Genomic DNA, 115,772 nt, shown 5'->3' on the forward strand with positions numbered 1-115,772 from the left:
CTCAAATACAAATAACATTTTTGAGAAATTATTGGATTTTAGTCATATTTAATGGTGAGATATATGTAGATTCATTATACACAAAAGGACATATTTAAACATTGATTTTCGCCATTCAAAATTCTGTCTTTCAGAAGATTTGAATTTGTTTGAGCACTGAAAAGTCATAAGAAACAAAACACCTGAACAAATGTGCACTCTTAGTTAATATAGCCATTTTTATTAACTTTGATTTTTATTAACTTTGATTTAAGTCAAAAAAGCAAGAGTGTTTTTTCTATTAGCAGAGCGGAACGTGTCATTGCAAATAACTTGTTGAGACAAATTCTTGTCAGTGTTCTCATTTGTGAGCGAGTGTGTCAAAATGTTTCAGGCATGACAGATGAGATCCGGCCACTCCTTCGACTCTAGATCATTGCCATGCTCACACAAGCGAACGCTGTGATTGGAGGGTTTGAAGACACACATCTATATGATTGGTTGTTTCCCTCTTTTTTTTTCTTACACCATTTAAAATAGAAGCATAATTTTCCCCATAAAAAACAAATAAAATAGGTGAAACAAATCAAAGTTATGAAAATATTTTCAAGGCCTTTATGGATTTTTATGTTTTTACATAAACTTAAAAGATAACAAAACATCTCTGAAAAATACAGCAAAACAAGAAATTAAAATTCTTTTCCCCATATGTATAATCCAAAAAAAAGTCAAAATCTGTGTACAGTGAATACAATTTCTCCTATATACAACAAGGGCAGTTTTATGCAGTTTAAAACATATGAACAGGTCTCGTTTAGGGCAACAAATGTCATATTTACATGTTGTTATTAATACATTCTCTGCATTATAGTTACTGTAAACTCAACACATTTGTTTTGAACTTGTCAATACTCGGTTTGACTGGGTCCTGGTACCTTTTGCAGGAACCTCGTGCCACAGGATGCTTTGTACTAACCATGCATCAATTCGTACCTGGATTTCAGAAAAAACGGTTTAGTTTTTGTTTTACTTTGTTTTCTACTTAACCTACAGGCATAGTTACGTCATTTTGTGTGGAAGAAGATATTTCTAGAAATGGTGAAAGAAATATCTAACAATTACATACACACAGGTTGTTAAAAACAACAACAAATATACTGCAAAGATCTAAAAACCTTGAAGGCAATTTGTATTTAACTATTTATCTACTGTAAATTGCAGCAACATGCCTGATGAGGGACCCATGCCCTCCTAATTATAGTCCTGGTATTAGGTTTCCAAGATTAGATGTTTTCCATGATTAATTTATTGCCAAGATTAAATATTCATTGACAAATTTAAATAATTTACAGAAATATGAACAAAATGACAAAGCATAAAACAGGGGTACGAATTGATGAAAGGACAAACTGACCTGAAATAATTTCTGTTCTACAACTCAAACAGATAAAGAGTTTCTGCTTACAGGCTGTGATCTTCAGCTCCAATGATTTTAAATGTTGTTTTTTTCTTCTAAAACTCAGCAAAATAAATACTTGTTTGGAGATCAGTGCAGGTTGAAGTCTGAGGTCACACATAACCATGAACCACACAAAGATATTTTTCTTTTTTAAAAAAAGGATGCGGACAAAATACTCAGGAAGAAACATCTAAATGCCGAACTTCAAAATATCACAGATATGTTTTTCAAATCAAAACTAGTTCCATAAAGACTCTAAAAGCCATAATTTAGTTAAAAGCAACTTCTTTACGGTTGTGGTTAGAAAAAAAGAGCAGCATAGTGACAGGTCATCAGACTTTCCCTCCAGTTTTTAAAAAAATTGAGGGCTAAAACGCTTTCCCGCTCGCTTTTTCTTCCTGCCTTCCTCCTAACCTGACTGAAAGTGGCTCTGCATGCTGAGTCCTGTCTCTGCCATCTTTAATACATCCCTCCTCCTCTGCATGTTCTTCCTAAGATGACAGGATGAGTCGAACTGAGAGGGCGGATCCTGAGCTTCAGAGAACAACATATACAGGACGGATAGCTGAGAGGAATCGAGGGAGCCAGCTAAGATTACAGAGCAAGACATGTTTGAAGAAACTCAAACAAGTTTGTAGAGTCAGATTGAAAAAGGTAAGAGAGGTGGTAAAAACAAACCCCAAAAAAACAAGCTGGTTGATTTGTTTAACCACCTAAAGCTGCATAAATGCTCATCTTCATCAGATCAAATGAAAAAACATATTGGTTCTGATATATTAGATACAAAATGTGGTATGACATGTTTTACAGATATCTTCCTTTTGAGGCTTTTTCAAACAACTTAGCAACTTTGAAAAGATTTAAACAGCAGTTAAATGTGTTGCTTCTCTTAGACTGGCTTAGTTTTATCAGCTGAGCATATTTATGTGAAATATGAGCTTTTTTCTGGTGGTATTTTTTATTTTACAAAGTGGAATTTTAAGGATTTCAATCAATAAATATGATACAGCTATTATTTTAAAAGCTCATGGTGGTCTGCTACTATAAAAGAGACAGGATGAATTCAGTAAATGTTACAGATTTGCTCATTTTTACAGAAAAAATGATGTTGAGTCAAGCTGTCAGGTTGAGGAAGAGATGCTGACAGGTTTGTAGTGACCTCAGTTTAATAAAATAATTTTAAAAAAAGTTGACTCAGCAGGTGTGGCAGAAAACTTTGTATGCTTTGTTGAGCACCAAACAAACTGAGGCATTACAGATGAAAGCTCTGAGAAAGATGTTTATCCTGAAAACCCTCCGCTGTGCTTGGCTCTTTCTCATCTGTGTAACTCCACATATGTGGAACAGACGGTGACATAAATCAAACTACAGTATATTTCTTCTACTTTTTTGAACCAGACTGCCCCAGATTCTGCCCTTGTGGCCTCCATGGTTTTGATCACCCATGCATGTATGCATCACATTTCTTCAGGTATTACATCTGTGTACGGGTGTGCGTGTGTGTGTGTTCTTCTCAGGTTTCCAGCAGGATAAAGACAGTCACTCTTTGCAGTCATCAGTTCATGAGCTGTAGTCAAAGAAGCATCTCCACGGCAGAAATGTCTGTTTCCTCCCCAAGAAAAAAAAATAAAACAAAGAGAAAATCGAAGCGACAAAGTTTGGTAAGATGTTGTAGAAAAGGGAGACAAAAAAGCAACTGATTCATAGAAGTGGTGCAGCTTATTAACAAAAAAATAAAAATTAAATTGAAGATAGTTGCAGTAAAATTAGAAGGTTTGTAATCCAAAGCTTAACATGATCTAGTATCCCAGTGAAACTGGACTTCCATAATCCTTGTCTGCCAGAGAGAGGGAGAAAGAGAGGCATAATGAAGAAGCTGGTTGGACGAGTTGCTCAAAGGAAACCAGCTGGATCCACCCAAGCGCTCCTCCCAGATGCATAGAGGATCATGGGAAACCAAACGGTAGACATTTCAAGCCTAAACAAAAGCAGAGGACGGGAGTCAGTGTAGAGGAAATCAGTCTTTTAACTTTGGTCATCTTTGACAGCTGAGCAAACTATAACAGACATTTCATCACAGCATAAATTTATTCAGGATGATGTCAGAGGAACTATTAATAGAAGTAGAACTGGAGGTGGTTCCTGAAAATATTCTGCATGTGTGCTTTGCACATGAAACAGAAATACAAACTAGGGACAAATGCTACTTCCTCATCAGCAAGACAGCAAACAGAAACTTTTGTTTGAAAATGGCTTGAAGCATGAAGTGGGTATAGTATGTCAAAACTGGTAGTTGTTTAGTATTACCATTGAGTGAAGCTTAAGGTCAGTTTAGAATCAATTGAAGAAAATCTGTCTTGCAAAGAACAGCCTGTTGTTAATGTCTATATTGTTCCAGTAAAGACAATCCTTTAGCCTGTCTGGCACTACAGCCAGGAATTTCATGTTCTGATCTCAGGTAGGGATAGGCAACTATCTATTCATCATTTATCAAAAATGATGAATAGAATTAATAGAAGCTGTGATACAACATTGACATAAGATACAAATGGTCTAAGTCATTACATTGGTTACTGTAATGTGTGCATTATGTCAGGGTGCCCGACTCCATTCATCAACAAGCCTGCAAGTTTAAGATGCATTCCTGTTCCAACACACCTGAATCAAAACCACTCAGCATTCAGTTTCTCGGCTCTGCAGAGGCCTGGAGACAAGCCATTCATTTGGTTCAGGTGTGTTGGAGAAGAGATGCATAAAGCTGCAGGATATCAGCTCTCAGACTGAACCTATGCACCCATCAATTAGGCTGTCTGATAATGATTATGTTTAATTTACTTGAGAAGAATTTGAGTTTGTGAGGCTCTGAATGAATCCAATGATAAAACTCTAAGTCAAATGTGCTTGTTACTTTTATTATTTTTGCAATAAATATCACAAAAATGTTGTGATAAATTGCCAAGTTCAGGATTCCCAATGATAAGGGTTTATTGTTTTTTCATAGGATTTCTAGACAAAATGTAACTGTGACTGAGGATTATTGGTCAACTCTTAAGATTGAGATGGCAAATGGAGGAGCTGCATTTTAAAATCAGCCTGTTTTTATCTTCACGATTTGCAAAACTATACTTTAGATCATGGAAATATCTAACGACTATGACGTCACACTGTGACAGAGAGACTATAATTGCTGCTGTAGCTCCTATGTGTTGTGTGACCTGAGCTGCAAGCTTCACTACCCAAACAATAAAACACAGAGGAGCACAGCTGAAAAACTACTCTTCAAAAATTACCGCACGTTGTTGCTAGGTGAAAATACTTTTTCCTGTTTTTTCCCCGCATACAATTGACTGGAGCTTCACTGAAATATGTTTTGAGCCAAATTATCTGTGAATTTGTATCAAAACATGTTAGCATTAGCATAGCACTTTAGCAAAAGCTGCTGGATTAAGACACCAGAAGCATGAGGAGAGTTTATGGAAAACTGGTTGTGTGTTCAGTTAAAAGCATGTTTAGTAAAATATTTATGTCTAACATCAGACTGAGCCTTGTGTGTAGCAATCAAAACAGTCAGGAACCATCACAAACATTCGCTTATTGTGAAAAGTCTTCAAAATATTGCTAATTTATTTGATGAGAAAGCTGATAGAGTGCAAAAAATAAATAACGCCAACACACTGGATATAATACAATTTAGATTTTTTTTTTCAAGCTGTCTTGCACCACAGATGTTTGCTTCAGAAGACTTTTTCTTAAGATAATTTGGCAGCTGCTGGTTGGCTTTATTCTTATCTGTGGTCTTGTGTTGGCAGATCAAACAGTTTTCAGTAAACAGCACCGACGCTGCAGACAGAAGCTTTAAAAGGAAAGCTGCAAGGCTCAGACGTGGTCTTGTTTCAAAGCCTCAAGCACAGTGACAACCTTCCTACTGCAACCAGAGACACCCAAGGCTACATAAGAAAAGTGTAGACAGCCTTGGTAACAACTGTACTGGTTTCATACTGACATCATCAAACCCAGATAACACACAGAAAAACACAGGCGACATTCGTGCATAGATGAGCATGAGGGGAGGCTTGTGATTATTTATCAGTTTTGGCGTTTAATCATGAGGCCCAGTGCAAAGTCAGATTGTTACATAATCTCTTTTTGGGAATGTGTAATTGCTGAACATAAGTTCAAAATGGGTGTTGCTCAACCTCAAACTAAGAATGTCTTCAAGTGCATGATTTCATGACAAATACAGTTATCAGTGACTTACCAGCAGATGCATGTCTTTAGTATGGTGACGCCACTCTGAAAAACACAACGGAAACAGTGTTTACAGAAACTGTTTGCAAAACTGCAAGACAACAGACTCTTCCTTTCTACAATCTTAATTTCAGTTGAAAAGATACAAATATTTTCAGGAGGACCAAACATAATGCTAACAGGATTCACTTGGTTCGAAATCGAGATCAAACAACTTTAAAAAAAACATAATTTTCTCAACATATATTTTAAAAAGTTTGTGCATAAATTAATTCTGAGTTGGACAAACTTAAATATTGGTATTCTCGTTACTAAAACAGCTCATTTTGTATTTTGCATAAAATTACTCTTAGAGGAATAATTCTCCGGGTTTTTTTTAAGTGACTTTTCGCCATATAACATTTCTGCGAGTTTATAGAAAATATTAAAAGTAACCAGATGAAATAAAAATAAAAAATAAAAAATACATGGCTCTTTTCTAAACTGAATAACACGTATGTACTAAAGCTGCGTCGAACTCAGTCTGCTTTCGGAGCAGAGCTAACTTTTAGATTTTGAGACAGGCTGTCGCTTGTTTAACTGTATCTGCGGTTCTCATCCAGGCAAATATAGAAAAGGCTGGGGACTGTTTAGATTTCACAGGGAAATTTGTCCACTGAACTGATGAATGACTGATCAGACAGCAGTTTTGATTAGCATTAGTTTAGTGACAGACACTGTTTGGCTGCATAAATCCTGAAAAAGTTTATCTGCTATTTTAGGGTCTTATCCCACAGGTATGAATATTTTGTATTTTCTATCCATCCATCCGTTTTCTGCACACTCTTGTCCCCAGTGGGTTTGGGAGGAGTGCTGGTGCCTATATCTCCAGCGAACGTTTTGGGCGAGAGGCAGAGTGCACGCTGGATAGGCCACCAGTCCTTCACAGGTATTTTGTATTTTCATTTATTTTAAATATGTTAAACACCCGACCTTTAAGCCGCCTCCTGCACTGAGGATACAGTTCATTTTCTCCAAACTCTTTGCACTGGCAGCAAAAAGGAACATCTCTGATAACAACCTCAAACTATCCCTTCAAGAAAGTATAATAATAATAATAATAATAATAATAATAATAATAATAATAATAATAATAATAATAATAGCCTATGCATTTAAATGTACTTAGAATTTTGCAAATGTAAAATAACAAAAACAAAAACAAAAAAATAATCTGCTGATCTGGTTGGACCATAAATAGTTGCTGAGCTCGTTCTGCACATTTCTTTAGGAGGGACATTTTTGCTAATTTAAGCTCAATCAACAACAAATAAACAAAAAAAAATGCAGCAGCTGTACCAGTGTTCACAATATCTGATAATCATAGTGATTAGTTACATTTATTTGTTGCAGTTTCCGACACAAAGAATGACAACATTCATATGAATTTCAGCAATGTCTGGGGCAGAGGGCCACACTTTTCTCCAAATTTTTAGCTGTGTTGCATGCATTAGTGGTTTCAACATTTCTGCAGGCTACTTCAGTGTTGTCACTGACAGCTGCTAAAAGACTGGTGATAGTGTAAGATCTACAATCTGATTGAATAAAAGAAAACCAGAAGCTGTCGAGTTAGTTTCCCACTGCAATCTGCACTTCATTCTAATCTCTACCTGTTTAACTCAAATCTCCCACCCAGCATTTTTTAATTTACTCTTTATAAAAGTAACTATGTGACCATAAAGGTGCATAAAGCCAGGGAGGGCCATTGTGAAAGTAAATAACCGGCCCTACAAATACCTTGCAGCTGAGTCACCTTACCTTATCACTGAAACTGTGCTATTATCCCTGCTGCTGATAGGAGCAGAACCAGACAAAACAACATGGATCACATGAAGTGAAACAACAGAAGAAGGAAAACTAGGAAAACATGCAGTAAGTGTGTAATAAGGTCCCTAAAATGTTTGGCAAGAAAAACAAAAAGAACATTTAAGAAAGTTGAATTAAAGAATTTCCTCACGGAGGGATAATAGAGTATATTTCCATTCTAGCTTAACGTTGAATAAACCTTAAACTTATAATTTGTCCTGAAATGCAACTTAAATGAATAAAAAGATCCTTACAAACTATAGTTGGATGATTATATACTCTATCTATTTCTGAATATGCTAAGACTTTATACTTGTTCCATCACTTATTAAATCAGAAACTTGATAAAGAAAAAAAAAAAGAAGAAATAAGAAAATATGTAAATATTTCATTCATGTATTATGCATATCCCTAAAGAGTCAACCTAATCATACTATACCATTTATTTTTCTTATTTAAGGTTTTGGGCTTGTTAATAGTTTTAAATGTTAAATTGTTGTTGATTTTTCTGAGGAAGCTACATGACTCCAGAAAACCGCTCACACTTGAGAAACAAAGCCACTCAGAGAGCAGCATGACTAAACATCATGGCAGCACATTCAATTGATTTAACAAGTGGAAGTAACAAAAATAGCTGAAGAATGTTTGCGTTAATAAGAAAAAGGATGTGGCCACTATGACTTGATCAAGAGATGAAAGAAGATCAAAACGATACTAGAAGACGCATTAAAGAGAAGCGACACAGGTGAGCTTTGGAGAACGAGTTCAGACACGACAGCAACATTCCGGCAATAGTTTCAAAATGTAGGCCTGGCTCTTCCAGCGGCAAAAAAAACAACACCAGTGACTCTTTGATACACTAGTAAAGCCAAGAAGCTGTTTGAAAAGATACCCTATCAAAAATATGACTCATAAAACTAAAAGCAGGTAAACTAAGCTGTCGTAGTCAGGCTTGAGAGTGAAACTGAGGTCAAAGATTTCTGTTATATATTATTTGTAGACATAAAGTCAAATCACACTGCAGCTTCAACAGTTGAAACAGATGTTTCAGCAAGTAAATCATTCAGTGATAGCAAAATTAGAGTAGATCCAATGACTCAGTTACGTTACAACTTGCTTCTTGCAAATATGCCCAGCAAAAAATGTTCCCCATAAAATTGTTATTGTTAGACCAATAACAGTGCCGACATGCTCTGCATGTTAAATATGTAATGTTTTTGTTCTTAACTCTATCAAAACAAACAAAATCAGATGCTTGTTAATATTTCTCAGAACAAAAAGACAACTACAAGGTAGGAACAAGTTTCAGGTGGGAAACATGGAGCTCTACATCCAACTTGTAATTATGACTGGTGGATGATGGGTATGTGGGATTTCCCACCAGGCAGCTTTTTTATTTGGCTGCAGCATCATAAAGCGGTGTGGGGGAAAAAATCATTTTGTGAATGATTGCACACCAGAAAGGTTAAGCTAGTTGAACACAGAACCCTTTTCTTTCTGATAAAGAAAGGAGAATCTCAAAAAAGAAAAGGAGGCCACCATGTTGCCGAAAAGGTTGAGTTTGTCAAACAGGTTTATGAGAACCTGAGAAGTTTAGTCATTGTAACCAATACTTGCACCCTAAAGCAATTTATCACAATAAAAACAAAAATAATCAACAACCGCACAAAATTTAAATATACATTTTTAGCAATTGTCTCTAGTTTGAAAATGAACTTCAAAGCTTGTGTGTGCATAAAAACAAGTGCACTTTGTGATGTGAGTCACTCAATAGATAAGAATCTGACATCAATGTCTGAGCTAGCTGCTGAAGGATTTGCCTCCAATGACAAGCAAACACTTTCAATCGTCAAACTGAAGAAGTCTTTAGGTTGTGGTCACTGGTTTATCCACTCTAGAGGTATTTTATGGCATAGATTCAAAGGATAGGAATTATTTTTCTTATATTTGTTTATATTTAAGACACCATAATAATACAATTAATCTAACTACTTGGTAAATCTAGAAGTATAAATATTATTCCAAAATTATATGATGTAGAAATCAAACATTTTCCCTAAATATGGAAGCTGCTGGTAAACAGCTATTTCTGCCACATGTTGATATTTGATTATTCACTTTGTAATTCAAATTTGAATTTGCATGTCACAGTTGCCTGGTGGTGAGGAGTTGTATGCATTTCCTCTACAATCTGCATTGCTCGCCAAGCTGTTTCTCCATACGCCTCTCCATTACTGGGCTGAATGTGAGTGACGCTTGAGGAATGCACTCAGATTGTGTTTGCACAACACCGAATGGAGTTAATCCTTAATGGAAGGGCCAGTTACAAGAGGAAGCATGTGGGGATAGTGGGCACTTTAGCTTGGAGCAAAACTGACATCACGTTTGCTTTCGACTCCTTGTGAGTTTTGTTTCTCACTTCTTCTTTGCTTGTGAGAACCGGCTGAGGTTAAATGAAACTGGTGCGAAAAGCTACTCAGTTTGTCAACCTTTTCCAGTGGATCCATGTTGCTAAACTACAGCCTAAAGTCCTATATTCTCATCTGAAGTCAGTTCTTTAGATGTGAATCTTTGCCAGTTCTTATTCATGCAGCATTTTATTTGAATATTGGGAGTTTCGTTGTCAACTGTTTCCTATGTGCTTGAATATTCTCTCTAACTCCTGCTGAAAAGTGAACATTTGTCTTTTAACATCTCCACGGATAATTCTGTATTTAGCTCCATCAATCCTCACATTGACTTTGATAGGCTTCCTTCTCCCTGCTGTAGAAAAGCATCCCCACAACATGATGCTGCCACCACCATGTTTTACAGCAGGAGTGGTTTATTCAAGGCGATCTGCTGCGTAAGTTTTCCATCATATCTAGTGTTTGTTATGGAAGACAAAACATTCAATTCAGGTCTTTGGCCAGAGAACTTTCTTCAACATGTTTGGTGTTTCCTCCAAATGTTTTGCTAACAACTTGAAACAGGACTTTTTAACTTTCAACTTTTGTTTTCTTCTTGCCACTACTCGATATGGGGCAGATTTGTGGAGTACACAATTAATAGTTGTCCTGAGAACAGATTTTCCACTTGGTGGTAAAGAACTGGGAAAAAGTGTCAACTTTCAGGGGCAGCAAACATTTCTACTAGTCATTGTAGAAATGAAACTCTGCCACTGGTTTGTCTGTTTCCACATTTCTTTGGGATGTCAGTTTCTGTTGTGCCTCTGGTGCTGTGACATGACAGGATGTCGCTCCAGACCTCTGCCATTGACTGAAGTTGCATTATCACATCGTAATCCAACATTATCAAGATCTTTGTGGTTGTACTGTGGTTCCTAAGCGAACAAACCATTTGGTCTCTCTTTCTCTTGACTGAACTGCACTGATCTACACTGAAGTGCCCTGCAAGTTTTCACAAAAAAATAAGCTTTACATGGAAATTGTACACAGCTGTATTACTTACAAGTTAGCATCAACAAATGCACTTCTTATAAAGTCATTGTTGCAGGAATAAGTGTAAAAATTACATGTTTTATAGTAGTTATGGGTACTAGTGAGTGACAATTTTTTATCCTCACTTTTTTGTCGGTAAGTTCATTAGCAGCTACCTTAAATACGTATAAGGTAGCTGCTAATCTAACTCTTTCTAAAATATAACTGCTAACTGAAAAATATGGGCATAACTGAATGTATGTCTATGCACAAAACAGATTGCACAATGTTTCATATGAGTGGTTTTATTGCGTTGCACAAGTTGAGGCAGTGTCTCTTTGTATGTTATCAGTGTGCACCTGCAGTTTAATCTACATCCTTTCTTTTGTCATTCAGAATCCTTTTAAGACCCATTGATAATCAGGGATTTTTATCTTTATTTTGACTTTTGAAGATATTTAGATATGGCCTTCTAGGCTTTAGTCTGTTGTTCATCCTTTATGTTTGTTTTCCCCTCAAGCACAAAACACAAAACATTCAAGTACCAGGAAAATTGACCTCAGACCTTCAGTCTTAGGTCAACTGACTCCTTAAGCCTGAGTCAGTTGTTTTGTAGTAATTTCCCTCAAAACAATAAATACACAAATACACTCAACAGCCACTTTATCAAATACATCCTGCTAGTGACAGTTTGGACACCCCTTTTAGCTTGAGATCTGCCTTAGCTTATTGTGACATACATTTAACAAGGTTCTGGAAGCATTCCTTGGACATTTTGAGTTCATACTGACATGCAAGCATTGTGCACATAGGTAGTTTCTACCTATTATCCAGCTGCACATCCATGATGCGAATCTTCTGTTCCACTAAATCCCAAAACTACTTCTGTTGATTGAGACACTGTAACTATGCAGGGTACTAGACAATACTACTATCTTTTGGTACTTTAAGAGCCTAGACTGTGCAAGTGTATTAAGAAAATAACCCTGCAGTTGATAAGACGGTGTCGTCCAAGAAATGTTGAGGTAAGCCAAAAGAGTCAACTTTTAACTTTTTTTTACCTGAAATCATTTACGTTTCAAGACTTTAATAAGAAATAAGGGCATTCTTCTCTGCAGCAACATGTTTATTGCTGAACTGGCATATTTGTGTTGAACAGGTTATGGCACAGTCTATCATCTTCTGTCTGCACTTTGGTTGTTGCCACTTTTGGCAGTGTTTGGCATGTCTGAAAAGGTTGAGTGCAACAATTAACTTAGTTTCTTTCTGTCTTCTCTCGTCTTTTTTGACAGCACTCTTTATTGCACAAAAAGTTCTCAAATGTCATATTTGACCAAAGCATCTGCAGTATGGACTTGAAGTCTGAATTGTAAGACTGAAGGGCCGCCCAGCAGTGTTTCAGTTTCACTCCTGCATCACATGGTTTGTTACCAAGTTGCAAGGTAGATCACAACAGATTGAAAACCTCTATCAATGACCAAATAAAATCCCTCAAAGGAATCCTATGTACAAAAATCCTGAGAGAAACAGTAGGAAACTCAGACACCAACCAAACTCATCATCTCATTTGAAGAAAAATGTAAGTATTTAATCTTCGACAGTGTGGAGTGATTTCACACACAGTGAATCCAGAACCTTTCAGGAGAAGGTTGAAGACTCGTTTATGACTTGGATTCTTCCTACCAGACACAGTTTATCTTGCTCCATGCAAGAAAATACCTTGAAGGCTTCAGGGTTTTTAGGAGTTCCTCTAAGTAAGAACACCTCCCACCACCGCTAAACCGGAGACCCAATGACCCCCGTAGCATCAGATAATCCTGACAGGAGATTTGTTAAAGGCCAAGCAAGGAGGGAAAGGTCTACCTACAGAACATGATCTCACTCCCTCAATGATGAACAGTTCCTTTGGCTATAAAGGATTTTTTAATAAACTGAATGTAGAGGCTTAAAGTACTTTGTGTAAGGATGGCTAAACAATTCTGAAGTATCTGTGGCTTTCCTTGTGCTGTAAAAAAAAGTCTCACTTTAACTAAAAGTATAAGAGACGGTTTCATTCCTTTGTTCTGAGTGTATTTCTTTGGAACAAAAGTAGAAATACCAGTTGGATGGCTGTTGGTCGTTTGCTCTTACAAATCATTCCTGTTGAATTTTGCAAGCATCAGTTCAGTTTTTTTAAGGAGAATTTTATTGGTTTGCCATTATAGGCAATGAATTTCATAAGCTATTTTTCTGATTTGACTTCTATTGGCCACTACAAATTGTTACTTTCCTAAAGTAAATGTCTAAGTCATTTTTTTCCAAATGTAATTTTGGCCAAAAAAAATGAATTAGGCCATTAATTTAATAAGGTGATCAAATGAAACTATTGATATATTTACTATTTACTACAAAGAGAAGAAAAGAGTAACAAGTATTATTTCAGTTTTTTAATGTTTTACTTTGAAAGCTCAGCTGTATGTAAACATTTTGTCTCTTGCTTCTGAACTAAGGAATGTGAATATCTCTTACTGACTCACTCGTTTGTTTCAGGATGGCAGTTTCTGTTGTGGTCCAGTATGATGAAACGCCAACGGATGTTACTTATATGTAAAGAATGTGACACGTAAGTGTGAGGGAACGGTCTCAATTTTTTGCTCAAGCCTGTGATTAATAGGAACAATACATACTGTTCTGATGGTTTAAGTATTTTTCCAGTGAATCTTCTGTGAATGTAAGGATCATGAGGTAATGAAGCTCTGCTGTTTTTGTAAATGCAATTAAAACTTATGTTATCACACCATGAGAATCTCATACTGGCCAGGTTTACTAGGAGCACAACACCTGTTGACTTCCACTGAAGTGAACTACGAGCACTTATTAGCCATGCAATTATACTATCTAGTGCTAATCATGTCATAATTAAAAAGAACAACTAAAAGCATATTTTGACAGCTGGGACTGTTCTTTTCTTTGTAAGTTTGTCGTAATGATAGTAAAGACTTTTTTATAGGTGCAAGAATTGGATTCAGTGGTGAAATATTTTCATGCAACAAAAGGAATTCAGTGCTGTAAGAGTTTAGCAACTGCATAATTTGGATGTGTTTGTACATCATCCTGACATGTTGCAAGGCACCAAAGCAAGAGGAATGTCCAGAATTTCCAAAAAGGTCACAAAGTGGTCGCAATATTGAGAAACAGAAACAAAGAGAGGTGTTATAGACACTGCAAGAAGCTGCGAACTAAAGCAATTTATCCTTCATCGGAAGCAAAAAAAAACACAACAGCTTTCTCTTGTATTCAGTGGACAGTAAGTTATAGAGACAATAGCAGAGCTAAACGCAGCCAGGACTTGAAACAATTCACTCTTTCATCGCTTTTAAGTATGTTGATACATGTGACTGAATTTATTCTGGTTTCAACTGGTCCTTAGATCTAACAAGAATAAGCTCACAGATATTTAAAACAAGAGGTTCTCTTAAACCATTGTTCCTCATAATGTCAATCAGTTCTCCTGTACACAACAAACTAGCCTTGAAGCCATTTTCTGCAAATAACTTGACTTAAATCCTATCTTTGACCTTTTGCAGTGATCTAAAGCAGAAATAAATTGAGCCTGGTTTCTGCTTAAGAGAAATTTCAAAAAGAAGTCCAGAAAGTACAAGTACTCTAACAATGAACTTGGATTTGTTGTATTCTCTCACATGAACACCAGTTCATCTCTTAGACAGTTCCTCTGGTTTACTCTTCTTCACTGTTTGATCTGTTCATCACCAAATCTGCATAATAACTTGCTGTACAAAGATAAAGAGTACTTACGGTACTTTCCCTCTGCAGTAGAAGAATAGGGCGATGGCGACTCCAACTGCAACAAGGCATGCAATGACGATTCCGGCAATGGCTCCATCGGAAAGACCTTCGTCTATGTTTTCTAGAAAAACATCACACAACAATAATTAAAACCACGATAATCACAAAAAATGTTTTGCACATTGATAAGTCTCGTGCCCTTTTGGGGATATACAGCTTGAACCAGAAAGATGAAGTAAGGTGTATCTGTCTGATCATATGAGATAGATAAATATATAGAAAGTTTGGCAGGAACACATACATTTTGTATGGGAAATTATCTCTAGTAATGATCATTTCAACAATTGACATTATATAAGTTGAAATGTATTCTACAGAAAGGCATAATTAAATTCTAATTTCTAAGGAAATCACGATTTTTTAAATTTTCTTTTCACTACATGGTCTGACTCAACTCAGTTACCACCATTAACAAGTACTGTGAATTATTATTTAAGGCGGTTGAGTGACATATTTCTGTTTTGATTCTGAAAAATTTAATTATGTACTATTTGTCCAATTTATATGTATTTGTAGCATTGGTTTAGATGTCTTTGAATGTTGCGAAACAGACGACCTAAAGGGCAACAGGTCATTACTGTTGGGAAACTGGTGGTTTGTTTGCAAAATTATTTTTATGGTGGCAATCGAATGACAGACTCTGTCAGAGTGAGCAACCGCCCTAAAGTATCCTGGAACTGCAAAATGTTAGGAAACCGTGCGACTGTGATGCTACTGTCAAATGTTGCGATGAAAATATCAGTAAAACCACATTTTCCTGCCTCCAATTTTACAGAAAGGTCATTATGATGCTTCCCTTTTTCTCTGAGGCCTTTCTGGGCACGTTGGGCACTGTCACATGTTTGACGTATTGCGTCAACTGCAGGGAGACTTCATGAAAAAGACTGAAAATACTACTGGCATGTATTTCCGTTTTCCATGACAAATGAAAAACGGTTTCTAAGATACATTCCATGCGGTCAGGGGAGGCAAGTGAGCCAGAGCCTCACCTGTCATAATGGAAAAATATAAAATTATTTATATTGATATTTTCAGTCTGTGGTTTGTACTGTAAAGTATTTATTATTATTATTTAGCTTAACCAATTTTCATTATTTTTTCTTCAAAAACGCTGAGTTTTCGTAATTTCCCATTCAAATGCTGGGAAGCGAAGCTGGTGAGGCAGCAGTGAGCTGAGCCTCACTGGGATTCATCAACCTCTGGCTAACGGCGCTGGCAGCCAATCTATGGGAGCATGCGCCTCCTGTCTGAACGTCGCCAATGAAATGGCTAAAAAACATTTAAAATATGAACTGATTTTCCATAATTTAGCTTATGTATATAATGTACAGAGTTTTTTGTCACAAAGCACGTGTGTAACGTGCTTTGTGCGCTGAGGAGCAATCAGAAATGACAGAGAACAGACTGGAGGTGAGGCAGGCAGTTCTCCTGCCTCATGGCAGGGGGCGCTCATGATCCCAGACATTGTGACTCCACGACTACAGAGTAAGAGACAGTAACAGCGAGTGAGCCATGCAGTCAAGTGCATATTTGTAGTTTTGTCCTTTTACCACAGCCATCACTTATCAATAATCGCAAAATAAACATGGAGCCTAAAACTGTATTACTGAAACAAACTGATGTAAACAGTAAAATCCAGGGGCTCTATCTTTATATGTCTGATTATCATTAAGTCGCCAACTATGAACCTCATCGAACGTCACTGATTCCATTCCAGTTCCTCGTTTGGGTTAATAACATTGTACACTGAGATCTTGATGGCAGCATAGTTGTGTTGTCTTGTGCAGCCTCTACTAGTACTATTCTGGAAATTAACATGGTAAAATGCATAGATAAGCTGATTCTGACTCTTTATTTTTCAATGCAACCACTGGATTAGAATTTCCAGGATTCAAACCGAATTGTAAAGTGCACACAAATTCAAACAATTTAAAGAAATGACATACGCTTACAGAGATCTGCATGAATTGGACCGATTTACGCTATAAAATGTCTCAAATGCTTGTTATGTAATACACACCAAAGTATTAAAAGTAAAGGTATTCCAATAGATTTGTAATATACCAAGTATTTACTACTTGGTTGGTTCGGCTTTAACTTTTCTATACCCAGGAATGTGATGGATTAGTGGAAATGCTACTCCAAATAAGGCACATTATTCTGCCGTGGACATGTAATTTTTCAAGGTGAGGAAAATGAAACTCTGTCAAGTACAGGACAACCATTGAGTGAGGTTGCTCTTACTCTCTATGATGTCAGACAAACAGATATTGTAGCTTAGTGTTCCAAGATCAATAGGTTTCTGGTTTTGCTGGCAGATTATTAACAAAACATTTAGGGGATTAAATGATTCAAATGCTAAAACATCAAAAATATGTGCTCCTGATTTCATCTACAGTTGTGTTCTGCACCTGGCACTCCTGATGTAACACTAATACAACAATTGACTGACATAACAATCTTACCTTTAACGGTGACGGAGAGAGGGGGGGAGTTGGTGGACTTCCCAGTGACTTCATTGCTTGCCTCACATGTGTATGTTCCTGATTTCTTATACTCTATGTTATTGTAGATCAACGTAGTTTTTGTTTCACCAGGGATCACTGTCCCATTTAGCTTCCAGATAATTTTGGCAGGAGGGACAGACGAGACAGAACAGATGAGCTCCACACGTGTATTCAACTGCACTTCTTTGTCTCCCTTCACCACTGGTGTTTCAGGACCATCTGAATAAAGTGAAGTAAAGATTTAACATGAAACTGTCATCACTAAATCAACAAAATGCAATAAATGCTTCTGAAACACTTACAGTTGACCACCATTGTGAAGTTAGCTTCTTTTGTGCTGACAGAGTTGCTGAGCTGACATATGTATTCTCCATTGTCCTCTTTCTTCAGCACTTCGATATTTATTGAGGTACCATCGTTGGAGAATTCGACATGGGAGTCGGGGGAAAGGCGTTTGCCATCCTTCAACCAGATTATTTCCGACACGTTGCCTTGTGTTGCCTGGCAGCTGAGTTTGGCGCTGCTGTTGCCAGCGATGAGGATACCATTTGGACCACTTAACTTAATGCCAGAAATGGCCTCTGTGAGCATGAATGGAAAGAAGGAAGCCATCACTCTTGCTGTTTCTAAGTCAGTTCAAATAACTGTAGGTATCATGTCATTATTATTGTCTCATTTGACATTTTCCTCATTTTATAATGTGGAAGTATAATTTACTAAAATCAAAAATCCTGAATAAGAAAGTAATGAATAGGAAATACTTCACATTAAGATTACAACATCACATTTCAGAAAAAGGCCACCATTTCGACTGTTATGCATGCCGGTGCTAGTGTCTTGCAGATTATGATTTGTTGATTTAGGGAATGAGCAACGTGCATCAACTATTGAAACCATTAATTCATACATTGAATATGTGTCCTGAAGCTCTAGTTAACTTTGCATGTGCAGCAAGAAATTAATCCAAAGCACAATTGCCAGTTAATCTCTGAATGTCTAAAAAAAAATAAAATAAAGCTACATGGTTTCTGAAATAAAATAATGATAATTTATTAAGACACTTTGTGAAGGGCTCAAACAGGCTGGTCATGCAAGAGGACACTATCCAACAGGACTGAAATTAAACTACTCTACAATTAAGAGTTCCTCCAAAGCAAAATAAAAAACGCATTTCCATTCATTGTAAGTGTTTCTGCCAAAAGTAGCACAACCAGTTTTCAGGCTTCGATGGAAGTTTTTCATTTTGAGGTGCAAATATTCACTTCCTAACTTGACGCGTGATGACTACAGAAGTCTCTTGTTTCAGCTGTAATGCTGGAGACTTCATAATTTAATGCTGTGTCGACATGCTAAAGATGACATGAGTCACCAATACAAAAGCTGAAGCCAGTTTCATTTTGGAGCCAACTGTCACATTTCTGCTTTATAACTCCTTCAGGCATAGTGTAAGATCATGCACGCAGAAATAGTTTGTTATCCGCATGAAACAGCGGCCATGACAGAAAGAAAAATGTAAAATAATGGTTGGCTGCAAATTACAGAAACTGCTTGTGACACAAAATATCAAGTGCGAGCTACAGTCTGTTTGTTGGGTTTCCTTGAACGCACAGAAGGCTTGTTTGTAGGTATTAATTTAACAGTTTGGTTCTTGAAAGGCGTGTCACAAATCTGAGACTTTAGTCCTGTTTGTCTCTGGAATAAACACTGACCTTAACTATTTGGTTGTAGCAAACCTATATGGCAATATATTATCAAATTATTATTTTCCTACTTCCCATTTTTTACTGATTCTATTTAAAAGAAAAATCAGTTTGCATATTCTCCCTCTGATTTAAATGTAATTTGAATGACATTGTTGGCTTAATGGTCAATTTAAACTATTTTTTTCTCTTAAGGTTGTTAATAATAATAACTCTATAAACTCAGTAGTCATTTTATTAAGATCAGTGAAATGGTACTAGGATTGCTACTTTAAAAGAAAATACTTGGTCAACTATTCCAGATCTAAATGTGATGGCCATTGGCATAACACACTACCTGATTTAACTAACAATGGATATTTTCTAGTCAATACTCACCCATCACGGAGAACTGAACAGCAATAGATGAAGCCTTTCGTTTGGTCTTCTCATTTTGAGCTACACACCTGTAGTTGCCCATCGTATGTCCAAATCCCTGCTCCTCAATGACTTTCAGGGTGAGGACTGGACCAGTGGCCTCTATCTGCTTTGTGTCATAAAACCAGGTGAAAGTAGCAGCGGGTTTGGAGGAGGCCGAACATGTCAGGTTGAAATCCGAATTGGACGGCACAAATGCCAGTTGTTTAGAGGGCTTAATGATGACATCCTCGGGTCCATCTATGGAACAAATACACATAATGAAATCTAAGCAAATGGGCTTACAAATAATGTATGCACAGCAAAAGCATGAAATCTTTCCAAGTATTTTTTTTTGTCTATTTTCTACTGCAGATATCTTTGCAATTTTGAAATAAGACAAAACTAATTGACAAGTAACTTTTAGCAAGATACAGAAGCTTGTTTTAAGTATAAATGAAAAAGTACCACATAAGTTAATTTATCTGCCGATAGAACAAATAATTTTTCATCAATATTAAGGAATTATTTACTTAAAATAAGCCTTGTCTATATCTTTCTGAAAAGTTACGTTTAAGTACTTTTACCTTATTTCATATGTAGTAAGATATTTGAACTAAAAACTAGACCAAAACTATTTGGTAAGATTTTGAGTTTTTGCAGTGATAATGGAAGAAACTTGTATGTTTGTTTTATGGATTATGCATAGTCTTAATTTTACTTGTTTTGTATGAAGGAGGGTTGTGAAACTGCTTTTACCATTTCTTATACAGCTTTACAACTAAAGATTCTCAAAACAGGCTCTTTCAGGGTGATTCTGCAGCTACAAGTTACAAAAATGACATTTTCAATGTGATTTTATTAACTAATGGTCAGATTCTCTGTTTTTCTTATCCAACTTGACCTGTCCCTCCTCAGCCTTCCTGAACTGTAGCGGTAAGCTCTTGATTAATTAATGACAGGCTAAAGCTGTGGTTGGTGTGGTTTGTCTGCCTTTCAGGTTATTCATGCAGAAGGAGCGGAGGTGTAGGCTGCTGTGTACACAATGTGGTTTTAGCCTTAGAGGGTAGGCTGAAAGGGAGCGCCTTGCAAACATGCATAGGCGTTTCAATTGCAGTAGTTTACATTACTACAAGGCTACTAAGATAAGGCTTTTTGTTGGAATTGGAACAGGATTAATTTTTTTTTACAGGACTAACTCAGCATAATGTACACCCTCATATGTTGGCATGAAAACCATGCAGATTAACTATTTATGACAAATGGCCATTTGCTCTTGGTGACCTTTTGTTGTCAAACAGGTGTGGAGCTCATTCAGTCAAGTGCAACCTGGCAAACAATGAAAACTAAACAATGAAAACTGACTGAAATGAATAGAGAATACCAATATCTGTCTAACCACCATGACTTATATGAGTTTGACACACATCTAAAAATAAAGCCTTAAAATTAATTTTACTTCACTGTTACAACTAAAGATGTATATTTCCACAATTTAGTCAAAAAGTGTCTTTCATTTTCTCTGAGGTGAGAAGAATGCCGATTACTTTTAGCCAGTCTTCACAATGGGAACAACAGGAAAACATGCCAATCCAGTAAGGCGAATAATTAGTCAAAAGCCACTCCTTTATATTCTGTGAAGTTTAATGCACAGAATATGCATTAAATATTGCATATCCTGCAATATTTCTCTATCCAATTCTGTTATTTTTCTGCAAGGATACGAGTTCTGCCTTTAAGGCTGCTTAAGAAGAGGTTTCTGTGAAGTGTCTGTGAATAACTTACAGAAGACTGTGAGGTTGAATTTGGCGCTGCTGTCTTTTTGCAGTGTGTTTGCTGCTGTGCAGACAATTGGGCCAACCAGGTCATACCTCTGGACACCTGTGATGGTCAGCTGACTAGAATATTTTCCCGGTATTTCAATCTAAAGAGAAAATATCAATTAAATATTGATCAGCAACTCCTTACAATTTTGCATAAGCTCCAAAAAATAAGAAAAATAAAAACTGTTAATATAGATTAACTTTGTTGTATCAATATTTCAACTTTTTCTTTTCTGTAAGAGAAAATAGTTTGAGCCAAATTTTATAGCAACATTTAATTCACAAATTTAAACAAATTTAAACAATCAGTTTAGTTTAAAAGCTCATACTCCGTGTATAAAAACTTTGCATATGCATATCTATTATTAACTGAATCATAAATTCTGAATGTCAAAATGCATATGAACTAATTTCACCGTGTCTGACATCACCGACGGTTTCACAGTAAACCGTTTGCCATCAGGTTCAATGATTTTGCTGTCATTGGTCCAGGTGAAGCTCTCAATAGATCCTTTGCAAGAGCAGGTAAGCTCCACTGTGCTGTTGTGCTCAATGACTTCAGGGAGGTTTGATTTGATCATGACATCAGACACAGGTTCTGCAGAGAAAAATAGCCATAGAACAGAGAACATAACACAAGAAGATTTCCATCACCACCATGTTTTCAGATTTAAAATTCACAAATCTCAACATCAATCAGATCATCTACTCAAGTCTTGGGGAATTTATTTTACAATGTCATATCTATGTTTTATCAAATGTAACTGTATTTGATTGAACTTTGTTGAAATCTGAACAGGATGTGTGTCATATGAAAGGCATTTCCATAAAGATCTTAAGAAATCTCTTCTTTTGTAGATGAAATCTGACTATAATGACGAGCAAAGAGTCAATAATGCACACACCCAGGACTGAGTCCTCTTCAACATTAATTTATGAGCTGAAATCAACATATCAATACAGTGAATGTAAATGGATGAACGACTGCAACCATTAGACCAGTTTAACTGGTTACAGATAATCCAATGACTGCACTACTTGCAGTCAGCAGATTAGGCAACAGTGGGTGTGAGACAATGTAAAGGAGAGGCAACCACATCTGAATCTGAACTGTAAGAACTCTTCAACTGACTCTTACACTAATTTACAGATATGCTCTAATGCTGAAAGAAACTGCACCAACTGGAGATAAAACTGAACTTACATTTTAAAACTGTTTGAATGACAAGAATGGCTTTGCTTTAAGAATACAGAGGCAAACCCTCTCATTGATAAGTCTGTAACTGTTAAGAAGCTACTCCTCCAGAAGGAAATCCACCAGGGAGTCAAATAAACTTCATCTAATTTAATTTAATCCTAAATTATGCTTCATTCATAATGACTTTAAGAAATTGTTTTTTGATCCATATGCTATATTTGCAAACAAGAAAGACATTACTGATTGTAAGTCCTTAGACATTCTGATCAACAGAAAACTGGAAGTTACTTCAATTGCATTTATTTCAAGAAACCGTCATCTTGGCACAGGATCCTTGGTCTGAGACTATGATACTGCAGTAAAGGCAGAATTTGTAGCAAGACTTTCTAACCATTCTTAATAATAGAGCCAACAAAATGTCTAAATAAGTGCTAACCATTAGAACTGATTCTTTTCCAAAATGCCGACAGCTTCATTTTTGTTTTTTTTATTGAAGAATTTACACATGATTTTTGATGCGAAACTGGTTTGCTAAGCTGGTCCATCGAAAAGAGCCAGTAAGACTATGATGTAAATCAACATGATGGCCTTATTCTTTAGGGTTAAATCAGAAATACAGGAAGTAGGCTTATGAATGTGGTTAAAATTAGGACACCAGTAGTCAAATGGGCTCTAAACTTCAAAACAGCACTAAAAAGGGGGTCACGCCAAAAAGGGAATAAATAAAAGAGTAAAACTCTTCAAGCTGGATCCCATAAAATTATGAAACAAATTCATACTGCAGAGAACAGTCCAAAGAGCCACGCCCTGGTATCTCCTGGTGTAAGGGACTCGGGACTTTTCCAGCAAATTTCACAATTTTTCTCTCATATTGCAACAAATTTATGAACACTAACAGTGCATAAGCCGTGAAAAAACACAAACAAACAAACAAAAGAACTACAGCAGATCCTGACTACTTTATTTCAAACACATTCCTGCATTTAAAAAGTCAGAAAAAAGTATATATAAAAACTCTAAAGACTAAGCAGACAATAATAAAGTATTAATAACTCACCCAGAACTCGGATTTTAACCTCTCCGGGAATACCGCCTGCATTCCCGATTATTACTACATTATAATCTCCGCTGTCCGCTGATTTTAGGGACTTCAGAGTCAGGGCCCCGTTGGTGATGTTAATGGAAGCTCTATCTTTATATGCCACGGTAATTGTAGCGCTGCCACCTCTCAGAGTACCAATTGATGTAGAACTCTTGAAACTCCATGTTAAGATGTCGCTTTGTTCTATTGGACTCAGGAGATTTATTGTCAAATCTTTCCCCAACAGTGCATCCAGAGGACCGTCGGGTAGAACTTTGTCTCCAGCAGAACAGCCTGCGTGTGAGCAAAAGCAAAAATATCTAATTAATAATAAAGCAGTCGTGTTTCATTCATATACTTAAAGCACACCCAGAGCAGACACGAAGGACAGAGCGAAACATAAATACTCGGATACTTAAAAAAGAAAAAAGAAAAAAAAAAAGGTCTTTTAAATACAGACTGTATAAATAATTTAAATAATAAACAAAGTTAAGGCTCACCGAATTGAGAGAGGAGCAAAAGAAACGAAAAGGCGATCAGATCCATCCTGGACGGTTTCAAGTCTTCCCAGCAGAGACACAGGAGCGGAACTGCGGTGTACCTGCTGCTTTTACCAGGACACACCCAGCGAGGTGTGGACACAACAACCTCAATGAAGCAAGAATGACTCCCTGCCTGCCTCTTTTCGGTAAGGAGTTTATTCCTGACTTTTATTTACAGCAACGTTGAGTTATTTTTCAGATGAGCGAGTCTGAGTGACAAAGTCTCAACAAACCGCAGACACTTTGTAATTTCCTTTTTTCTCTCATTTTGAAATTTATTTCATACGTTTCTGCTTTTTTCTTTGAATTTGTTGTGGCGTAATACTATCACGTCATATAAAATATTAGTAGGCTAATAATTATCCAGACTGAAATGTAATACGTTAAAAATATTTTTAAAAGATTAATGATGAACTTCTGGTTATTTCACACAAACAGGTAATGCATTTAATGCATGTGGAAAAATGCATTATTACGCCTAAACTAAAAAATGGAAGAAAATATTGTGGCTTATTTTATCTATATCATGGTGCTGCCATCTGGTGGTCTTTTAAGATATCTATCTATCTATCTATCTATCTATCTATCTATCTATCTATCTATCTATCTATCTATCTATCTATCTATCTATCTATCTATCTATCTATCTATCTATCTATCTATCTATCTATCTATCTATCTATCTATCTATCTATCTATCTATCTATCTATCTATTTTTGGTTTATTAATGAAGAAAAAAACATTAGCCTTACCTTTTTGTTACACAAAACTAAATCTGGTGTTCAAGGCAGCAAGTCATCACACACAGATGCCAACTTCTGTTTGTTTCATGCAGGAAATGCAATATGTTCGATCCCATTTTATTCATAAAGCAAAGCTTAAAACAGAATATTTAACCAAAGTGCTAAACTGAGGGCTGTTTCACAAAAATTCGGATTCAGAAATCCAGGATAAGAGATAAAGCCAGGCCTGACATGGTGCCATCAGTTCATACTGACTATATTATTTTAAGAGTCCATGAAGGGGCAACTGCATAAAACAAAAAAAAATAAAAGAGATGTGAGGCATTGAAGTAGGAGAAATGGGTAGAAAGTGTGACACGGGGAAAAACTAGGCTGAAATTCTCCGAATCATCTCATTAAACAAACAGCAGATTGTAAAAAAAACAAAGAAAGTAAAAGAGATCATATGTTGTTGGCCACACAAAGATTATATCAATCTTAAATCTTCAACAACAGTAACTTTAGTACGCAAGTTGAAATCTGTAAATAATTAGCTTTTGCTGACTAAACTCCAGTTTGTATAACGGTAAGTTTACAGAGAAAACATGCTCTTTGAGCTTCCTGTATTTACCCTTTAAAAGCATTGCAATATCATCTGTCCTATCAGAGAAACATGGATCTGTTCAGCTTAAAATCACTTGTGTTTTTCCTCTGTTTCATAGGTAAGGTTTAACATTTCTGTGTAATTTAATGCATGAAATGTTACACATTAACTGGATATTTTGTAATAACTGTAAGACCTGATGATCATCAGTCTATTTTGTTTCCTTTTGCTAAGCTGAACTCAATACTGATAAAAATACTAAATGATGATCTTTATTAAAGTTTGGCCTCTATTTGAATAAATATTACTCTTGTTTACACCTTTAAATGTTTATAAAACAATCTAACCCTTTCATGCTTGCCTACAGGGCCCAGTGTTGGTCAGAAGATTGTGTCGGAGAGTCCAGTGCAAGCCTATTTGGGGGGAAACGCGACACTTAAAATAGAGATTGAGAATGAGCCACATAACATAATAACCTGGAACTTCAAAGGTGAAAACCAAATTGTAAATGTTGCTCTTCTGCGTCCAGAAGGTCTCAAGGTGAACGATCGCTACGAAGGTAGAGCTTCGATTGATTCGGCCAACGGCCACCTGATTCTGACCTCCGTACAACTGAATGACAGCGGAAATTATACTGTCATAATATTGGGGAACCATGCTGCTGAAATTGGAATAGTTGAACTCCATGTTGTGACTGAGAAAGGTATTTAATATTTTTGATATCTTGTTACTTTTTATACTGGACTTTCTTTTTCTGCAGTTTTTTAAATGGCAAGCTGAGCTTTTGACCTTAAAAGTGGTTAAATTGTGGAGTTATACTACTAAACTGGTCACAGTACACAGAGCTTTAAAATATTATTTTAAAATCTGCTATTATTTAGGCTTTTCCTAACATTAAAGTTTAATGTGAAACCAGTGTAATTTGAAGAGAAATATTACTGGTGGAAGAAATATCTTGCTTTGAGAAATTTACGAATGCTTTACTGTAATTAAACTTATTTTAAGACTTTTTATACATCAACAACAAATATCAGTTCTCACACCAAAAACAATATTTTTACTAAATAATTTGAAGAAAAGTGTGGCCACAGGAGATTGTATTATCTCAGTATATTTTATGTTTCAAATGATTATCAAATGGTCAATAGAGGATTCTGTTGTACTGTTGTGGTGAAGATGGTGACATGAGTTTGAGGTTGACGGTTTGATCCCCTCAGTGTCTGTCTCACTTTGGCTTTTGGGGTCCTCTGCACTTCATAAATGCTTTACAAGTCCAGGTCATTTACCATTTGCTGTGACCGTACATTAAATAATTTATAAATAAGACTAGAATGAAGTGAATCATTTGCAGAAAAAGAGAAGTCCAGTTATTGACCAGAACATGTGTTTGCTGTTGACAGACAGTTGGGTTGATCCTGACCATAAAAGGTGTTTATTGTCTCATAGATGTTTCACATCCCAACCTGACTTTGCTGGCCCCCTCCAGTGAGGAGCCGCAGCAGGGGAAGTTAACCTTCACATGTCTGGGAAACAAGGGCTTCCCCTCTGACTGGCAATTGCAGTGGCAGGTCAACAGCAGCAGCCAAATCCACTGGAAAGAGGAACGGGGCCCAGTGACGCCTCTAGATGATGACCACTACGCCTGGAGCAGCTCCTTGACGGTTGATGAGGAGAACTGGAAGAAGATATTTTCTGTGACCTGCAAGGCGGTTCTGGGCTCACTGGATCCAGTGTCGGTAACACTGAAAATCAACGAGAGATCAGTGGCCCAGTCTGACTCACTGGATTGATTTTTATACTTTAACTGGTTTCACTCGGCAGGGCATTTTGAAGAACAAATTATTCTCTTCCTTTATTCTGCATGGTCTTCTTTATAATATTAAATGGAATATGTCATAATTTGTGATCACAATTAGAGGATAAATGCATATATATGTAGACGCCTGTTGAAAAGCTTTAAAACTTTAACTTTGGATTATTTTAAAGCCATGAAACTTCTGATGAATTGATCACATTTTCAATTTATTTAAGGGTGAAGAGCATTCTTCAGTACTAAATCACATTAACATTTATATAATGAGTAATTTATTTTATATTTGTTTTTACTTTCCACAGATTAAATGTAATCTATGTAATATATATGTATTCAGTAAGTGATCTGGCGAGTTTGCGGCTAAACTAAAAATCTTTCCACAAAAACTTAAAGACAGAGGACAAATTTTACTTTCTTTTAGTAATTTTCTGATGTATGCTAACACACATCACAAATAGTATTTTCTTTGAATTTCATATTTTGAAGACAGGCTAAAAATGACTTGCTTGATATCATTTGTAGTCCAGAGAAACAGTAATACAAGTTTAAAATTCACAGATAACACTAAGCAAATATTTTTGCTTCAAAGTATTATTTCTCTCTTTGTCTTGACAGATGTCCTGCAGATTAATGTCTAACATGCTTAATATGAGACTTCAGTACATTTTCTTCAGAGTTGTGCAGAAAAAGTGGCAAATATTTGTGAGTTTGAAGTCAGACATTTTCAACTTGAAGACATTTTCTGAAAAATAAAATGAATTTAAATAATTCCAATATTTTTGTAAATTACAAGACCTTTTGCTTACCTTTAAGATCACAATGTTTAAAGTTGTTTATAATTACCATTCAAAAGTCATGTATCAGACGGGACATGTTGAGTATTTGGAGAGTTTTACGTCTTCTTCCATTTTGCCTCACAGACAATTAAACTGCTCTGTAAATTATACTGGAAGTCTTAATTTTTTTAAGGTGGAAACAAAGTTTACACCTAATCTCATTTTGTCACATTTTTCTTTATACATTTTAGTTGCATGGCACAGCCAGAATTAAAATAATTCAGAAAAAATAAAATGAGCGTTGTTATATAATTTTTAGGATTGAACTCATCATAACTAAAAATTTGTTGCATGATAGGAGTCTTTGATTTATCTAATCTTAATATGCCGATTTTTGCTGTTCTTGGAAGTAAAAGAAAGTGTTTTTATCCAACATCATACGTTCATTTCCACAGCACACCTCTGGAGCAGTGCTGCCATCTCGTGGCATTTCTGGGAATACAGAGAAAAAAAAACTTTCTGCAAAATAACTGCAAACATAAAAATTGGAGAAATTGAAAAACATTTTTTTTTTTTTTGTTAAAATACAGGATACGTTATTAATGGCTTCATGCTTCACGTGATGAAGTTGCATTTTATTGGCCTAACATGCAGTGAAATGCAGGTATAAAAGTTGTTTGAATAAAACTAGGATCAAGGTCTGAACATAGCTGGATGCAAGCTGCATCATCATATCCATACATGCAACTGTAGATATAATGTAAAATAAACATTGCACCCTGAGGCTGGAGAAAAGGATAATGTTGGTGAAGAGAACGAAAGGTGAAATATTACCCAAACTAGGAGGAACATTGTGAAAGCTAATAAAAGGAGAAGTCTTATGTATTTTGTTCTGAGCGTTTAGAAACAAAACTTAGGCAGGTATGTTTTTCGAATCCTAAATAATTAGATGCTGAATCAGTCACAATTTATAAGAAATAAAGCTCAATATGACCCAAAATGAGTGTGTTATTCTCAGAATGATCAGTAGAGGGAGACAGCGGCCTTCATTAAACCCAAATGACTCAAGAATGACATGTGAATATATTTAATGTCCAAAACAAGCAACAATTTTTAAAATTAATTGCATGATAACATTCCGCATAATAACTTCTGTTTTTGTTTTGTTTGTTTGTTTTTTTTCAATTTTCTCCTTAAGAGATATTTAAAAAATTCCACTCAACGTCTGATTGGATGAAATGTTTTCAAATGTGAATGCTTTATACATTTAATGCACACAACTTTTGATGATTTATTTTGCAATTTAATTATCATTTAGTTCATGAATCCAAACATCTTCTGTCCAATGGAGCCTTCAACAGCCTTGGAATGTGTTCATATAACATAAAATAAAATTAAAATGTACATGTCTGAGTTTTTCAGTATTTTTATTCAGGGTTTTTTGCAGTGAAAACACTGAGGGACTGCACACTCAAAGTGTTTTTTATTCATATTTTCTTGGCAAAACTATATTTTTCTGAGAATAAAAAAGACAGTGCCTATCCAGATTTTATTATTTTGTTAAAGATGTTATGTAGAGTGATGATTCGTTTTATGAAGAATAACTGTAGTTATTAATGTTGGTCAGTGTGAGTGAAATGATAATGAAAAAGAACCATTTGAGTCAATTTTATACCAGTATGAACACATTTTACTCATAGCACATTGTGGAAAATACATCAAAAAAATTTATCTTCCACGTGACACACAATAAATAATAAATCATATCTCCTATTCTAGTATTTTGTTTTATAGAAATGTCAAAGTTACAAAACAAAAAACTACGTCTTTTAAGTAATTTATAATCGTTATAATTTACTCATCAACTTCTGGTGTCCAACTTGTTTCTCTATGTTTCTCTTCCAGTTAGTTTTAGCTGTGAATTTTATAATTCATGTCATAAACAAAAATTGTTTTATTCCACAGAGTGGAATTTACTTATATTTTGCTTCATGTAACATTATTATGCAGTTCATATAAATGAGCTAAACCAATTGTGCATCTTTCTCATTAAACACATGACAGTAAATTTTACCAAGATATCAGTATTTTTTAAGACTAATTTTAAAAAGTAAATTATTTGACAGAAGAAAATTTTAAATAGTCTTATTGCTGTGTCAGTGGCTGTGAAAGGTCTGAACTGACACTGATCAAATCTGACCAGTTTTTTATTTATAGGAATCTTTAAAGTCAAGCAGAATTGAAGTCATTTACTGACTCACTGTTCAACACTTGGTCACTTGAACAAATTGAAATAATCACAAAAATGTTGTTTTACAATTATTTGTTTTTTCAGTCATAAAAGCTCACTAATGTATTCAAAAGACCTAAAAAATAAAAATCTACTCAGTGAGAAAAGAAAATGGGTAAATAGATATTTAAACAGGTTCTTCATAATTATTATTGACATTATATTAGTACTGGATACTTTTAGTGTTTCAGTTTCCTAGCAGCTGTTGAGTCGGATCAGTTCCTCTCCAGCTGAAGGTTTTTGTACGACTTTCTATCACTGTGTGAGTGGGAAGCTTTGTCTCTGCTGACAGTAAAAAACTCCTGAATCTTCAGCCTGAACTCCACTGATGGTCAGAGTGAAGTCAGAACCAGATCCACTTCCACTGAACCGAACTGGAACTCCAGACTGACGAGTTGTAGCATAATAAATCAGGAGTTTAGGAGCTTCTGCAGGTTTCTGAAGGAACCAGTCGAGATTGCTATTAACACTTGAACTGGTTTTACACTTTATGAAGACAGTTTGTCCTGCAGCAACAGACTGAGATCCAGGAGTCTGAGTCAGGATGATGTCTCCTGATGAACCTGGAAAACATAAAAAATAAAAATTGAGAGAAATTATGTTTGATTAACAATGATTGATAATCTCTGAGTAGATCAAATAAATCATTAACTTCTTGTTTCAATATTTCTCTCTGATAGCAGAATTTTAATCATCATATCTTCTTCAAACCAAGTTTTTCTCAGAGTCTCACCCTGAACCAGGAGCCCCAGGATGGTCAGCAGTGGAGTCAGTGACATCATCATTGTGCTGCTGGTGTGTCAGTGGCTCTGAAAGGCCTGGACAGCCACTGATCAACTCTGACCTCTTAACAGCTGGAGAGAGGCAGGACACATATGCAAACACACAGAGTCAGTCAGCTGGAGATGAACCGGCAGCAGGTTTCCTCCTCACTGCTGCAACACTGCTGATAATGTCAATGTATATTGAAAAGTGTCTCTTTATGGTGTTATTATACTCTGATTATGGTCATAAAATGACAGGTTTGTTCAGGTTACAGTAATTTTAGTATCAATTAAAGAGTAACAATATATTTTAAAGATATTCTATTGTGTTATTAATCCTGAGATCTACTCAATAAAATGTGTAACTGAAAATGATTATCATTTGTTTTGACACTTTTATAATCCTTAAATACCAGAACAGTTTTAATGTCTGTGATCTGAATAATTTAAGTGATTCCATTTAACTGGAGAAAATATATATATATTCAACCTGGTCGTTTATAGAATGTGTTCTGCTTTATGTCATGATTGGAAATTATTAATCAAAACTTTATCTGTCAGAAGAGGAATACCAAGAATTGACCTGGATACTGGTTGTTTTCTTCTGTTTATTATATTTTAAATTATTAATATGTGTGTTCAATGTTTGTGTTTAATGAACTGTATCAGTTTCTGCATCTGCAGATTCCAGGTGCAGAACAAAGTTCAGTTTCTGTTGTAAGACTGAGGGAGGTTTTTGTACGGTGATTTTTCACTGTGTGAACACACTTTGACTGTTGATGTAATGATAACTCATACAGTAATAAACTCCTGCATCTTCAGCCTGAACTCCACTGATGGTCAGAGTGAAGTCTAATCCATTTCCTTTTCCACTTCCACTGAATCTGGAGGAGATTCCTGAAAATCTGGATGATGTTACATATATAAGAGCTTTAGGAGCTTCTCCAGGTTTCTGGTGGTACCAGGAAAGACAAGGTGGGCTACAACCTTGTAGTTGAACACTGGCCTTACACTCAGTAGTGACAGTCTGACCGAGCTGCACTGATCTGGCTGCTGATTGAGTCACAACAACATTTTGTCCATCAGATCCTGAGGAGAGAGAAGAAACTCTGGACATGAGATGGTGAAACTCAGCTACACTCCAAATGATTTTCACATGACAGAAAAATGATTTTCCTCACCCTGAGTGAAGCAGAGGAGAGTCCAGATGAGGACGCAGATCAAAGTCATGTTTTAGATGAGGAGGATTTCTGTGTCTTCGTTGTGATGAAGGACAGCTGTCAGTCATCCAGTGTTCAACTGTCAGGACTATAAACTCTCCCAGAGCGCTGGAGCATGGAGCTGCTGATGCAAATCACTTTATTTAACATTTGAATAAAATCACTTAGAATGTGTTTTATAATCATTTTATAATGAACCTTTTGCTTCACAAATATGTCGTTGCAATTATAGATTTGGATTCATTCTGGTCTCACAAGTACATTTTTCAAATTCAGACATGTTTTTATCAGCTGATTTAATTCAGTCAAATGTTTTAGTTACTTGTATTGTTGATGGGTTTGTAAATTGATTTTCTGTTTTGTCATTTCAAACCTGGTCTAAACTGTTAAAGAGATCTTAGATCTCAAAATAAATAATCTCTATTGAAACACATGTATTATATAGAATAAAATGAACTTTATAAATCAAAAAACATTAAATTTATTCTCGTCTTAATTTATTATAAATCATTTTTAAATCATACTGGTGGACTGTAGAAACTCAATCTAAACTTTTGAGCTTTTGAAAATGATTGTCACAAAAAGTACAATAAAGAAAAACAAACTAAAACTGTTTGATTTAACTGATCATCTTTTCGGTTAAAAATATTATAATTTAAATGTCTGATTATTTAAACATTTCATTGTGAAATTTATTGACACCATTTGTCGTCTTAATGCAGCCAAAGTGACGGACGTTTCCCACTGATACCAGCTGATTTATATTCCACACATAGAAAATATCATAATGGAAGATTTTGTTCTCAGTTATTCTCAGTTAGGCCCAAATCTGCTCAGCTGTATGTTGAATATATGAATTTATATTATTGTTTGTGCTACAATCCGGTGAACATTGTGTATTTAAATTAATATTGAACTGTAGAAACAGAAATAACAGTTTTTACTTTAATTCTATTTATCCGGAAGTAAAAGATTGGAAAATATACCTTTATCATTCAGGCATATTTTCCACTATGAATTATGAAGTTAGTTCATTGAAGGGTTTTTCTTTACAGTTCTAAAAATTAAGAGACCTCTGTCTCGATCCCCATTGAAAACCTCATGGTAAAACATTAGTATTGATGTTTCTAAATTAATATGAATTTGTTTTCTTTCCATTACTTCAGATCTAAAGTCTTTGCATCTTTTTCTGATTTTTATAATTTTATTCTGCAAATAAATACAAAATGTTTGTTTCTAATTTCAGAGACATGTTGTTAGTAGTTCAAAGGATGAAAGAACAATTTACTCACATTTATACCACAAAGAGTAAAATAAGAGAACTGATCATTTGCAGTGGTCTCCTATTTTGTTTCCATAGCTGATTATATTTATCAGACTGAAACCTGCATGACATTAAAGTTCAAAGTTCAATAATGATGCTTGGACCCACAGATATTACTGCCGCCAACACTGAGAAGGAATTGAATCAAAAGGAAACAGTCTTGTGTGGCAATGTTTCAACATTTCTGCTATAAAGTTATCATATATTGATAAGGATTATGTCTCCAACAGGTTATGTTTTTACTTCTTTGCTCATGTCTCTCCCTAAATAAATGTTAAAAATGTCTATATTTCTGTGGTGGAACATTCCCTGATTATAATAAAAACCTTTATGAGGAATAAACCAAAATGATTGACCGTCGATATCAGAAACAATATAATGAATAAATATAATTTCTAGCTGTGTTTTGCAGGTTGAAACTGTTCATTTAGAGTTTGTTGTGTTCAGAGTCAGAGAGCCGTGTCTCTGCAGTCAGAGGTTTTTGTACGACGACTCAACCAGTTTGTATCACTGTGGTACACGTTTGGTGGAGGAACCAGGCTGGATGTTGGAAGTAAGTAGAATATTTCACATATTTTATTACAATATGAGCAGAACTTCGTTGTTAGGTTGATAAACAAACTAATATAACTGGAAACGTCCATAATTTAGGTTTATATTAATTTGTTTCAGTCAGAGATGAAAACTTCATGTTGTGCCAGTAAATAGAAACATCAAGAGAGAAATAATTATTATTTTCTCACTGGTAGAAAGTTTTGTATTTATTATATGAAGAGAAAATATGACTTCAGTCTCATTGAATGTTTTCAGTCAGAATCAGTTTGTTGTGTTCAGAGTCAGAGAGCCGAGTCTCTGCAGTCAGAGGTTTTTGTACGACGACTCAATTAGTTTGTATCACTGTGGTGGACTTTTGGTGGAGGAACCAGGCTGGATGTTGGACGTAAGTTTCTGAATATTTAACATTTATTGTGAGATAAATATGAAAAAGATCATAAGAGGATCATGAAAGGGTGAATGGAGTAATTTATTTTTTCAACATTTCTAAGGAATTGTGGACTTCACATTTCTGTCTCACTAATTAAATGTAATGAAACATTTGAATAATGCTGAACATGTTATTTTTCAAACTGGTTTTTAATGTTGTTAAACGCTTTAAACAACAAAACAAATAGGATTAAGATCATATACGTTAAAAAAAAATTACATATCAAAATATTTGTTGATATTTATATTGCAGTTTCAAAATTGCTGTAATACAATATACACATATATATTGTTTTTCAAATTTTCCTCGTCATTTTAGCTCAACAGCTGGTCTACTGTAAGTGTTAATATGATGAAAAATTTCATGTCTATTTTTTTACTTAAAAAATGAAGTATTGTCTAACAAGATGAACATCAGAAAGTTTTTATTTTGGTTTTAAAAATGATCCTGCTTAAGATTTAATGTAATGTATTATGAAAGGGAGGGAAAGTAGAGCTCAGTTTATGTTTAATCTCATTTTCTAGTTTAGTGTATTTCAGGTTACATGAGGACTATGTGCTGATATGCAGGAGTTCACAGTGAAGGGAAGTGAAACAGAGTGTGAGGGAGAAACTGGTGGAGCAGAAAAATGTTCAACTGAAGAATCTTAAAGAAAGTCATTTCTCCCACAGTAAAGATGTTCCAGTTTCTGCTGTCTGGTTAGCAGGTGTGCGGTTCCTGTTCTCTAACCTGATTGGTGTTTCCTAGGTGATACCCGCCCCACCCTGACAGTGCTGCCCCCTCCAGTGTGGAGCTGCAGCAGCAGCAGGTTACCCTCCTGTGTCTGGCCAACAAGGGCTTCCCCTCAGACTGGACTCTGTCCTGGAAGCTGGACGGCAGCAGCAGCAGCAGCTGGGAGCAGAGCAGGAGCCCCGGGGTGCTGCAGAATGACGGCCTCTACAGCTGGAGCAGCACCCTGAGGATCCCTGCAGACCAGTGGAGGAAGGTGGGCTCTGTGACCTGTGAGGCCTCCCAGAGCTCCCAGCCTGCAGTCACAGAGACACTGAGGAGAGACCAGTGTTCCCAGTCCTGACCTGATTCTGATACTGGCTTTAATCTGTCACTGCTCTCACTCTTTCTCTGCTGATTATTCTCTATTTTCACTGAGTCATGTTTGCTTTGTCATGTTTGTCACTGTTCAGATAATAAATATTTACTCATCAATTTCTGGTGTGTAGCTGCTTTTTTAATCAGCTCTAAATATTTTAGTTATGTTCTACTGTTTTACTTCTTTATGTTTTGCTTTTAATCTCTTGAGGCATCGTCTCTATTTATCACAAGAATAGAATTAAATATCCTGCAAATCATCATTAAATTTAAAAACATATTTGGAATACAGTTTTAAAGCTAGGGAAAAATATTTAGGAACTACCACCATTAAAAGTAAGAACCTTTTCAAAAATGGCTACTTGGACCAAAAATGATTTGAAAAAACATTTAAAAAATAGTAGTTATTTAAACTCCTAGTGCATTTTTTGTTTCTTTAATTGTTCTAACAAAATAGCAAACACAACTGAAGGAATTCTCTGTAGATCTAGTATTTTTTTTATCTTAATGAACTTTCTGATGTGTATAACTAAAACAATCTTTTTGCTGCAACATCTTTTTTTTCTATTCAAACTATTTTCCAAGGGTTTGTTGTTTCCATTCTCAAACTTTTATTCATGACTTGATTTATCCAAAAGGAAAAGATCCCAACAAAGAATTGGGATCTTTTTAAAACAATTCAACTGCCAAACAATCCAAATTTTTACTTTTGAAAAAAATATTTAGGAACTATTATCATCAAAAGTCAAAGGTTTTTCAAAATGGCTCCTTGGAACAAACAATGATTTGAAAAAACATTTCTATAAACGGTTTAAACTTCTAGTGCTTTTATGTTTCTTTAGTATTCCTAACCAAATGGGAAAGAATTATTTTTATTTTTATTTTTTGTGTGTCAGATCCAAATTGACATAAAAAATTAGAAATATAAATTAGTGGAGTAAGCTTGAATGAATAAAATAAAAAAATAAAAAAAAACTAGAAAATTAAGAAACATAATAATAATTTATGGAAACTTTCAGTGTTTTAGTTTCAGTGCAGCTGTTGAGTTGGATCAGTTCCTCTCCAGCTGAAGGTTTTTGTACGACGTTCTATCACTGTGTGAGTGGAAACATGCTACCCTGCTGACAGTAATAAACTCCTGAATCTTCAGCCTGAACTCCACTGATGGTCAGAGTGAAGTCAGAACCAGATCCACTTCCACTGAACCGAGCTGGAAATCCAGATTGACGAGTTGTAGCATAATAAATCAGGAGTTTAGGAGCTTCTGCAGGTTTCTGAAGGTACCAGTGATAGCTACTAACACTTGAACTGGTTTTACATCTGATGGTGAAAGTTTGTCCTGCAGCAACAGACTGAGATTCAGGAGTTTGAGTCAGGATGATGTCTCCTGATGAACCTGGAAAACATAAAAAATAAAAATTGAGAGAAACTATGTTTGATTAACAATGACTGATAATCTCTGCATAGATAAAATAAAACTTTAACATCTTGTTTCAATATTTCTCTCTGATAGCAGAATTTTAATTATCATATCTTCTTCAAACCAAGTTTCTCTCAGAGTCTCACCCTGAACCAGGAGCCCCAGGATGGTCAGCAGTGGAGTCAGTGACATCATCATTGTGCTGCTGGTGTGTCAGTGGCTCTGAAAGGCCTGGACAGCCACTGATCAACTCTGACCTCTTAACAGCTGGAGCAGAGAGGCAGGACACATATGCAAACACACAGAGTCAGTCAGCTGGAGATGAACCGGCAGCAGGTTTCCTCCTCACTGCTGCAACACTGCTGATAATGTCAATAAATATAGAAAAGTGTCTCTTTATGGTGTTATTATACTCTGATTATGGTCATAAAATGACAGGTTTGTTGAGGTTACAGTAATTTTAGTATCATTTAAAGAGTAAAATTTATTTTAAAGATATTCTATTGTGTTATTAATCCTGAGATCTACTCAATAAAATGTGTAACTGAAAATGTTTTTCATTTGTTTTGACACTTTTATAATCCTTAAATACCAGAACAGTTTTAATGTCTGTGATCTGAATAATTTAAGTGATTCCATTTAACTGGAGAAAATATATATATATTCAACCTGGTCGTTTATAGAATGTGCTCTGCTTCATGTCATGATTGGAAATTATTCATCAAAACTTTATCTGTCAGAAGAGGAATACCAAGAATTGACCTGGATATTGTTTTTTTTTCTGTTTATTATATTTTAAATTATTAATATGTGTGTTCTGTGTGTTTGTGTTTAATGAACTGTATCAGTTTCAGCAGCAGATTCCAGGAGCAGAACAAAGTTCAGTTTCTGTTGTAAGACTGAAGGAGGTTTTTGTACGGTGATTTTTCACTGTGTGAACACATTCTGACTGTTGATGTAATGATAACTCTGACAGTAATAAACTCCTGCATCTTCAGCCTGAACTCCACTGATGGTCAGAGTGAAGTCTAATCCATTTCCTTTTCCACTTCCACTGAATCTGGAGGAGATTCCTGAAAATCTGGACGATGTTCCATATATAAGAGCTTTAGGAGCTTCTCCAGGTTTCTGATGGTACCAGGACAGGCAGTAACCAGATGGAGAAGTGCATAGAGCTACTTGTCTACTGGCCTTACACTCGATAGTGACCGTCTGACCGAGCTGCACTGATTCGGCTGCTGATTGAGTCACAACAACATTTTGTCCATCAGATCCTGAGGAGAGAGAAGAAACTCTGGACATGAGATGGTGAAACTCAGCTACACTCCAAATGATTTTCACATGACAGAAAAATGATTTTCCTCACCCTGAGTGAAGCAGAGGAGAGTCCAGATGAGGACGCAGATCAAAGTCATGTTTTAGATGAGGAGGATTTCTGTGTCTTCGTTGTGATGAAGGACAGCTGTCACATCCAGTGTTCAACTGTCAGGACTATAAACTCTCCCAGAGCGCTGGAGCATGGAGCTGCTGATGTAAATCAGTTTATCTAAGATTTGAATGGAATCCTTTAGATTGAGTTTTATGATTATTCTATAATGAAACTTTTGCTTTACAAATATGTCATTGCAATTATAGATTTGGATTAATTCTGGTCTCACAAGTACATTTTTCAAATTCAGACATGTTTTTATCAGCTGATTTAATTCAGTCAAATGTTTTAGTTACTTGTATTGTTGATGGGATTGTAAATTGTTTTTTCTGTTTTGTCATTTCAAACCTGGTCTATACTGTTAATGAGATCTTAGATCTCAAAATAAATAATCTCTATTGAAACACATGTATTATATAGAATAAAATGAACTTTATAAATCAAAAAACATTAAATTTATTCTCGTCTTAATTTATTATAAATCATTTTTAATTGGGTTTTGAATGTTTTGTCAAATGTTTAAATTTTAAGCTGTATATTATTGAGTTTCTTAGGATTTAACCAGTAAAATGACTAATTTTCAATCATACTGGTGGACTGTAGAAACTCAATCCTAACTTTTGAGCTTTTGAAAATGATTGTCACAAAAAGTACAATAAATAAAAACAAATTAAACTGTTTGATTTAACTGATCATCTTTTCGGTAAAAAATATTTCAATTTAAATGTCTGATTATTTAAATATTTCATTGTGAAATTCATTGACACCATTTGTCGTCTTAATGCAGCCAAAGTGACGGACGTTTCCCACTGATACCAGCTGATTTATATTCCACACATAGAAAATATCATAATGGAAGATTTTGTTCTCAGTCATTCTCAGTTAGGCCCAAATCTGCTCAGCTGTATGTTGAATATACGAATTTATATATATATTGTTTGTGCTACAATCCAGTGAACATTGTGTATTTAAATTAATATTAAACTGTAGAAACAGAAATAACAGTTTTTACTTTAATTCTATTTATCCGGAAGTAAAAGATTGGAAAATATACCTTTATCATTCAGGCATGTTTTCCACTATGAATTATGAAGTTAGTTCATTGAAGGGTTTTTCTTTACAGTTCTAAAAATTAAGAGACCTCTGTCTCGATCCCCATTGAAAACCTCATGGTAAAACATTAGTATTGATGTTTCTAAATTAATATGAATTTGTTTTCTTTCCATTGATTGAGATCTAAAGCCTTTGCATCTTTTTATGATTTTTATGATTTTATTTTGCAAATAAATACTAAATTTTTCTTTCTTTCTTGTTCTTTACAGTTAAATCTGTTTATGCAAAATCCCACAAATCAACAAAGGAAAGGTTACTTTTTCAAAGTAACTATGCCCTCACTGCCTGTTTGTTTTCTGTGGAGAAAGTTCGGCTGTAATCTAAGAATATAATCTATTAAGCTTCTCAAAAACACACAGACGAAGACAAGAATATAGAGCAACACAATAATGCATTTTCAGTTTATAATGCATGCACTTTAATTTATGTATTTATCTTGATATTAAGAAACATGTTGTTTTTCAAAAACATTAAGTTTTTTGCTGTTTGTCTGTTGAAAATGTTTTCACTTGAGGTTACTGACAGAGCCATAACAAAATATTGCTTTATTCTTTTAATTATTAAATAATATACACTGTGTTAGATCTTGGTTCAATAAGCTACATGCAATCATTTCAATATATGGTAATAAACATTGAACCAGTCCGGCCCTCGACTTGTAGAAATTAGTTTTTTTTTTTACATCGGTGTCTCTACAGTTAGAGGTTTTTGTACGACGACTCAACCAGTTTGTATCACTGTGGTACACGTTTGGTGGAGGAACCAGGCTGGATGTTGGAAGTAAGTTTAATATTTCACGTATTTCATTAAAATATGAGCGGTACATTGTTGTTAAGTTCATCAACAAACTAATATAATTGGAAACGTCCATAATTTAGGTTTATATTAATTTGCTTCAGTCAGAGATGAAAACTTCATGTTGTGCCAGTAAAAAGAAACATCAAGAGAGAAATAATTATTATTTTCTCACTGGTAGAAAGTTTTGTATTTATTATATGAAGGGAAAATATGACTTCAGACTCATTGAATGTTTTCAGTCAGAATCAGTTTGTTGTGTTCAGAGTCAGAGAGCCGAGTCTCTGTCAGAGGTTTTTGTACGACGACTCAATTAGTTTGTATCACTGTGGTACACGTTTGGTGGAGGAACAAGGCTGGATGTTGGACGTAAGTTTCTGAATATTTAACATTTATTGTGAGATAAATATGAAAAAGATCAGAAGAGGATCATGGAAGATGTTTGGAGAAATTTATTTTTTCAACATTTCTAAGGAATTGTGGACTTCACATTTCTGTCTCACTAATTAAATGTAATGAAACATTTAAATAATGCTGAACATGTTATTTTTCAAACTGGATTTTAATGTTAAATGCTTTAAACAACAAAGAAAATAGGATTAAGATCATTTACGTTAAAAAAAAATTACATATCAAAATATTTGTTGATATTTATATTGCAGTTTCAAAATTGCTGTAATACAATATAAACATATATATTGTTTTTCAAATTTTCCTCGTCACATTTGCCCTACAGCTGGTCTACTGTAAGTGTTAATATGATGAAAAGTTTCATGTCTATATTTTTACTTAAAAAATTAAGTATTGTCTAACAAGATGAACATCAGAAAGTTTTTATTTTGGTTTTAAAAATGATCCTGTTTAGGATTTAATGTGATGTTTTATGAAAGGGAGGGAAAGTAGAGCTCAGTTTATGTTTAATCTCATTTTCTAGTTTAGTGTATTTCAGGTTACATGAGGACTATGTGCTGATATGCAGGAGTTCACAGTGAAGGGAAGTGAAACAGAGTGTGAGGGAGAAACTGGTGGAGCAGAAAAATGTTCAACTGAAGAATCTTAAAGAAAGTCATTTCTCCCACAGTAAAGATGTTCCAGTTTCTGCTGTCTGGTTAGCAGGTGTGCGGTTCCTGTTCTCTAACCTGATTGGTGTCTTCTAGGTGATACCCGCCCCACCCTGACAGTGCTGCCCCCCTCCAGTGTGGAGCTGCAGCAGGTTACCCTCCTGTGTCTGGCCAACAAGGGCTTCCCCTCAGACTGGACTCTGTCCTGGAAGCTGGACGGCAGCAGCAGCAGCAGCTGGGAGCAGAGCAGGAGCCCCGGGTGCTGCAGAATGACGGCCTCTACAGCTGGAGCAGCACCCTGAGGATCCCTGCAGACCAGTGGAGGAAGGTGGGCTCTGTGACCTGTGAGGCCTCCCAGAGCTCCCAGCCTGCAGTCACAGAGACACTGAGGAGAGACCAGTGTTCCCAGTCCTGAGCTGATTCTGATACTGGCTTTAATCTGTCACTGCTCTCACTCTTTCTCTGCTGATTATTCTGAAGTTTCACTGAGTCATGTTTGCTTTGTCATGTTTGTCACTGTTCAGATAATAAATATTTACTCATCAACTTCTGGTGTGTAGCTGCTTTTTTAATCAGCTCTAAATATTTTAGTTATGTTCTACTGTTTTACTTCTTTATGTTTTGCTTTTAATCTCTTGAGGCATCGTGTCTATTTATTACAAGAATAGAATCGAATGTCCGGTAAATTATTATTAAATTTAAAAACATATTTGGAATACAGTTTTAAAGCTCAGGAAAAATATTTAGGAATTACCATCATCAGAAGTAAGAACCTTTTCAAAAATGGCTACTTGGACCAAAAATGATTTGAAAAAACATTTCTATAAACTGTTGAAATTCCTAGTACATTTTTTTGTTTCTTTAATATTCCTAACCAAATGGGAAAGAATTATTTTTCTTATTATTTTTTGTGTCAGATCCAAATTGACGTCAAAAATAAAAAATCTATATTAGTGGAAAAAGCTTGAATGAATAAATAACCTTAAAAACTAGAAAATTAAGAAACATAAATAAATGATTTGTGGAAACTTCAGTGTTTTAGTTTCAGTGCAGCTGTTGAGTTGAATCAGTTTCCTCTCCAGCTGAAGGAGGTTTTTGTACGACGTTCTATCACTGTGTGAACGGTGAGCTCCAACCCTGCTGACAGTAATAAACTCCTGTATCTTCAGCCTGAACTCCACTGATGGTCAAAGTGTAGTCAGAACCAGATCCACTTCCACTGAAACGAGCTGGAACTCCAGACTGACGAGTTGCACTATCATAAATTAAGAGTTTAGGAGCTTCTGCAGGTTTCTGAAGGTACCAGTGGAGATTGTTACCAACATATGAACTGGTTTTACATCTGATGGTGACAGTTTGTCCTGCAGCAACAGACTGAGATCCAGGAGTCCTAGTCAGGATGATGTCTCCTGATGAACCTGGAAAACATCAAAAAATAAAAATTGAGAGAAACTATGTTTGGTTAACAATGATTGATAATCTCTGAGTAGATCAAATAAAACTTTAACATCTTGTTTCAATATTTCTCTCTGATAGCAGAATTTTAATTATCATATCTTCTTCAAACCAAGTTTCTCTCAGAGTCTCACCCTGAACCAGGAGCCCAGGATGGTCAGCAGTGGAGTCAGTGACATCATCATTGTGCTGCTGGTGTGTCAGTGGCTCTGAAAGGCCTGGACAGCCACTGATCAACTCTGACCTCTTAACAGCTGGAGAGAGGCAGGACACATATGCAAACACACAGGGTCAGTCAGCTGGAGATGAACTGGCAGCAGGTTTCCTCCTCACTGCTGCAACATTTTAATGTTCACATTTAATTCTATTTCATTAATTCACAATAAATGTCGGCTCAAAGCATTTCACGAATTCAACATTTATAACTTTTATACAAATATATGATTCAATAAGTCTCATTGTTTGCTTCTTCTTTGTTTCAATATAAAAAAGTTTCTGAGCTTTGCATGAAAGTATGGAAACATAATATGAACCCGGATACAACCAAGTTTTTGCATAAACTGTATACAGTCATCTTCTCTAGTCTGAATTCAGTCATGGTTTTTAACTAGTTTAATTATCGGAGTCATTTGTTTAGAGAAGGTCCTCATATTGTTTCTATATTTTGCTTTATTTGTTTGTTTTATCAATGCAGGTCTATCAGAGCAGTGAAATCTTGGACTTCAATGGGTCAGTCTGTAAAAATAAACCTTTATGAAATAAAAACAAATAAACATTAGATATCAGAAAAACTTAAACATATTCTTGGTTTATTATATTATGTTTTTGAATGTTATTTAAAACAGTTAAATGGAATATACTCTTGAGTTTCTCAGGCTTTATGGTAAAATAACATTTCACTATAAATGTTGTCATTTATGGTAAATTGAATATAGACTATTTGTGTTGAAATTATTTTAACATTTTAATTATTTCAAAGCCTGATTGTTTAAACATTTGTAGACAATTGCTTTGAAATTTCTTCACTCCACTTGTCATCTTATTGCATCCAATGTGGCAAACGTCTCCCACTGACACCAGCTGATTCGGGCCCAGTTAGGCCCAGTTCTGCTAGTTTGTAGATTGAATGTCTGAACTTATAGCTATTGTTCTTTTGAACAATCTGTATTGAAAGTAATATTATCCTGAAGCCAGGGACAAAAGTGACTGTTAATTTTGTCTAAATTTTAATGAATTCAAGGAGTAAAAGATCAGACAATAAAGCCTTTTAATCTTTGGATCATTACTTTTTCACTTCTAGTGTGAAGGTAACATCTTAAAAATGTATTTTTTTTTGTTTATTTATCAGACTGAAATCTGTTTGCATGTCATCTAAGTTCAAAGCTCAATAATGATGCTTCATCATGGATCTAGAAGACACAGGACAGAGAAGGAAGCAATCTAAAATCCTATTAATAGTTTTTCCAGACAATAGAAACATTCAAAAACACACACAAATTACTAAAGTGTTTTTGTACTGTAGTTCAACCTTATAACTTATTTTATAATTATGTTACATTACAGAATAACTTGCAATTAAGTTTTGGCAAAGATCAAAGTCATTTTCATGGGTGGCAGATTGCTGTTGTTAGCAGCTGCTGAAAGTAACTAAAACTGTTACTTTTAATGTGACTTAGTTACTTTCCAAATCAAGTAATCAGTAATCTAAGTTATGTTTTCAGTAATCTGATTAAAGTTACTTTTTCAAAGTAACTATGCCATCACTGCCTGTGGAGAATATAATCTATCAAGCTTCTCAGAAACACACAAAGACAAGAATATGGACATCATAGAGCAGCACAATGATGCATTTTCATTTTATAATGCATGCACTTTAATTTATGTTTTTATCTTGATATCAAAAAACATGTAGTTTTTCAAAACAAGTTAATTTTACACATTAAATTGTAAAATTAATATGTAATCTTACAATTACATAATGTAAAACATTGTGTACATAAATATATATATTTATTTATTAAGTGGGCAGGGTGAAAATAGCAAAATAAATTATTTTATTATGAGCCTCACCTGCGTCACCTGACCGCACATCACTGGTAACTATAGCAACCAGTGACAGTTTAAAAGCCTACTGACACTTTCTGAAACTATGACATCACAACGTGAGTCCAAAGGCAGAATTCTGACATCACCAGCGATTATAAAAGCTCCTCACATCGATCTACTGTCGTCACAACCTGTTAGCAGCCGTTGGTGATACGTTTGTCTTGAGAGTTTAGTTTGCAGATCGCAGTGAGATTTTCAACGTGAAATCTTCACCGAATTTCTAGAGAAGTGATTTTAGTTTACAAACCTGAATCAAGCAAAGGATACAATGGAGTCCAACCAGCCTAGAGTTGAAGAGGTCGCATCCGGAAACATTGCTGAAAGGGAATTACAGCCACCCAAGCCACTGAAGCGCAAGAAGAAGAAGGTGCCATTTGCAGTCTGGTGGGAGCTGCACAAAGCCGAGGACCTGAAGAAGTCTGCTGAGAATATCGAACAACAGGACTCTTCAGTGGTGGTTGAAAATGAATCGGTCACTGACGCACTGGAGACAGTGGATCAAAAAGGGGACATGCAGCCACCTCAGAGTGAGTCCAACGAGAAGAACCAGGGACCATTTAAAACCTGGTCGGAAGAACACGTCCCCGCTTCCTTGAAAGAGGAAAGTTATTCTGATAAGACGCTCATTTCTACTTCACAGCTAGTCACCAAAGACCAACCCATCTTCAAACTGCAGAAGACGCTGGAACAAAAAGCTGACGAATGTCCAGCTACTGGTGTTCCCAAGGAAAACGTCAAATCAACGAATTTAACTGAGATTCCTGGTAATCTAACTGCAAAAAATATTCATGGAGAAAAGAAAACAAGTCCACCAAAGTGTGCGTGTCTGGCCACATATGTGCAGTCTGTATTGGAACATATTGAAGTACAGACGTATCTCATGAAACAGCTTGATGAAATGTTTGAAATCAATCAGGAACTAAATGCTGAACTTAAACAACAGAAGGAACTGACGAGCAAATTACTCTCAGAAAGAAAGCAAAGAAGGAATTCAATGATTTCAGTTCAAACCCAGACAGACTCACAAGACCACCCAAAAACAGACCATCACCAGTCTGCTGCGGTACAAACCGAGATAAATGAGTTTGAAACCAGACGTCACCTTGTACCAGTCCATCAGACGATTTCTATGCAGACTGAGATTGTTGATAAAACAACAGAAGTGATCGAAGGAGAAATGGTCCCCACTACTCAACAAAATGGGCACCTGGAAGATAGAAAAAAGCCTTCCAAGAACACTAGACGGAAAAACAGGAAAAAAGCAGCAAGTAAAGCTTCGTCTGAGCTGGAGATGCTGAACAAAAATCAAGTTTCTGTTGAAATAAACAAACATGAAAATGTTTCTACATTAGAAACAGTTTGTGATCAGACAGCCTCCAATACAACCAAGACTCAAACAAAAGAAGAAGCGGCGACTACAGTACAGCAGATGATTGCAAAAGAATCAGACTCTGAGACCCAACAACTGGAGGACCGGCAAGAAGACAAAAAAACATCCAAGAACTCCAAACGGAAGAAGAAGAGGATGGCAGCAAAAAAAGCTGCCTCTCAATTGAAAGTGATTAGTGATGAAAATAGTTCTGGAGTAGAAGGTGAACAAGTGGTTTCTACAGTTGGGGATCAGGCAGCCTCTGTTACAACCGAGACTCAAACAAAAGAAGAAGCGACGACTACAGCACAGCAGATGATTGAAAAAGAATTGACTAAATCTAAATGTAAGAAAAAGAGGAAAATGGCAAGTAGAGCTGAACTGGGAGTTGTTGTAATTCCAATGGAAACTGCTAAAAACTTGATTGAAGAGACTAAAAAACCAAAAACTTATTTAGATATAGAACCAGAGATCCCCCAGACAGTTCCTGAGGACATGGAGCCAAAACCTGGTACAGACACAGAAAACGTCACAGGTTTTGTTCCTGTAGTTAACACAGAAGGGAGAGTGGTGTAGTGGAAAACCAGAGACCAGCTGCGCTGCAGCCAAAGGTCACAATAAATGATGAGGTCGTCCAACGTCAACTCAGGAATTCAAGACTCAAGCTCAAGCAGGAGAAGAGTTGGCTGAGAATACCGATACATGTGAAGAAGAAGAAAGACCAATGAAAAAGGTTTCTCTGTGGAAGAGGATCAAAAAAGCTTTATCTCCAGCACTTCTTCGCAGGTTTAAAAACCGATGTAAAGTCCATCCCTTGTAGACATCGAGTTATGTCTATACGGGATTGGCAGTGATTGGAAAAGGAGATTTTGTTGTTAATTGGACATTTTAATATTAAAAAGCCAGGACTACACGGGGGGAAATGTCTCCCCATGTAGGTGTGGGTTCACTCCGGGTGCTCCGGCTTCCCCCACGTTCAACAAAATCAGTGCTCAAGTTCATCTATCATAACATTTTTATTTCTAAATCTAAAGAGAAAATAAGACAACCACATTTATTAATTAAAGAGAGATTTGGAAAAAGGAAACGTGAACAACATGGAACAAAAGCAGCCTTTTAGAGGTCCAAACATATACAAATTGGAAAAATTTAGAAAACATCTTGTCTTTCTTGGCAAGAAATATATAAAAAAATTCCCTTCTCACCCACCGCGGGTGGTTCTTATCCTCTGAGCTCGGGTCCTCTACCAGAGGCCTGGGAGCTTGAGGGTCCTGCGCAGTATCTTGGCTGTGCCAAGGACTGCACATTTCTGGACTGAGATGTCTGATGTTGTTCCTGGGATCTGTTGTAGCCATTGATCCAGTTTGGGGTTACTGCCCCGAGGGCCCCGATGACCACAGGCACCACTGTGGTCTTCACCTTCCAGGCCGTCTCCAGTTCTTCCCTGAGGCCCTGGTATTTCTCCAGTTTCTCGTGCTCCTTTTTCCTGATGTTGCAATCACTTGGTATTGCTACATCAACCACAACGGCTTTCCTCTGATGTTTATCCACTACGACAATGTCTGGTTGGTTCGCCATTACCATTTTGTCTGTCTGGATCTGGAAGTCCCACAGGATCTTAGCTCTGGTGTTCTCCACCACCTTTGGGGGTGTTTCCCACTTTGATCTCGGGGTTTCCAGTCCATATTCTGCACAGATGTTTCTGTACACAATGCCTGCCACTTGGTTATGTCGCTCCATGTATGCTTTCCCTGCCAGTATCTTGCACCCTGCTGTTATGTGCTGGACTGTCTCAGGGGCCTCCTTGCACAACCTACACCTTGGGTCTTGTCTGGTGTGGTAGATCTGGCCTCTATTGCTCTGGTGTTTAGGGCCTGTTCCTGGGCGGCCAGGATGAGGGCCTCTGTGCTGTCCTTGAGTCCAGCTTTTTCCAGCCATTGGTAGGATTACTGATATCAGCCACTTGGGTTATTTGCTGGTGGTACATCCCATGTAGGGGCTTGTCCTCCCATGATGGTATCTCTGGCACCTCAACCTCCGTTCCCTGTTGTCTGAGACATTCACTGAGCACATTGTCTGTTGAGGCGTTGTCCCTGATGTATTTATGGATCTTAGTTGTTTCGTCCTGGACAGTGGTTCTCACACTCACTAGTCCTCTGCCTCCTCCTTGCGTCTCGTGTACAGTCTCAGGGTGCTGGATTTGGGATGGAACCCTCCATGCATGGTTAGTAGCTTTCTAGTCTTAATATCTGTGGCTTTTATCTCCTCCTTTGGCCAGCTGATTATTCCAGCAGGGTATCTGATTACTGGCAGGGCATAGCTGTTTATCGCACGGATTTTGTTCTTGCCATTGAGCTGGCTTCTCTGGACTTGCCTTATTCGTTGGAGGTATTTAGCTGTGGCTCCTTTTCTTGTGGCCTCATCGAGGTTGCCATTTGCTTGTGGTATACCAAGGTACTTGTAACTGTCCTCTATGTCTGCTATTGTTCCTTGTGGGAGTGAGACTCCTTCTGTGCGGATCACCTTCCCCCTCATTGTGATCAGCCGACCACGCTTCTCTAGTCCGAATGCCATCCCAATGTCAGTGCTGTGTATCCTGGTGGTGTGGATCAGTGAGTCGATGTCTCGCTCACTCTTGGCGTACAGCTTGATGTCATCCATGTAGAGGAGGTGACTGATGTTGGCCCCATTTTTGAGTCGGTATCCGTAGCCAGTCTTGTTGATATTTGGCTGAGGGGGTTCAGGCCTATGCAGAACAGTAGCAGGGACAGAGCATCTCCTTGGTATATGCCACATTTGATGGACACTTGTGCAAGTGGTTTGCAGTTGGCTTCAAGGGTGGTTTTCCACAGCCTCATCGAGTTTTGCAATGAAGGCTCTCAGAGTCCTGTTGATGTTATACATCTCTAGGCATTCAATGATCCAAGTATGCTGCATTGAGTCATAGGCTTTCTTGAAATCGATCCAAGCCATGCACAGGTTGGTGTGTCGGGTTTTGCAGTCTCGGGCAACTGTGCGGTCTATGAGGAGTTGGTGTTTGGCTCCTCTGGTATTTACACCGATACCCTATATATATATATATATATATATATATATATATATAATATATATATATAATATATATATATATATATATATATATATATATATATATATATATATATATATATATATATATATATATATATATATATATATATAGGGTATCGGTGTATATATATATATATATATATATATATATATATATATATATATATATATATTATATATATATATATATGGTGGCGCAGTTGGTAGCACTGTTGCCTTGCAGCAAGAAGGTCCTGGGTTCTATTCCCGGCCCCGGGGTCTTTCTGCACGGAGTTCCCTGTGCATGCGTGGGCTCTCTCCGGGTTCTCCGGCTTCCTCCCACAGCCCAAAAACATCTAGATAGACAGATACCTTGCTTGTTCTCTTGCTGGCTTCCTTTTTGGGCTTGTAAATAAGCAGACATAATTCCACAATTTGCCTGACATCCAGTTAGTTTTAGTCCATTATTTCCCAGATGAGCGTCCCGCTGTGTCTTTGGTAATGTTAATATTGACCCTAAATCCTATTTATAGTTTTTCCAGACAATAGAAACATTCAAAAACACACACAGATTACTAAAGCTTTTTTGAACTGTTGTAACCATGAGACAATCTCCCCTTCAGTTCAACCTTATAACTGGAGACACATTGTTGATGTTACCATTATAAAGTAACTTTCAATTAAGTTTTGGCAAAGATCAATGTGATTTTCATAGGCGGCAGAGTGCTGTTGTTAGCAGCTGCTGAAAGTAACTAAAATAGTTACTTTACAAATCAAGTTATCAAGTTTATAGCATATTTTAAATAGCATTTTGTCATTTGTGATTATATGAAAACATCTGCCTCGTTTATAAAGCTTTTTTTGGCTGGAAAAATGTTGACACCGCTTTATTGACCCTCATTTTTTGACATAAAGTTTTTAAAATATTTAACAAATTAAAATTACGTTTGATGTGAAAAAAAAAAAAAACATTACACAGTGCAACTTATTTAGTTACTGTGATAAAGAGAGTTGAAATGCGTAAGATTTTTGAAGAAGAAAGAAAGAAAGAAAGAAAGAAAGAAAGAAAGAAAGAAAGAAAGAAGAAAGAAAGAAAGAAAGAAAGAAAGAAAGAAGAAAGAAAGAAGAAAGAAAGAAAGAAAGAAAGAAAGAAAGAAAGAAAGAAAGAAGAAAGAAAGAAGAAAGAAAGAAAGAAAAAAAAAAAAAAGAAAAAACAACAGCTTGCCATGCTGGAATACAGTTACATAAAAATTACGCAAGATTTTACAGTTAAATCTGTTCACAAAATCCCCCACAAATCAACAAAGGAAAGGTTACTTTTTCAAAGTAACTATGCCCTCACTGCCTTTTTGTTTTCTGTGGAGAAAGTTCGGCTGTAATCTAAGAATATAATCTGTTAAATTTCTCAGAAACACACAGACAAAGACAAGAATATAGAGCAACACAATAATGCATTTTCAGTTTATAATGCATGCACTTTAATTTATGTATTTATCTTGATATTAAGAAACATGTTGTTTTTCAAAAACATTAAGTTTTTTGCTGTTTGTCTGTTGAAATTGTTTTTACTTGATATTACTGACAGAGCCATAACAAAATATTGCTTTATTATTTTAATTATTAAATAATATACACTGTGTTAGGTCTTGGTTCAATAAGCTACATGCAATCATTTCAATATATGGTAATAAACATTGAACCAGTCCGGCCCTCGACTTGTAGAAATTAGGTTTTTTTTACACTAATGTCTCTACAGTTAGAGGTTTTTGTACGACGACTCAACCAGTTTGTATCACTGTGGTTCACGTTTGGTGGAGGAACCAGGCTGGATGTTGGAAGTAAGTTTAATATTTCACGTATTTCATTAAAATGAGTGGTACATTGTTGTTAAGTTCATCAACAAACTAATATAATTGGAAACGTCCATAATTTAGGTTTTTATTCATTTGCTTTAGTCAGTGATGAAAACTCCAGATTGGGACAGTAATAAGATTATCGAGAGGGAATACATTTATATTTTATTTCTGTGAAAAAGATTTTTGTTCATTATGTGGAGTGAAAATATAACTTAAGACTCGTGTAGTTTTTTTAAACCCAAATCAGTTTGTTGTGTTCAGAGTCAGAGGTTTTTGTAACATTTAAATAATGCTGAACATGTTATTCTTCAAACATTTTTTAAATAATTCTATATTGTTTCAACTAAAAAAAATTTGAATGAAAATCACATTAAACTATCTCAAAATGTTTTGTAATGATCTTCATATTACAGTTTTAAAATCGCAGGTATGTTATTTTAAAAATTGTATTCATTATCATTTATGCTCAATTGCTGACCTGCTTTAAAAATTAATATTGACAGTTTTTTTGCTTTATTTTATGTATTACTTAAAAAAAAGTTAAACATGATCTACCAAGATGACCATCACATAGTTTTGATTCAGAGGTTTCAAAACTATATTATTTTTAACATTTAATTTAACATATAATCACAGGGTGGTAAAATGCAGCACAGTTTATGTTTAATCTCATTTTCTAGTTTAGTGTATTTCAGGTTACATGAGGACTATGTGCTGATATGCAGGAGTTCACAGTGAAGGGAAGTGAAACAGAGTGTGAGGGAGAAACTGGTGGAGCAGAAAAATGTTCAACTGAAGAATCTTAAAGAAAGTCATTTCTCCCACAGTAAAGATGTTCCAGTTTCTGCTGTCTGGTTAGCAGGTGTGCGGTTCCTGATCTCTAACCTGATTGGTGTTTCCTAGGTGATACCCACCCCACCCTGACAGTGCTGCCCCCCTCCAGTGTGGAGCTGCAGCAGCAGCAGGTTACCCTCCTGTGTCTGGCCAACAAGGGCTTCCCCTCAGACTGGACTCTGTCCTGGAAGCTGGACGGCAGCAGCAGCAGCAGCTGGGAGCAGAGCAGGAGCCCCGGGGTGCTGCAGAATGACGGCCTCTACAGCTGGAGCAGCACCCTGAGGATCCCTGCAGACCAGTGGAGGAAGGTGGCTGTGACCTGTGAGGCCTCCCAGAGCTCCCAGCCTGCAGTCACAGAGACACTGAGGAGAGACCAGTGCTCCCAGTCCTGAGCTGATTCTGATACTGGCTTTAATCTGTCACTGCTCTCACTCTTTCTCTGCTGATTATTCTCTATTTTCACTGAGTCATGTTTGCTTTGTCATGTTTGTCACTGTTCAGATAATAAATATTTACTCATCAACTTCCGGTGTGCAGCTGCTTTTTTATTCAGCTTTAAATATTTTATTTATGTTCTACTGTTTTACTTATTTATGTTTTGCTTTTAATCTCTTGAGGCATCGTCTCTATTTATCACAAGAATAATCAATTGTCCTGTAAATTATTATTAAATTTAAAAACATATTTGGAATACAGTTTTAAAGCTAGGGAAAAATATTTAGGAACTACCACCATTAAAAGTAAGAACCTTCTCAAAAATGGCTACTTGGACAAAAATGATTTGAAAAAACATTTCTATAAACTGTTGAAATTCCTAGTACATTTTTTTGTTTCTTTAATATTCCTAACCAAATGGGAAAGAATTATTTTTCTTATCATTTTTTGTGTCAGATCCAAATTGATGTCAAAAATATAAAATCTATATTAGTGAAAAAAGCTTGAATGAATAAATAACCTTAAAAACTAGAAAATAAAGAAACATAAATAAATAATTTCTGGAAACTTTCAATGTTTTAGTTTCAGTGCAGCTGTTGAGTCGGATCAGTTCCTCTCCAGCTGAAGGAGGTTTTTGTACAACGTTCTATCACTGTGTGATCGGGTAGCTTTGTCTCTGCTGACAGTAATAAACTCCTGAATCTTCAGCCTGAACTCCACTGATGGTCAGAGTGAAGTCAGAACCAGATCCACTTCCACTGAACCGAGCTGGAACTCCAGACTGACGAGTTGTAATATAATAAATCAGGAGTTTAGGAGCTTCTGCAGGTTTCTGAAGGTACCAGGCGATCCAGCTATAAACACTTGAACTGGCTTTACATCTGATGGAGACAGTCTGTCCTGGAGCAACAGACTGAGAAACCGGAGTCTGAGTCAGGATGATGTCTCCTGATGAACCTGGAAAACATCAAAAATATCAAGTGAGAGAAACTATGTTTGGTTAACAATGATTGATAATCTCTGCATAGATAAAATAAAACTATAACATCTTGTTTCAATATTTCTCCATAATAGCAGAATTTTAATTATCATATCTTCTTCAAACCAAGTTTCTCTCAGAGTCTCACCCTGAACCAGGAGCCCCAGGATGGTCAGCAGTGGAGTCAGTGACATCATCATTGTGCTGCTGGTGAGTCAGTGGCTCTGAAAGGCCTGGACAGCCACTGATCAACTCTGACCTCTTAACAGCTGGAGCAGAGAGGCAGGACACATATGCAAACACACAGAGTCAGTCAGCTGGAGATTAACCGGCAGCAGGTTTCCTCCTCACTGCTGCTGCAACACTGCTGATAATGTCAATGAATATTGAAAAGTGTCTCTTTATGGTGTTATTATACTCTGATTATGGTCATAAAATGACAGGTTTGTTCAGGTTACATTAATTTTAGCATCATTAAAGAGTAACAATATATTTTAAAGATATTCTATTGTGTTATTAATCCTGAGATCTACTCAATAAAATGTGTAACAGAAAATGTTTATCATGTGTTTTGCCACTTTTATAATCCTTAAATACCAGAACAGTTTTAATTTTTGAGATATGAATAATTTAAGTGATTCCATTTGACTGAAGAAGAATATATATATATTCAACCTGGTCATTTATAGAATGTGTTCTGCTTTATGTGATGATTGGAAATTATTCATCAAAACTTTATCTGTCAGAAGAGGAATACCAAGAATTGACCTGGATACTGGTTGTTTTCTTCTGTTTATTATATTTTAAATTATTTATATGTGTTCAGTGTGTTTGTGTTTAATGAACTGTATCAGTTTCAGCAGCAGATTCCAGGTGCAGAACAAAGTTCAGTTTCTGTTGTAAGACAGAGGGAGGTTTTTGTACGGTGATTTTTCACTGTGTGAACACGGGGCCACTGTGATAACTCATACAGTAATAAACTCCTGCATCTTCAGCCTGAACTCCACTGATGGTCAGAATGAAGTCTAATCCATTTCCTGCTCCACTTCCACTGAATCTGGAGGAAATTCCTGAAAATGTGCGGAATGTTTTATAGATCAGAGGTTTAGGAGCTTCTCCAGGTTTCTGGAGATACCAGGACAGATAGTATTCAGACGGGGAATTGCGAAGAGCTACTTGTCTACTGGCCTTACAGTCAATAGTGACCGTCTGACCGAGCTGCACTGATTTGGCTGCTGATTGAGTCACAACAATATTTTGCCCATCAGATCCTGAGGAGAGAGAAGAAACTCTGGACATGAGATGGTGAAACTCAGCTACACTCCAAATGATTTTCACATGACAGAAAAATGATTTTCCTCACCCTGAGTGAAGCAGAGGAGAGTCCAGATGAGGACGCAGATCAAAGTCATGTTTTAGATGAGGAGGATTTATGTGTCTTCGTTGTGATGAAGGACAGCTGTCAGTCATCCAGTGTTCAACTGTCAGGACTATAAACTCTCCCAGAGCGCTGGAGCATGGAGCTGCTGATGCAAATCACTTTATTTAAGATTTGAATGGAATCCTTTAGATTGAATTCATTATAGTTCATATTTTTTTTAAGCTTCTTTACACGTGTTTCTCTGCTAACATTTGTGTTAATCCTGGTCACATAAATACATTGTTTAAATTCAGACATACTTTGTTCATTAACAGATTTATTTGGGTCAAATGTTTTAATTAATTGTATCTTTGCTGTTTTTGTAAATTCTGTCATTTCAAACCCGATCAATTTGATAAATTAGATATTGGATCTGAAAGGGACAATCTGTATTTCAAAACTTTTATTACATAAAATAAAATAATGCAAAGTAAAATTAAGAGATCAGAAAAAAATAACTATATTCTTGTTTTTTTGACCTCCCAGGACTCCCAGTCTGCAGTCACAGAGACACTGAGGAGAGACCAGTGTTCCCAGTCCTGACCTCATTCTGATACTGGCTTTAATCTGTCACTGCTCTCACTCTTTCTCTGCTGATTATTCTCTATTTTCACTGATTTATATTTGATTTGTCAAGTTGGTCACTGTTCAGATAATAAATATTTACTCATCAAATTCTTCCTGTTGATTATGTCCTGCAGTTTCTTGATTTTAATTTCTGTATTTTAACATTATCTATATGAGCCACAGATTAACACCAATTGTCCTTAATGTAAAACTATTATGACGTTTTCAATTATTTGGTTGAATGGTTCAAATTAACCACATGAATCCATTCTGTTAGAAATATATTTATAAAACTATTGACTTAGAAAATGCTGAGATAGTGCCAGACCAGACATATTTCAAAAATACACATTGATGGTTAATTAGAACAATAAAATCATTTTAAAAAGAAAATAAAAAATCTTCCAGTTTCAGTCTATATTTTTTAAAATCTGAGCTCACTGACTTTTGCTTTTCAACATTAAATACTTTCATGAGTATCATTTTACATTTTTAAAATTTTTCTAAAACACTAATCTTTCTGTTTATGATTTAATCCGGAACTAAAATAAAGTAACAGTGGGAAAATCAGATGGTTAAATAAAGAAATATAGACTTTTAAACTTTTCTTTCTTAGAGTGTAACTCTGTGCGATGTTAGTAATTATTGTGTGTTCAATGTTAGTGTTTAATGAACTGTATCAGTTTCTACATCAGATTCCAGCTGCTAAACAAAGTTCAGTTTCTGTTGTAAGACTGAGGGAGGTTTTTGTACGATGATTTTTCACTGTGTAAACACGGGTCATTGTGATCACTCATACAGTAATAAACTCCTGCATCTTCAGCCTGAACTCCACTGATGGTCAGAGTGAAGTCTAATCCATTTCCTTTTCCACTTCCACTGAATCTGGAGGAGATTCCTGAAAATCTGTCTGATGTCCAGTAGATCAGAGCTTTAGGAGCTTCTCCAGGTTTCTGATGGTACCAGGACAGGAGGTACTGTAAACCAGAATAGTGATATACTTGTCTACTGGCCTTACAGTCAATAGTGACCGTCTGACCGAGCTGCACTGATCTGGCTGCTGATTGAGTCACAACAACATTTTGTCCATCAGATCCTGAGGAGAGAGAAGAAACTCTGGACATGAGATGGTGAAACTCAGCTACACTCCAAATGATTTTCACATGAGAGAAAAATAATTTTCCTCACCCTGAGTGAAGCAGAGGAGAGTCCAGATGAGGACGCAGATCAAAGTCATGTTTTAGATGAGGAGGATTTCTGTGTCTTCGTTGTGATGAAGGACAGCTGTCAGTCATCCAGTGTTCAACTGTCAGGACTATAAACTCTCCCAGAGCGCTGGAGCATGGAGCTGCTGATGCAAATCACTTTATTTAAGATTTGAATGGAATCCTTTAGATTCAGTTTTATGATTATTTTATAATGAACCTTTTGCTTTACAAATATGTCATTGCAATTATAGATTTGGATTCATTCTGGTCTCACAAGAACATTTTTCAAATTCAGACATGTTTTTATCAGCTGATTTAATTCAGTCAAATGTTTTAGTTGTATTGTTGATGGGTTTGTAAATTATTTTTCCTGTTTTGTCATTTCAAACCTGATCTATACTGTTAATGACATCTTAGATCTCAAAAGAAACAATTTCTATTAAAACACATTATGATATAGAATAAAATATACTTTAGAAAGCAAAAAAGATTAAATTTATTCTTGGCTCAATTTATTATAAATCATTTTTAATTGGGTTTTGAATGTTTTGTCAAATGTTTGAATTTTAAGCTGTATATTATTGAGTTTCTTAGGATTTAACCAGTAAAATGACTAATTTTCAATCATACTGGTGGACTGTAGAAACTCAATCCTAACATTTAAGCTTTTGAATATGATTGGCAGAAAAAGTACAACGAAGAAAAACAAACTAAAGCTGTTCCATTTAACTGATCATCTTTTTGGTTAAAAATATTATAATTTAAATGTCTGATTATTTAAAATTTTCATTGTGAAATTCATTGACACCATTTGTCGTCTTAATGCAGCCAAAGTGACGGACGTTTCCCACTGATACCAGCTGATTTATATTCCACACATAGAAAATATCATAATGGAAGATTTTGTTCTCAGTCATTCTCAGTTAGGCCCAAATCTGCTCAGCTGTATGTTGAATATATGAATTTATATTTATTGTTTGTGATACAATCCAGTGAACTTTGTGTCTTTAAATTAATATTAACCTGTAGAAACAGAAATAACAATTTTTACTTTAATTCTATTTATCCAGAAGTAAAAGATTGGAAAATATACTTTAATCATTCAGGCATATTTTCCACTATGAATTATGAAGTTAGTTCATTGAAGGGTTTTTGTGTACAGTTCTAAAAATTAAGAGACCTCTGTCTTGATCCCCATTGAAAACCTCATGGTAAAACATTAGTATTGTTCTTTCTAAATTAATATGAATTTGTTTTCTTTCCATTATCTGAGATCTAAAGTCTTTGCATCATTTCCTGATTTTTATAATTTTATTCTGCAAATAAATACTAAATTTTTGTTTCTAATTTCAGAGACATGTTGTTAGTAGTTCAAAGGATAAAAGAACAATTTACTCACATTTATACCACAAAGAGTAAAATAAGAGAACTGATCATTTGCAGTGGTCTCCTATTTTGTTTCCAGAGCTGATTATATTTATCAGACTGAAACCTGCATGTCATTAAAGTTCAAAGTTCAATAATGATGATTGGATCCACAGATATTACTGCCACCAACACTGAGAAGGAATTGAATCAAAAGGAAACAGTCTTGTGTGGCAATGTTTCAACATTTCTGCAATAAAGTTATCATATATTGATAAGGATTATGTCTCCAACAGGTTATGTTTTTACTTCTTTGCTCATGTCTCTCCCTAAATAAATGTTAAAAATGTCTATATTTCTGTGGTGGAACATTCCCTGATTATAATAAAAATGTTTATGAGGAATAAACCAATTGATTGACCGTCGATATCAGAAACAATATATTAATAAATATTATTTCTAGCTGTGTTTTGCAGGTTGAAACTGTTCATTTAGAGTTTGTTGTGTTCAGAGTCAGAGAGCCGTGTCTCTGCAGTCAGAGGTTTTTGTACGACGACTCAACCAGTTTGTATCACTGTGGTACACGTTTGGTGGAGGAACCAGGCTGGAGTTTGGAAGTAAGTTCAATATTTCACATATTTCATTACAATATGAGCAGAACATCGTTGTTAGGTTGATAAACAAACTAATATAATTGGAAACGTCCATAATTTAGGTTTATATTAATTTGCCTCAGTCTGAGATGAAAACTTCATGTTGTGCCAGTAAAAAGAAACATCAAGAGAGAAATAATTATTATTTTCTCACTGGTAGAAAGTTTTGTATTTATTATATGAAGGGAAAATATGACTTCAGTCTCATTGAATGTTTTCAGTCAGAATCAGTTTGTTATGTTCAAAGTCAGAGAGCCGAGTCTCTGCAGTCAGAGGTTTTTGTACGACGACTCAATTAGTTTGTATCACTGTGGTGGACTTTTGGTGGAGGAACCAGGCTGGATGTTGGACGTAAGTTTCTGAATATTTAACATTTATTGGGAGATAAATATGAAGAAGATCATAAGAGGATCATGGAAGATGTTTGGAGAAATTTATTTTTTCAACATTTCTAAGGAATTGTGGACTTCACATTTCTGTCTCACTAATTAAATGTAATGAAACATTTAAATAGTGTATTTAAACATGTTATTTTTCAAACTGGATTTTAATCTTGTTAAATGCTTCAAACAACAAAAAAATAGGATTAAGATCATTTACGTTGAAATAATAAATTACACATCAAAATATTGGTTGATAATATTTATATTGCAGTTTCAAATTGTTGTAAAAGAATATATATATATTGTTTTTCAAATTTTCCTCGTCATTTTTGCCCTACAGCTGGTCTACTGTAAGTATATATATATATATATATATATATATATATATATATATATATATTATTTTTTATTTTTATTTTGACTTAGATTACAAAACATTAAAAATGATAAAGCTACATACTAGAAAAAAACATGAGATCAAATGAATAATTAAATGTAAAAATTATCAAATGAATAAATACTTTTCTGGAAACTTTTTGTGTTTTAGTTTCAGTGCAGCTGTTGAGTCGGATCAGTTCCTCTCCAGCTGAAGGTTTTTGTACGACGTTCTATCACTGTGTGAACGGTGTGTTATAACCCTGCTGACAGTAATAAACTCCTGAATCTTCAGCCTGAACTCCACTGATGGTCAGAGTGAAATCAGAACCAGATCCACTTCCACTGAACCGAGCTGGAACTCCAGACTGACGAGATGTAGCTCTATAAATCAGGAGTTTTAGGAGCTTCTGCAGGTTTCTGAAGGTACCAGGCGATCCAGCTACCAACATATGAACTGGTTTTACATTTTAGTGAGACAGTTTGTCCTGCAGCAACAGAATGAGATCCGGGAGTTTGAGTCACTATTATTTCTCCTGATGAACCTGGAAAATACAAAAAGGGATATTTTTGCAACAGAGAGAAAAGAATTAGGATCTGAACAGAAGGTCATCAGCATGTGGAAAATAACTAAGAAAGTCTTTGGTGTTTGGGTGACCCAATATAATAGAGCACGACTGTAAAAAACAAGTTTCTCTCAGAGTCTCACCCTGAACCAGGAGCCCCAGGATGGTCAGCAGTGGAGTCAGTGACATCATCATTGTGCTGCTGGTGTGTCAGTGGCTCTGAAAGGCCTGGACAGCCACTGATCAACTCTGACCTCTTATCAGATGGAGCAGAGAGGCAGGACACATATGCAAACACACAGACTCAGTCAGCTGGAGATGAACCGGCAGCAGGTTTCCTCCTCACTGCTGCAACACTGCTGATAATGTCAAGAAATATCTAAATGTATTTCTCTTTGTGGTGTTATAATACCACATTATCATTTTCTTCTCTACATGTCATTAAAAATGATGTGCCAGTTTGTTAACTTTGTAATTCTTAGTGTCATTTCAAAAGTATAACTATTGATTTAAAAAAAAATCTACTTTGTAATTTATCTACTGATCAACTTGATCAAGTTTCTGACTGAAAACATTTATTTTGTATGTAAGTATTTTTTTTATCGTTTGAACCAGAATCTTTCTCATTTCTGTGATCTGACTGCTTGATATGATTAATTTTGCATGATTTGGCAAAAACAGGAAAAATCAGCATATCTGTGCTGAATATGCTTTGCTTAATCTCAGACCAAGAATTAAAAAAGTGACTAAAAGTTGTTCTTTATATTTTTTAAAGTTTCAGAGGATGGTAGCAGAAATGTATGTTGTCACTGATTGTGTTCTTGTGCTTTATAGTTATATATCATGGACCTGATGTGTGTTCAGTGAACTGTCGGCTTCTGCAGCAGCTTCCATCTTTATAGTTCAGTTTCTGTTCAGTCAAACTGAGGGAGGTTTTTGTACGGTGATTTTTCACTGTGTGAACACGTTCTGACTGTTGATGTAATGATAACTCTGACAGTAATAAACTCCTGCATCTTCAGCCTGAACTCCACTGATGGTCAGAGTGAAGTCTAATCCATTTCCTTTTCCACTTCCACTGAATCTGGAGGAAATTCCTGAAAATCTGGATGACATTCCATATATAAGAGCTTTAGGAGCTTCTCCAGGTTTCTGATGGTACCAGGACAGGCAGACCTGCGAGTTGGAGTTACACTGAAATATTGAAAGTGCCTGACTGGCCGTACACTCGATAGTGACCGTCTGACCGAGCTGCACTGATTCGGCTGCTGATTGAGTCACAACAACATTTTGTCCATCAGATCCTGAGGAGAGAGAAACTCTGGACATGAGATGGTGAAACTCAGCTACACTCCAAATGATTTTCACATGACAGAAAAATGATTTTCCTCACCCTGAGTGAAGCAGAGGAGAGTCCAGATGAGGACGCAGATCAAAGTCATGTTTTAGATGAGGAGGATTTCTGTGTCTTCGTTGTGATGAAGGACAGCTGTCAGTCATCCAGTGTTCAACTGTCAGGACTATAAACTCTCCCAGAGCGCTGGAGCATGGAGCTGCTGATGCAAATCAGTTTATTTAAGATTTGAATGGAATCCTTTAGATTGAGTTTTATAATTATTTTATAATGAACCTTTTGCTTTACAAATATGTCGTTGCAATTATAGATTTGGATTCATTCTGGTCTCACAAGTACATTTTTCAAATTCAGACATGTTTTTATCAGCTGATTTAATTCAGTCAAACGTTTTAGTTACTTGTATTGTTGATGGATTTGTAAATTGATTTTCTGTTTTGTCATTTCAAACCTGGTCTATACTGTTAATGAGATCTTAGATCTCAAAATGAATAATCTCTATTAAAACATGTATTATATAGAATAAATTAACTTTAGAAAGCAAAAAAGATTAAATTTATTCTTGGCTCAATTTATTATAAATCATTTTTAATTGGTTTTGAATGTTTTGTCAAATGTTTGAATTTTAAGCTGTATATTATTGAGTTTCTTAGGATTTAACCAGTAAAATGACTAATTTTCAATCATACTGGTGGACTGTAGAAACTCAATCCTAACATTTAAGCTTTTAAATATGATTGTCACAAAAAGTACAATAAAGAAAAACAAACTAAAACTGTTTGATTTAACTGATCATCTTTTCGGTTAAAAATATTATAATTTAAATGTCTGATTATTTAAACATTTCATTGTGAAATTTATTGACAACATTAGTCGTCTTAATGCAGCCAAAGTGACGGACGTTTCCCACTGATACCAGCTGATTTATATTCCACACATAGAAAATATCAGAATGGAAGATTTTGTTCTCAGTCATTCTCAGTTAGGCCAAATCTGCTCAGCTGTATGTTGAATATATGAATTTATAAATATTGTTTGTGATACAATCCGGTGAACTTTGTGTATTTAAATTAATATTAACCTGTAGAAACAGAAATAACAGTTTTACTTAATTCTATTTATCCAGAAGTAAAAGATTGGAAAATGTACCTGAATCATCAGGCATGTTTTCACTATGAATTATTAAGTTGGTTCATTGAAGGGTTTTCTTTACAGTTCTAAAAATTAAGAGACCTCTGTCTTGATCCACATTGAAAACCTCATGGTAAAACATTAGTATTGTTGTTTCTAAATTAATATCAATTTGTTTTCTTTCCATTACTTCAGATCTAAAGTCTTTGCATCTTTTTCTGATTTTTATAATTTTATTCTGCAAATAAATACAAAATGTTTGTTTCTAATTTCAGAGACATGTTGTTAGTTCAAAGGATAAAAGAACAATTTACTCAAATTTATACCACAAAGAGTAAAATAAGAGAACTGATCATTTGCAGTGGTCTCCTATTTTGTTTCCAGAGCTGATTATATTTATCAGACTGAAACCTGCATGTCATTAAAGTTCAAAGTTCAACAATGATGATTGGATCCACAGATATTACTGCCACCAACACTGAGAAGGAATTGAATCAAAAGGAAACAGTCTTGTGTGGCAATGTTTCAACATTTCTGCAATAAAGTTATCATATATTGATAAGGATTATGTCTCCAACAGGTTATGTTTTTACTTCTTTGCTCATGTCTCTCCCTAAATAAGTGTTAAAAATGTCTATATTTCTGTGGTGGAACATTCCCTGATTATAATAAAAACGTTTATGAGGAATAAACCAAAATGATTGACCGTCGATATCAGAAACAATATAATTAATAAATATAATTTCTAGCTGTGTTTTGCAGGTTGAAACTGTTCATTTAGAGTTTGTTGTGTTCAGAGTCAGAGAGCCGTGTCTCTGCAGTCAGAGGTTTTTGTACGACGACTCAACCAGTTTGTATCACTGTGGTACACGTTTGGTGGAGGAACCAGGCTGGAGTTTGGAAGTAAGTTGAATATTTCACATATTTCATTACAATATGAGCAGAAATTCGTTGTTAGGTTGATAAACAAACTAATATAATTGGAAACGTCCATAATTTAGGTTTATATTAATTTGCTTCAGTCAGAGATGAAAACTTCATGTTGTGCCAGTAAATAGAAACATCGAGAGAGAAATAATTATTATTTTCTCACTGGTAGAAAGTTTTGTATTTATTATATGAAGGGAAAATATGACTTCAGTCTCATTGAATGTTTTCAGTCAGAATCAGTTTGTTGTGTTCAGAGTCAGAGAGCCGAGTCTCTGCAGTCTGAGGTTTTTGTACGACGACTCAATTAGTTTGTATCACTGTGGTGGACTTTGGTGGAGGAACCAGGCTGGATGTTGGACGTAAGTTTCTGAATATTTAACATTTATTGTGAGATAAATTATGAGAATGATCATAAGAGGATCATGAAAAGGGTGAATGGAGTAATTTATTTTTTCAACATTTCTAAGGATTTGTGGACTTCACATTTCTATCTCACTAATTAAATGTAATGAAACATTTAAATAATGCTGAACATGTTTTTCAAACTGGATTTTAATCTTGTTAAATGCTTTAAACAACAAAAAAGTAGGATTAAGATCATTTACGTTAAAATAATAAATTACACATCAAAATATTTGTTGATATTTATATTGCAGTTTCAAAATTGCTGTAATACAATATATACATATATATTATTTTCAAGTTTTCCTCGTCATTTTTGACCAACAGCTTGTCTACTGTAAGTGTTAATATGATGAAAAGTTTCATGTCTATTTTTTACTTAAAAAATGAAGTATTGTCTACCAAGATGAACATCAGAAAATTTTTATTTTGGTTTTAAAAATGATCCTGCTTAAGATTTAATGTGATGTATTATGAAAGGGAGGGAAAGTAGAGCTCAGTTTATGTTTAATCTCATTTTCTAGTTTAGTGTATTTCAGGTTACATGAGGACTATGTGCTGATATGCAGGAGTTCACAGTGAAGGGAAGTGAAACAGAGTGTGAGGGAGAAACTGGTGGAGCAGAAAAATGTTCAACTGAAGAATCTTAAAGAAAGTCATTTCTCCCACAGTAAAGATGTTCCAGTTTCTGCTGTCTGGTTAGCAGGTGTGCGGTTCCTGTTCTCTAACCTGATTGGTGTTTCCTAGGTGATACCCGCCCCACCCTGACAGTGCTGCCCCCCTCCAGTGTGGAGCTGCAGCAGCAGCAGGTTACCCTCCTGTGTCTGGCCAACAAGGGCTTCCCCTCAGACTGGACTCTGTCCTGGAAGCTGGACGGCAGCAGCAGCAGCAGCTGGGAGCAGAGCAGGAGCCCCGGGGTGCTGCAGAATGACGGCCTCTACAGCTGGAGCAGCACCCTGAGGATCCCTGCAGACCAGTGGAGGAAGGTGGGCTCTGTGACCTGTGAGGCCTCCCAGAGCTCCCAGCCTGCAGTCACAGAGACACTGAGGAGAGACCAGTGTTCCCAGTACTGAGCTCATTCTGATACTGGCTTTAATCTGTCACTGCTCTCACTCTTTCTCTGCTGATTATTCTCTATTTTCACTGAGTCATGTTTGCTTTGTCATGTTTGTCACTGTTCAGATAATAAATATTTACTCATCAACTTCTGGTGTGTAGCTGCTTTTTAAAATCAGCTTTAAATCTGTTTATTTGGTCTCAATGTCTTTTCTTTGACTTTTGTTGTTTTTAGACATTATGCATCCACAGACTAGGATTAAACAGCCTGAAAATAAAATTATAGTGAATTTAAAATTAGATTTTTGAAATACGTTTGGAGTTTTAAAAAATTGAAAAATGTTGATTTATTACCATCAACATAAATCATAGATCTATAAAATCAGATGATTATAACAACCTAGAATAAAATGATCTGAAAAATATTATACACAAATATTTTTTAAAATTTTTTATGGATTTTTGTTTGCATATTTTGACCATATAGCTATGGTGGGTGGTTCTTATCCTCTGAGCTCGGGTCCTCTACCAGAGGCCTGGGAGCTTGAGGGTCCTGCGCAGTATCTTGGCTGTGCCAAGGACTGCACATTTCTGGACTGAGATGTCTGATGTTGTTCCTGGGATCTGTTGTAGCCATTGATCCAGTTTGGGGGTTACTGCCCAGAGGGCCCCGATGACCACAGGCACCACTGTGGTCTTCACCTTCCAGGCCCTCTCCAGTTCCTCCCTGAGGCCCTGGTATTTCTCCAGTATTATTTTTATTTTTTATTTTGACTTAGATTACAAAACATTAAAAATTATAAAGCTACATACTAGAAAAAAACATGAGACTAAATGAATGAATAAATGTAAACATTATCAAATGAATAAATACTTTTCTGGAAACTTCATTGTTTTAGTTTCAGTGCCGCTGTTGAGTCGGATCAGTTCCTCTCCAGCTGAAGGTTTTTGTACGACGTTCTATCACTGTGTGAGTGGGAAGCTGTAACCCTGCTGACAGTAATAAACTCCTGAATCTTCAGCCTGAACTCCACTGATGGTCAAAGTGAAGTCAGAACCAAATCCACTTCCACTGAACCGAGCTGGGACTCCAGACTGACGAGTTGTAGCCTTATAGACCAGGAGTTTAGGAGCTTCTGCAGGTTTCTGAAGGTACCAGGCGATCCAGCTACCAACATCTGAACTGGTTTTACATTTTAGTGACACACTTTGTCCTACAGCAAAAGACTGAGATTCAGGAGTCTGAGTCACTATTATGTCTCCTGATGAACCTGGAAAATACAAAAAGGAATATTTTTGCAACAGAGAGAAAAGAATTAGGATCTGAACAGAAGGTCATCAGCATGTAGAAAATAACTAAGAAAGTCTCTTGTGTTTGGTTGACCCAATATAATAGAGCACGACTGTAAAAACAAGTTTCTCTCAGAGTCTCACCCTGAACCAGGAGCCCAGGATGGTCAGCAGTGGAGTCAGTGACATCATCATTGTGCTGCTGGTGTGTCAGTGGCTCTGAAAGGCCTGGACAGCCACCGATCAACTCTGACCTCTTAACAGCTGGAGCAGAGAGGCAGGACACATATGCAAACACACAGAGTCAGTCAGCTGGAGATGAACTGGCAGCAGGTTTCCTCCTCACTGCTGAAACATTTTAATGTTCACGTTTAATTCTATTTCATTAATTCACAATAAATGTCGACTTAAAGCACTTTACGAATTCAACATTTATAACTTTTATACAAATATATGATTCAATAAGTCTCATTGTTTGCTTCTTCTTTGTTTCAATATAAAAAAGTTTCTGAGCTTTGCATGAAAGTATGGAAACATAATATGAACCCGGATACAACCAAGTTTTTGCATAAACTGTATACAGTCATCTTCTCTAGTCTGAATTCAGTCATGGTTTTTAACTAGTTTAATTATCGGACTCATATTGTTTTTATATTTTGCTTTATTTGTTTGTTTTATCAATGCAGGTCTATCAGAGCAGTGAAATCTTGGACTTCAATGGGTCAGTCTGTAAAAATAAACCTTTATGAAAAAAAAACAAATACATATTAGATATCAGAAAAGCTTAAACATATTCTTGGTTTATTATATTATGTTTTTGAATGTTATTTAAAACAGTTAAATGGAATATACTCTTGAGTTTCTCAGGCTTTATGGTAAAATAACATTTCACTATAAATGTTGTCATTTATGGTAAATAGAACATAGACTATTTGTGTTGAAATTATTTTAACATTTTAATTATTTCAAAGCCTGATTGTTTAAACATTTGTAGACAATTGCTTTGAAATTTCTTCACTCCACTTGTCATCTTATTGCATCCAATGTGGCAAACGTCTCCCCACTGACACCAGCTGATTCGGGCCCAGTTAGGCCCAGTTCTGCTAGTTTGTAGATTGAATGTCTGAACTTATAGCTATTGTTCTTTTGAACAATCTGTATGGAAAGTAATATTATCCTGAAGCCAGGGACAAAAGTGACTGTTAATTTTGTCTAAATTTTAATGAATTCAAGGAGTATGAGACCAGACAATAAAGCCTTTTAATCCTTGGATCATTACTTTTTCACTTCTAGTGTGAAGGTAACGTCTTAAAAATGTTTTTTTTTTTTGTTTATTTATCAGACTGAAATCTGTTTGCATGTCATCTAAGTTCAAAGCTCAATAATGATGCTTCATCATGGATCTAGAAGAAACAGGACAGAGAAGGAAGCAATCTAAAATCCTATTAATAGTTTTCCAGACAATAGAAACATTCAAAAACACACACAAATTACTAAAGTGTTTTTGTACTGTAGTTCAACCTTATAACTTATTTTATAATTATGTTACATTACAGAATAACTTGCAATTAAGTTTTGGCAAAGATCAATGTCACTTTCATGGGTGGCAGATTGCTGTTGTTAGCAGCTGCTGAAAGTAACTAAAACTGTTACTTTTAATGTGACTTAGTTACTTTCCAAATCAAGTAATCAGTAATCTAAGTTATGTTTTCAGTAATCTGATTAAAGTTACTTTTTCAAAGTAACTATGCCATCACTGCCTGTGGAGAATATAATCTATCAAGCTTCTCAGAAACACACAAAGACAAGAATATGGACATCATAGAGCAGCACAATGATGCATTTTCATTTTATAATGCATGCACTTTAATTTATGTTTTATCTTGATATCAAAAAACATGTAGTTTTTCAAAACAAGTTAATTTTACACATTAAATTGTAAAATTAATATGTAATCTTACAATTACATAATGTAAAACATTGTGTACATAAATATATATATTTATTTATTAAGTGGGCAGGGTGAAAATAGCAAAATAAATTATTTTATTATGAGCCTCACCTGCGTCACCTGACCGCACATCACTGGTAACTATAGCAACCAGTGACAGTTTAAAAGCCTGACACTTTCTGAAACTATGACATCACAATGTGAGTCCAAAGGCAGAATTCTGACATCACCAGCGATTATAAAAGCTCCTCACATCGATCTACTGTCGTCACAACCTGTTAGCAGCCGTTGGTGATACGTTTGTCTTGAGAGTTTGGTTCGCAGATCGCAGTGAGATTTTCAACGTGAAATCTTCACCGAATTTCTGGAGAAGTGATTTTAGTTTATAATCTGAATCAAGCAAAGGATACAATGGAGTCCAACCAGCCTAGAGTTGAAGAGGTCGCATCCGGAAACATTGCTGAAAGGGAATTACAGCCACCCAAGCCACTGAAGCGCAAGAAGAAGAAGGTGCCATTTGCAGTCTGGTGGGAGCTGCACAAAGCCGAGGAGCTGAAGAAGTCTGCTGAGAATATCGAACAGCAGGACTCTTCAATGGTGTTGAAAATGAATCGGTCACCAACGCACTGGAGACAGTGGATCAAAAAGGGGACATGCAGCCACCTCAGAGTGAGTCCAACGAGAAGAACCAGGGACCATTTAAAACCTGGTCGGAAGAACACGTCCCCGCTTCCTTGAAAGAGGAAAGTTATTCTGATAAGACGCTCATTTCTACTTCACAGCTAGTCACCAAAGACCAAACCATCTTCAAACTGCAGAAGACTCTGGAACAAAAAGCTGACGAATCCAGCTACTGGTGTTCCCAAGGAAAACGTCAAAACAACAAATTTAACTGAGATTCCTGGTAATCTAACTGCAAAAAATATTCATGCAGAAAAGAAAACAAGTCCACCAAAGTGTGCGTGTCTGGCCACATATGTGCAGTCTGTATTGGAACATATTGAAGTACAGACGTATCTCATGAAACAGCTTGATGAAATGTTTGAAATCAATCAGGAACTAAATGCTGAACTTAAACAACAGAAGGAACTGACGAGCAAATTACTCTCAGAAAGAAAGCAAAGAAGGAATTCAATGATTTCAGTTCAAACCCAGACAGACTCACAAGACCACCCAAAAACAGACCATCACCAGTCTGCTGCGGTACAAACCGAGATAAATGAGTTTGAAACCAGACGTCACCTTGTACCAGTCCATCAGACTGAGATTGTTGATAAAACAACGGAAGTGATCGAAGGAGAAATGGTCGCCACCACTCAACAAAATGGGCACCTGGAAGATAGAAAAAAGCCTTCAAAGAACACTAGACGGAAAAACAGGAAAAAAGCAGCAAGTAAAGCTTCGTCTGAGCTGGAGCTGAACAAAAATCAAGTTTCTGTTGAAATAAACAAACATGAAAATGTTTCTACATTAGAAACAGTTTGTGATCAGACAGCCTCCAATACAACCAAGACTCAAACAAAAGAAGAAGCGGCGACTACAGTACAGCAGATCATTGAAAAGGAATCAGTCTCTGAGACCCAACAACTGGAGGACCGGCAAGAAGACAAAAAAACATCCAAGAACTCCAAACGGAAGAAGAAGAGGATGGCAGCAAAAAAAGCTGCCTCTCAATTGAAAGTGATTAGTGATGAAAATAGTTCTGGAGTAGAAGGTGAACAAGTGGTTTCTACAGTTGGGGATCAGGCAGCCTTTGTTACAACAGAGACTCAAACAAAAGAAGTGATCACTAATATTGAACAGATCATTGAAAAAGAATCAGACTCTGAGATCCAACGACTGGAGGACAAGCAAGAAGACAAAAAAACGTCCAAGAACTCCAAACGGAAGATGAAGAGGATGGCGGCAAAAAAAGCTGCCTCTCAATTGAAAGTGATTAGTGATGAAAATAGTTCTGGAGTAGAAGGTGAACAAGTGGTTTCTACAGTTGGAGATCAGGCAGCCTCTGTTACAACCGAGACTCAAACAAAAGAAGAAGCGACGACTACAGCACAGCAGATGATTGCAGAAGAATTGACTAAATCTAAATGTAAGAAAAAGAGGAAAATGGCAAGTAGAGCTGAACTGGGAGTTGCTGTAATTCCAATGGAAACTGCTAAAAACTTGATTGAAGAGACTAAAATACCAAAAACTTATTTAGATATAGAACCAGAGATCCCCCAGACAGTTCCTGAGGACATGGAGCCAAAACCTGGTACAGACACAGAAAACGTCACAGGTTTTGTTCCTGTAGTTAACACAGAAGGGGAGAGTGGTGTAGTGGAAAACCAGAGACCAGCCGCGCTGCAGCCAAAGGTCACAATAAATGATGAGGTCGTCCAAACGTCAACTCAGGAATTCAAGACTCAAGCAGGAGAAGAGTCAGCTGAGAATACCGATACATGTGAAGAAGAAGAAAGACCAATGAAAAAGGTTTCTCTGTGGAAGAGGATCAAAAAAGCTTTATCTCCAACACTTCTTCGCAGGTTTAAAAACCGATGTAAAGTCCATCCCTTATAGACATCGAGTTATGTCTATACGGGATTGGCAGTGATTGGAAAAGGAGATTTTGTTGTTAATTGGACATTTTAATATTAAAAAGCCAGGACTACATGGGGGGAAATGTCTCCCCGTGTAGGTGTGGGTTCACTCCGGGTGCTCCGGCTTCCCCCACATTCAACAAAATCAGTGCTCAAGTTCATCTATCATAACATTTTTATTTCTAAATTTAAAGAGAAAATAAGACAACCACATTTATTAATTAAAGAGAGATTTGGAAAAAGGAAACGTGAACAACATGGAACAAAAGCAGCCTTTTAGAGGTCCAAACATATACAAATTGGAAAAAATTTAGAAAACTTCTTGTCTTTCTTGGCAAGAAATATATAAAAAAATTCCCTTCTCACCCACCGCGGGTGGTTCTGATCCTCTGAGCTCGGGTCCTCTACCAGAGGCCTGGGAGCTTGAGGGTCCTGCGCAGTATCTTGGCTGTGCCAAGGACTGCACATTTCTGGACTGAGATGTCTGATGTTGTTCCTGGGATCTGTTGTAGCCACTGCTCCAGTTTGGGGGTTACTGCCCCGAGGGCCCCGATGACCACAGGCACCACTGTGGTCTTCACCTTCCAGGCCCTCTCCAGTTCTTCCCTGAGGCCCTGGTATTTCTCCAGTTTCTCGTGCTCCTTTTTCCTGATGTTGCAATCACTTGGTATTGCTACATCAACCACAACGGCTTTCCTCTGATGTTTATCCACTACAACAATGTCTGGTTGGTTCGCCATTACCATTTTGTCTGTCTGGATCTGGAAGTCCCACAGGATCTTAGCTCTGGTGTTCTCCACCACCTTTGGGGGTGTTTCCCACTTTGATCTCGGGGTTTCCAGTCCATATTCTGCACAGATGTTTCTGTACACTATGCCTGCCACATGGTTATGTCGTTCCATGTATGCTTTCCCTGCCAGTATCTTGCACCCTGCTGTGATGTGCTGGACTGTCAGGGGCCTCCTTGCACAACCTACACCTTGGGTCTTGTCTGGTGTGGTAGATCTGGGCCTCTATTGCTCTGGTGTTTAGGGCCTGTTCCTGGGCGGCCAGGATGAGGGCTTCTGTGTCCTTGAGTCCAGCTTTTTCCAGCCATTGGTAGGATTTACTGATATCAGCCACTTGGGTTATTTGCTGGTGGTACATCCCATGTAGGGGTTTGTCCTCCCATGATGGTATCTCTGGCACCTCAACCTCCGTTCCCTGTTGTCTGAGACATTCACTGAGCACATTGTCTGTTGAGGCTTTGTCCCTGATGTATTTATGGATCTTAGTTGTTTCGTCCTGGACAGTGGTTCTCACACTCACTAGTCCTCTGCCTCCGTCCTTGCGGCTCGTGTACAGTCTCAGGGTGCTGGATTTGGGATGGAACCCTCCATGCATGGTTAGTAGCTTTCTAGTCTTAATATCTGTGGCTTTTATCTCCTTTGGCCAGCTAATTATTCCAGCAGGGTATCTGATTACTGGCAGGGCATAGCTGTTTATCGCACGGATTTTGTTCTTGCCATTGAGCTGGCTTCTCAGGACTTGCCTTATTCGTTGGAGGTATTTAGCTGTGGTCCTTTCCTTGTGGCCTCATCGAGGTTGCCATTTGCTTGTGGTATACCTAGGTACTTGTAACTGTCCTTTATGTCTGCTATTGTTCCTTGTGGGAGTGAGACTCCTTCTGTGCGGATCACCTTCCCCCTCTTTGTGATCAGACGACCACACTTCTAGTCCGAATGACATCCCAATGTCCATGCTGTAGATCCTGGTGGTGTGGATCAGTGAGTCGATGTCTCGCTCACTCTTGGCATATAGCTTGATGTCATCCATGTAGAGGAGGTGACTGATGTTGGCCCCATTTTTGAGTCTGTATCCGTAGCCAGTCTTGTTGATAATTTGGCTGAGGGGGTTCAGGCCTATGCAGAACAGTAGCGGGGACAGGGCATCTCCTTGGTATATGCCACATTTGATGGACACTTGTGCAAGTGGTTTGCAGTTGGCTTCAAGGGTGGTTTTCCACAGCTTCATCGAGTTTGCAAATGAAGGCTCTCAGAATCCTGTTGATGTTATACATCTCTAGGCATTCAATGATCCAAGTATGCGGCATTGAGTCATAGGCTTTCTTGAAATCGATCCAAGCCATGCACAGGTTGGTGTGTCGGGTTTTGCAGTCTCGGGCAACTGTGCGGTCTATGAGGAGTTGGTGTTTGGCTCCTCTGCTATTTACACCGATACCCTATATATATATATATATATATATATATATATATATATATATATATAATATATAATATATATATATATATATATAATATATATAATATATATATATATATATATATATATATATATATATACTGGCAGGGCATAGCTGTTTATCGCATGCCCTGCCAGTATATATATATATATATATATATATATATATATATATATATATATATATATATATATATATATATATATATATATATATATATATATATATGGCTGCACAGTGGCGCAGTTGGTAGCACTGTTGCCTTGCAGCAAGAAGGTCCTGGGTTCTGTTCCCGGCCCCGGGGTCTTTCTGCATGGAGTTCCATGTGCATGCGTGGGTTCTCTCCGGGTTCTCCGGCTTCCTCCCACAGCCCAAAAACATCTAGATAGATAGATACCTTCCTTGTTCTCTTGCTGGCTTCCTTTTTGGGCTTGTAAATAAGCAGACATAATTCCACAATTTGCCTGACATCCAGTTAGTTTTAGTCCATTATTTCCAAGATGAGCGTCCCGCTGTGTCTTTGGTAATGTTAATATTGACCCTAAATCCTATTTATAGTTTTCCAGACAATAGAAACATTCAAAAACACACACAGATTACTAAAGCTTTTTTGAACTGTTGTAACCATGAGACAATCTCCCCTTCAGTTCAACCTTATAACTGGAGACACATTGTTGATGTTACCATTATAAAGTAACTTTTAATTAAGTTTTGGCAAAGATCAAAGTGATTTTCATAGGCGGCAGAGTGCTGTTGTTAGCAGCTGCTGAAAGTAACTAAAATAGTTACTTTACAAATCAAGTTATCAAGTTTATAGCATATTTTAAATAGCATTTTGTCATTTGTGATTATATGAAAACATCTGCCTCGTTTATAAAGCTTTTTTTGGCTGGAAAAATGTTGACACCGCTTTATTGACCCTCATTTTTTGACATAAAGTTTAAAATATTTAACAAAAATTAAAATTACCTTCGGTGTGAAAAAAAAAAAACATCACACAGTCCAACTTATTTTAGTTACTGTGATAAAGAGAGTTGAAATGCGTAAGATTTTTGAGAAGAAAGAAAGAAAGAAAAATACAACAGCTTGCCATGCTGGAATACAGTTACATAAAAATTACGCAAGATTTTACAGTTAAATCTGTTCACGCAAAATCCCACAAATCAACAAAGGAAAGGTTACTTTTTCAAAGTAACTATGCCCTCACTGCCTGTTTGTTTTCTGTGGAGAAAGTTCGGCTGTAATCTAAGAATATAATCTGTTAAATTTCTCAGAAACACACAGACAAAGACAAGAATATAGAGCAGCACAATAATGCATTTTCAGTTTATAATGCATGCACTTTAATTTATGTATTTATCTTGATATTAAGAAACATGTTGTTTTTCAAAAACATTAAGTTTTTTGCTGTTTGTCTGTTGAAATTGTTTTTACTTGATATTACTGACAGAGCCATAACAAAATATTGCTTTATTATTTTAATTATTAAATAATATACACTGTGTTAGGTCTTGGTTCAATAAGCTATATGCAATCATTTCAATATATGGTAATAAACATTGAACCAGTCCGGCCCTCGACTTGTAGAAATTAGGTTTTTACACTAATGTCTCTACAGTTAGAGGTTTTTGTACGACGACTCAACCAGTTTGTATCACTGTGGTTCACGTTTGGTGGAGGAACCAGGCTGGATGTTGGAAGTAAGTTTAATATTTCACGTATTTCATTAAAATATGAGCGGTACATTGTTGTTAAGTTCATCAACAAACTAATATAATTGGAAACGTCCATAATTTAGGTTTTTATTCATTTGCTTCAGTCAGAGATGAAAACTCCAGATTGGGACAGTAATAAGATTATTGAGAGGGAATACATTTATATAATATTTCTGTTAAAAAGATTTTTGTTCATTATGTGGAGTGAAAATATAACTTAAGACTCGTGTAGTTTTTTTAAACCCAAATCAGTTTGTTGTGTTCAGAGTCAGAGGTTTTTGTAACATTTAAATAATGCTGAACATGTTATTCTTCAAACATTTTTTAAATAATTCTATATTGTTTCAACTAAAAAATTTGAATGAAAATCACATTGAACTATCTCAAAATGTTTTGTAATGATCTTCATATTACAGTTTTAAAATCGCAGGTATATTATTTTAAAAATTGTATTTATGCTCAGTTGCTGACCTGCTTTAAGAATTAGTATTGACAGTTTTTTTGCTTTATTTTATGTATTACTTAAAAAAAGTTAAACATGATCTACCAAGATGACCATCACATAGTTTTGATTCAGATGTTTCAAAATTATATTATTTTTAAGATTTACTTTAACATATAATCACAGGGTGGTAAAATATGTCATTGCAATCATAGATTTGGATTAATTCTGGTCTCACAAGTACATTTTTCAAATTCAGACATGTTTTATCAGCTGATTTAATTTAGTCAAATGTTTTAATTACTTGTATTGTTGATGGGTTTGTAAAGTTTTTTCTGTTTTGTCATTTCAAAACTGGTCTATACTGTTAATAAGATCTTAGATCACAAAATGAACAATTTCTATTAAAACATATGCATTATATAAAATAAAATTAACTTTAGAAAGCCAAAAACATTAAATTTATTCGGCTTAATTTATTACAAATAATTTTTAATTGGGTTTTAAATGTTTTGTCAAATGTTTGAATTTTAAGCTGCATATTATTGAGTTTCTAAGGATTTAACCAGTAAACTGATGGACTGTAGAAACTCAATCCTAACTTTTGAGCTTTTAAATATGTTTGGCACAAAAAGTACAATAAAGAAAAACAAACAAACTGTTCCATTTAACTGATCATCTTTTCAGTTAAAAATATTTAAATTTAAAGGTCTGATTATTGAAACATTTCATTGTGAAATTCATTGACACCATTTGTCGTCTTAATGCAGCTAAAGTGACGGACGTTTCCCACTGATACCAGCTGATTTATATTAAATCTGCTCAGCTGTATGTTGAATATATGAATTTATATTTATTGTTTGTGATACAATCCAGTGAACTTTGTGTATTTAAATTAATATTAACCGTAGAAACAGAAATAACAGTTTTTACTTTAATTCTATTTTATACGTACGTAACAAATTGGAAAATGTACTTTAATCATTCAGGCATGTTTTCCACTATGAATTATGAAGTTGGTTCATTGAAGGGTTTTTCTTTACAGTTCTAAAAATTAAGAGACCTCTGTCTTGATGGCCATTGAAAACCTCATGGTAAAACATTAGTATTGATGTTTCTAAATTAATATCAATTTGTTTTCTTTCCATTACTTCAGATCTAAAGTCTTTGCATCTTTTTCTGATTTTTATAATTTTATTCTGCAAATAAATACTAAATTTTGTTTCTAATTTCAGAGACATGTTGTTAGTAGTTCAAAGGATAAAAGAACAATTTACTCAAATTTATACCACAAAGAGTAAAATAAGAGAACTGATCATTTGCAGTGGTCTCCTATGTGTTTCCAGAGCTGATTATATTTATCAGACTGAAACCTGCATGTCATTAAAGTTCAAAGTTCAATAATGATGATTGGATCCACAGATATTACTGCCACCAACACTGAGAAGGAATTGAATCAAAAGGAAACAGTCTTGTGTGGCAATGTTTCAACATTTCTGCAATAAAGTTATCATATATTGATAAGGATTATGTCTCCAAACAGGTTATGTTTTTACTTCTTTGCTCATGTCTCTCCCTAAATAGGTGTTAAAAATGTCTATATTTTTGTGGTGGATCGTTCCCTGATTATAATAAAAACCTTTATGAGGAATAAACCAAAATGAGTGACCGTCGCTATCAGTAACAACATAATTAATAAATATAATTTCTAGCTGTGCTTTGCAGGTTGAACCTGTTCATTTAGAGTTTGTTGTGTTCAGAGTCAGAGAGCCGTGTCTCTGCAGTCAGAGGTTTTTGTACGACGACTCAACCAGTTTGTATCACTGTGGTACACGTTTGGTGGAGGAACCAGGCTGGAGTTTGGAAGTAAGTTGAATATTTCACATATTTCATTACAATATGAGGAGAACATTGTTGTTAGGTTGATAAACAAACTAATATAATTGGAAACGTCCATAATTTAGGTTTATATTAATTTGCTTCAGTCAGAGATGAAAACTTCATGTTGTGCCATTAAATAAAATCATCGAGAGAGAAATAATTATTATTTTCTCACTGGTAGAAAGTTTTGTATTTATTATATGAAGAGAAAATATGACTTCAGTCTCATTGAATGTTTTCAGTCAGAATCAGTTTGTTGTGTTCAGAGTCAGAGAGCCGAGTCTCTGCAGTCAGAGGTTTTTGTACGACGACTCAATTAGTTTGTATCACTGTGGTGGACTTTTGGTGGAGGAACCAGGCTGGATGTTGGACGTAAGTTTCTGAATATTTAACATTTATTGTGAGATAAATTATGAGAATGATCATAAGAGGATCATGAAAAGGGTGAATGGAGCGATTAATTTTTTCAACATTTCTAAGGATTTGTGGACTTCACATTTCTGTCTCACTAATTAAATGCAATGAAACGTTTAAATAATGCTGAACATGTTTTTCAAACTGGTTTTTTTGTTGTTAAATGCTTTAAACAAAAAAAAAATAGGATTAAGATCATATACGTTAAAAAAATTAATTACATATCAAAATATTTGTTGATGATATTTATATTGCAGTTTTAAAATTGCTGAAATTCAAATTTTCCTCATCATTTTGCCCAACAGCTGGTCTACTGTAAGTGTTAATATGATGAAAAGTTTCATGTCTATTTTTACTTAAAAAATGAAGTATTGTCTACCAAGATGAACATCAGAAAGTTTTATTTTGGTTTAAAAATGATCCTGCTTAAGATTTAATGTGATGTTTTATGAAAGGGAGGGAAAGTAGAGCTCAGTTTATGTTTAATCTCATTTTCTAGTTTAGTGTATTTCAGGTTACATGAGGACTATGTGCTGATATGCAGGAGTTCACAGTGAAGGGAAGTGAAACAGAGTGTGAGGGAGAAACTGGTGGAGCAGAAAAATGTTCAACTGAAGAATCTTAAAGAAAGTCATTTCTCCCACAGTAAAGATGTTCCAGTTTCTGCTGTCTGGTTAGCAGGTGTGCGGTTCCTGTTCTCTAACCTGATTGGTGTTTCCTAGGTGATACCCGCCCCACCCTGACAGTGCTGCCCCCCTCCAGTGTGGAGCTGCAGCAGCAGCAGCAGGTTACCCTCCTGTGTCTGGCCAACAAGGGCTTCCCCTCAGACTGGACTCTGTCCTGGAAGCTGGACGGCAGCAGCAGCAGCAGCTGGGAGCAGAGCAGGAGCCCCGGGTGCTGCAGAATGACGGCCTCTACAGCTGGAGCAGCACCCTGAGGATCCCTGCAGACCAGTGGAGGAAGGTGGGCTCTGTGACCTGTGAGGCCTCCCAGAGCTCCCAGCCTGCAGTCACAGAGACACTGAGGAGAGACCAGTGCTCCCAGTCCTGAGCTGATTCTGATACTGGCTTTAATCTGTCACTGCTCTCACTCTATCTCTTCTGATTATTCTGAATTTTCTCTGAGTCGTGTTTGCTTTGTCATGTTTGTCACTGTTCAGATAATAAATATTTACTCATCAACTTCTGGTGTGTAGCTGCTTTTTTATTCAGCTTTAAATCTGTTTATTTGGTCTCAGTGTTTTTTTGTTGACTTTTGTTGTTTTTAGACATTATGCATCCAGACTAGGATTAAACAGCCTGAAAATAAAATTATTGTGAATTTAAAATTAGATTTTTGAAATACATGTTTGGAGTTTAAAAAAAATGAAAAATGTTGATATATTACCATCAACAATAAATCATAGATCTATAAAATCAGATAATTATAAGAACCTAGAATAAAATGATCTGAAAAATATTATACACATTTTTTTTAAATTCTGTATGGATTTTTGGTTACATATTTTGACCATATAGCTATGGTGGGTGGTTCTTATCCTCTGAGCTCGGGTCCTCTACCAGAGGCCTGGGAGCTTGAGGGTCCTGCGCAGTATCTTGGCTGTGCCAAGGACTGCACATTTCTGGACTGAGATATCTGATGTTGTTCCTGGGATCTGTTGTAGCCACTGCTCCAGTTTGGGGGTTACTGCCCCGAGGTCCCCGATGACACAGGCACCACTGTGGTCTTCACCTTCCAGGCCCTCTCCAGTTCCTCCCTGAGGCCCTGGTATTTCTCCAGTATTATTTTTATTTATTATTTTGACTTAGATTACAAAACATTAAAAGTGATAAAGCTACATACTAGAAAAAAAACATGAGACTAAATGAATGAATAAATGTAAACATTATCAAATGAATAAATACTTTTCTGGAAACTTCATTGTTTTAGTTTCAGTGCAGCTGTTGAGTCGGATCAGTTCCTCTCCAGCTGAAGGAGGTTTTTGTACGATGTTCTATCACTGTGTGAACGAGCTCCTACCCTGCTGACAGTAATAAACTCCTGAATCTTCAGCCTGAACTCCACTGATGGTCAGAGTGAAATCAGAACCAGATCCACTTCCACTGAACCGAGCTGGAACTCCAGACTGAAGAGCTGTAGCCTGATAGACCAGGAGTTTAGGAGCTTCTGCAGGTTTCTGAAGGTACCAGGCAATCCAGCTACCAACACTTGAACTGGTTTTACATTTTAGTGACACACTTTGTCCTACAGCAAAAGACTGAGATCCAGGAGTCTGAGTCACTATTATTTCTCCTGATGAACCTGGAAAATACAAAAAGGAATATTTTTGCAACAGAGAGAAAAGAATTAGGATCTGAACTGAAGGTCATCAGCATGTAGAAAATAACTAAGAAAGTCTCTTGTGTTTGGGTGACCCAATATAATAGAGCACGACTGTAAAAACCAAGTTTCTCTCAGAGTCTCACCCTGAACCAGGAGCCCCAGGATGGTCAGCAGTGGAGTCAGTGACATCATCATTGTGCTGCTGGTGTGTCAGTGGCTCTGAAAGGCCTGGACAGCCACTGATCAACTCTGACCTCTTAACAGCTGGAGCAGAGAGGCAGGACACATATGCAAACACACAGAGTCAGTCAGCTGGAGATGAACCGGCAGCAGGTTTCCTCTAGAAGCATCAAAAAAATAAGAAAGACTAAGAGAGGAATTTTAATAGGGCTCTTTATAATCTTTAACCAATTAACACTGAACGAATTTTCTATACGTCAGAATTTTTTATGTCTTTGTGAATTTTATGATGTGAATAAGCAAAACAACCCTTTCACTGAAACATCTTGTTTCTTCTATTCAAACTATTTCTCAAGGGTTTGTGTTTTCCACTTTTCAAACTTTTATTCATGACTTGATTTATGCAAAAGAAACAATTATAATAAGCTGGGATATTTTTAAAACTATTCAATTGGCAAAGAATCCAATTTTTTTTTTCCTTTTTTGTTCTTGCTGACAGACCTCACTAATGTCAGATTATTGTTGTCATTTGATAATACAGAGAAAATGTTTTCATATTTTACTTTCATCTGTATGTGACAACAGTTTATGTTTCTATTAATTCACAGAAAGAGACTTGAAACAACTTCTCAGCTTTTTGTATTTCTGTCTGTAGAAAATATCTGCTAGTTCCTTTAAAACAAATACTGGTATTCAAAAATTGTTGGTTCTAGTCATCTGGCAGGAGTAAGGTCCAGGTTCAGAAAATAAATTCAGGATAAATCATTAATATTGATGAAGAAATGAATTATTTTCCAACAGTAATGGCAGATTTAGCAAATCATTTTAAACAAGGCTAATTTAAAAATAAAGATCCTCCTGAATTGTTTTCCTTTCCTCCCTACTGTGCTTATGAGAATAAATCTCGAAAGGTGTTTAACAATATTTACAAAAGTTTTGGTGTTTTTGCAAATGGTTTTATTTGATTTCATCTCAGCTTGTTTAAAAATAAAACATTGAAAATATTTTTGAAACCTTTCTAAACTCAAAGTTAATTCAGCCTTCTTAAATGGAGAATAAAAGTAAAACATCTAAAATATTCATAAAATATTTTTAAATATAACTGAATATAATCCCTGATGTGTGTTCAGTGAACTGTATCAGTATCTCCAACAGATTCCAGCTGCAGAGTTCAGTTTCTTTTCAGAGTGAAGGAGGTTTTTGTACGATGATTTTTCACTGTGTGAACACCCACTGACTGTTGATGGTGTGACGACTCATACAGTAATAAACTCCTGCATCTTCAGCCTGAACTCCACTGATGGTCAGAGTGAAGTCTAATCCATTTCCTGCTCCACTTCCACTGAATCTGGAGGAGATTCCTGAAAATCTGGCTGATGTTACATAGATCAGAGCTTTAGGAGCTTCTCCAGGTTTGTGATGGTACCAGGATAGGTAGTACTGTGAACCAAAAAATTGAGCTACTTGTCTACTGGCCTTACAGTCAATAGTGACCGTCTGACCGAGCTGCACTGATTTGGCTGCTGATTGAGTCACAACAACATTTTGTCCATCAGATCCTGAGGAGAGAGAAGAAACTCTGGACATGAGATGGTGAAACTCAGCTACACTCCAAATGATTTTCACATGACAGAAAAATGATTTTCCTCACCCTGAGTGAAGCAGAGGAGAGTCCAGATGAGGACGCAGATCAAAGTCATGTTTTAGATGAGGAGGATTTCTGTGTCTTCGTTGTGATGAAGGACAGCTGTCAGTCATCCAGTGTTCAACTGTCAGGACTATAAACTCTCCCAGAGCGCTGGAGCATGGAGCTGCTGATGCAAATCACTTTATTTAACATTTGAATAAAATCACTTAGAATGTGTTTTATATACTTGTTCTTTTTATATAAAATGTTTCTCTGCATGCATATATTTGGGTTATTTCTGGTCTCACAATTGATTTTTTTAATCCATACATATTTTTATATTTGTTGATCTAATTGTGTAAAGTGTTTTATTTGTATTATTGCTGTCTTTTTAAAAAAAACATTTTTTATTATTTTGTCTTCTCAAAGAAGATCTGTCTTTTAAATGACATATTTTACCTCAACAAGACAATCTGTATAAATGACCAGAATAAAACAAAAAAATATTTATAACAGAAGAGATATATTCTTAGTTTAATATCTTTAAAAATAATAATTCAATTAGTTTTTATCCTGAATCAAACATTTAAATTTCATGGAATATTCTTGAGTTTCTCAGCTTCTATGGTAAAATGACTAAATTCAAATCACTGGTCAAAATCCTAACGTTTAACATTTTAAATATGATTGGCACAAAAACAGCACAAATAAAAACAAACTCTAAACCTGTTGAATTAAATTGATTACTATTTCTGTTACAACAGTTCTAGCTGTTTACTTTTTTTAGACAATAGCTTTGAAATTGCCTCCAAAAATTTGTTGTGTTAATGCAGCCAAAGTTATGATATCAGATGATTTATATCCACACAGAAAATATCATGAAATATCTGGTGGTCTCAGTTATGTCCACCTAATATCAAATGAGCTCATAATTATTTTGAATCCCTGAATTTATATCTATTAAATGTGTTAAATTCCAACAGACAAAATGTCGTTAAGAAATCACACTTCTTCTCTTTACCCAAGTTTCCACAATGATTTTGTGTTTAATCTTATTCCAAAAAACCTTCACTTCATTATTCACTCTGTGTATCACAGAGACGTTGATGTAACATTAATCCCATTACTCCTTTATTTATAAAATAGTGATTTAATTCTGTATCAAGTTCTCTGGTATTTAGATGACACTAAGGAAAATATTCTAGTCATTTTAAAACTGAAGTTTATGATTTGTTACACCATGTCATACATGGCAGCTTTTATAATCAGAGTTAAAATATTCAAATTGAGAATAAATATCTGAAAACAAAACATCTATAGTGAGTTGTGTCTGTAAATAACTTTGCATCTTCAGATTGTTTTATGATTTAAACACACTTCCACTCAAAGTTCAGCATGTTGTTTGTAAGGTTGAGTTTTTGCTTCCAGTTGAAACTGGTGTCTTCATGTTGTTGACATGTGAGGCCCGACTGAACATATCAGAGCATCTAGCAGCTCAGCTGCACTCAGGTCGGTTTCTGCTCAGGAGGTTTTTGTATGAGGCTTTTTCACTGTGTGAACAGATTCTGACTGTTGACTGTGCCAGCACCCTGACAGTAATAAACTCCAGCATCTTCAGCCTGGACTCCACTGATGGTCAGAGTGAAGGCAGAACCAGATCCAGAGCCTGAAAACCGACCCGGAATCCCTGACATGCGTTGATTGGTGGAGTGGATCAGAAGTTTAGGAGTTCCTCCATCTTTTTGTTGGTACCAACCTAAACAATAAGCACTGCTACAGCCCCAAAACTGGTGACTGGTTGTACAGCTGATGGTGACCGATCCTCCAATATCAGCTCTCACTGCTGCAGGCTGAGTCACTGTGACCTGACCTCTGACCTCTGAGGACACAGAGATAAAACATGCAGCAGCTTCATGGTTTAGTCGGCTTCATTTCAGAGGGACAGATGTTCATAGAGGAGTTGGATTCTCTGGACTTTACCTGTGAAGCAGCAGCAGAGGAGAGTCCAGATGAGGACGCAGATCAAAGTCATGTTTTAGATGAGGAGGATTTCTGTGTCTTCAGTTGTGATGAAGGACAGCTGTCAGTCATCCAGTGTTCAACTGTCAGGACTATAAACTCTCCCAGAGCGCTGGAGCATGGAGCTGCTGATGCAAAGTGACTCTATGGAAATGCTCTGAATGACTTCAACAGGCCAGGAACAATATGATGATGAAGTTTTATTATGAATCAACATTTGCTACATAAATTGTAAAAAATTATTTTTTGTGTCAAATATGTTTTTTGATGTTTTTTCTTCAACATTTTTTGTTGTGTTGAAATTTTTACTCATACAGAGAAAACTTCCTAAAATATTTGTAATCAGGGTGGTGTCAGAGGAATAAATGTTAATTTAATAAATATTATATTATTGATCTGAAAATGCAAAACTTAAACAATGTCTACGCATGTTATGTAATTTTTATAGGACTTTTTTTTTTATCTCCAATGTCCCAAAAGCTTTGAAAGATGAGCAAATGTGTTTTGAATTTTTGGACTTTACAAAAACCTTAAGTCAACTATAGATTTTTATAATTTCTCAGATAGAAAAATGTATACTAATTCAAAAATAAAGTCTAAAACTCTTAGATTGAAATGATCACTTTAACAGTAGAAAAAGTTAATTAAAAGTTTATTATATCTCCTTAGACAGTTACTGTGAAATCACTTGTGACAGTTTCTGATTTTAATGCAGCCAGTGTGATGGATGTGTCCCACTAGCAGATTTATATTCCACTTTTTCCCAAGATCATATTAAAAGATCGTTTCTTTCCATCCTGTGGTCTTAGTGCTGTCAGTTAGATCTGATTCTGCTATTTTTTTTTGAGTCCTAACTCTTGAGATATTGATAGTTGTAATGCTCACTTCCTATTTCTACAGATTGTTTGCTATTATTATTCAGTCATGAGGCCAAGATTCAAATAAAAATATGTACTATTATAGTAGCTTTGACATTTTTGTTTATATGAATTTGAAAAGTGAGGTAGAGTTTAAATAATTCAGTCTCACTTTTAAACATCTTGTCAATTGAAGAAAATTAAATATTTCAAAAATAATATTTTTTCTAAATTAATTCTAATATATCACTCATCCTAACTCTGATTCAATCAGTAACTCTAAAGAAACCTAGTAATAACAGCACTTTGCAAATTATATTAAGAAATCTATGAAAGTAATTTCTTCATAATTAATTTATAGTTTAGCATTTGTGGAAACTTCAGTGTTTTGTTTTCAGTGCAGCTGTTGAGTCGGATCAGTTCCTCTCCAGCTGAAGGAGGTTTTTGTACGACGTTCTATCACTGTGTGAACGGTATGTTATAACCCTGCTGACAGTAATAAACTCCTGAATCTTCAGCCTGAACTCCACTGATGGTCAGAGTGTAGTCAGAACCAGATCCACTTCCACTGAACCGAGCTGGAACTCCAGACTGAAGAGTTGTAGCATAATAAATCAGGAGTTTAGGAGCTTCTGCAGGTTTCTGAAGGTACCAGTGGAGATTGCCATAAACACTTGAACTGGTTTTACATTTGATGGTGACAGTTTGTCCTGCAGCAACAGACTGAGATCCAGGAGTCTGAGTCAGGATGATGTCTCCTGATGAACCTGGAAAACATCAAAAATATCAATTGAGAGAAACTATGTTTGATTAACAATGATTGATAATCTCTGAATAGATCAAATAAAACTTTAACATCTTGTTTCAATATTTCTCTCTGATAGCAGAATTTTAATTATCATATCTTCTTCAAACCAAGTTTCTCTCAGAGTCTCACCCTGAACCAGGAGCCCCAGGATGGTCAGCAGTGGAGTCAGTGACATCATCATTGTGCTGCTGGTGAGTCAGTGGCTCTGAAAGGCCTGGACAGCCACTGATCAACTCTGACCTCTTAACAGCTGGAGCAGAGAGGCAGGACACATATGCAAACACACAGAGTCAGTCAGCTGGAAATGAACCGGCAGCAGGTTTCCTCCTCACTGCTGCAACATTGCTGATAATGTCAATAAATATAGAAAAGTGTCTCTTTATGGTGTTATTATACTCTGATTATGGTCATAAAATGACAGGTTTGTTCAGGTTACAGTAATTTTAGTATCATTTAAAGCATAGGTGTCAAACTCTGGCCCGCGGGCCAAATTTGGCTAGCAGTGTAATTATATTTGGCCCGCGAGGCAATTTCAAATTAATATTAGACATTTACGTCAGAAAGGAGGCATTAAATGTTTATTTAAATTTTATTTAATATATTTAATATTTCATTTCATATATTAAATATGTTTTATTTAATATAATAATATGTTTTATTATTATTAGCAACTCAATTTTGCACACCTGCACTTTTAAGTTAGATAAGCTTTGCTTGTTCAATATTTATTGTTATATTAGAACTTGTTTAGGTCCAAATTAAAAGATTCATTTGTTCAACCTTGGCCCGCGACTTTGTTCAATTTAAAGTTTTGGCCCACTATGTATTTGAGTTTGACACCCCTGATTTAAAGAGTAACAATATATTTTAAAAATATTCTATTGTGTTATTAATCCTGAAATCTACTCAATAAAATGTGTAACTGAAAATGTTTATCATCTCTTTTGCCACTTTTCTAATCCTTAAATACCAGAACAGTTTTAATTTCTGAGATATGAATAATTTAAGTGATTCCATTTGACTGAAGAAAAAAATATATATATTCTGTCTGGTCGTTTATAGAATGTGCTCTGCTTCATGTCATGATTGGAAATTATTCATCAAAACTTTATCTGTCAGAAGAGGAATACCAAGAATTGACCTGGATACTGGTTGTTTTCTTCTGTTTATTATATTTTAAATTATTAATATGTGTGTTCAGTGTGTTTGTGTTTAATGAACTGTATCAGTTTCAGCAGCAGATTCCAGGTGCAGAACAAAGTTCAGTTTCTGTTGTAAGACTGAGGGAGGTTTTTGTACGGTGATTTTTCACTGTGTGAACATCCACTGACTGTTGATGGAGTGATAACTCATACAGTAATAAACTCCTGCATCTTCAGCCTGAACTCCACTGATGGTCAGAGTGAAGTCTAATCCATTTCCTTTTCCACTTCCACTGAATCTGGAGGAGATTCCTGAAAATCTGTCTGATGTCCAGTAGATCAGAGCTTTAGGAGCTTCTCCAGGTTTCTGATGGTACCAGGACAGGCAGACCTGTGAGTTGTAGCTACAGTGAGATGTTGAAAGTGCCTGACTGGCCTTACAGTCAATAGTGACCGTCTGACTGAGCTGCACTGATTCGGCTGCTGATTGAGTCACAACAACATTTTGTCCATCAGATCCTGAGGAGAGAGAAGAAACTCTGGACATGAGATGGTGAAACTCAGCTACACTCCAAATGATTTTCACATGACAGAAAAATGATTTTCCTCACCCTGAGTGAAGCAGAGGAGAGTCCAGATGAGGACGCAGATCAAAGTCATGTTTTAGATGAGGAGGATTTCTGTGTCTTCGTTGTGATGAAGGACAGCTGTCAGTCATCCAGTGTTCAACTGTCAGGACTATAAACTCTCCCAGAGCGCTGGAGCATGGAGCTGCTGATGCAAATCACTTTATTTAAGATTTGAATGGAATCCTTTAGATTGAGTTTTATAATTATTTTATAATGAACCTTTTGCTTTACAAATATGTCGTTGCAATTATAGATTTGGATTAATTCTGGTCTCACAAGTACATTTTTCAAATTCAGACATGTTTTTATCAGCTGATTTAATTCAGTCAAATGTTTTAATTACTTGTATTGTTGATGGATTTGTAAATTGATTTTCTGTTTTGTCATTTCAAACCTGGTCTATACTGTTAATGAGATCTTAGATCTCAAAATGAATAATCTCTATTAAAACACATGTATTATATAGAATAAAATGAACTTTAGAAAGCAAAAAAGATTAAATTTATTCTCGGCTCAATTTATTATAAATCATTTTTAAATGGGTTTTGAATGTTTTGTCAAATGTTTGAATTTTAAGCTGTATATTATTGAGTTTCTTAGGATTTAACCAGTAAAATTACTAATTTTCAATCATACTGGTGGACTGTAGAAACTCAATCCTAACTTTTGAGCTTTTAAAAATGATTGTCACAAAAAGTACAATAAATAAAAACAAACTAAAACTGTTTGATTTAACTGATCATCTTTTCGGTTAAAAATATTATAATTTAAATGTCTGATTATTTAAACATTTCATTGTGAAATTTATTGACAACATTAGTCGTCTTAATGCAGCCAAAGTGACGGACGTTTCCCACTGATACCAGCTGATTTTATATTCCACACATAGAAAATATCATAATGGAAGATTTTGTTCTCAGTCATTCTCAGTTAGGCCCAAATCTGCTCAGCTGTATGTTGAATATACGATTTTATATATATTGTTTGTGATACAATCCAGTGAACTTTGTGTCTTTAAATTAATATTAACCTGTAGAAACAGAAATAACAATTTTTACTTTAATTCTATTTATCCGGAAGTAAAAGATTGGAAAATATACTTTAATCATTCAGGCATGTTTTCTACTATGAATTATGAAGTTATTTCATTGAAGGGTTTTTGTGTACAGTTCTAAAAATTAAGAGACCTCTGTCTTGATCCCCATTGAAAACCTCATGGTAAAACATTAGTATTGTTGTTTCTAAATTAATATGAATTTGTTTTCTTTCCATTACTTGAGATCTAAAGCCTTTGCATCATTTCCTGATTTTTATGATTTTATTCTGCAAATAAATACTAAATTTTTGTTTCTAATTTCAGAGACATGTTGTTAGTAGTTCAAAGGATAAAAGAACAATTTACTCACATTTATACCACAAAGAGTAAAATAAGAGAACTGATCATTTGCAGTGGTCTCCTATTTTGTTTCCAGAGCTGATTATATTTATCAGACTGAAACCTGCATAACATTAAAGTTCAAAGTTCAAAATTGATGCTTGGATCCACAGATATTACTGCCACCAACACTGAGAAGGAATTGAATCAAAAGGAAACAGTCTTGTGTGGCAATGTTTCAACATTTCTGCTATAAAGTTATCATATATTGATAAGGATTATGTCTCCAACAGGTTATGTTTTTACTTCTTTGCTCATGTCTCTCCCTAAATAAGTGTTAAAAATGTCTATATTTCTGTGGTGGAACATTCCCTGATTATAATAAAAACGTTTATGAGGAATAAACCAAAATGAGTGACCATCGATATCAGAAACAATATAATGAATAAATATAATTTCTAGCTGTGTTTTGCAGGTTGAAACTGTTCATTTAGAGTTTGTTGTGTTCAGAGTCAGAGAGCCGTGTCTCTGCAGTCAGAGGTTTTTGTACGACGACTCAACCAGTTTGTATCACTGTGGTACACGTTTGGTGGAGGAACCAGGCTGGATGTTGGAAGTAAGTTCAATATTTCACATATTTCATTACAATATGAGCAGAACATCGTTGTTAGGTTGATAAACAAACTAATATAATTGGAAACGTCCATAATTTAGGTTTATATTAATTTGCTTCAGTCAGAGATGAAAACTTCATGTTGTGCCATTAAATAGAAACATCAAGAGAGAATAATTATTATTTTCTCACTGGTAGAAAGTTTTGTATTTATTGTATGAAGGGAAAATATGACTTCAGTCTCATTGAATGTTTTCAGTCAGAATCAGTTTGTTGTGTTCAGAGTCAGAGAGCCGAGTCTGCAGTCAGAGGTTTTTGTACGACGACTCAATTAGTTTGTATCACTGTGGTGGACTTTTGGTGGAGGAACCAGGCTGGATGTTGGACGTAAGTTTCTGAATATTTAACATTTATTGTGAGATAAATATGAAAAAGATCATAAGATATCATGGAAGATGTTTGGAGAAATTTATTTTTTCAACATTTCTAAGGAATTGTGGACTTCACATTTCTGTCTCACTAATTAAATGTAATGAAACATTTAAATAATGCTGAACATGTTATTTTTCAAACTGGATTTTAATCTTGTTAAATGCTTTAAACAACAAAAAAAATAGGATTAAGATCATTTACGTTAAAATAATAAATTACACATCAAAATATTTGTTGATAATATTTATATTGCAGTTTCAAAATTGCTTTAAAAGAATATATATATATATATATATATATATATATATATATATATATATATATATATATATATATATAAATATATATATATATATATATATATATATATATATATATATATATATATATTGTTTTTCAAATTTTCCTCGTCATTTTTGCCCTACAGCTGGTCTACTGTAAGTGTTAATATGATGAAAAGTTTCATGTCTATTTTTCACTTAAAAAATGAAGTATTGTCTACCAAGATGAACATCAGAAAGGTTTTATTTTGGTTTTAAAAATGATCCTGTTTAAGATTTAATGTGATGTTTTATGAAAGGGAGGGAAAGTAGAGCTCAGTTTATGTTTAATCTTATTTTCTAGTTTAGTGTATTTCAGGTTACATGAGGACTATGTGCTGATATGCAGGAGTTCACAGTGAAGGGAAGTGAAACAGAGTGTGAGGGAGAAACTGGTGGAGCAGAAAAATGTTCAACTGAAGAATCTTAAAGAAAGTCATTTCCCACAGTAAAGATGTTCCAGTTTCTGCTGTCTGGTTAGCAGGTGTGCGGTTCCTGTTCTCTAACCTGATTGGTGTTTCCCAGGTGATACCCGCCCCACCCTGACAGTGCTGCCCCCCTCCAGTGTGGAGCTGCAGCAGCAGCAGGTTACCCTCCTGTGTCTGGCCAACAAGGGCTTCCCCTCAGACTGGACTCTGTCCTGGAAGCTGGACGGCAGCAGCAGCAGCAGCTGGGAGCAGAGCAGGAGCCCCGGGGTGCTGCAGAATGACGGCCTCTACAGCTGGAGCAGCACCCTGAGGATCCCTGCAGACCAGTGGAGGAAGGTGGGCTCTGTGACCTGTGAGGCCTCCCAGAGCTCCCAGCCTGCAGTCACAGAGACACTGAGGAGAGACCAGTGTTCCCAGTCCTGAGCTGATTCTGATACTGGCTTTAATCTGTCACTGCTCTCACTCTTTCTCTGCTGATTATTCTCTATTTTCACTGAGTCATGTTTGCTTTGTCATGTTTGTCACTGTTCAGATAATAAATATTTACTCATCAACTTCTGGTGTGTAGCTGCTTTTTTATTCAGCTTTAAATATTTTAGTTATGTTCTACTGTTTTACTTATTTATGTTTTGCTTTTAATCTCTTGAGGCATCGTGTCTATTTATTACAAGAATAGAATCGAATGTCCGGTAAATTATTATTAAATTTAAAAACATATTTGGAATACAGTTTTAAAGCTAGGGAAAAATATTTAGGAACTACCACCATTAAAAGTAAGAACCTTCTCAAAAATGGCTACTTGGACAAAAATGATTTGAAAAAATATTTCTATAAACTGTTGAAATTCCTAGTACATTTTTGTTTCTTTAATATTCCTAACCAAATGGGAAATAATTATTTTTCTTATTATTTTTTGTGTCAGATCCAAATTGACGTCAAAAATAAAAAATCTATATTAGTGGAAAAAGCTTGAATGAATAAATAACCTTAAAAACTAGAAAATTAAGAAACAAAATAAATGATTTGTGGAAACTTTCAGTGTTTTAGTTTCAGTGCAGCTGTTGAGTCGGATCAGTTCCTCTCCAGCTGAAGGTTTTTGTACGACGTTCTATCACTGTGTGAGTGGAAACATGCTACCCTGCTGACAGTAATAAACTCCTGAATCTTCAGCCTGAACTCCACTGATGGTCAGAGTGAAGTCAGAACCAGATCCACTTCCACTGAACCGAGCTGGAACTCCAGACTGACGAGATGTAGCTCCAGAAATCAGGAGTTTAGGAGCTTCTGCAGGTTTCTGAAGGTACCAGTGGAGATTGCCATAAACACTTGAACTGGTTTTACATTTGATGGTGACAGTTTGTCCTGCAGCAACAGACTGAGATCCAGGAGTCTGAGTCAGGATGATGTCTCCTGATGAACCTGGAAAACATCAAAAAATATCAATTGAGAGAAACTATGTTTGATTAACAATGATTGATAATCTCTGAGTAGATAAAATAAAACTTTAAATCTTGTTTCAATATTTATCCCTGATAGCAGAATTTTAATTATCATATCGTCTTCAAACCAAGTTTCTCTCAGAGTCTCACCCTGAACCAGGAGCCCCAGGATGGTCAGCAGTGGAGTCAGTGACATCATCATTGTGCTGCTGGTGTGTCAGTGGCTCTGAAAGGCCTGGACAGCCACTGATCAACTCTGACCTCTTAACAGCTGGAGCAGAGAGGCAGGACACATATGCAAACACACACACTCAGTCAGCTGGAGATGAACCGGCAGCAGGTTTCCTCCTCACTGCTGCAACACTGCTGATAATGTCAAGAAATATCTAAATGTATTTCTCTTTGTGGTGTTATAATACCACATTATCATTTTCTTCTCTACATGTCATTAAAAATGATGTGCCAGTTTGTTAACTTTGTAATTCTTAGTGTCATTTCAAAAGTATAACTATTGATTTAAAAAAAAATCTACTTTGTAATTTATCTACTGATCAACTTGATCAAGTTTCTGACTGAAAACATTTATTTTGTATGTAAGTATTTTTTTTATCGTTTGAACCAGAATCTTTCTAATTTCTGTGATCTGACTGCTTGATATGATTAATTTTTGCATGATTTGGCAAAAAACAGGAAAAATCAGCATATCTGTGCTGAATATGCTTTGCTTAATCTCAGACCAAGAATTAAAAAGTGACTAAAAATTGTTCTTTATATGTTTTTAAAGTTTCAGAGGATGGTAGCAGAAAATGTATGTTGTTACTGATTGTGTTCTTGTGCTTATAGTTATATATCGTGGACCTGTGTTCAGTGAACTGTCGGCTTCTGCAGCAGCTTCCATCTTTATCGTTCAGTTTCTGTTCAGTCAGACTGAGGGAGGTTTTTTGTACGGTGATTTTTCACTGTGTGAACACCCACTGACTGTTGATGGAGTGATCACTCATACAGTAATAAACTCCTGCATCTTCAGCCTGAACTCCACTGATGGTCAGAGTGAAGTCTAATCCATTTCCTGCTCCACTTCCACTGAATCTGGAGGAGATTCCTGAAAATCTGGTTGACATTCCATATATAAGAGCTTTAGGAGCTTCTCCAGGTTTCTGATGGTACCAGGATAGGCAGACCTGTGAATTGATGTTGCAATAGATTTTTGAAAGTGCCTGACTGGCCTTACACTCAGTAGTGACCGTCTGACTGAGCTACACTGATTTGGCTGCTGATTGAGTCACAACAATATTTTGTCCATCAGATCCTGAGGAGAGAGAAGAAACTCTGGACATGAGATGGTGAAACTCAGCTACACTCCAAATGATTTTCACATGACAGAAAAATGATTTTCCTCACCCTGAGTGAAGCAGAGGAGAGTCCAGATGAGGACGCAGATCAAAGTCATGTTTTAGATGAGGAGGATTTCTGTGTCTTCGTTGTGATGAAGGACAGCTGTCAGTCATCCAGTGTTCAACTGTCAGGACTATAAACTCTCCCAGAGCGCTGGAGCATGGAGCTGCTGATGCAAATCACTTTATTTAAGATTTGAATGGAATCCTTTAGATTGAGTTTTATAATTATTTTATAATGAACCTTTTGCTTTACAAATATGTCGTTGCAATTATAGATTTGGATTCATTCTGGTCTCACAAGAACATTTTTCAAATTCAGACATGTTTTTATCAGCTGATTTAATTCAGTCAAATGTTTTAGTTACTTGTATTGTTGATGGGTTTGTAAATTATTTATCCTGTTTTGTCATTTTATAAGTGGTCTATTCTATTACTGAGATCTTAGATCTAAGAAGGAATAATCTCTATTAAAACACATGTATTATAAAGAATAAAATTAACTTTAGAAAGACAAAAAGATTAAATTTATTCTCGGCTTAATTTATTATATATAATTTTTAATTGGGTTTTGAATCTTTTGTCAAATGTTTGAACTTTAAGCTGTATATTATTGAGTTTCTTAGGATTTAACCAGTAAAATGACTAATTTTCAATCATACTGGTGGACTGTAGAAACTCAATCCTAACTTTTGAGCTTTTGAAAATGATTGTCACAAAAAGTACAATAAATAAAAACAAACTAAAACTGTTCGATTTAACTGATCATCTTTTCGGTAAAAAATATTTAAATTTAAATGTCTGATTATTTAAACATTTCATTGTGAAATTTATTGACAACATTAGTCGTCTTAATGCAGCCAAAGTGACGGACGTTTCCCACTGATACCAGCTGATTTATATTCCACACATAGAAAATATCATAATGGAAGATTTTGTTCTCAGTTATTCTCAGTTAGGCCCAAATCTGCTCAGCTGTATGTTGAATATATGAATTTATATTTATAGTTTGTGATACAATCCAGTGAACTTTGTGTATTTAAATTAATATTAACCTGTAGAAACAGAAATAACAGTTTTTACTTTACTTCTATTTATCCAGAAGTAACAGATTGAAAAATATACTTTAATCATTCAGGCATGTTTTCCACTATGAATTATGAAGTTGGTTCATTGAAGGGTTTTTGTGTACAGTTCTAAAAATTAAGAGACCTCTGTCTTGATGGCCATTGAAAACCTCATGGTAAAACACTAGTATTGATGTTTCTAAATTAATATCAATTTGTTTTCTTTCCATTACTTGAGATCTAAAGCCTTTGCATCTTTTTCTGATTTTTTTAATTTGACTGCAGTCAGAGGTTTTGTACGACGACTCAATTAGTTTGTATCACTGTGGTGGACTTTTGGTGGAGGAACCAGGCTGGATGTTGGACGTAAGTTTCTGAATATTTAACATTTATTGTGAGATAAATTATGAGAATGATCATAAGAGGATCATGAAAAGGGTGAATGGAGTAATTTATTTTTTCAACATTTCTAAGGAATTGTGGACTTCACATTTCTGTCTCACTAATTAAATGTAATGAAACATTTAAATAATGCTGAACATGTTATTTTCAAACTGGATTTTAATCTTGTTAAATGCTTTAAACAACAAAAAAAAATAGGATTAAGATCATTTACGTTAAAATAATAAATTACACATCAAAATATTGGTTGATAATATTTATATTGAAGTTTCAAAATTGCTTTAAAAGAATATATATATATTGTTTTTCAAATTTTCCTCGTCACATTTGCCCAACAGCTGGTCTACTGTAAGTGTTAATATAATGAAAAGTTTCATGTCTTTTTTACTTAAAAAATGAAGTATTGTCTACCAAGATGAAAATCGGAAAGTTTTTATTTTGGTTTTAAAAACTGATCCTGTTTAAGATTTAATGTGATGTTTTATGAAAGGGAGGGAAAGTAGAGCTCAGTTTATGTTTAATCTTATTTTCTAGTTTAGTGTATTTCAGGTTACATGAGGACTATGTGCTGATATGCAGGAGTTCACAGTGAAGGGAAGTGAAACAGAGTGTGAGGGAGAAACTGGTGGAGCAGAAAAATGTTCAACTGAAGAATCTTAAAGAAAGTCATTTCTCCCACAGTAAAGATGTTCCAGTTTCTGCTGTCTGGTTAGCAGGTGTGCGGTTCCTGATCTCTAACCTGATTGGTGTTCCTAGGTGATACCCGCCCCACCCTGACAGTGCTGCCCCCCTCCAGTGTGGAGCTGCAGCAGCAGCAGGTTACCCTCCTGTGTCTGGCCAACAAGGGCTTCCCCTCAGACTGGACTCTGTCCTGGAAGCTGGACGGCAGCAGCAGCAGCAGCTGGGAGCAGAGCAGGAGCCCCGGGGTGCTGCAGAATGACGGCCTCTACAGCTGGAGCAGCACCCTGAGGATCCTGCAGACCAGTGGAGGAAGGTGGGCTCTGTGACCTGTGAGGCCTCCCAGAGCTCCCAGTCTGCAGTCACAGAGACACTGAGGAGAGACCAGTGTTCCCAGTACTGAGCTGATTCTGATACTGGCTTTAATCTGTCACTGCTCTCACTCTATCTCTGCTGATTATTCTGAATTTTCACTGAGTCATGTTTGCTTTGTCATGTTTGTCACTGTTCAGATAATAAATATTTACTCATCAACTTCTGGTGTGTAGCTGCTTTTATATTCAGCTTTAAATCTGTTTATTTGGTCTCAGTGTCTTTTCTTTGACTTTTGTTGTTTTTAGACATTATGCATCCACAGACTAGGATTAAACAGCCTGAAAATAAAATTATTGTGAATTTAAAATTAGATTTTTGAAATACATGTTTGGAGTTTAAAAAAAATAAAAAATGTTGATATATTACCATCAACAATAAATCATAGATCTATAAAATCAGATAATTATAAGAACCTAGAATAAAATGATCTGAAAAATAGAAAAATGTTATACACAAATATATTTTTTAATTCTGTATGGATGTTTGGTTACATATGGATTTTTGGTTACATCTTATGACCATATAGCTATTATTTTATTTTATATATATATATATATATATATATATATATATATATATATATATATATATATATATATATATATATATATATATATATATAATTTAATTTTTTATTTTGACTCAGATCACAAAGCATTAAAAATGATAAAGCTACATACTCGAGAAAAAAAAACATGAGACTAAATGAATGAATAAATGTAAAAATTATCAAATGAATAAATACTTTTCTGGAAACTTTTACTGTTTTTGTTTCAGTGCAGCTGTTGAGTCGGATCAGTTCCTCTCCAGCTGAAGGAGGTTTTTGTACGACGTTCTATCACTGTGTGATCGGGTAGCTGCTACCCTGCTGACAGTAATAAACTCCTGAATCTTCAGCCTGAACTCCACTGATGGTCAGAGTGTAGTCAGAACCAGATCCACTTCCACTGAACCGAGCTGGAACTCCAGACTGAAGAGTTGTAGCTGCATAAATCAGGAGTTTAGGAGCTTCTGCAGGTTTCTGAAGGTACCAGTAGAGACTGCTACCAACACTTGAAACTGGTTTTACATTTGATGGTGACAGTTTGTCCTGCAGCAACAGAATGAGATCCGGGAGTTTGAGTCACTATTATTTCTCCTGATGAACCTGGAAAACATAAAAAATAAAAATTGAGAGAAACTATGTTTGATTACCAATGATTGATTGATCATTTCTGAATGGATGGAAGAAACCATTAACATCTTGTTTCAATATTTCTCCATAATAGCAGAATTTTAATTATCATATCTTCTTCAAACCAAGTTTCTCTCAGAGTCTCACCCTGAACCAGGAGCCCCAGGATGGTCAGCAGTGGAGTCAGTGACATCATTGTGCTGCTGGTGTGTCAGTGGCTCTGAAAGGCCTGGACAGCCACTGATCAACTCTGACCTCTTAACAGCTGGAGCAGAGAGGCAGGACACATATGCAAACACACAGAGTCAGTCAGCTGGAGATGAACCGGCAGCAGGTTTCCTCCTCACTGCTGCAACACTGCTGATAATGTCAATGAATATTGAAAAGTGTCTCTTTATGGTGTTATTATACTCTGATTATGGTCATAAAATGACAGGTTTGTTCAGGTTACAGTAATTTTAGTATCAATTAAAGAGTAACAATTTATTTTAAAGATATTCTATTGTGTTATTAATCCTGAAATCTACTCAATAAAATGTGTAACTGAAAATGTTTATCATTTGTTTTGACACTTTTATAATCCTTAAATACCAGAACTGTTTTCATTTCTGTGATATGAATAATAGAAGTGATTCCATTTGACTGAAGAAAAAAATATATATATATTCAGTCTGGTCGTTTATAGAATGTGTTCTGCTTCATGTCATGATTGGAAATTATTCATCAAAACTTTATTTGTCAGAAGAGGAATACCAAGAATTGACCTGGATACTGGTTGTTTTCTTCTGTTTATTATATTTTAAATTATTAATATGTGTGTTCAGTGTGTTTGTGTTTAATGAACTGTATCAGTTTCAGCAGCAGATTCCAGGTGCAGAACAAAGTTCAGTTTCTGTTGTAAGACAGAGGGAGGTTTTTGTACGGTGATTTTTCACTGTGTGAACAGCCACTGACTGTTGATGAGGTGAGCACTCATACAGTAATAAACTCCTGCATCTTCAGCCTGAACTCCACTGATGGTCAGAATGAAGTCTAATCCATTTCCTGCTCCACTTCCACTGAATCTGGAGGAAATTCCTGAAAATCTGGATGATGTCCAGTAGATCAGAGCTTTAGGAGCTTCTCCAGGTTTTGATGGTACCAGGACAGACAGTAACCAGATGGAGAAGTGCATAGATATACTTGTCTACTGGCCTTACAGTCAATAGTGACCGTCTGACTGAGCTGCACTGATCTGGCTGCTGATTGAGTCACAACAACATTTTGTCCATCAGATCCTGAGGAGAGAGAAGAAACTCTGGACATGAGATGGTGAAACTCAGCTACACTCCAAATGATTTTCACATGACAGAAAAATGATTTTCCTCACCCTGAGTGAAGCAGAGGAGAGTCCAGATGAGGACGCAGATCAAAGTCATGTTTTAGATGAGGAGGATTTCTGTGTCTTCGTTGTGATGAAGGACAGCTGTCAGTCATCCAGTGTTCAACTGTCAGGACTATAAACTCTCCCAGAGCGCTGGAGCATGAAGCTGCTGATGCAAATCACTTTATTTAAGATTTCAATGGAATCCTTTAGATTGAGTTTTATGATTATTCTATAATGAAACTTTTGCTTTACAAATATGTCATTGCAATTATAGATTTGGATTAATTCTGGTCTCACAAGTACATTTTTCAAATTCAGACATGTTTTTATCAGCTGATTTAATTCAGTCAAATGTTTTAGTTACTTGTATTGTTGATGGGTTTGTAAATTAACTATTAGTAACTAGTAAAATGACTAATTTTCAATCATACTGGTGGACTGTAGAAACTCAATCTAAACTTTTGAGCTTTTGAAATTGATTGTCACAAAAAGTACAATAAAGAAAAACAAACTAAAACTGTTTGATTTAACTGATCATCTTTTCGGTTAAAAATATTTCAATTTAAATGTCTGATTATTTAAATATTTCATTGTGAAATTCATTGACACCATTGTCGTCTTAATGCAGCTAAAGTGACGGACGTTTCCCACTGATACCAGCTGATTTATATTCCCACACATAGAAAATATCATAATGGAAGATTTTGTTCTCAGACATTCTCAGTTAGGCCAAATCTGCTCAGCTGTATGTTGAATATACGAATTTATATTTATTGTTTGTGATACAATCCAGTGAACTTTGTGTATTTAAATTAATATTAACCTGTAGAAACAGAAATAACAGTTTTTACTTTAATTCTATTTATCCGGAAGTAAAAGATTGGAAAATATACCTTTATCATTCAGGCATATTTCTACTATGAATTATGAAGTTAGTTCATTGAAGGGTTTTCTTTACAGTTCTAAAAATTAAGAGACCTCTGTCTCGATCCCCATTGAAAACCTCATGGTAAAACATTAGTATTGATGTTTCTAAATTAATATGAATTTGTTTTCTTTCCATTAATTGAGATCTAAAGCCTTTGCATCTTTTTATGATTTTTATGATTTTATTTTGCAAATAAATACTAAATTTTTGTTTCTTTCTTGTTCTTTACAGTTAAATCTGTTCACGCAAAATCCCACAAATCAACAAAGGAAAGGTTACTTTTTCAAAGTAACTATGCCCTCACTGCCTGTTTGTTTTCTGTGGAGAAAGTTTGGCTGTAATCTAAGAATATAATCTATTAAGCTTCTCAAAAACACACAGACGAAGACAAGAATATAGAGCAACACAATAATGCATTTTCAGTTTATAATGCATGCACTTAATTTATGTATTTATCTTGATATTAAGAAACATGTTTTTCAAAACAATTAAATTTTTTGCTGTTTGTCTGTTGAAAATGTTTTCACTTGAGGTTACTGACAGAGCCATAACAAAATATTGCTTTATTCTTTTAATTATTAAATAATATACACTGTGTTAGGTCTTGGTTCAATAAGCTACATGCAATCATTTCAATATATGGTAATAAACATTGAACCAGTCCGGCCCTCGGCTTGTAGAAATTAGTTTTTTTTGACATCGGTGTCTCTACAGTTAGAGGTTTTTGTACGACGACTCAACCAGTTTGTATCACTGTGGTTCACGTTTGGTGGAGGAACCAGACTGGATATTGGAAGTAAGTTTAATATTTCACGTATTTTATTAAAATATGAGCAGAACATCGTTGTTAAGTTCATCAACAAACTAATATAATTGGAAACGTCCATAATTTAGGTTTATTCATTTGCTTCAGTCAGAGATGAAAACTTCATGTTGTGCCAGTAAAAAGAAACATAGAGAGAGAAATAATTATTATTTTCTCACTGGTAGAAAGTTTTGTATTTATTATATGAAGGGAAAATATGACTTCAGTCTCATTGAATGTTTTCAGTCAGAATCAGTTTGTTGTGTTCAGAGTCAGAGAGCCGAGTCTCTGCAGTCAGAGGTTTTTGTACGACGACTCAATTAGTTTGTATCACTGTGGTGGACTTTTGGTGGAGGAACCAGGCTGGATGTTGGACGTAAGTTTCTGAATATTTAACATTTATTGTGAGATAAATTATGAGAATGATCATAAGAGGATCATGAAAAGGGTGAATGGAGTAATTTATATTTTTCAACATTTCTAAGGAATTGTGGACTTCACATTTCTGTCTCACTAATTAAATGTAATGAAACATTTAATAATCCTGAACATGTTATTTTTCAAACTGGATTTTAATCTTGTTAAATGCTTTAAACAAAAAAAATAGGATGAAGATTATATACAATAGAAAAGTAAATTACATATCAAAATATTTGTTGATAATATTTATATTGAAGTTTCAAAATTGCTTTAAAAGAATATATATATATTGTTTTTCAAATTTTCCTAGTCATTTTTGCCCTACAGCTGGTCTACTGTAAGTGTTAATATGATGAAAAGTTTCATGTCTATTTTTTACTTAAAAATGAAGTATTGTCTACCAAGATGAACATCAGAAAGTTTTTATTTTGGTTTTAAAAATGATCCTGCTTAAGATTTAATGTGATGTTTTATGAAAGGGAGGGAAAGTAGAGCTCAGTTTATGTTTAATCTCATTTTCTAGTTTAGTGTATTTCAGGTTACATGAGGACTATGTGCTGATATGCAGGAGTTCACGGTGAAGGGAAGTGAAACAGAGTGTGAGGGAGAAACTGGTGGAGCAGAAAAATGTTCAACTGAAGAATCTTAAAGAAAGTCATTTCTCCCACAGTAAAGATGTTCCAGTTTCTGCTGTCTGGTTAGCAGGTGTGCGGTTCCTGTTCTCTAACCTGATTGGTGTTTCCTAGGTGATACCCGCCCCACCCTGACAGTGCTGCCCCCCTCCAGTGTGGAGCTGCAGCAGCAGCAGGTTACCCTCATGTGTCTGGCCAACAAGGGCTTCCCCTCAGACTGGACTCTGTCCTGGAAGCTGGACGGCAGCAGCAGCAGCAGCTGGGAGCAGAGCAGGAGCCCCGGGGTGCTGCAGAATGACGGCCTCTACAGCTGGAGCAGCACCCTGAGGATCCCTGCAGACCAGTGGAGGAAGGGGGCTCTGTGACCTGTGAGGCCTCCCAGAGCTCCCAGTCTGCAGTCACAGAGACACTGAGGAGAGACCAGTGTTCCCAGTCCTGACCTGATTCTGATACTGGCTTTAATCTGTCACTGCTTTCACTCTTTCTCTGCTGATTATTCTCTATTTTCACTGATTCATGTTTGCTTTGTCATGTTTGTCACTGTTCAGATAATAAATATTTACTCATCAATTTCTGGTGTGTAGCTGCTTTTTTAATCAGCTCTAAATATTTTAGTTATGTTCTACTGTTTTACTTCTTTATGTTTTGCTTTTAATCTCTTGAGACATTGTCACTATTTATCACAAGAATAGAATCAATTGTCCTGTAAATTATCATTAAATTTAAAAACATATTTGGAATACAGTTTTAAAGCTAGGGAAAAATATTTAGGAACTACCACCATTAAAAGTAAGAACCTTCTCAAAAATGGCTACTTGGACAAACAATGATTTGAAAAAACATTTCTATAAACTGTTGAAATTCCTAGTGCATTTTTTGTTTCTTCATTATTCCTAACCAAATGGGAAAGAATTATTTTTTATTATTTTTTGTGTCAGATCCAAATTGATGTCAAAAATAAAAAATCTATAATAGAGAAAAAGCTTGAATGAATGAATAACCTTAAAAACTAGAAAATTAATAAACATAAATAAATGATTTGTGGAAACTTTCAGTGTTTTATTTTCAGTGCAGCTGTTGAGTCGGATCAGTTCCTCTCCAGCTGAAGGAGGTTTTTGTACGACGTTCTATCACTGTGTGAACGTTCTGCTGTAACCCTGCTGACAGTAATAAACTCCTGAATCTTCAGCCTGAACTCCACTGATGGTCAAAGTGTAGTCAGAACCAGATCCACTTCCACTGAAACGAGCTGGAACTCCAGACTGACGAGTTGTAGCTCCATAAATCAGGAGTTTAGGAGCTTCTGCAGGTTTCTGAAGGTACCAGTGGAGATAGCTACCAACACTTGAACTGGTTTTACATTTGATGGTGACAGTTTGTCCTGCAGCAACAGACTGAGATCCAGGAGTCTGAGTCAGGATGATGTCTCCTGATGAACCTGGAAAACATCAAAAATATCAAGTGAGAGAAACTATGTTTGGTTAACAATGATCGATAATCTCTGAGTAGATAAAATAAAACTTTAACATCTTGTTTCAATATTTCTCTCTGATAGTAGAATTTTAATTATCATATCTTCTTCAAACCAAGTTTCTCTCAGAGTCTCACCCTGAACCAGGAGCCCCAGGATGGTCAGCAGTGGAGTCAGTGACATCATCATTGTGCTGCTGGTGTGTCAGTGGCTCTGAAAGGCCTGGACAGCCACTGATCAACTCTGACCTCTTAACAGCTGGAGCAGAGAGGAGGGACACATATGCAAACACACAGAGTCAGTCAGCTGGAGATGAACCGGCAGCAGGTTTCCTCCTCACTGCTGCAACACTGCTGATAATGTCAATGAATATTGAAAAGTGTCTCTTTATGGTGTTATTATACTCTGATTATGGTCATAAAATGACAGGTTTGTTCAGGTTACAGTAATTTTAGCATCATTAAAGAGTAACAATTTATTTTAAAGATATTCTATTGTGTTATTAATCCTGAGATCTACTCAATAAAATGTGTAACAGAAAATGTTTATCATGTGTTTTGCCACTTTTATAATCCTTAAATACCAGAACAGTTTTAATTTCTGTGATATGAATATTTTAGGTGATTCCATTTGACTGGAGAGAAATATATATATATTCAACCTGGTCGTTTATAGAATGTGTTCTGCTTCATGTCATGATTTGAAATTATTCATCAAAACTTTATCTGTCAGAAGAGGAATACCAAGAATTGACTTGGATACTGGTTGTTTCTTCTGTTTATTATATTTTAAATTATTAATATGTGTTCAGTGTGTTTGTGTTTAATGAACTGTATCAGTTTCAGCAGCAGATTCCAGGTGCAGAACAAAGTTCAGTTTCTGTTGTAAGACTGAGGGAGGTTTTTGTACGGTGATTTTTCACTGTGTGAACATCCACTGACTGTTGATGGAGTGAGCACTCATACAGTAATAAACTCCTGCATCTTCAGCCTGAACTCCACTGATGGTCAGAGTGAAGTCTAATCCATTTCCTTTTCCACTTCCACTGAATCTGGAGGAGATTCCTGAAAATCTGGATGATGTGTAGTAGATCAGAGGTTTAGGAGCTTCTCCAGGTTTCTGATGGTACCAGGACAGACAGTATGGGCTACAAGCTACTTGTCTACTGGCCTTACAGTCAATAGTGACCGTCTGACCGAGCTGCACTGATCTGGCTGCTGATTGAGTCACAACAATATTTTGTCCATCAGATCCTGAGGAGAGAGAAGAAACTCTGGACATGAGATGGTGAAACTCAGCTAAACTCCAAATAATTTTCACATGACAGAAAAATGATTTTCCTCACCCTGAGTGAAGCAGAGGAGAGTCCAGATGAGGACGCAGATCAAAGACATGTTTTAGATGAGGAGGATTTCTGTGTCTTCGTTGTGATGAAGGACAGCTGTCAGTCATCCAGTGTTCAACTGTCAGGACTATAAACTCTCCCAGAGCGCTGGAGCATGGAGCTGCTGATGCAAAGTGACTCTATGGAAATGCTCCAATTACCTCCGATAGGGACCTAGATTATTCTGAGGAGGCTTCATACTTAAAAATTATTCATACATTCAACGTTATTGAGTGAAATATTTAGCCCCAAGACAACAAACCATAAGAATAATGCATGACCATTTTTGTTTTGCCTGTTTTGTATTTTAGTGATCCGTCTTTCAAGCTCCAAAAATGGAGGTTAGAAGGCCTTCTTGCTATCACTTTCGTCTTTTGTTAGTTCTCCAAGTTCACATTTCTTCAAGTCTTGGCCTATTACTTCAAGTAATAAGAATTTTTTTTGTGAAATTAAGGGATTACTGTAAACATAATGTAAAACATCCAATTATAATAATCTGATATTTTCTTTATCTGTCTACAGTCAGGGCTTCACAGTGGCACAGTTATTAGCACTGTTGCCTTGCATCAAGAAGGTCCTGGGTTCGATTCCTGGCCCAGGGTCTTTCTGCATGGAGTTCTCATGTGAGGTTTCTCTCCCGGTACTCCAGCTTCCTCCTACAGTCCAGAAACATGGCTGTTAGGTTAATTGGTCTCTCTAAATTCTCCCGAGGTGTGAGTGTGTTCGGTTGTTTGTCTCTGTGTTGCCCTGCTAAAGTTCACTTACTCATATACTTGATTGTTAACTTAATAATAAATGTGCACACTAAGACAATGCAATCTCTTCTTCAGAGCCAAATTAAAATACGGTATATTTAAAGAATTCAACCTTACATTATGAAGTATATTGCACAGGTCAAGATAAGTCTTGTTTATTAATTTGTTCATGATCCAATGTGATTTGCATACTGTAAGGGCCACAAAATGTGAAACTTCCAACTTTAGCCCTGAAACCTGTCTGCTGCCATGGTTCATCAGTGATGCATGTCTGTTTCCATGTTCCAGAAGTTTGAAGAAAGAAGTGAAACTCTGCATTTTATTAACCAACAGCTTCCTGTGAAGTCTTTTTTTTATTTTAAAACATTGTTCATTCCATCCCTTCACTGTCTCTTCTATTGAGTTGTGTTTTTTTACAGGCTTCTATTTCTATTTTTACCTTTTTGTGCATCTTGCGAAAAACCAAGCAAATTATTTTGTTTTAAAACATGGTTTAACTTTTGTCAAAAATGGGACCAGACAACTGCAAAAAATGTCTTCAACTTGAAGTCTGATAGATAACAGTCAGGTATTCATGTTCCGATTTTCATACATGATAATAATGGGCAAATATTTCAACTGTGTGGATAATTTTCTTAGTAACTATTTTGGGTAAATCAATATTGCAAAGCAGAAAGTAATAGAAAAAATATTGTTAAGAAATGTAGTTAAAAAAGAAGATATTTAGTTTTTTAACTGAACTCCTATTTTTATTTATGTTTTATTTTTTCCTAATGTATTACAGATATTATTATTGTTTCAGCAGGTTATTCTGGTTTAATATTTACTGTTCCACAAAAAGTCTTACTCTCTGCCCCTGCAGTTTTAAAATGTTTTTTTTCTCCAATGCAACATAATCAAATGGCTGAATCACTCTTCAGTGGATTTCCTCACTCTGCAGAGGCCTGCTCACAAACAATTCATTTGATCCAGGAAACTGGATCTTCCCACACACTCTGCAACTCTAGGGAATAACCTTTAATTAAGTATTTTATCAGAAGTCTTAAGAAGAAAGAAGTGAATAATCCACCAACTTTTTGTTGATCTTTGCGTTGTGCTCATTCTGTACAGAGGATGACTATTTCCGTTGTCTAGACACGGAAATATGTAATTGAACACATCTAATGTGCAACACTCATTTTTGGACTAATGGTGTCCTCTTGTGGTGTACTGTGAAGCAAAATGCAACAATGGTAAGAAAAAATGTGTGCGTATAGTAAAATCTGATTTCTCCTATGAATAAAACATTTGCTCATTCTGTCAATATTGCAGGTTTTTGGCACTGAATCTGGTTAAACATGCTCTTATAAATCAGTTGATTTTGTCTCTGCTTGAATGAAATACATTCACAGATATGAATTGTTTTTGTACTATATTGCTTGAGGTTCCCCCTAAACAGAGCACAGTTGTTTATTATGATTCATATTCACTGTTTCAGGTTAACTCAACTGAAAAAAGTCTGTGCATTATTAGAAGACAGCATATAGCGTCTCTGCTGCTTTTTTGGGGGTAATAGAGACAAAGCTGTTACATTCAGCAGAACATAGGTTGCAATATGTTCTTCTGGTTAAAACAAACTTGTATTTCATTTAGTGGTATTTGAAGTGGTATTCAGAAATTGTCCTCAAGTAAAACATCAATACTTTGCTCATATTTACCCTCAATTAAACATGAAAAATATATTGTGATAAAACTACCAGACATTCTACTGTTCTCCCAAAGTTACTTGATTAAATGCAGCGGAAACATTTTGACTAGTTTCTACCCATTTCTTATGTCCATGATCCCTACACATGCACGTTTGCACTCCCAACACCAGAGGCACTGTCGGGAAACGGCCTCACTGGCACAGCGGAACTATCGCTAACTTTCACCCAAAGATTTCTCCGGACGTGTTTCTTGGACGGACCCGGCTTCTGCTTTGTTTACTTTTAACTTTACAGCCTCAAATCCATCAGAAAATCTCTTATTAGTAACACCCACCTGTCGTCTATCTCTCTCGTTTCTTGTTTTTATCTATTACCTCCTCTTTTAATGCCAATATATGTATTTATTTTACCTTTTTGAACACACAGGCGCTTAGGGAGGCTGTAGCCATGTCCGTTGAGAGACAAATGTTCCCGTCGCTGTTCTCTCCGCCGCCTTTCGCCGCAGTCGGAGCGGTAGAGACTACCGTGGAGCCTGTGGTCATTCCCCAGTCAGAGGTGGAAACATTCAGGGTGTTCCTGAACGAGCGGCTGGCGGCAGCAGTGGAGGACATTCTGATTGTGTTCGGGAAGACAGTGGCTCGGTACCAGGAGCAGATAAACTGCCAGCAGCGGGAACTGGACAGCCTGAGGTCCGGGGAGTGGAGCCGGGCAACAGGTTGGTTTGTGTGAACTGCAAGCATAGTTACTGCTTTTTAAAACCAAAAACACTAAAAATGACATTAAATAATCCTTCACTCTTAAACGTGTATGTTGGTTTAATTTTGAAAACATTAAACCAGCAAATAATGACAGCTGTATTTAGAGAACAGTTATCATTTCCAGTTTAAAACACACTTGAATTCTTTCCGTTTAAAACACTTAAAAACACATCTAGTAAAAGCTCTTTTTATGTGATAGCCCAGCAGAAAGTAGGGCATATTTGTGATGTAGAAGAAAAATATTAAGTTGTTTTCAATATTTCTGTGATTATGTTCGAGTCTAACCCAGGTTGTCCAAGGTGTAATCATGTAATCATTTTACATACTTTTATGTGGCACTCTCACCACAATTCAGGAACAGACAGGTTTGATTCAGCGGCCCAAGCTGTTGCAGATACATAAACACCAAATATATTACAAGAAAAGATCAAATTTTGGTGACAAAATGTGAAAAAGTTCAAGCGGTGTGAATATTTTTACAAAGCACTGTACTGATTAGAGTGTTGAAGCAAATATTTTTGTATTTTTTTCAAATAGAGAATATTTTGAAAGAAAATTCTGTGTGAAACATTTGAAAATAAAAAATTAAGTTTCCTGAAACTTGTTGCAGCCAAATTAACATGCTAACAGTTTAAATATTTTTTTATAAATATAATGCTAAATTTCTTGTAAAGTGTATGACATAAACATTACTATTGAATAAGCTTTTTCATTGATCTTAAAGTGGATCAATGAGCTTTCTGTGGTTGTTTCATCTTTTAGAGCCTCTGCAGGACTCATCCTGGATGAAGAAATGTCCTGAACACCAGAGCCTTGATGCCCCACTGTTTCATACCGACAATCTTATAGAGAAAGTTGTCGACACCTCTGCTGCTCTGATTAAGTCAGAAGGTGTGGATGAGGACTTTGGAGAGTCGACAACATGCCATCCCCCAAGTTTAACACACCAGCTGGATCCAGAAGCAGCGAGTGATGACCGAGTCATCTGTGAGGACTCTGACACAGAGAACAGTGAGGACGGCTGGAGAGATGATGCCACGTTGTGGAAGTCAGAGGAAATGGCAGAAAACAAAGATCAAAGTTCCAGTTCAGAACCTCAGGCCTCCACTGATCCGTTACAGTTTGACTGCCAGATTTGTGGCATCACCTTCCAGAAGATGGGCTACCTGATCACCCACGCTGCAGTGCATCAGGAGAACTGTGGAGTTTGTGGAAAACAGATGAAACAAATGGAAAGCATCAAGCTTCATCTGAAAGCTCACAGAGAAACATCATTCCGTTGCAGCGTCTGTGGGCAGAGCTTCACGCTGCGAGGGAACCTCCGCATCCATATGAAGATCCACTCGGGCGAACGGCCACACAGCTGCAGCATCTGCGGCAAGAGCTTCGGCCGGCGGGCGTCGCTGGTGCGCCACGTGCGCAGCCACATGGGCGAGAAGCCGTTCGCCTGCATGTACTGCGGTCACAGCTTCACGGAGAAGGGAAACCTGACAGTCCACCTGCGGACACACACAGGAGAGAGGCCGTACCGGTGCTCCATTTGCGCCCGCAGCTTCAGTCAGCTGTCCAGCTTCTATAAACACCCGTGTCAGAAGAAAGGCCTGATCTGTGCCGCCATCACTGCCACCTGACAGCTGGGACACTTGAGCTGCTGCAGAAGGGCTTCCCCTGTGAGACAGAGAAAAGTAATGGACACTTTTATCAAAGGAACATTTCATCAGAGTTTATTGATGACTAGAAACTTTTATTCTGTTTCAGATATGTCAGTCATTTTATTTTAATTTTAGGATTTGTTGTCTTCAAATCATATGATTAATATGCAAAGACATTTAAATCCATCACTTTTTGAACACCTGTGGAAGCAGTAACTGAGCCTTGCTCTTTGTAATTAGATATTTTTTGTTTGGTTTATTATATTTACAAGAAAAAGCAATTTTGAAAATCTGCTTATTGTAAGTCAGAAATATTGAAGAAAAACTTCTCTAGCTTTATCCTAAACAATAAAAGCAATAAACTTTTTGAAAAATTGTTAAAAAGGTAGATATAATATAATTAAATGTCACATTAAAACATCCTGCAAAATTCTACTGAAAAAAAATCTGTTCAAAGAAAATTATTACAATAGGTGCATGCAACTGCACACCCTTAGATTAATACTTTGTACATTTTTGTTTAATTCCAGCATTTAGTTTTCTTTGGTAGTTGTCATAACTTCATGCCCATATCTTGGCTCATTAATGTTGTATTCAGAAAGTTGTCCAACTCTATCAGATCGAGAGCACTTCTCTGTCCATGTCCCTCTTCAGATGTTCCCAAAATTGATGGCACGTTATGGTGGTTTCTCATATGAGCAACCGCCGAGGGTGGTATCTTGTGAGGATGGCATAAGACTCTCTCACACCTCCATCCTCAGTTTTCCGATTTGTAGCAGTTTATTACATCTTTGTTTTATTGTTATTTTGGATTTTGTTCCCACTAACATTTATTCTTATAAAATGTTTGGATCTGATTCATAATGGTCTCAGTTGTTTAAACATTTGCATTTCTCTTTGCTAAAGTTTTCTCTTTAAGATGATGACTTTTCTTATTTTTATACTGATTATAATTTCTTGTACCCTTGGCTAAAGTTAACACAATTTGTCTGGATAAAAGTTGAAACTTTTGTTGTGTGGGAGATTTCAATAAATTCATGTTTGTAGGAAGAAAATCAAAACTTCATCACATAAACAAAGATCTAGAATCTGTTTTATTCAGATTGTTTTGGATTGATGTGGCCAATGTTATATCTTTATATAGCTTAACACAGTTTACACCTTTGACTTAATGCAACTGTATTAGTTGTTCTTTGTCATAATGTTAAGTAAAAAAAAAATCTAATGAAAAAGAGTCAGAATTTAGAGAATTCAAATGTTGATATATAAAACAATAATATAAAAGCAACATTATTTGATATAAGTAAAACATTATGGCCTAAAAATAGAGCAAAGTGAAGCAATGCTTTGGTTTCCATCTACACTTGAAAAGTAGGTGATAGAAACCTACCTACTACTGATACAGTTTTCAGACTAATAGACCGATTGGATTGCTAATTATAGACTGTAAAATATAAAATTAAAACTAATGACTTTTCCCTCAATTTTATGTAGGTCTTATTTTCAAAAGAAAACTTCTATCTTTACCGGGATATTAAAATAGTAAAAAAAGTATTTGCCAAATAAAATAAACAGAAAATTTTGCAAAATTAAGTGTGAAGAAGTCTGAATTTAAACATAGCTCAGTAACATGTGGGTGAGCTACATGTGGAAAAAAGATAGACCATTTCACCAGAAATACACAAATATTGATAATCAAATATAAATCACTATAGATAATAGTAATATAGAGGAAGTAAAATATGTGAACATTTTAATAAAATGTAGAGAACCAATTGGAAAAATGTTTTAAAAATGCCCTAGCAATTTAAATTAAAATTGAAAAGAAACTAAATGTCAACAGTGTAAAGAAATAATAATAATAAAAAGTATTGTATATATTTTTTATTGTTGAAAATATGCGTGATAAAACATTTGCGTCAATGTTAAGTTGTAAACCTGTAATAAGCCTTCCTGACCAGGTGGGGGCGCTGGAGGCCTTTCATAAGATTTCTTCGGACGCCTCACAGAAGTTAACCTGGAGCCGTAGCTGGAACACAAGTCACCGGATCTCCACAGTTTTTCATCCGGTATTCGATCATATTTCTTCTGGTTAAGAATCCTCTGAAGTTATCGCGGAAATGTCGAAAATCGAGATGTTGCGGCTTGTGATCAACCAGCGGCTTACCGTGGCTGCAGAGGAAATTTTCGAGGTGTTTGGGAGAGCCATAGTGGAATATGAGAAGGAGATCACCCGCTCCAAGCTGGAGATTGTCCGCCAGCGCCGCCTGCTGGAGCTCTCCAGGAAGCCGCGGATCTCCCTGCAGGCCGACAGCTCAGGTATGGAGACGCTTCTCCAGCTGCATCTCTGGCTTTATGTAAAACGAAAATCAGTTTCATTTGGCAACAACAGTTATTTATGACGGTACGACTTTCAATTGAGCACAAGTTTTTTTTCAAGTTGTTTTGCTCTAAACATCCGATATTTTACTTAATTTCATTTTGTCCTGATATTTATATATGGCTTTTTTGTCAACCTTCCTTTGATAAACCTTATTCATGACACTGATTACTTCTTTGTCAATGACTTTTTGTGACTTAGCCTACCTGTAGGCTAAGTCACAAAGTCTTGGAGTTTGGTCCACATACCAAGTCAGGAGTATTCCCCTATTACTTTCACAAGCATGGATGTAACATTTCTGTTTTTTATTGTCATTTGTCTAATTTTCCATAATTATCAAAATTAGTAGAAATAAAAGATTGAAACATAGTTCTTTTTGTCAGATGATGAAGCTGAGCATTTAATGGTTTAAAAATCTAAACGTGTGCTTTGCAGCCGTCTCTGAGCAGCAGGACTGGAGCTCCGGCGTAGAGCTCAACGAAGAGGAACCGCCGAGTCGCATCAAAGAGGAGGAACCAGAGGAGGATGTGTGGTCAGATCCACCGGGTGAGAGCAATACGAGTTTTCTGTTGTTCCAGAAAAACTCAGCACGAACGCAACAGGACAACGATTCCACCGGGTCTCTGGGCTTAAAGTTCTGCCAGGACCTGCACGACCCAGACATTGATCCGCAGCCTGGAACCTCAGTCCAACAGACCGGCTCTGAGCTCAACGATGATCAACCTGTAGCTTTAGGAAACAGCCAGCATCACTGTGTTGACATGACTCTCCCTAAAGTAGTGGACTCCTACATGTGCACCATCTGTGGCCAAGCGTTTTACCAGCGCTCTCAGTGGGCCAAACACACGAGGAGTCACCGAAAAATTGACGGCAAAGTCGACAAATCGTTCACGTGCAATATTTGCGGGAAGAGACTAACGCGGTCAGATGGCTACCAGAAACACCTGCGGGTCCATACGGGCGAGAAGCCGTACAGCTGCCACGTGTGCGGCCGCAGCTTCAGCGACAACTCCAACTTCAAGAGGCACATCCGCAGACACATGAAGGAGAAGTCCCAGCAGAGCTCAGGCTGAGCGTGGTAGCGGCCACAAAAATGACTGAATGGACGTATAAAAATAAGAAAGTATTTGTCTCACTGTCCTTTTTTTCAACCAAGCCTGTTGTTGAACATTAGAATGGATGATGTACCTGTTAGCTTCCATTGTTTTTAGTGGTGTGCTGCACAATGGTGAAGTTTGAAGCATTGCTGCCTTGCAGGAAGAATGCTTGAATCCCAGCCTGGTTTGCCTTCCACATGCAAAAGACTGTTCGATTGACTGGCCTCTACAAATTGTCCTTTGGTGTGTGTGTGTGTTGGGCTGGTGACATGTCCAGGGTCTACCCTGCCTATCGTCCAATGACGATTGGAGATGGGAAGCAGCCTGGCCTCAATCATATTTTGAAAGCTAATTGTAGTTTTTATAAACTTCTGACCTGCTGAAATCCCTCCAACTGCATTATGTTTAATTCAAAATCTAATTTATTTTAATTTTTATTTGGGATTGTTTTTTTTTTTTTTTATTACAAACATTTCTGCCTTAAATCTTTCTTTGGAAATCTACAAAGAAATATCGTCCAGGTTTCTGTTTGTAGGTGTTTGTTTTTGCACCGAGCTGAAAATGATCTTCCCTTTCATCAAACAGACTTTTTGCTTTTCTGTTTTTTTCTTTTGCAAAAACATGTAAGTGCACTATTACACCGGATGGCTCAGTTTTTACAAGATAATGACTTACAATAAGTTGGTGTAATACTTCAGTTTCTGAATTAATCTTTGTGAGGATAAAGTTTTATGTGTGAGTTTATGAGTGGAGCTGCATGTCAGCAAGATTATGCCAATCACAGTGAGAGTGGAATATAGAAACCTTATGGATATGTGAATCACAGGGAATTAAAAATAGGATATTTTCATTTGACTTCTTTAATTTCATACACAGATGATGGATTTCAAAAGTGTACATGTTTAAATGCTGTGTTTTTGTGACCAAAATAAATATTTCCAAACTTTTTTTTACCTTTGCTAAAACTTTTCCCTTGCACAATTTTACCAGGAGATGAGCAAATTCGCTTTTATTTTCTGTGAAAGACGAGACCCGAAACCAACCCGAGTCCGGATCTCAAGCCCATTAAGAACCTTTGTGATGTTCTGGAGAAGCCGTTTGGACTTTTACATCATCAGTACAACAACTTGATGAACAAATGAATGCAGGTCTGGATGAAAATAAATCTTGTGACATTATTGAAACAGTAGTGAATGGGTGTCATAATCACAGCTGAACACGGTCCAATGAAATATTTGATTTTTTTTTTTGGCCAGGCAGTGTATGTATCTAATAGTTTTGTTCTCAGCTCCTCACTGATGGCTTTGAACAATGAGATCTTATTGATTTTTTGTAACCTGTGGCTTCAGCTGAAGGATACGGATGAGGAAATGTCAGGAAATTCATGGGGCAGCTTAGCTTGTCCTACCTTTAAGCTTTCAAGTTTGTTCTTTTCCACAAAGTTATACTTGTGCCACATCAAAAGTGGAAAAAGTTTTGAAATTTTTCATCATAGCTATATTATTCATTAAAAGAGGCAGTTAAACAGTAGAGTGAGGGCAGTTCGCCACTGTAACTCATTATATTTGACATAAAAGCCAAATGTACAATAAACATGGTGATTTTCTGTTCACCTCTATTTAGGAAAATTCCTTTCAGATGTTGGAGCAATTATAATATGATGTGTAATATATTAATATATTGAATCTTTACCTTTCAAATACAGCTAATGTCTTAAACCAGCAGATGGCAGCATCGCAGTTTGGTGTGGCTGAGCGACGGTTTTCATAAAATCGTCTAGAATCAAAACAGATTTTTTTTTTTAACCAAACATAGGTGAGATTTAAAATCTCTGAAATATGTTTGCTCTCCATAAAACAAAAATGCCACAACCAGTTTTTCAATGTCTTCATGTCTCATAAAGGGTGATTGAACTGTGAAGCCGTTTATGATTAAATCCACGCTCACAATCAATTCTGTGACATCTGTGCTGGTTTGCGGAGCAAAAATGTTTGTGCCATTGTAGTTTTAATATTTTAAAAAGTGCTGTTTTTGCAGATAAAATGTAGGTCGCACAATTAATTGACTCCAAATTAATTGTGGAGTCAAAGGCTGGTTGACCTTTGATGACCTCTGGAAACATTTCTTAATATCATTAAAATTATAGCGACACAAACCAGCACAGATGTTTGACACCGATTATGTTTGTTTTGCAGAAGGTAGGGCTGATGCCACAATCTGTTCTCAGTTTGCGTTTGTTCTTCAGGGGATTTGTCTTGCTTTCTATAGAGCTGCAGTAAAACTGCAGAGTGTTTAGAACATTGCAACGTTTTCTGGATAATTGGACTGGGTACAATACATTGCAATGTTATTGGTATCACAACGTCAGTATATCAAAGTGTGTAGAGTAGAATTTCATGCTCCATGAAGAACTGCTAGGATTACAATAAATGTTCCCAAATTATTTAAAAAGACAAAACCTACTGTAATGTAACTACTATGCATTCAGGCTCTCTGCCTTCAATATATTTGGTCACACTATTTTATCTGAAGCAGCACAAAACAGTTTAAAAGTCAAAGTTTAAAGGGAGTAAAGTCAAAGAAAGTACAGCTCAGTAATTATACACAGCAGCAGTTCAATAAAAAGTTTCGATGGAAATCAGGAATTTTAGATATTTTTTTCCGTAGCTTGATGAAGTTCTTATTTATTGGTGTCTAAATTAATGACATTCAACAATATTATCACATCATATGTTTTCATGTCATGTAGCTTTAAATAAGACAAAGCGAAATGTACAAAACCAGAACATTTTCAAGCACAAAATGTATGTCTCGTTGTGACCTGTACAACAAACATAATTTTCCACAACTACCAAGAATAAACGACAAGCAGAGAAATGACTCCAGCTGAACAGCTAGCTCCATCATGGCTGCTTATAAATAAGATTTAAAGTAGTTTTAACTACAACACCCGATTCTGTTCTGCTCTGTGTATGAAATTGTAAATTGTTTATTGCATATGACAGCGGATTAGTTATCTTTATGGGTGATCAACTGGCATGTCGCAGACATGAGCTGGCATCACAAAACACAGCATTCACGTTTAGAAATGACTCTCAAAAATAAAGTCAACGTGTCGTTCTCTTGTGGTCCACTTGGTGATGCTGTGATTGCATCTTCAGTTGTGAAAAAGCTCTGACTTTCCTCCACCTCCCTCGGCGAATCGTTGCACGTTTAGAGGACGGGAACTAAGAACCTCCAGATAAACAAATTTATATTCAGGGACAAAAGTGCATCACCATATAAAACAAAGTCATTCTTCTGTTGCATGTGAGAGGGTCATGTCTAAATTTTGGGAAGTCTGTGTTTTTTATTTCAGTTGAAAGGTCCTATTTGTATATATGTAAACTACTGTTGTACTTTTCATCTTTTAGATTAAATCATCCTGAGATTTTGAGTGAAATATCTCACTTGACATTTCTGTTTATGCTCATTTCCTTTCGCTTGCTGGCTGTCTGCATTTGTTGCTTGTCGTGACACTAAAGCAGCCGTACTGCAGAGAGGCTCCTTTTGAGACAATTTAAAGCAGCACTCTGGTATTTTTTCACATTGGTATCCATTAGCTCTATACTTAGCATCCAAATCCTAAATGAAGAAATTCTAGCAATTGATCTTGGTGTACTTGATTAAACAATATTTTCGT

General features: G+C 36.0%; 4 protein-coding genes, 1 long non-coding RNA gene, 7 pseudogenes and 18 gene segments (V, D, J or C); 11 read left to right on the top strand and 19 right to left on the bottom strand.

Annotated features, from left to right (window-relative positions):
• Nucleotides 1-580: 580 nt before the first annotated feature.
• LOC129353314 (carcinoembryonic antigen-related cell adhesion molecule 5-like) lies at nt 581-24,111 on the bottom strand. The gene is made up of 10 exons (XM_055022593.1): nt 24,002-24,111; nt 23,478-23,795; nt 21,639-21,820; nt 21,185-21,323; nt 19,382-19,660; nt 17,606-17,884; nt 17,262-17,522; nt 14,746-14,857; nt 5,697-5,731; nt 581-3,416 (listed from the first exon to the last, which is right to left on the bottom strand). Exons 1-9 carry the CDS (start codon nt 24,045-24,047, stop codon nt 5,713-5,715), a joined length of 1,635 nt encoding a protein of 544 aa, XP_054878568.1. The 5' UTR covers nt 24,048-24,111; the 3' UTR covers nt 581-3,416; nt 5,697-5,712.
• A 1,268-nt stretch (nt 24,112-25,379) lies between these two features.
• Nucleotides 25,380-28,129, top strand: LOC129353326 (uncharacterized). The gene is made up of 3 exons (XM_055022604.1): nt 25,380-25,488; nt 25,738-26,073; nt 26,817-28,129. Exons 1-3 carry the CDS (start codon nt 25,440-25,442, stop codon nt 27,158-27,160), a joined length of 729 nt encoding a protein of 242 aa, XP_054878579.1. The 5' UTR covers nt 25,380-25,439; the 3' UTR covers nt 27,161-28,129.
• Nucleotides 28,130-30,504: 2,375 nt separating this feature from the next.
• LOC129353318 (immunoglobulin kappa variable 3-15-like) lies at nt 30,505-31,070 on the bottom strand. The segment is given in 2 exon segments: nt 30,505-30,812; nt 30,983-31,070. Coding segments are annotated over 2 exon segments (360 nt in total).
• Nucleotides 31,071-35,293: 4,223 nt separating this feature from the next.
• Nucleotides 35,294-35,732, top strand: LOC129353264 (Ig kappa-b4 chain C region-like; the record flags this gene model as incomplete). The annotated part of the segment is given in 1 exon segment: nt 35,294-35,732. A coding segment is annotated over 1 exon segment (321 nt), but the record flags the coding sequence as incomplete, so codon positions are not given.
• An 812-nt stretch (nt 35,733-36,544) lies between these two features.
• Nucleotides 36,545-37,282, bottom strand: LOC129353235 (immunoglobulin kappa variable 4-1-like). The segment is given in 3 exon segments: nt 36,545-36,570; nt 36,746-37,024; nt 37,195-37,282. Coding segments are annotated over 3 exon segments (357 nt in total).
• A 693-nt stretch (nt 37,283-37,975) lies between these two features.
• Nucleotides 37,976-38,504, bottom strand: LOC129353265 (Ig kappa chain V region 3368-like). The segment is given in 2 exon segments: nt 37,976-38,322; nt 38,415-38,504. Coding segments are annotated over 2 exon segments (396 nt in total).
• LOC129353266 (Ig kappa-b4 chain C region-like) lies at nt 38,500-41,984 on the top strand (annotated as a pseudogene).
• Nucleotides 41,985-42,556: 572 nt separating this feature from the next.
• LOC129353329 (Ig kappa chain V region 3368-like) lies at nt 42,557-43,086 on the bottom strand. The segment is given in 2 exon segments: nt 42,557-42,864; nt 43,036-43,086. Coding segments are annotated over 2 exon segments (359 nt in total).
• A 7,947-nt stretch (nt 43,087-51,033) lies between these two features.
• LOC129353320 (Ig kappa-b4 chain C region-like) lies at nt 51,034-52,639 on the top strand. The segment is given in 2 exon segments: nt 51,034-51,283; nt 52,205-52,639. Coding segments are annotated over 2 exon segments (417 nt in total).
• A 580-nt stretch (nt 52,640-53,219) lies between these two features.
• Nucleotides 53,220-53,774, bottom strand: LOC129353322 (immunoglobulin kappa variable 3-11-like). The segment is given in 2 exon segments: nt 53,220-53,527; nt 53,698-53,774. Coding segments are annotated over 2 exon segments (360 nt in total).
• Nucleotides 53,775-54,482: 708 nt separating this feature from the next.
• On the bottom strand, nt 54,483-55,030 carry LOC129353267 (immunoglobulin kappa variable 4-1-like). The segment is given in 2 exon segments: nt 54,483-54,820; nt 54,913-55,030. Coding segments are annotated over 2 exon segments (387 nt in total).
• A 1,222-nt stretch (nt 55,031-56,252) lies between these two features.
• Nucleotides 56,253-56,876, bottom strand: LOC129353268 (immunoglobulin kappa variable 4-1-like). The segment is given in 2 exon segments: nt 56,253-56,632; nt 56,725-56,876. Coding segments are annotated over 2 exon segments (429 nt in total).
• A 2,880-nt stretch (nt 56,877-59,756) lies between these two features.
• LOC129353323 (Ig kappa chain V region 3368-like) lies at nt 59,757-60,281 on the bottom strand (annotated as a pseudogene).
• A 756-nt stretch (nt 60,282-61,037) lies between these two features.
• Nucleotides 61,038-61,626, bottom strand: LOC129353321 (Ig kappa chain V region 3381-like). The segment is given in 2 exon segments: nt 61,038-61,390; nt 61,480-61,626. Coding segments are annotated over 2 exon segments (402 nt in total).
• A 1,715-nt stretch (nt 61,627-63,341) lies between these two features.
• On the top strand, nt 63,342-65,084 carry LOC129353269 (Ig kappa-b4 chain C region-like; the record flags this gene model as incomplete). The annotated part of the segment is given in 2 exon segments: nt 63,342-63,474; nt 64,651-65,084. Coding segments are annotated over 2 exon segments (459 nt in total), but the record flags the coding sequence as incomplete, so codon positions are not given.
• An 838-nt stretch (nt 65,085-65,922) lies between these two features.
• Nucleotides 65,923-66,444, bottom strand: LOC129353255 (immunoglobulin kappa variable 1D-12-like; annotated as a pseudogene).
• An 8,253-nt stretch (nt 66,445-74,697) lies between these two features.
• On the top strand, nt 74,698-90,779 carry LOC129353249 (Ig kappa-b4 chain C region-like). The segment is given in 3 exon segments: nt 74,698-74,721; nt 76,939-77,044; nt 90,323-90,779. Coding segments are annotated over 3 exon segments (441 nt in total).
• Nucleotides 77,773-78,258, top strand: LOC129353258 (uncharacterized). The gene is made up of 3 exons (XR_008604993.1): nt 77,773-77,788; nt 77,973-78,118; nt 78,196-78,258. It is a non-coding gene; the product is annotated as an uncharacterized LOC129353258 (long non-coding RNA).
• LOC129353256 (immunoglobulin kappa variable 1D-12-like) lies at nt 79,470-80,026 on the bottom strand. The segment is given in 2 exon segments: nt 79,470-79,774; nt 79,939-80,026. Coding segments are annotated over 2 exon segments (357 nt in total).
• On the bottom strand, nt 84,938-85,471 carry LOC129353254 (Ig kappa chain V region 3368-like). The segment is given in 2 exon segments: nt 84,938-85,245; nt 85,416-85,471. Coding segments are annotated over 2 exon segments (360 nt in total).
• Nucleotides 86,468-87,191, bottom strand: LOC129353250 (immunoglobulin kappa variable 4-1-like). The segment is given in 2 exon segments: nt 86,468-86,947; nt 87,040-87,191. Coding segments are annotated over 2 exon segments (402 nt in total).
• Nucleotides 90,780-91,336: 557 nt separating the features above from the next.
• On the bottom strand, nt 91,337-91,902 carry LOC129353253 (immunoglobulin kappa variable 6D-21-like). The segment is given in 2 exon segments: nt 91,337-91,644; nt 91,815-91,902. Coding segments are annotated over 2 exon segments (360 nt in total).
• A 2,378-nt stretch (nt 91,903-94,280) lies between these two features.
• Nucleotides 94,281-95,739, top strand: LOC129353270 (Ig kappa-b4 chain C region-like; annotated as a pseudogene).
• Nucleotides 95,740-96,330: 591 nt separating this feature from the next.
• LOC129353257 (immunoglobulin kappa variable 1D-12-like) lies at nt 96,331-96,950 on the bottom strand (annotated as a pseudogene).
• A 529-nt stretch (nt 96,951-97,479) lies between these two features.
• On the bottom strand, nt 97,480-98,213 carry LOC129353251 (immunoglobulin kappa variable 4-1-like; annotated as a pseudogene).
• Nucleotides 98,214-99,342: 1,129 nt separating this feature from the next.
• LOC129353271 (Ig kappa-b4 chain C region-like) lies at nt 99,343-101,447 on the top strand (annotated as a pseudogene).
• A 574-nt stretch (nt 101,448-102,021) lies between these two features.
• LOC129353252 (immunoglobulin kappa variable 1-39-like) lies at nt 102,022-102,601 on the bottom strand. The segment is given in 2 exon segments: nt 102,022-102,343; nt 102,514-102,601. Coding segments are annotated over 2 exon segments (360 nt in total).
• A 693-nt stretch (nt 102,602-103,294) lies between these two features.
• LOC129353272 (Ig kappa chain V-III region PC 2485/PC 4039-like) lies at nt 103,295-103,770 on the bottom strand. The segment is given in 2 exon segments: nt 103,295-103,629; nt 103,722-103,770. Coding segments are annotated over 2 exon segments (384 nt in total).
• A 2,692-nt stretch (nt 103,771-106,462) lies between these two features.
• LOC129353297 (zinc finger protein 32-like) lies at nt 106,463-109,665 on the top strand. Its single transcript, XM_055022575.1, has 2 exons — nt 106,463-106,918; nt 107,724-109,665. Exons 1-2 carry the CDS (start codon nt 106,651-106,653, stop codon nt 108,590-108,592), a joined length of 1,137 nt encoding a protein of 378 aa, XP_054878550.1. The 5' UTR covers nt 106,463-106,650; the 3' UTR covers nt 108,593-109,665.
• Nucleotides 109,666-110,643: 978 nt separating this feature from the next.
• On the top strand, nt 110,644-113,000 carry LOC129353298 (zinc finger protein 629-like). The gene is made up of 2 exons (XM_055022576.1): nt 110,644-110,932; nt 111,429-113,000. The coding sequence occupies exons 1-2, from the start codon at nt 110,734-110,736 to the stop codon at nt 112,064-112,066; spliced, it is 837 nt and encodes a 278-aa protein (XP_054878551.1). The 5' UTR covers nt 110,644-110,733; the 3' UTR covers nt 112,067-113,000.
• Nucleotides 113,001-115,772: the final 2,772 nt, after the last annotated feature.

Source organism: Poeciliopsis prolifica, unplaced genomic scaffold (assembly GCF_027474105.1).
Source record: "Poeciliopsis prolifica strain line A6 unplaced genomic scaffold, Auburn_PproV2 SCAFFOLD087, whole genome shotgun sequence".
Taxonomy (NCBI): Eukaryota; Metazoa; Chordata; class Actinopteri; order Cyprinodontiformes; family Poeciliidae; genus Poeciliopsis; species Poeciliopsis prolifica.

Coding starts and splice junctions, on each gene's coding strand:
- LOC129353314 (XM_055022593.1), bottom strand. CDS start 24,047: ATGGATCTGATCGCCTTTTCGTTTCTTTTGCTCCTCTCTCAATTCG. Junction 21,821..23,477: donor GGTTAAAATCCGAGTTCTGG/GTGAGTTATTAA, acceptor TTTTCTCTGCAG/AACCTGTGTCTGATGTCATG. Junction 14,858..17,261: donor TCTCTCCGTCACCGTTAAAG/GTAAGATTGTTA, acceptor ATGTTTTTCTAG/AAAACATAGACGAAGGTCTT.
- LOC129353326 (XM_055022604.1), top strand. CDS start 25,440: ATGGATCTGTTCAGCTTAAAATCACTTGTGTTTTTCCTCTGTTTCATA. Junction 25,489..25,737: donor GTTTTTCCTCTGTTTCATAG/GTAAGGTTTAAC, acceptor GCTTGCCTACAG/GGCCCAGTGTTGGTCAGAAG. Junction 26,074..26,816: donor CCATGTTGTGACTGAGAAAG/GTATTTAATATT, acceptor ATTGTCTCATAG/ATGTTTCACATCCCAACCTG.
- LOC129353297 (XM_055022575.1), top strand. CDS start 106,651: ATGTCCGTTGAGAGACAAATGTTCCCGTCGCTGTTCTCTCCGCCGCCT. Junction 106,919..107,723: donor GGAGTGGAGCCGGGCAACAG/GTTGGTTTGTGT, acceptor TTCATCTTTTAG/AGCCTCTGCAGGACTCATCC.
- LOC129353298 (XM_055022576.1), top strand. CDS start 110,734: ATGTCGAAAATCGAGATGTTGCGGCTTGTGATCAACCAGCGGCTTACC. Junction 110,933..111,428: donor CCTGCAGGCCGACAGCTCAG/GTATGGAGACGC, acceptor TGTGCTTTGCAG/CCGTCTCTGAGCAGCAGGAC.